Genomic DNA, 144,179 nt, shown 5'->3' with positions numbered 1-144,179 from the left:
TCATGGTTTGGTTTTCCAAAATCACAACACCATTAGGTTTTCCAAAATCACAACACCATTATGATGCCCTGGAACTGCAGGGATTAACTCCTCATTGTGGGTTGAGGAAACCATGCCCACACATCCCTACTGGGCATGTTTGAAGTGTAGTACCAGTATAAGAGGGAGCAGCCCAGCTCAGTCTGGGCTGACTGCTGCGGAGGAAGGAGATGTGTTATAGGCTCCTGTTGAAGGATTGCTAGCACTTCATGATGTGGAGGCCAGCCAGATGTCAGCAACCCACGGCTCTGGATACCACAGAGTGAGAAGGGACTGGGGGAACTATGAGACCACAAGCCCCAGAGAAGTGGGTAGGAAGTAACCCAGAGAGTCTTTGCAGGGAGTTGGTTGGAGAACTGGAAACTAGCTTAGTGTGTTTTGGCTGGATCCCTGCCATGCTGATGGCGGGCAACCCTACCACCAACAGGGCTCTGGGTTGGGACCTAGTGGAGAGGGAGGGCCCAGGTCCCCCTATGCTGGCTGCCGCCGGCCCTGGGGCAGCAGCCTGCCTCACCAGCTCTGCTGATTGGCCCCTTGGCCACACAGCCCTGATTGCGAGGGTGGCCCTATTGGCTCCAGCTGCTAGGCAGCACAGCCCTGATAGAGAGGGTGATGATAGGGACTCTGACTGTTGGATCACTCTGCCCTAACAGAGAGGGCAAGTAGATTGACTTTGGCTGTTAGGCCACATCACTCCAAGACCGAAAGGGGTCATGCAGACTTGACTCATGGCCCACCCCAAAAAGGGATGGGGCATGCATGACCTGTGACAACCACCGGCAATATTTAAAAAAACCAAAATCAACCTGTTTTGTCCAGTTCTAATTCTTTCTTCATTTTCCTCTATAACACATTCCTTTAACCACACCCCTTCATTGTCTAATTTATATTGCGACACAATAAAATAACACTGTGTACATCACTTCTATTAAGTGGTGTGGCTCTGATTTTTTTTTTAATGTTGGACAGTTGTTGGAGTCATGCTCAGTGTTTGATTATTTATTTTTGTACTTATGGCTTTGTTCTTTTCTTTGGTTAACTGTTCTCTACATCACCCATTTACCAGTGTTTGCAGATTAATCCATTCCAAGAAGATACTTGTATTGTTATAGCAGCTGCTCTGCAGATATATATTTGTCCTAGTCAGAATGAAAACTCCAGTAATGAACAAATAACATGTAGCCAGATTATTTTACAGGCAACGTGCATCTCTTTCATATTCAGTGGTCATACAAATGATTGATAGACCTCATTATCCTGAAATACTGTTGTACAGTTATGTTACCAGATGGTATCCAATGAAGTGTCATGGTGTTACTATGGGGAAGTATTCAGAAAATATCCTATGTCACTTGTTAATGTACTGTGCAATCAATGTTCTGATCTTGTGGTTTGGCTTTATTTAGAAAAGAAATCTATCCATTCAAATAGATCTTTACTCTGCATGTTATATTACAGGCCTGCAGGCACCCCACTTCATTGTATTATCCCATCACATCTTGTTAGCTAAACAACATCAAACATGGTCAATACTCAGAGGGAAGAACATCAAGGAAAACACAGGTACTGCAGAAAATGTTCTTGGTGAATCAGTAGGTGGCACTCTTCCCTTTATTAGTGCTCAACCTGTGCTCCAGCATGGTGCTAAACTATATCCCGCTGTCAGAGGTGCTTCCTTTTTTATGAAAAACAGCCATTGCCCTAACTTGTGGTTGTTAAGGATATCAACAACTTGGTGTTTGTTTGTTTTTAAGCCCTAGATACCATGGTAGTAATTGGCATATTGTACACAGACAACTGTGTCCCCAGACAAATTCTACTATGAGTCCAAGCAGACAGACAGATGTTAACTAAAGTTATGTGAAAAATAGTGGTTTAGATCTGGAATGTGTGTGATCTTTGTTTGTTTGCCCCCTTAGTTTTTGCTTTGAGTTTTGGTTTCCAATTAATTTAAATTATACTCAGCAGAAATTTATACTCCGCTTGCTTTGGTTTGGGACCATGCGGAAGCTCTGGATCCCAATGCAAAATCCCAAATCCCAAATTCCCTTAAAAAGCAGTGTTTTGCCAATTCTTGTGATTTTAACACAAGTCTGGTCATATTTTGTGTGGGGGGAAGGGGAGGGGAGGTTTTTTTTTTTAAGCTTCAACTCCTGGACTTCCCTTCCTCCCAAAAGGGGTTTCTAGTTCCTATTTAGAGAAAGAAGTATCAATCTTTGGTTGTGGCAAAAATTGAAAACATGACCTGTGTACCTTACACAGTCAAACCAGAAGACAAAGAAAAATAACCCAAAATGTATTTTGTAAATCTCTTTGAACATTTTGTAAATCTGGTGATAATTTTAGACAATCTCATAATCATGGGGGCTTGACTCATGATTTTCAAATACTTGGGTTGTCTACACTGAAAACAAGACCAGGAAATGTCTAAAATTCAATCTAGGTTTGTAGAGCTCTTGGTGACCCTGGCTTGAGGTTTGTAATAATCCTATGTTCTGAGTTTCTGTGCTGTACATTAAAATACACAATAACATGTTCCAGTAACTGTCATTCTGTGCCATCCATACTGAAATGCCATTGTTCAGAACTGAAAGTAGATTAGTATGTTTCTTATAAGGATGCTTTATCATCTTCATTTACCACTTGGCTTGCATCTGCCTGAGATTCACTGCTTTAGACTTTGGCATCTCTGGATAGGGCACCACTAAACAAAGGCATCCATTCATTTAACAACTGGACACATGACAGAAAGTTATTAACACTACAAGTTTGATCGGATACTCTAATGGATTGGCGTAGACTTGCCATCACCTTTGGATTAGCCCTGAATGGTTTTATGATGGTGCTGTTTTACCACAAAATTATAGTTACTAGAGATGACATCCTGACTCAATTGGGAGTTTTGCCATAGATTTCAAGGGGGCTGTGATTTCATCCCGAGTTGAATAACACGAGGACTATTGAAGCCCAAAGGCCCAAAATTACAGTTTGTAATTTTTCTACTACTGTGGAGGGTTTGTAATTCAAGGAATCTACAAGTAGTAGTTCATAATTATGATTAGTGTGAATTTTTTCATCAATTTGTTTTGTGTCACAATTTCTTATTTAGGCTACAGTGTCGACTGTAACAACTTGTGCCTCACAAGGTCTAAGAAATGTTTGGCTTGTGTATGTTTCTTGGGATTACTAGTATAATTTAACTTTCTATCACAAAAAGTTCCATCGAACTATAAACATTCTTCTTTCACTTGTTGGTCAGTACCATTATGAAATAATTTATTTGCAGCTTTCCATGCCATTGTAAAATTAATTAATTAATTACAGCACATTTCAGCTGTAGTCTGTCTTCTCTTATATTATCAACTCAATTTATCTACTTTTTTTGGGGGGGGGGAATTGCTGCAAGTGTTACTCTAGGTAGTTTTTGTCTGAACTGAGGGTTATAGTACTATTGAAATGAAAGTGTAGTAGAGAAAATATTTGTGAACTGGTGTGGCTGAGAGTAGTGATGATAATGGGGGAATGCTTGGAAATGCATATCGTTTACTTTTGTTTAGTTTGTGCAGTTGTGAGAAAATATACCCGAGAAAGCCTTAATTCTAAATTAAGAGGGGTTTTTTGCGAGGTAATACAATTGAGATTAGAATAATGTGACTCAGATCACAAGTGAAATGTCTTAGGTGATCTTACCTAGAAGATGCATGTATGCATCAAACAAAACCCTGCAACATCTGGAAAACTTGTTTTGCTGGAAGTGGATAACTTTAAGATAATGGAAACTGATTACACAAGCTGAACTCAATAAATAGGATTTTAATTTATAATATTTCAATATTTGTTTTTTGAATATACTTCTGTGGGCACAAACTACTTCAAATTCCACATAAATTTTCTGCTTCATGAGACATTTCCCGTTTCTTATTTCCTTAGAAGTTTCTTAAATTCAGAATTGCCTTTCCTCCTAACCAGTTGGGGATAAATTCTGATCTTATTTACACTGTTGTAATAAGATTGAATTGGCCTTGTTTTCTAATATTATTTTGAACTTAACTGGTACATTACATGTGTAACACAAAATGAATTTTGTGTGGTATTTCAGCATTTCCAGTATGGCTGAGATAACAAATAATAATAATTTTAAAAAACAACAGTTATTCAAACACTTCAGAATCTCAGAAAAGTTTCAGCTCAAGATCAGTTCTAAAAATGAGGGAGAACTTGTGTGGGGTTCTTATTTTATCCGAACTAGTTCACCTCTCACAAATGGATTGTTTTCTCCTGGACTGAGCCTTTAATAGCTTAAGAAGGCTGCTGCTGGGTTGGTTGAATTCCCTCTGACATGGTCTTTACCTTTTCTGTTGCTGTTAGTATCCTCTTTGGTTCTACCACTGGTTTCTGTGTTTGCAGTAGTACTGTAATATTTGTACTTTGGCAAAGGCAATATCTTTTCTTCCAGGCATACTGATCTCTCTGATTCCCTCTGAAGCTAGTATGATCAAGTCTGGGAGCTGCATTGCAGCTGTTGCTCTTTAAGAAGTACTGAATATAAAGAATATGAGATAAAGAAATATGATCAGATACATTCTGGGTGGTGGCGGTGGTTTGTGATATACAGGACGTCAGACTGGATGATTTAGTGGTCCCTTCAGGCCTTAACCTCTGACTCTTACAGGTACAGAGTTCAAGAAATTAGATATAAAAAATAGTAAGATGTTTAACAAAAAAGACTACGTGTAATAAACTAGAACTTCAGGAAGAATACACTCTCCTTTCTCTTGGCCACTGACTATTTACAATTTATCATTTCACTGAGAGAAATAAATACAACAGTATCAATGGAATTTATAGAATCAGTGTAAATAGAGATCAGAATCAGGCACAAAGTTATTGTGATACATATTTTCCAGAGAAGAGAGGCAAATAAATGTGAAAATACATTTTAAAAGACTGATGTTATTTGCCAGTTAAGGGCATTTAATTTCCATGAAATGTAAGATTAGTTTATCCAGAATCATCTGTGTGTGGAAATATTTCCCCTTATTTTAAATTTCTTTTTAAGATCAGCAGAAATAATTGTTTGTTTCTAAATTCAACCATCCTTATCTCACATTTCTATTATTTGCCTGGGCTATGTTCTGTAGATGATCTTTTGTAATATTTTCCAAAAGAACAAAGGGGATGACCTTTCCTAACATTGGGAGATACTCTTATTCAGGGATTAAAGAATACATATTCTGGGTGAAATCCTCTCCATCTGCAAAACGCCTGAGTAATCAGGGTCTATGCAGGTGAAATGCAGAGGAGTAATGGGGATGCTGTGGGCTAGAATAGCAGCTGAAGATCATCTGGGCCTGTTGTTGAGTCCCAAACATGTAAAAATGTGGATCCTGTGGCCCTTCTGCTGGCCCACCCCCAGCTCACCCCATCAAGACTTTCTCCAATTGCTAATGTAGAGACTCTTTCTGCAGCACATAGTGGGAATTCAGGTGCCTCTAATAGACTTTAAGACTATTAAGAAAGAACCATTGTGATGATTTAGTCTGAACCCCTGCACATTGCAGGCCACAGAACCTCACCCACCCACTCCCAGACCCATATCCTCATGCTGAGCTACTGAAGTCCTCAAATCTTTAAATAAAGACTTCACGTTACAAAGAATCCACCATTTACACTAGTTCAAACCAGCAAGTGACCCATGCCCCATGCTGCAGAGGAAGGCAACCCCTTCCTCCCCACTCCCTATGTCTCTGCCAATCTGACTGTGGGGAAAATTCCTTCTCAACCCCAAATATGACAGTTAGACCCCAAACATGTAGATGAGACCCAGCAGTCAGATACCTAGGGAAGACTTCTCTGTAGTAACTCAGAGCCCTACCCCTCTAATATCTCATCTCCGGCAGTTGGAGATATTTGCTAGGAACAGTTGTGGAGAGTCCATATGCCATTGTAGGTAACCTCATCATACCTTCCCCTCCATAAACTTATCTAGCTCAGTCCTAAAACAAACTAGGATTTTTGCCCCCATCATTCCCCTTGGAAGTCAGTTCCAGAACTTCACTCCTCTGATGGTTAGAAACCTTTATCTAATTTCAAGCCTAAACTTATTGATGACCAGTTTACATCATGTGTCCTTGTACCAACATTGGCATTTAACTTAAATAACTCTTCTCCCTCCCTAGTGTTTATCCCTCTGATGTATTTATAGGTAAGAGTGATATCTCCCCTCATCCTTCATTTTGTTAGGCTTAGCCAAGCTCCTTAAGTCTCCTCTTGTAAGGTAGGTTCTCCAGTCCTCTGATCATCCTAGTTGATCTTCTCTGCACCTGTTCAAGTCTGAATTCATCTTTCTTAAACATGGAAGACCAGAATTGCACATAGTATTCCAGATCTCACCAGTGCCTTCTGTATATATGGTATAACTCTTCCATATCTCTACTGGAAATACCTTGCCTGATGCCTCCTATGATTGCACTGCCTTTTTCACAGCTACATCACATTGGCGGCTCATAGTCCTCCTGTGGTCAATCAATACACTCAGGTCTGTCTCCTCTTCTCTGGCGCTTCCAACTGATAAGTTCCCAGCTTATAGAAGAAATTCTTGTAGTCAGTTCCTAATTACATGACCTTGCACTTTGTGCTATTGCATTTCATCCCATTTCTATTACTCCAGTTTTCAAAGTCATCCAAATCTTGAATGGTATTCTGATCCTCCTCTGTACTGGCAATACCTCCCCACTTTGTGTCATCCACAGACTTTATCAGCACACTCCCACTTTTTGTGCCATTCGACTCTTGTCTTCTTCCACAATGTATTCTGGAGAGTTTGTTTTATTTTGGTGTCCTTCTTCTGAAACATCAGAGATGGCCACAACTGGAAATGGGACATAGGACATGGAGGCCTATGCCTGTGAGATGGCACTAAGCATTTGCTCTCAAAGTGCTTGGCTGGCTGATTCTTGCTCATGCACTCAAGATCTAATTGATAGCCAAAAGTGGGGTCGGGAAAGACTGTTTCCTTAGGTCAGATTGGCAGTGACCTTAGGAAGTTTTTGCCTTCCTCTTCAGCTTGGGGTCCAGGTTGCTTGCCAGGTTGATCTGGGTATATTCACAAAATCAATTTCCTGACATTGGAGGGGTGTTGAGCATCGGTGCACCTCAGTCTCTCCTATTCTCTGCCTGTGGCACATAAATAGTCTAGTCTTCTGTAGGCTGTAATAACTTTGGTCTAATTTTGGTAGTTGGGTTTAATGTGGGGGAGCTGGGTGGTGATTGTGGCCTGTGATATACAGGAGATCAGACTAGATGATTTGGTGGTCCCTTCTAGCCTTAAACTTTGACTCTATGATACAACCCCTATGTGGGCCATAAGTGGTTTGAAGCACCTCTGAACCACAGCTAATTTTTCAATTTATTTGGCTCTTATTTAGCAACGTACCATACTTTAAGCATGTGTGTAACTTTAAGCACATGAACAGTCCCACTGAAGTCAATAGGATCAACTCACGCAAGTATTTAAGTACTCAGCTGAACTGGAGCCTTTGAAAGAGTACCTTATTGATGCAACCTTTTAATTACAATGTAAAGCATGTTTGTAGGATTTACAGATATTTTTTCTTGCATGAGCAGAATTATCTGATTTCTAGACACTTCCCTGAAGAATTATAATTGCATGTATCTTGTTTAAAATGTTTAAATAGAAAAACAAAAAAGCCCCCAAAACAATTCAGTAAAAGCCATTTAATTCCTATACAATAAAAATATTTTGTGAAACAAATAATTGAGACCATTTTAGAATTGCTTGTGTAGCCCCTCCCCAGAGGTGTGGTTCAAACGTCTTCCCTGGTTCTTGCTTTTGGGAGTGAGTTTCTCCCCTCTCCTCACATAGGTTGTGTCCTAGGTTTTTGCAGCACCTGATGCCTCCACCCAAAGTGACTACTCTCTCTGCCTGGGATACAAGGGATGCTGTCACTTGAGAAAATAACTAATACTACTGCTTTTAACAAGGAGTATGATCCAGTACACAAGAAATAAAATTATTATACTATGACTGTAACAAATTAAATGCCACACCTAAAATAACACTGTAACAAAGGGGGACTTTACTGGGGCAGAAAACAGAGGCTCTAGAGAAGGAAAAGGTTAAGGTCAGCTAATAAATATTATAACATTAATATCAACAAATTCCCCTCCTCCACTATTCATAATTGTACCATAACCCCCGGTTCCCTCCTTGGCACTTTTTCAGGCAGATAGAATGCTCTGATGAGTCTGGAGATGGGTGTGGCAGTTCTGCAATTATTGGCTGACTTCAGAAAAAAGAAAGGGTCTCCAGATGGGGCAGAATCCTCTCCTGACTCCTTGGTTATGAGTCCTGTGGAAGTCTTATCTGGCTCTTGGTAGCCAATGCCAGGTTGGATCTCTACCTCTCTGGCTGCTAGTCTCTGCAGTGCTGGAAGTGTCCAACCACATGCTAGATTCCACAGCAGTTCAAAGACCCTCTTTGTGGGGATTGGGAGTTAATCAGACTTCCTGAGCTGTTTTGCTTCAGGTTTTATTTTCCTAATCCCCTCTCATGTATTTTTGAGAACAATCACTGCTCGAGAGAACCCCAAAGATATAAACAAAGGGTGATATTTATGCTGTGAAGAGGGCTAGAATGAATCTATGCATCATTTCAACTTCACTTAAGCACTGTATTGGGGGATTAAGTGCTGCAATATGCGGCATGCCTTAGATTGATTCTCTGTCCTTAGATGAATTTCACCCAGACTGAACAGGAACCTAATGCATTTACACATAACTAGCATAAGCTAACAACATATCGTAGAGGTAGGGGAAGTAAGCAGAGGATATTCGACTTAGTAATATGTAAGTTCGCTTTATTACAAAGTGAATTTATCTTGTTTCTTTTGAGGAATTTAAGCAACTTCTCTTTTGTTTCTCATTTAGTTGCAAAGAATTTTAATTTCTTTCAATGTGCAATGGAAGAATGAAGACCCTAGACTTCAGATGTTGCCTTCTTTATTTCATTAATGTTAATACAGGAAGCCAAAAAAAGATCACACAAATACCCAGTCTCATTATCAGGATGTTCCTTTTGATCCTGAATATACCAGGAAAAGAATGCTTGATCCAGCAACATCAAAAGCAAAAGTCAGTTGGGCTTAGTTGGTTTGCCTTCCAATTTTTTTGTGCAAAACAGAAGGATTTAGCTATTTTTTTCCTGAGTTGTACAGTTGCAGTCTCATGCCTTATTGTATCTGCACTTTATGAAAAAATATTATTTGGTGTTCAGCAGATGGACTCATGTTCATTAAGACCGTGTGGACAACTTGTTTCTTAAATAGTGCTAGATTACACTACCTATACATTTATTAATTAGAGGCTCTTGATACTAATTTTCCTGTATAGAAAAAGATGGTTATCATCTGGGCTGGATTAATGCCTTCTCTGGATAAATGATTTTGCATTCAAATCGTTCTCAGAGCTCTTTTCCCCAAGCTGCTGCTGCTCTTCTTATTTTCAAACATTTTGAAAACTCCCCATTGACTTTAAAGGGAGCAGAGTTAGGCTGTGTGCTATTGATAAACTATGTCCAGGCTCTCTCAGAGATCCAGAGAGGCCCGGGCCACTTCCAGCTTTTGAGGCCCCTAGCCATAATAAATATTAAAAAATGACAACACATGAAAACAAAATAAGGCACCAAAAAAGTGATAATTTGAATATTTTTTATTTAACAAATGCTTTTCTAGCCTTTTTCTGTGCAAATACACTAATTATTGAGGAAAAATCTAGCTTTTGTGCAATGTCACAGTTGATATTAAGCATGGCGAGCCTATTCAAATGCTTTTGTCCCATAGTTGAATGGTGATAGTTCTTTACCTGCTTCAACATGTTGAAGGTGCGTTTACCTGTAGCCACTGATGCAGGCAAACTGACAAAAATACACAATGCAGTTGTGATATTAGGAAACGCCCCAGAGAGTCCAAGTTCAAGTATTTCTTGAAGCAATTTCTTTGGTTTGCAATCCAATTTAAAGTTTGAGGAATACATTCATTTGAGGAAGATGACCTCATCACTGAGATCTTTTGAGACGACTTTGTTGTACTGTTGCTGAAATTGTTTAGCTGCATGAAGTAGATCTTCATTACTCAGTCTTTTGAACTGCCAAAGAAACCCAAAAAGGGTACAAATTAGTTGCAGTGAGTCAAATCGATGTGTAAGGCCTCATTGAATAGAGTCAATGATGACAAGGAAGACATTGACTGTATAATGCGCTTGGCATCAGATTCAGTAGGTAAGTTGTGATTGGTGGAGAACTCAGATAAAATGCCAATATTCTGTGCTACTAATTTGGGCTCAGTCAGGATTGCATCCCATTGTTCACAAATCTGTTGAATGTCATTGATAAGACTTTCAATGTTATCCCTCTCAACATCAAGTGTAGCATTGCGTGCTTCAATTACCAGATTAGTTTGGTGGATCACTGTAAGTAGCTTCATCCACAAAGGTGACATCAGAATGCATTCAAATTTGGACATGTGCTTCTGAATAGACTGAAGTTCAGTTTGAGCCTGTGCAGTGAGATTGAGGGATTCAAGATCATTTAAAGCCTTTCTCACTGAATTCAAATGCTGTGCAACTGGTTGAACTCCATTAATCCGTGCAGACCATCTAGTTTTGGATATCCCATGCAGTGAAACAGGAAGATATTGCTTCAGAATTTCCCACCTTTGTGGACTGCTACTGAAGAGATTGTATAATTGCTGAACACTTCCAAAGTAATTGCCTCCTTGCATGATTCAGCACAGTCAACACCTACAAGGTTTAATGTGTGGTTTTTACAGCTGGAGAAAATACAGTTTGAATTATGCTCAATCAAAGCTGCTTGTATGCCGTTGTACTTCCCAGCCATATTAGATCCATTGTCATAGGCTTGACCAATGCAGACTTGAAAATTTAACTTAATATCTTCTAGAATGCTAGTACTCAAGCAGCAATTTCTTTTTCAGTTTTTCTTGTGAAATTATCAAACAAAATAAACCTTTCTTCAATTGAAAATTTTGAGCTGTCTACAGTCTTAACATATCGAATAACCATAGTAGTCTGTTCCTTGTGAGAATAAACTGGAGTGGCATCAACAATAATTGAAAAATACTTGGCATTTTGAATCTCGTCAAAAATTGTTGTTTGTACAAATGACGCACATAGCCCAAACTCGTTTTATGCTTGTATGCATTTGGAGAGATAGTGGACTTGCATGTGCTTTTGACTCTCTCGCGATTCTGGAACACGTTTAACATGCTCTGATAAAAGTGGGTCACATTTGCTGAGGAGCTTAACTGTGCCTAGAAAGTTTCCATTTGCATGATCACCAATACATTGACTGGAACCAAGGAAAGCCAATCCCTGCTCAGAAAGAAAAAGGATGACATCCAGGATGCGTTCAAGTTTTTTTCCAGTTATGAGTTTCTGTTGAGGGGTCATTCAAGAGTAAATTCTCAATTGAACTTTCAGCTGATGCTGCCCTATTAGCTGATTTCCATGCAACATAGTTTTCTTTGTGTGACACTGAACTTTCATGTGATGGTATTCGGTCTTTCAACTTCCTCCAACCTCTGATGCTCCATCTTGATTGATCGGAGAGAACTGATGCATTTGCAGCACTTTTGTTCAAAATGAAGCAGGGTGCACAGTACAGAGATTATTTTTCCGTACTCCAGCATAACCAGTCTCTTGTGCAGGTCTCACCATTTGGAAGAGTTTTTTGTCAGCAGACGAGTAGAGAAAGAATGATTATCAGCATCTTGTTGAATGTTACTTGGAATTTCAAAACAACTAATTTGAAGAAAAGATTGCATTTGGGCAGCATTGCTCTTGTCAATAATTCCAATGTCAGTCACAGTCAAACCTTTAATACTCATGAATTGCTCTTGCAGTGTAAGATCTACATCTTCCTGTTGCTGTTGAGTTTCTTGATCGTACACAAGATCTTCTGCTGCATCTGTTACTGTTGACACATCTCCTTCTTGACTACTGTCCTCATGTTCAGGTATTGGCATTGAAATATCACCTGTTGCAGTTGTGGAGTTTTCATTATCTGTAGCATTGTTTGTTAGGTGCTTTCCAGTGGTTTGAGAAATGACGTTATTGGCTTTGAGTTCTTAGCTACTGCTTCACCCAGTTGTTTTCGCAGTCTCTTGCTTGCACCACTTTCACATCTCCTCTTCATAGTGATCTATCATGCTTGAAATATTCTGCTGTAAATAAGTAGCTTATCTACACATGAAATCTTTTACTGTAAACATGTACACAAATGCTGAATGGTACACAAATGCTGAAAAGACTTAAAATGAAGGAATACTAATTATGAATGCAAAATGAAACAATCAGACAGGTTATTATCTTGATCACTGAATCAAAACTCAAGCACGCAATGTATAATAAAACAGGCTGAGCTGAAGACAAAGGGATGACATATATATATATATATATATATATATATAGTAAACATGGATACAGACCAAGGGATAATATCCAAAATTTTCAAACGTGTGTCCTCATGAAACTCTCTGTACAAGATGGTCCTTACAAATTTTCACCTTGAATCTGGGCTTTAGGCTACGAAAGCCTATGATGATGGCAAAACTACCAAGCTAGAGTTCAACCAACCAATCAGTCACCTCTTTTAGCTACCATATGAAGATGATGATGAGGAATTCTCACACATAAAAGGTTTCAGAGTAGCAGCCGTGTTAGTCTGTAGTTGCAAAAAAAAAAAGGAGTACTTGTGGCACCTTAGAGACTAACAAATTTATTTGAGCATAAGCTTTTGTGAGCTACAGCTTACTTCATCGGATGCATTCCGATGAAGTGAGCTGTAGCTCATGAAAGCTTATGCTCAAATAAATTTGTTAGTCTCTAAGGTGCCACAAGTACTCCTTTTCTTTTTTTCACACATAAAAAATTCCTTAGTCAACTAGACGTAAAACTATAAAGACACTAAAATGTAACAATTCTCTACCTTTTAATATGCACTTGATCCAGTACCAGCCACTAGTAGTGGTTTGTTTTCTTTATATAATCAGCTGATCTGAAAGGACACGTTCATCACAGTCTAATCTTGTGCCATCAGAACTGATATATTTTTATTAATATTTATGAACATTTTCAACTCTTTAATATGACAAAATCTATCTCAGTTAACAAAAAAATTATGTCTTTTTTACCAAATCACATCTCTTATTTGCTTCAATTTGTAGCTCTAAACTGAGAGAGTGTGTCATATTTTGGTCCGATAGGGATGCACATAAAAACAAGTTGCGAAATATATCAAATGCCAAAAAATTAACAAGTGTCTAAATTTGAGGCCCCCTTTGAGCTTGAGGCCCAGGCCAAATAGCCTTTCTGCCCCCCTACCCCACACCCCCTGCACGTGCAACTGGCCCTGGCTATGCCTGAAGGCTTTTAATATACTGCATCCTTTGATTAGAAAATTAAGACATATAAGGACTGAGGAATCACATATTTTTCTTCATTTTTCTCTTTTGACAACAATAATAACTATATTAGGCATAGATGCTGAATCCACTATGGGATTGAGTGGGGCCGAGGGGTGGTTATAGCTACTGTATTTCAAAGTTTGTCCAGTTGACCTTACTTACAAAATTTGTTTCAGTGATTCTAGTAGCTCAGTAGCTGTCAAATGCCATATCAGGTTTCTGCCAATCCATGCTCATTTTATTAAAACACAGAAGAAAGTACTCAAACTAGCACACTTAAATATAAATTTCAGCAAAACCTGTGATGTACTTTAAAGCGGAAGCCAATGGTGGTGTTTCAATTTTCAGTCACACAGCAATATTGGTATTACTGTAGCTGAAATATATTAGGCTTTTGCATACAAGGCATAAAATGTTTGAGATTCCAGTGTACAGATCTGATTGACAGTTTGCAACAAGTTCATATCTTAGAAATGGGCTGATGCAGTTCAATAGCTCTACTACCTGGCAACTGTCCACTCTAATGTGACTTATAAGATTTACTGTGGGCTAGGTATAAGACTCTATTGGCTGCATATATTTCCTTCTACTAAAACATATTTTTATCACACTGTAAAGATATCAAAATTGTTTGGACTTTTTCATTTGTGGTGATTTTGACCCTGAATAAAGCTTTACATTCGTTTGACAGGATTACTGCAGCTAACGCTAAATCAGTGACCGGTGGCAGTGAAATGGAATTGAGAGACACCTGAGATCAAGTTAAGCGTGATGAAGTGTTTTGTATATTTTACCACTTTGAAAGTTTATATTTTACCTCATACAATTTTTTCCATAATATTCAATATTTCATGACAAATCCAAGGTGACAGTTGGAAGGCACCCTCTGTTGTTGCATGCTTTTCAATAGGGTAAGAATGGATTAAACTTGTAATGAGTTCCAGAAAACCAAAGAGAATTTTCATTGTGCACAGTATCAAAAGATCAGGCTCAACAAGAAATACAAAAATAATATAGCCTGTGGGATTGGATAGCACAGGGGATTCATAATAGGATATAGAGCGTATAGTTCACCTTTTAAAATCTAGTCCAGGTGAGTAGTAACCAAAAGTTGACTGTTTAAATGCTATTGGGTGGCTTATATGAAAAGAAATTAATCTCAGTCCTGTTTCCAGTGAACGAAAGTCCACATTAGAAAAAACACTAATTGAAACCAATTCTTTGAAGTTGGGAGTTGATGAATCGGGCTCTTTGATTGCAATCTCAGCAAGAAGCTAAGGATTAAATCAGTCTACATACAAAACTATCTTGTGTCTCCAAGAGTTAGTCTCTTCAGTTCAAGGTATGTAGGAGGGGCATGTACTGTACTGAACTTCTTTGGATAAAGATGTGGCTGCTCTGAAATCATTGTTTAAACCATCCATTGTTCATGGGCATATTCATTATGTTCCTATCAGCTAGGTGTTTGAAGTATATCATTATGTTTTATCATGTGTACTTTCAGTTTTGAAGGTCTCTTAAATCCTGGACTGAAGCCCATGGGAATCAGTGGCAGTCATGCCATTATTTGTTTGACATACACATTTATTTTGATCTACCAGAACAGTGGTGAACCTAACAAAATTTAAGTGGGAGTATCTTGGTGTTTTTTGAGAAGTACAGTATCCCTAAACATCTTACCATACTTGATATCTTTTAAGATATCTGCCCTCCTCAGGGAGATTTTCCTGACATTGGCTGATCACTTATTTTATATCTGAATAAAAAAATTGCTTGAAAATATAAGGATATTTTAGCAACTGCTCTTCTGGGGTATGAAATTGTTGTTCCTTTTTCAGGGAATTGCTTTCAAAGAAGCACATAGGAGAGATAGTAAGTGCCCTACTATAGCCTTACATGGACTCAATTGTTTACATCTACTAATTTAGGTGCCTTGGTTTTTGGGTGCACAATTTGAGATCTATAGGTGTGTACCCAAAATTAATAGAATACTTTTGAAAATTTAAGCCATAATTTTTAAAAAGCAATGCACCTTCTGTCTGTTTTCTTGGATATTTTGAGGATATCACCTGAAGTACTTTACTTATGGGATATGTCTTTTTAAGCACAAGTTCATTGTAGCTAAAGAACTGACAAAGGAGCTAGTTTAAATAACAATATACCAAAATGCGGTGGGGGAAGGGGGGAAGGATAGAATTACTTCTTCTATGTAAGTTTAGTTACAAGAGTTGAATGAATTATTCATAATGAAGTCTGAAACCAGGCTAGAGTCACCGTGAATTTGTTTTTAATTACAAACTCAAACCTTAAACTAACTTTCTTAAAGTTCACTAAAGTTCCTGGGCAAACTTTATGGTTTTACATAAAATCAGGCTAAATACTTTCCTGTGGTTGTGGCATCAGACCAAGTGAAATTCAGTATTTTGGATTAGTCAGAATTAAATACATAAGTGAAGCATTTATCCCTATAGAGTCAGAACTAAAGAAAAACTAGGTTTGCCTGAACCCTTGTGATGAGTTTTGCACAGTTCTGTTTGCTACAAAAAGGATGGGTGGCTTCGTTAGCCATAACTATTACAAATACAAATAGACTGCGTATATTTCTCAGTATATTTCTGTGAATATATTCAATCAGAAACAGTAAATATAAGTTAGGGTTACAAACATCTCACCGTCCTATGATGGCTTTCCACGTAAAAGCAAATTTTAAAGAACTTCAGTGTGACAGGCTATCTTTTTTCCCCCCTCCCAGTACAAATCTTTATGCCAACTTATCTTGTACCCCTCTGTTCCCTGGGGAACTTGGGTTCACTTAAATATTGCTGGACAAGAGATAAAAAGGATCTGTTGAACACGTGTAGAGCAGATGCTTAGGGAGAAAAACAATCTTCTTGTTCAATGGCTGTATTACTCATTTCCGCTGTCTCACTGTCCATGCAAGCACTATGCAAGCACTATGACCTATATGGAGCTAGTCTTTGGGATTTTCCCATGTCAGCAGCAAAAAGCCCACCCAGGAGATCATTGTTGTAAACATTCATGTATCAAAGAAGTTGACACCTGCTTCCATATAGAAAGAGGGCTATGCAGAGAAACAAAATGTGAATAGAATCAAACAGTGAAAGGGGTCAATCCTGCAGAGTAGGGCGTGCAGCAGCACAGTTGCTCAGCACCAACATTGGCTCAGAAGGGCACTCAGTGTGGTATGCGTCTAGGTGCACCATGCTGAGCAAGACTTGCTGTTGCTTACTACTACACATGAGAGTACAGGGTTGCTCAACAGCCAAAGTGGACATTCCAGTGGGTGGAGTTGGGAAAGGGTTAGGAGTCACTTATGTGATTATCTTAGGCATGTATGTAAGGTGCTTAGCATTGGCCTAAAAATAACTTATTTTTTCAATGCACAGTGACTTCTTAGGCAACTGTTCTCAGCTACAGGACTTAGTGATTCTGAAAAGCACAGGCAATACTTCCTCACAGAAAAAAGTAATTAAGATGTGAAATACCTGAAAGTTAGTGAGGGATTGTCAAGTGGGTGGGGGTCTTCTTGCTTGGTATTATGAGGGAGGAAGTATACTGCTAGATACAGTTTTTGTAGTTTGCCTCAAGGTCCTTATTTGAGAGGACAACTACAACATCAGTGGCTCTTTAATAGCTATCTCAGTAGGGCTTAGATGGTGGAACAAAACTGCCATGCATTGGTATATGGAAACATGGATTACAATTGGTTATGAGGACTGCGATCTCTGGGGTAATAAAGATGAGGCGAGAAGGCAGGAAGAAATTTTCTGAGGCATAAGTGAAGACTGAGATGTTGCATTTTGATTACATTGGTTTTATCTGTACACTCCTGCAATAATGACTGAAAAGCAGAGTTTGGCCAATTTCTGCTGCTAATTAACATATAGAAAACAATATTTAATTTCTTTTGCCACCTCAGCCAAAGCAGCAAATACTCTCTCCACTGCAAAGCACTATAGGATCAAAAACTAAATCCAAATGAAAACACAACCCACTGTTACATATCATTGGTTCCTAGGCTCAACTCACACATCTAATCAGTGGAGCAAATAGTCAAACTAAAAAGATGGCGAAGAAGCCGAACCACTACCTAAAATAGCAATATATGAATCACTTGGAAGAACTAATCAAAAACATCAACGAGTGGACTGCTATAGATCCCACTGCAAAACTATCGTATTAGCAGACTACTGACCAGAGTGGAATATGCAAAACTAAGGTTCTAACCAAATACAGAACCTGGGAGGCACAAAGCAAAGACTAAATCCAGGAAAAGTAACTATCTACTCAATGAGACAAAGGAGACTATACAAATGAGGTCTCAAAGTTTCAAGTATGAAGTCACCTGATTTCTCTCAGGAGGGTGAGATGTTAGTGGACAAGATATCTGGTCTTTGGTCCATGTTGGTAAATGTAAGGTCACTAGTTAATTTTATTTAACCATGATTTTATTTAAAGGCAAGACCCTTAATTCTGCAGATATAACCAAGATCTAGTTGGATGGCACTATGGTATAAGGTTTGGCACCATTGCCCCAGCCAGGTATTTGTGCAGCATGATACATAGAGGCCACGTGGCTCCTGTCCCAAAGATAGATCTAATAAAGTGTCTGTCTTGTGTTTATCTTGTATGTGAGTAGTCCTGTTAAGTATGTGAGTAATCCATAAAGGTTTAGTAGGACTACTTTGTCCTCAGCAATTGACACAGTGGACGGCTTTTTTCCCCTGACGTAGCCTTCACAGTTCATCCTGATTCATGGATGACCTATGGCAGCTGAAGCAAGCAGAAAGATGGCTGGATAGCTGGTAGCTAAAGTTTTGTATTGAAGCTGATTGATGGTAGCACAATTATTTCTTGAGGAGTTATGCTGTGTAAAGAGGTAAGGAAAAGTTTTGGATCCTTTTCTGGTGGTGGTTGCCAATGCCTGTTTGAAGGAGAGTAGTGTCCAGGTTAGGTTTAAGGAAGTACTTGTTTGGTCTCTACTTTGCAGTTAATAACTTGTCCAGTCTTTGCCCTGTCTCTAATACTGTATTATATTTTTGGTTACAATGATAGAGACGGATGAGTCAAGACAGCTTCCTCAATATTTGGATACCTTGGAATTCCATGACCCGTGTCAATCTGGGTTCAGGTTTGCGTAACTCACACAGACTGCACTTCTTGTGGAGCTTGAGAGACGCTTCCTGCCAATGGATAATCAGATGCCCGTGCTGTAAATGTTAGCTCTATCTGCTGACTTTGTTACTGTAGGTCACAATGTGGTGTTGACTTATAGTGATCTAGATGGGAATAAGTGAGAATACTTTCAGGCAGTTGCATTCCTCTCTTTCTGAGATATCCTAAAAAGTAATGTTGGATTGCAGCTCTCCTATCCCAGTCACATTCTCATGTGCCACTAGATTCCATCTTGTTGCCAAAAGGGCCATGGTAGGTGCTGAAGATTTCTAGGGAGTGAGAAAGTCCTGGCCATATTTCCTTTCCCCAGTCACAAAAGCAGCAGGTAGAGGCATTAGCATGTAAGATGCTTTGCTGGCACAAAATCCTTAGAAGATCCCTTTATGCTCATGTGGCCAGTTACCCAAGTTTTCTAGCTACCTTGCAGTAGCCGCACCTTGCAAAGTGATCTCAATGCAGGGGAAGTTTTGGGTCATATATTTTGCATACAAACAGCATTTTAAAAAATGCACCAGCAGATCAGGTAGCTGTCTTAGTCAATTAGCTTGTCAGAATAGTAGTTGACATGTGCAATTTTTGCTTTTTGTGGGCACAAATATGCACAAAATTGCAGGCATAAGTGACAGTCCTCCAAAATGTGACCATAGTAATCTGGTGTTTTCAGTAGCAGTGAAATGGTTTAAAAGAAGCTGTATGTCTTCAGATGAGTGATGTAGTCCAACAAATATGCCATACTGCATGGCTGAACATCATATTTTATTGCTTCCTGTTAAGTGACTTATGTTTGCTTGTTTCAAGAAAATGAAATGTATAGTAGCTATAATGTTGTGATGAAGATCTTAAATATAATATGAATAGTCCCCAGATCAAGTGACCAAATGGCAAAATAGTCCAGGTTCAGACATGAACACATTACTGATGACTTTGGTATCTTTTTCTCTCCTTCCCTCACTGGCACTGACATTCCTTACTGCTTATCACTGAAAATGTTAGTTACTAAGTTTAGTTTATTTCCTAAAACCATTTCAAAAAATAAACTTGTTTGTTTTTACAGACGGAGAACCCCTACATCAGTGGCTATCAACCTTTTCAGACTAATGTACACCTTTCAGGAGTCTGATTTTGTCTTGCGTAGCCCCAAGTTACATCTCACTTAAAAACTATGTGCTTACAAAATCAGACATAAAAATACAAAAGTGTCCCAGCACACTATTACTGAAAAATTGCTTACTTTCTCCTTTTTGCCATATAATTATAAAATAAATCATGTGGAATATAAATATTGTGCTTACATTTCAGTGTATAGTATACAGAGCAGTATAAAGAAGTCGTATGAAATTTTAGTTTGTATTGAATTCACTAGTGCTTTTTATGTAGCTTGTTGTAAAACTAGGCAAATATCTAGATGAGTTGATGTACCTCCAGGGGTCTGCATACCCCTGGGGTCTGTGTATGCCTGGTTGAGAACCACTGCTCTACATTAGTTGGTAAAACAAAATAATAGTAAGGAGATAATGACAACCACAGCAGACATGGCTAACGAAAATGGAAAGAAAAGATGTAATATGTCAAGAAACACAGGTTGCAACACCCACATTTTGTTGAACACAAAGGAACCACATAAACTCATGGCATAGATGTATATACATGTGCATTTTTCTGAAGATATTTGCATGGAATAAATAACATGGTAAGTGGTTTTACTTTTTTTTATAGTTTCCAAAACGATTGCTATTTTAGAGAGATTAGTTCCACTGAAGTCCCAAGTTTCCTGTTTTTATTATCCACACTTCACATGGTGGTTTAAAGTAAATTACCCATTACAGACTTTGGAAAGCATTCTCTTCAGCTCAGTGTAGTGTATTGCTACTTTTCATAGAAATCTCTCTGGGTTTACATTTTGAGAGCAGCTATTTAGAAACATAGGTTTTAGATCAGTCTGTTCTTCTATGCATATACACTTGGATGCTGCCTTTTGCTACATCCTGGAATCATAGAGCTATTCATTTTATAATGTCTAATTCATCTTTGTTTTCAAAAACAAAGTAACCTCAAGCACAATCATTTGAATACAGAACTTGGTCCAAATTGAACAAGGTACTTAAAAGAATACGCCTAACTTTAAGCATATGACTATTCTCCTTGACTTCAGTGGGGGTACTCACATGCTTAAAGTTAGACATATTCTTAAGACCAGAATTGGGGACCTCTATTGTGTTCCTAGACATTTCACAAACTTCATATGCTACAAAATTTTCGGATATTTAAATATCAGTTATTCTTTTCTATGGTTGTGAGTACTCATATATCACCTACCTTTTTATAGTAGTATTAGTTAATTTAATGCAATGAAAATATATATCTCAAAGAACCCTGTTCATACACAGGGATTCTAGACAGTCAATATTTTTGGTACATTGGGGGGGGTTGGAGGAGGTTGTTAGCATAATTTCCTTTGTTCTTTCCTGCACTCCTGCTATATTGTAGGTGGATAGTAATGCATGTTAAAAATGTAGGAATTGTTAGAGATTTGAATATATTTTCTTTAGTGTGGCTGTGAAAATCCCTCCCTCACCACCCTCTTGCCTCAAGGATTAAAAAAGGTTAATCTGAACCTAAAAATCCAAATCAGATTAAAAGAAAGAGATGGATTATCCTATCATGTACAAAAGCACAACAATATATGAGCTGTTATGCAGTTTAACGGGAATGCTGTGGAAATGATAATGTGTGCCATCAAACACTGAACACAGATGGTCATCAATATTTTTTTTCCCACAATGAGATGGTGAACTATCAATGACTTTTACACATTTGATGTTCGTGTTTAGGTAGGGCTGAGACTGAATTTGCTTTATGCATTTTGTCTTCCCATTTCTTATTGTTTTTGTTCAGTAACAAGTGAGGCATCCTTGTTTTAATAGGTAACAAAAAGAGAAATGGCACAGAATAAGATAAAACCCATTTTTAGACTGGTTTTATTTCTAAGTCTCTTAACATAACAATTTATCTCAAATTTATACCCCTCTTGTATGGCCATCCCAAATTTGGTTTATTTAGTGAATGTTCTTCAGCTATCATGTCCTTTCTCTTCAAGAACCTCTGCTCATTTTCTCTTGAGACCTAGTTCTCTGTTTTCTGGGTGATGTCTCTCTCCTCCTCCTCTCCTTTCAGGATATTGTCTCTTTATTTCCTTCTCTCTCTGACTCAGTCCCAGATGGTGGTTCCAAGCTTGCCTTTCTTTTCCCCAATGAAGATTCTCCATTCAGCCATGAGAGAATGTATCTTGCTAACCTTAGTTTGCTGCTAGGTTTTAGTGAAAGTAGCATGGCTTTAATGGTATGATAGAACCTCTCAAATGATGTGATCATATAATCTATAGACTGAACATTTCAAAGTCCTAGCGCCAAATTGTGCTCTCAGTTGCCCCCATAGTTTGTCAAGTCAATGGGGTTAGATGAATGCAGCAGGGGGAAGGATGTGGCCCAAAACATTTTATGTGGGTGCACAATGTACTACTATTCTGACATTCTTGTGTTTTATACAACAGTCTGTATCATTCCGTAGTGCAATAACAGTGTATAATTACCTACTTTAATATAATTCTTGGAGGTCTAGATCAAGTAATGATTTATCTTTCTCTTGATGGTTAAAATCCTTATCATACATTTCAGCATATGGTAATATTCTTCCCAGATTCTCTTACACATTTTCTTTTCATGCATTTATCATAGTATTATACATATATTCTTACAGCAGGTATTACTCTTAAAAATAATTTCAGCTCCAGCCAAGGGTGTCCCTTTCCTCCTACATATATTTCCATCTACTTCTTACACACATAGAAGTGCTCATTGGTTCTTCACCAAATTTTGATTTCACATCAGATTACATAAGCAATGTGAAACCTCATCCATTTTGGGGGTCAGGGTATATTTAACAACAAAAATCACAAACTGAATAAATGTAGCAGTTTACATTAAGTTACTATCTGAATTTAATCATTTAATTTAATATCTGGGGTTGTCTCCTGATTGGCAAAAATATTAATCTTCATCTGTATACATTCACACCAATTTAAATCTAGAGTTGATAGAAATTTTGTGAATTTCAAAATTTCAGTGAAAAATTTTATCCATGTTTTAATGAAAAAATGACAAGAGTTTAATACAATTTTCTCAGTCCTCTCTATATGTTCGACCAGTTCTACGTAAATCTCCTCCACCACCTTTCAAAACTGTCACTGGGTGTCTGCTATCTGAACAAGACTGAAGGAGGGAATTTAAGACCACTTTTCATTCACACTTGTATATGGTATTCCATTGTACAAATATGCATGTATTGGCACAATGCAAATTTATGTCACAGAGAAGGTTATGTAATATGTGGAAATGTAACTTAGTTTATATATTCGTAAATGATCTCCGTATATGCTGCAATTTTGGTACCCCTGCTAAATATCCTGCAGTCATATTCTTGATATAATAGAGACGGATGAAGTGCATTAAAAGGGAGGTGGACATTTTCATTAATAACATTTGTCTGTATAACATAACTTTCGGGTTTGAAAGAAAAGCACTGAATCTTTTCATCTTATTAGTTTTTGTAGTAAGCTTTGTTGTCAAAATTGTTCAATTTTGAATTTTATTTTTTAAATGAGTTGTTTGCCTTCAGTCCAGATATTAGATATAGCTTGATCAAACTCTTGCTAAGTATGTGTCTCAAAAATAGTTCTCTCTTGATTTATATTAGGATATAGAGACATGTCTCCCCAAGTAAGCCCAGACACAGTCATAGAAAGCTCTATGTTATACCAGGATTTGACTTACTAGGAGAACGACATTATTAATAGAAATAGAAGAAAAATGAGGGGGACAACCTATGTTTCTAATGGACAGAAGAAAGAAAGAAAAAACTTTGATTTAATCTATTGATTTGCTGTTAAGTAACAGAACAGATGTTTTCTGTTAAGTCCCTGGCTAACATTCAGTAGGTGCCAGTAATACTTTTGGACCGGTGGCTTCTGATAAGACTGAAAATTGACATCTGTTCTATTGTTACTAAATGGATATGGCAGGTTACTCTGCTGTAGGTGGCTCATTTCATGGTATTTTTAATAAAGAAACAATATCTCTTTTCCTAGACCAAGATAAAACCAAAAAATATTTAGCCAGGAGTTTTTTCACTCCAAAGACAAGTCAGACAGGATTTGAAGTCTTCCAATGAAAAGTTTAACATTTACAGTATGTAGTTTCACACACAAATATGTTTTGCTCTAAGGCTGCATCATTCCTGGTGCCTAGAGAAAGAATAGCTTATCTTTGTTTGCCTTATTTCTACCTGTCAGCTACTTCTTTGAATGTCAAATTCAATAATTATCTATAGTGGTTCTCAAGGTTACATGATTGAAATGCTGAGGTGTTAGAATGAGGTTGTATTAACATTGTCTTAGTTTAACCAACTTCCTCTCCTTCCTTCATACCCAAACATTAACCAGATCACCATTTAATGGAAGTTCAAAGGCTTCCCCAAAAGGTTCAGAAGGCTCTGTGATCTCTAAAAATACATGATTTTTGTTTACCTTGGAAACCACTTGAAGCAGCATAATTCCAGAACTCAGACTGTTTCCTGGTGCTTATGTTTGGGCCTGATGTAATGGGCTTTAGACCGAGCCCTATGGGGAAAAATATTAAGCTGAATCATCCATGTACACATGAATGAGACACAGATTATAAATGCTTATATATATTTACACACATAATTGATACAAAGAGGATGAATTTGTGTGTTAAGTGCAAAATACAACTCAGTCACAGCTCCATCATTCCAGTCTATCAATATGTACCTAGTGTAGGTAACCTTGCTGAGGTGTCACGAGTGACTCTATTATAATAATTATAATTAATATAATACAAAAGCAACCTTAAAGCAGGATTATAATTCCTGTTTCGTGTATTGATGACAAAAATTATCTCCCACATTTGGTAAAGTTTCATAGGTAAACTGAATTTTTGCTGTCACTCTAGTAAAGAATTTTCTAACTTTTTTCAGAGGAAACATTTGAACGTATTCCCAGTGTTAAGTTTGGCCCCATTTTCATCACTTTTTCTTTGAGTTCCTGTTGCTAAACAGTCCCAGTCCCCAGAAATCGCAAATTTTAAAACACACATTCTTGTATCACCTAGGAAATTGGCCACTTTTGAAATTTTGAACTTAAATGCATAAAGAATTATGCTCCTCATTCATGATAACCTAAATGAGCTATGTAAAGAATATCCTTGAGAATAGCTGATAAAACTAGAACTCCAAGAGGACTGAAGTAGTGAGGTGGTTTGCTCCCGTAGCACAAAGGGGCATAAAGCTGCCCTCAGTGGGCTGCCTCTGTTTCCCCTGCTGGCATTCCCTGACTTAGACAAAGCTAGGATATCCAGCTCTGCATGACTGGGGAATTGTATAGTTGAGGATAAACTGAGTTTAACCACGTCTGATTTGGGGAATATGGAGTTTAGTTTAGGTTAGTTTACCCAATTTTTTTAAAACCACTATGTGACTGGATTGCTACTGTGCTCCAGCACTCCCAAATTTACATAATGGCCCTTTGAGGGCCTTTATTAACGGTCAAACTTTAGAACAGCCCTGGACTTGCTCTAAGCTACATTGAGGGCAGAACCAGTCTATGGATATCACGGGGATCAGAGAAGCTCTTTCCATCCAATAGGCCCTCAAAACCCATTCCCCATCATCACTTCTACTTGTTTCTTTCTTTCAGGGAAGGACTAGAGGCCCACTTCTCCTTCGTTGATGTTAGGTGGGTGTCCCACTTCCCATACCTGTCGAAGCAAGAGAGAAGGAGGGGAAAATTTGTGCCTTAGATGGGAGTCTCTAAGTCACAATGCCTCCCAAGGCTATTCCAGAGTCAATGCAGCGTATACACCAGCAATTGCTCAGGGCTATGCACAATCAAGGCACAAATCTTATGTGTCTAGGTAAAAGGCAACACATAAAATCACATTGTGAGGCAAACCTTGATACATGGTAAGAATAGCAATGGAAGGAGTTAATTTTGAACTAAACGATGAGGAACCACTTGGGCAACCTTGTCTGTGCAAAGCTGGAATTTGGATAAATTCAAATGCAAATTCAAGCAATTTTAATTTCACAGAGATTAAAAAGTTACAGTCTATGAAAGAGCCCCAAAGTACTACAATTAGATTTCTATAAATATCCAAAATTTTCATTTTTTTAAGGAAACTAAATTTATCCCTGATTTTAGCTGAAACAACCCAGTTAAATCTTGGAGTGCTGACATCTGGGATTTTTCCACACTGTACTATCACCATCTATAATGTTACAAAAATTTAAGAGGCAAAACTATGCATAAAACAGTGGTATTTCACCTATTTTTTTAACATACTGTGGGTTGTCTGATTCTCAATATGGAAAATAAGTATGTTGTGTAATGTCTTTTGTGGTATTGGAAAGAACAGATTTTTCCCAGATGTGGTGATGTGTAGCAAGCAATTAATAGGCTCCCTATTTTACATGTTATCATAAGGTCATTTTGTCCTATGTTGAAAGCACTGCTAATTCCATATATTGTACTATATTCAGAAAAAAAACTCAGGATGATGAAGAACTTAGCAATAAGAACTGGGCTAAAATACAAATACTATACTTGGAATGCAGCCTTGACACTGTAGTTAGTCCCTATGGGTGAAGTTCATGGCAGTGCAGATAGCTTGTGAAAGGTCCTCCACACTACCTTAACCCCTTGATGGAGGATTTAAGTGGCAAGACAAGAATTACTTTCCATTCTTGGAAAGAAAAAAGAGAGAGACTGCAAGCAGAACAGTACTTTTGAAACTGTAGCTTGTTCATGATCTTGTTTGTGTAACCATCACTGATGATGCATTAGGGCAAACATTATTTGGCCTCATATGCCATATTATTGGGCCCACCTGAGTTGCCCCATTTAAATCACTGAGATTAGTGAATGGAGATCTATATTCCTAGATTTCAAGGCCAGAAGGAAACTATTGTGGTGATCTTGTCTAATTTTATCCCTAATACAGACCATACAATTTCACCCAGTAATTCATGCATTTAACTCAGCTCTTGTTGAGCGAGACCGTATCTTTAAAGAAGATATCCAATCTTGATTTAAAGACTTCAAATTATGGAGAATCCATCACATCCTTAGAACAGTTGTTGTATCGGTTAACCCTCACTGTTAAAAATTTGGCATCTTATATCTAGTCTGAATTTGTCTATCTTCAATTTCCAGTCATCTAATTTTGTTATGCTGTCATCTGCTAGATTAAACAGATCTATTCTATCAGAACTCATTTCCCCATGTAGGTATTTATAAACCAGGATTAAAACATCTCTAATCTTCTTAGTAAATAGACTAAGCATTTTAAATCTCTAATGGTAAGGCTGGACTTCCAGACCTTGAACATTTCTTGTAGCTCTATTCTTAACCCTTTCCAGTTTTTCAACACTTACATATACTTAAGTGCTTTTCTGAATTGGAGCCATTCTGCCTAATCTGAAGTAGCAACCTTTCTAAAATGGTAGCAACCTATCAAGCCTCAGAATGTTCAAAAATTTGATTTGGATAAGAACCCAAAAGTCTGGTTTCTTAATCAACCTTATCCAAACTTTCCATGTATTTTAAGTCTGGAAAGCTGGGCTAGAAATGCTCAAGTGAACAGATTTTTTTTTAACATAAGATTTGTGATGCTTCAGCGGAGACCTTGGAAAATGTCAATGGAAAATGTTATGGGAGAAAAATAAATATATCAGAATGTCTAAAGTCACACACATACATCCTCTTTTTGTAAAAGAATAAATTAAGGTTCCTGCCCTAGATGTGATTAAATCCCATCAACTTTCATTGACATCAGGAGAGATTGAGGGCATACAGCAGCTTGCAAACTTTGCCCTAGGACAGCAACAGATCTGAAAGACAAGAAGTGATTGCTTTAAGGACTGGGATAGGAATCCATTAAAAATGTGCGTGCTAATCTGTAAGCATTTGTTTACTACCTATATCTGTGTAAACAAAATAGTGCTATATTGCTGAAATGAACTAAGTCACATAACTTCATTTTGCTATGCAAGGTTAATGTGGGACAAATTGAACTATCATCATCCAGATTCCAGAATGGAGATTTCAACATGCAGACATCCAGGCAATCCCTACTATCTTTAGAGTTTTTTCCGTGAAGGTCACTTAAACTATTTATATCAGATTTTCACTGGGCACTGCATGGTAGAAATATAAATAGATTATCATCAAGGCTATTAATGCTCCAACCAATGGTCACAATTATAGATTTGCTCATCTGACCACCTGAGGTTCACCTTTAAATCAGTATCAACCTGGTATATTCCTTGGGACAGCTACAAAAATATACAGTGGTGATTCACCTAACCTACCACTGGATGTCAGTGTTTACTGTACACAAATACAAGTGTATTAAAGCCTATAGTCTGGCAGTAAAAAAATGAACTCTTAAAGAAATCACCGGAAATGTTAAAGTTTAATTAATTCATTTAATCGGTGGTAAGAATTTGATACTTTCATGATGATCAAGATCAGACCTTATGGCAGTGCTTTGTGTCAGAGTAGCATCATCTGTGATGCATGCAAGGTGAACATAAACCCAGTGGTGAGCTGGAGCCGATTCGCACTGGTTCGCATGAACCGGTTGTTAAATTTTGAAGCAGTTTTAGAACCGGTTGCTAACCCGCTTCCCTGCAGGGGGCGCTGAGGCTTTCATGGGCTCCAGCCGGAAAGTGATGTAATTCCTCCTCCGGCTGCTGGGGGCGCTGCGCTGCGGGAACCATGAGGGCTGCTGCCTGGCCCTGGGCACGAGCCCTGTTGCAACTGCTGCTGTTGCTCCCCTGGCCCTGGGGCTCCCGATGCTGCCTGGTGGGTCCCCGGCTGCTCCGCTGGACCTGGGCTGCGTCCTGCTGCTCTCCCCGTGAGCACGCACCACCCTGCCCGCAGCCAGCCCCTGCCTCCAGCCACCCCGCACCCCCTCCCTGCAGCCAGCCCCCATCTTCAGCCACCCCCTGCACCTCCTGCCTGCAGCCAGCCCCTGCCGCACCCCTGCCCTGCCTCCAGCCACCCCGCACCCCCTCCCTGCAGCCAGCCCCCATCTTCAGCCACCCCCTGCACCTCCTGCCTGCAGCCAGCCCCTGCCGCACCCCTGCCCTGCCTCCAGCCACCCCGCACCCCCTCCCTGCAGCCAGCCCCCATCTTCAGCCACCCCCTGCACCTCCTGCCTGCAGCCAGCCCCTGCCGCACCCCTGCCCTGCCTCCAGCCACCCCGCACCCCCTCCCTGCAGCCAGCCCCCATCTTCAGCCACCCCCTGCACCTCCTGCCTGCAGCCAGCCCCTGCCGCACCCCTGCCCTGCCTCCAGCCACCCCTGCACTCCCTGCCCACAGCCAGCCCCTGCCTCCAGCCACGCCCGCAGCCAGCCCCTGCCGCACCCCTGCCCTGCCCGCAGCCAACCCCTGTCTCCAGCCAAACCTGCACCCCCTGCCCGCAGCCAGCCTCTGCCCCCCGCCCTGCCTGCAGCCACCCCCGCACCCCCGCCTGCAGCCAGCCCTCGTCTCCAGCCATCCCTGCCCGCAGCCAGCCCCTGCCGCCCCCCCGCCCTGCCCGCAGCCAGTCCCTGTCTCCAGCCACCCCGCCTGCAGCCAACCCCTGCTGCCCCCCGCCCTGCCCACACCCAGCCCGTCTCCAGCCACCCCTGCCTGCAGCCAGCCCCTGCCGCAGCCCCTGCCCGCAGCCAGCCCCTGCTGCACCCCCTGCCCTGCCCGCAACCAGCCCCTGTCTCCAGCCACCCCGCCTGCAGCCAACCCCTGCTGCCCCCCGCCCTGCCCACACCCAGCCCATCTCCAGCCACCCCTGCCTGCAGCCAGCCCCTGCCGCAGCCCCTGCCCGCAGCCAGCCCCTGCTGCACCCCCTGCCCTGCCCGCAACCAGCCCCTGTCTCCAGCCACCCCGCCTGCAGCCAACCCCTGCTGCCCCCCGCCCTGCCCACACCCAGCCCATCTCCAGCCACCCCTGCCTGCAGCCAGCCCCTGCCGCAGCCCCTGCCCGCAGCCAGCCCCTGCTGCACCCCCTGCCCTGCCCGCAGCCAGCCCCTGTCTCCAGCCACCCCTGCCTGCAGCCAACCCCTGCTGCCCCCCGCCCTGCCCACACCCAGCCCGTCTCCAGCCACCCCTGCCTGCAGCCAGCCCCTGCCGCAGCCCCTGCCCGCAGCCAGCCCCTGCTGCACCCCCTGCCCTGCCCGCAACCAGCCCCTGTCTCCAGCCACCCCGCCTGCAGCCAACCCCTGCTGCCCCCCGCCCTGCCCACACCCAGCCCATCTCCAGCCACCCCTGCCTGCAGGCAGCCCCTGCCGCAGCCCCTGCCCGCAGCCAGCCCCTGCTGCACCCCCTGCCCTGCCCGCAGCCAGCCCCTGTCTCCAGCCACCCCGCCTGCAGCCAACCCCTGCTGCCCCCCGCCCTGCCCACACCCAGCCCGTCTCCAGCCACCCCTGCCTGCAGCCAGCCCCTGCCGCAGCCCCTGCCCGCAGCCAGCCCCTGCTGCACCCCCTGCCCTGCCCGCAGCCAGCCCCTGTCTCCAGCCACCCCTGCCTGCAGCCAGGCCCTGCTGCCCCCCTGCCCCCCCTGCCCGCAGCCAGCCCCTGCCGCAGCCCCTGCCTGCAGCCAGCCCCTGCTGCACCCCCTGCCCTGCCCGCAGCTAGCCCCTGTCTCCAGCCACCCCTGCCTGCAGCCAGCCCCTGCCGCAGCCCCTGCCCGCAGCCAGCCCCTGTCTCCAGCCACCCCTGCCTGCAGCCAGCCTCTGCTGCCCCCTGCCCCCCCTGCCCGCAGCCAGCCCCTGCCGCAGCCCCTGCCTGCAGCCAGCCCCTGCTGCACCCCCTGCCCAGCCCGCAGCTAGCCCCTGTCTCCAGCCACCCCTGCCTGCAGCCAGCCCCTGCTGCCCCCCCTGCCCCCCCTGCCCGCAGCCAGCCCCTGCCGCAGCCCCGCCTGCAGCCAGCCCCTGCCGCACACACCCGTGCCGTGCCCTCAGCCAGCCCCTGTGTCCAGCAACCCCCGCACCCCCTGCCCTGCCCGCACCAGGCCCTGCCGCACCCCCTGCGCTGCTTGCAGCCAGCCCATCTCCAGCCAGCCCTGCATCCCCCTGCCCTGCCTGCAGTCAGCCCCTGCCCGTCTCCAGCCAGCCCCACACCGCCTTGCCTCCAGCCAACCCTGCACCCTCCTGTCTCCAGCCAGCTCCGTACCCCCTGCCCTGCCTGCAGTCAGCCCTGCCCCCCCTGCCTCCAGCTAGCCCTGCCCCACGCCCCTGTCTGCAGCTGGCCCCACGTCCACTGGTGCCTTGCAGTTCCCAGGACAGTAACCCTGCACACCTGCTTCAATGACAGGGGCAGGGAGCAGCTGGGACCCACACATGTGCACACCCTAGGGTGACCAGATAGCAAGTGTGAAAAATCAGGACGGGGTGGGGGGTAATAGGAGCCTATATAAGAAAAAGACCCCAAAATCGGGACTGTCCCTATAAAATTGGGACATCTGGTCACCCTAGCACATCCCCAGGGAGTGGCGGGGACCCACACATGTGAAACGGAGCTCATTTCTAGTTCAGGCCCATCTTTTTAAAAAAGAACTTTAGGCAGGGTTAACATACATCCGTATTTTCCCGGACAGGTCAGGCTTTTTGGTTCTTAAATCGCTGTCCGGGAGGAATTTTTAAATTTTAAAAACACCTCCCGGAAAAATATGGACGTATGGTAACCCTGTTGGTACAAAAAATACATACTGGGGCACATCCCTTAAATCAGAACTTTTTATAGGGAACCGGTTTTTAAGATTTTGGCAGCTCATCACTGCATAAATCTCCCTATCCCGTTATTCCTCGCTTGAAACGCTGCAGATCCATGTCATCAAATCAAAGCGAGTCACATTATAATGATGTCATCATGGCATAATGGTGGTTGGTAGTGTGATGTTGCATCAGCAACAACTCAATATTGTCTCATGCTGATTGAACCTTAAGCATCAGAATGCAGATACCAAAGGAACAAAGCCTTTGAAATATCTAAAGATGATTAGGTAGATAATGTTAGGAAGTTGTGCCAGGACTGTTTTGTAGCTCTAGGTCCAGGACAATATCTCCCACCCTCTCTCCCCATCTTTCCTACTCCTCCTAGCTTCTGGGAGGGAATTAGGGGAGGTGTTTCTTTTCTGTCTTCCTTCTGCTTTTCCCATCTCCTTAATTAGCTGCTGGGACAGATAAGAAGGGTTTCTGGCTGTTCTAGTCTTTTTTTACTTAGCACGTCTTTCACAGCCAGGCAAATCAAGAGTAGCTCTTTTTAGATCCACAGATTCATGAAAATGGCATGTGAGACCTCAGCAAGCTGCATGCCCAGCTCTATAGTCAACAGGTTGAGTATTGAAGCTCTAGCAAATGTAATGTCCTATAACTTATTCTTGTTTAATTCATTCTATAAATGTCTGGAGACAAAATCTGCAATGATTCTAGAAAGATTACAGAGTGACAATATTCTGCTGGGAAATTAAGAGACTCAATTCCATGAATGCTCTCTCTGATTGAAGAAAAATCTTAAATTGGGGGTGGAATGAATCACTTAGGAAAAACAAGTCCAGTGGCAGTCATCTCAGTTGAGATTGACTAATCCCTGAAGAAGACTCAAAGAGTGACTGTGTATAGGCTAGACTGGGAACATACTACCCTAATGGAATATTTACAGACTCTCTAACATTTAGTGGTGATTTTAAAATACAATCTTTAATTTCTTGATTTTTATATATTTTGGTTTTAATTAAAATGTTGTTTTACCAGAAATCTATGCAAAAACTTCTTAACTATCTTAAAGTTCTTACTCTGGGAATTTCTGTATTGTTTCCAAAAAGGAAAGTAAAACATAAAATGTTTTATTTGTATGTCTGATCATGGAACGCTGGATACGGTAACCTTCACCACAGTCTGTACTATAGCTCGTGTTATTTTATTACCGTTAGTTTCATGGTATAAACCATTAAGAGTTTATTAATGCCCATTTTGCACTTGGTGATATAGTTTGTAATTTTTAATAGGCAGAAGCCCCCTTTGGTTTATGTGAACAATAAGTTATATGTGTGCATTTTTCAATAAAATTATCATTTCAACTCCCCTTTAAGATTTGGCTGTTCCTTACATTTTTGGGGCATGTACACACTGTCTCAGTAACTGAGCATGCTGATTTTAGCTGTAAAATTGCACAAGTATTTTTGCATGTGCACCTTGGGCCTTTCTGCTTTATTCAGAATTTAGCTGGGATGATATACAAGGCAGAATAGAATTCAGTTATCTTTTTCATACCTGTATTTACACTTCAGGGCTAAAGTTAGTAAAAATACTTAGCTCCTAACAGGTAGGGCCCTAAGCACAAGAACAAATCTGCACAGGCACACCTCTGTAACCCAGACCTGGGGTATTCTATCTGCTACCCAAGATCCATAAACTTAGAAATCCTGGACGCCCCATCATCTCAGGCATTGGCACCCTGACAGCAGGATTGTCTGGCTATGTAGACTCCCTCCTCAGGCCCTACACTACCAGCACTCCCAGCTATCTTCGAGACACCACTGACTTCCTGAGGAAACTACAATCCATCAGTGATCTTCCTAAAAACACCATCCTAGCCACTATGGATGTAGAAGCCCTCTACACCAACTTTCCACACAAAGATGGACTACAAGCCATCAGGAACAGTATCCCCAATAATGTCATGGCAAACCTGGTGGCTGAACGTTGGACTTTGTCCTCACCCATAACTATTTCACATTTGGGGACAATGTATACCTTCAAATCAGCGGCACTGCGATGGGTACCCACATGGCCCCACAGTATGCCAACTTTTTTATGGCTGACTTAGAACAACGCTTCCTCAGCTCTCGTCCCCTACTCTACTTGCGCTACATTGATGACATCTTCATCACCTGGACCCATGGAAAAGAAACTCTTGAAGAATTCCACCATGATTTCAACAATTTCCATCCCACCATCAACCGCAACCTGGACCAGTGCACACAAGAAATCCACTTCCTGGACACTACGGTGCTAATAAGCAATGTTCACATAAACACCACCCTATATCGGAAACCTACTGACCGCTATTCCTACCTACTTGCCTCTAGCTTTCATCCAGATCACACCACTCGATCCATTGTCTACAGCCAAGCTCTATGATATAAGTGCATTTGTTCCAACACCTACAAGATCTCTATCATGCATTCTTACAACTACAATACCCACCTGCTGAAGTGAAAAAACAGATTGACAGAGCCAGAAGAGTACCCAGAAGTCACCTACTACAGGACAGGCCCAACAAAAAAAATAACAGAACGCCACTAGCCATCACCTTCAGCCCCCAACTAAAACCTCTCCAACGCATCATCAAGGATCTACAACCTATCCTGAAGGATGACCCATCACTCTCACAGATCTTGGGAGACAGGCCAGTCCTTGCTTACAGACAGCCCCCCAACCTGAAGCAAATACTCACCAGCAATCACACACCACACAACTGAACCACTAACCCAGGAACCTATCCTTGCAACAAAGCCCGTTGCCAACTCTGTCCACATATCTATTCAGGGGACACCATCATAAGGCCTAATCGCATCAGCCACACTATCAGAGGCTCGTTCACCTGCACATCTACCATGTGGTATATGCCATCATGTGCCAGCAATGCCCCTCTGTCATGTACATTGGTCAAACTGGACAGTCTCTACGTAAAAGAATAAATGGACACAAATCAGACGTCAAGAATTATAACATTCAAAAACCAGTCGGAGAACACTTCAATCTCGATTAAAGTAAACACACGATTACAGACCTGAGAGTAGCTATCCTTCAACAAAAAAACTTCAAAAACAGACTCCAACGAGAGACTGCTGAATTGGAATTGATTTGCAAACTGGATACAATTAACTTAGGCTTGAATAGAGACTGGGAGTGGATGAGTCATTACATAAAGTAAAACTATTTCCCCATGTTATTTCTCCCCCCACCCCACCCCCTACTGTTCCTCAGACGTTCTTGTTAACTGCTGGAAATGGCCCACCTTGATTATCACCACTAAAGGTTTTCCTCCTCCCCCCCCCCCCGCTGCTGGTGATGGCTCATCTTAAGTGATCACTCTCCTTACAGATTTGTTAGTCTCTAAGGTGCCACAAGTACTCCTTTTCTCCTTACAGTGTGTATGATAAAACCCATTGTTTCATGTTCTCTGTGTGTGTATATAAATCTCCCCTCTGTATTTTCCACCGAATGCATCCGATGAAGTGAGCTGTAGCTCACAAAAGCTTGTGCTCTAATAAATTTGTTAGTCTTTAAGGTGCCACAAGTACTCCTTTTCTTTTTTGCGAATACAGACTAATACGGCTGCTACTCTGAAACCAATTTCACAGATGTTGAAATAAGCCCTTCCCTGTGAAATCTGATGTCCCCTTGTTCCTAGTAGCGCCCAAGCAAAGGAGGCTCCTAGCTCCAGCTGGGCAGGGGAGGGAAAGGACTTGTCCATCTCCTGCACTGATACTCTGGGGGGACGGAGGAAGGAGATCAAACCCACTTCCACCTCCAAGAACCTCCTGCGGCTGCAGGAAACTCCGTGGTTGCTGCTTTCAGAGTCTAGCTCTGAAGGCAGCACAGAAGTGAGGGTGGCAATTCCATGACCCCCCTACAAAGGTTTGCAAAACCCCACCCACCCACCATCCCCTTTTATATGGGACCCCCATGGTTACAACAATGAGAAATTTCAGATTTAAACATCTGAAAATGTGAAATTTACCAATTTTCAAATCCTATGGACATGAAATTGATCATAATGGACCATGAATTTAGTAGGGCTGTGTGTCTCTGAACTGACTTCTTGTCAGCAACATAAGAAGATATGAGTAGAAGACATACGAAAAGCAGATGTGCTAAATATTAAAGTGCCAATTTTACACAGACATTTTCCTGACCATAACACACTAGAAAAATATTTAATGCATTGAGTTTGTGGGGAAAACTTTTAAAAAACAATGCAGAACATATACTGGCAAATTTAGAAGGCTGGCTAAAGCTGCTTTGAAAATTTGGCCCACAATCTTTTTTGAAATCAAAGTGGTATATTTCTATTTGCTTTAATTTCAGAATCCCCAAGGTACTTAAAATATAAAAATAAATCTTTTCCTTCTTCCATTTTTAAATACCATATTGAATCAATTTTATTTAGTTGCAAAATCTTATAAGAAGGATGTCCTTAGATCTCCCTTGAATTAGTTAACATGTGAATCATGCCAACATTTGGTTTCAGTTGTGTAAGCCATTTGATGAAAGCTAATGAGTAAAAGGAGAAAACTGAAAATTCAGATGCATTTCGTAACACTATTGTGAGTAATTGAAACTGGGAATAAAGTAATAATTATCATGAGAATCAAATGCTCAGAAACAGTTTATTCTCTTTGAACTTTTGAGCACTCAGTAAATTAAATGATACATTCCATTTTAATATGCATTTAATTTAGTTGCAGTTCACACTTATAATAAAAATATTTGAAATTGAACTAAATGTTATTTTTGTTGTCTCATCACCTCTATAGATTTGTTATGTCTGAGTAGAAGATTGTCATGTTGCACGGTTTGCCTTAGCCTGTTCTAACCAACATATGTGTGATTCATTTAGGGTCCAATCCAAGTAGGGTAGTAAGTAGGAATAAATAAACTGTTTGGATAAAATAAGGAAGCTAAAATACAGTTCCCCTTAAGCAATCCAGCCTTTGGCTACCATCCAGACAGCAAGTCTAATATAGTAAGGATTACTTAAAATCTTATTCATCATATATAAAGTTCTACCAGTCTCAGGAGATCGGACACATTACTCACCAGATCAATGAATATTTTGGATCTTACCCGAATACACACTTACAGCCAATTCTTATTAACTAATTTAAGTTTTATTTTAAAAAGGAAAGAGTTACTATGGTTAAAAGATCATTATACATACAGGTATGAATAAAGTTCTTGGATCAGTTCCTAACAGAGATGGTGAACTACTGATTTTATAAAAGTCCTTCCAGAATCAGTTTCACAGGTTATATAGTCCATATGAAGAGTTTGTTCAAATTCTTCCATGAGAAATAGCAGGGATACTCCACATGGATGTGCAGACCTCAGTCTTGCGGCTTGAACTTCCCCTGACAAAATTTAAGCAGATCTGAGATAAAAAAGGATCAGGCCCTTTATAGTTCTCTAGCAAGCTATGCTAGCCTCTTGACAACAGACATCACAGCAGGCATTCCTATGATGAAGACTAGGTCACTTACATTGTTGCTTTGAAGTAAATCTCTATTTCCTAGGCACACACCAGTAACTAGCTGCATTCATTAGCATATGGTAATTAACCATTCAAGCGGTTCATAGAGAGTTTACTACAAACTTCAAAGAGAAAAACAGACAATGATATTATTACATCCCAAGTTTCATTAAGATGTTAATATTCCCTTTTGATCTCTGAATCAATAGAATATAATAACATGAACAGAAGTTTATCAATGCAATCTAACAGATATAGGTAAACACAGACAAATACAATTAGTATCTACTTGTTATTCTCTGACAATACAGATTTAGATTTCAAAGAATGTACTGTACTTAATATGGCTTCAATAACTTTCTACTAGAAATAGCCCTGTTTACCATTTCAATACTTCTCTAATATGTCTTTAAAGGTTGATGTTGGGTCACTTAGCCTGCTGGCTCAATGTCACACCCATAATGGATTTTTTCCACCAAATGCATCCGATGAAGTGAGCTGTAGCTCACGAAAGCTTATGCTCAAATAAATTTGTTAGTCTCTAAGGTGCCACGGGTACTCCTTTTCTTTTTACCCATAATGGAGCATACTGTTAGAACCAGTAAAATCACAGAGCTCTACAGAAGGTAGATTCTTTAAAGGAACCCACCGTTGACGTTTCAATACCATTGTGATGGGCACTGCAGAAGAAGCAAGATAGACAGGCATGGCACTGCTAAAGATGTACATTCTTAATTGGCCATGTCAGGATCTGAAACTGCTGACACACATTACTAGTTTCGTTCTTTATTATTTCTACTGAAAACAATAGCTTCTAATTACCACAGCATGAAATATCATGTAACATCTTGTGCCAGCTCAGATTAGTTATGGAAAAGGGATCAAATAAAGAGAGAGTACATAGTTCAGTCAAGAACATTTGATGTTATTAGTCTCTTTTAATTCTTCACTCATCTTTGTTTCTCTTCTCTTTCATTGCCATTTGGAAGTGGTACTGAATGCTGATAAGACCATTTATTTTGCTTTGTCAAATCCCAGCCAATCATTTTTAGGCAATTAATTTAGTTACCAAGTATTTTCTGAGGTACCAGATGTTAGCTGCCAATAGGACAATAACAGATTACAAGGCTGGGTGCTATTTCCTTCCTGCTGTGTGAGGTTGGGCAAGTCACTGTGTGCCTCTTTCTCATGTCTAAACTGCAAGTTCTTCAAGGCACGATTTATGTCTTATTGTATAGTTTGTTCAGGGCCTAATGCAATGAGGTCCTGACCTTGACTGGAGTCTCTAGGTGCTACAATAATACAAATAATAATAATTACTTACATGTATTCTATTTTTGACTCTAGCCCATATTGAATTATTGATCCTTTAGTGATCATCAGTTTGACTGACATATATCAGTTTTGCTTTGATAGGAATTTCAATGCAGGCTTATTATTTTAAGTATCTTCATTGAGTTTCAGTTTCCAAAACATCATTACAAGTGCATTTAGTCACCACCTCTTGCTGTACTTACATATTTCTTAGCCTTCTGTATGGCTGAATATATTTTTCAGGACCACATAAAAATGCTACTGTAAACTCATTTGCCCTTCAGCTCACAGTTTATGCAGACTAAGCAAGACTTAAGGCATCCAGAGTGTTGAGGTGGGTTTTTCTAAAGCATTTTTTAAACATTCAAGTACTGTTCCATCTTTAGCTCTGTTAGAGACAGCATGTTGTTTAAATAAAACAGAAAACTTAGAAAGTGGGATTTTTGCTCTGCAAAAAACTAATTTGATCAGACAGCTTCGCATATTGTAATCGGTATTCAGTTTTTCCAACTGTCAGACATGTTATCCCTTTGAATTAAATCTAAATTTAAAGATATTTTTTCCAAAATTAAGAATACCAAAATAGCTAAATTATGTCTTATAGAACCTTAAGCATAAAAGGAGAGTGATAGGATGTCATGCATGAAGTTATTTCCTAATGAAAGACACATTGCTTGTATGATGGAGTGATGGTTAACGTTTAAGACAATTTAATATTTCTGTTACTAACAAGTACCACCTATACAAATTACATTAGTTTGATCTCCTAGCTTACTATTAATTGTACTGTTTAGCCACAGTATCAATGTACAAATTACTAATACTCTGAATTTCAGTCTCGTCTTAAATGTTTGGATCTGAAATTTTGATTCTGCCTCATAAAAAGCCCATAGGAAAACTTTCGATCTGTTGCAGGTTCAGATGTAGAACACTTGATGTAGGATTTAAATTTGGGCCTGTCTCTATTTATTTGGGCCAAATCTAATTAACTGTAGCACATACTATCTCTTTGAAGTGAATAGAAAAAAATGCTATAAAACTGCTTAAATCAACCTACCAGTGATTTTTTTAGCTGTGTGTATACGCTGACTGAGTCTGGAGAATGATTCCAATATAGACAAATTCACATTGCTCCCCCTCCCATTAATTTATGAGAATTTAAGATTTTATTTAGCTTTTCTCTACACATCAAAACTAATTTCTTATTGTGAAGTGGCCCCCTGGATTAACTCTGCCAATGATATCCACCTTGATCATCCATTTTCCCCACAAGCATCTGAGTGCTTTTTCCTATGCCAGCCCCTCTGGGAGAAAGTAAAAAGGTGCTTTTGGTACAAGTCCTTTTTGATTTTGCTTATTGAAATTACATACTTTTGTCTGGAAATAACTGTCCACTCAAACACTTTCAGTAAGCTAACAAAAGATGTGGATGAAATCTGATTTAGATATTTCAGTGCGAATTTGCGTGTGGACCAGCCTTGAGTATGTTGAGACTTGATTACCTCAGAAGTCACCTCATTCCTTGAGTGAAGTAGCTGCTATTGTGATGTAAGGATGAAGGTGTGGCTGAAAAGACCAAAGACCAACCTCCATTTTGGAAGGTGGGCTCTAGACTACAGGGAGCTGTACAGTCAACACGAGGCTCTGGTTGCTGTTATGTTATAATAATATTTAAATAAAAGTAATTTAGGTGCTAAATACAAGGTCTCCCTGCCTTAATATGAATAGCAATACATCTTTGTATGATAATGAGGAAGCTTGAGATCATCTCCAGTGCTGAGCTAATCAGGAGGGGGCTGGAAGCAGGGCATACTCAGTGAGGAGGCCTTTAGTTGTGGAAATTGCATCATTCATCATTTTGTCCAAACCCATGTTGTCCTTTGGGTCACTGCAAGGCCAATTTGTTATCCAAAGCTTTTCCTGGAAGGGAAAACATAGTTACATTTTGAATGTGGAGATGTGGTAGATTTCAGAGGGTTTCCATTGGTTACTTATTGGATGTAGCTATTTATAATTTATATTTATAGTGAATACACTCAGAATCCTAACTGGACACACATTTATAAACTGAAATATATACGCTTCTGCTTCCTTAATATAGGAAATCTCTGTTTTAGCCCTAAGAACTTCTTCATCAGAAGGTTTGCAACAGCATGCATGCTCCCTCCCTCCCCAAACCTAAGGACTTGTCTCCACAGCGATTTAGTGGAGCAAGCTGGTGTGCTATTTGAAACTGGAGTACATCAAAGTGCACTACAGAATTTTTAATGCACTGTAGCAGTGTCCACATGTTGAGCATATGGCAAGCTAGTGCATTATACAATTATACTCTGGCTTGTCATGCACTAACAGTAACCTGATTGTGTAAACAAGCCCTGAGAAGGCTTTTCTCGTGTATATCATGAGACACCTATGGAATGAGTGGCAGCTTTGCTTATAGATGTGTTATTTCCTCCATTAGCCCTATATGCCTTTTTCTGGCTTCACCATTGCCTCCTGGATATTGAGCTGAAACACATGAAATGTAACTAGATATGGCATTCTATTTCTAAATATATATAACTGTATTGGTCACACTTTATCTTAAGGTTCCATGTATAAACAGTTTATAAAGGATTTATAAATGGTTAATCAATTATTATAGATTTTAGCAAGTCAATAGGTTGTTTATAACCATAGTTTATAATCATCTATAGCAGTAGTTCTCAACCTTTCCTGACTACTGTACCCCTTTCAGGAGGCTGATTTGTCTTGCATACCCTAAGTTTCACCTCACTTAAAAAAGACTTGCTTACAAAATCAGCTATAAAAATACAAAAGTGTCACGGCACACTATTACTGAAAAATTGCTTACTTTCTCATTTTTATCATATAATTATAAAATAAATCATGACACCCCCCCCAGGTTGACAAACACTGATAGAGCAGTATAAATGTGTCATTGTATGAAATTTTAGTTTGCACTGATTTCACTAGTGCTTTTCATGTAGCCTGTTGTAAAATATCTAGGCAAATATCTAGATGAGTTGACATAGCCCATGGAAGACCTCTGTGTACCCACAGGTGTACGCATATCCTGGTTGAGAACCACTGATCTATAGCACCTTTAACTGATCTACTTCTAACCATCTGTAATACATACTACTCATGTCCATAACATGCTTAAACAGCTGTTGATAATTTATTAATTAATTTATAAACTATTTATTAATGGAACTTAATATCAAGTTTGGCTGATATATAATTATAGCTGCATCATTTATATTAAATCACAGTTGAACTTTATGATCTATTCTCTATATTGTGTCTTGTAAAAATGCAGTAAAAATACAATTAAAAATAAGGCTATTGCAGTATGGATAAGTTTTGTTGCAGAAATGTATAGGGGATGCTTGACTGGCATCTCAGTCACATCATGTGCTTTGAAATCTACCTTTGAATGGACAATCAGTGGGTCCAATAGTTTCTGATCAATAAACCACAGTGATGGAGAATGGGGAGTATTTGGCCTGCCAAATATTTTCTCAATGAATGTCAAGCAAAGGTATTCTTAATCCCATTCTTCAGATATCACCACTTAACAGGTGTTGCAGAGAATTAGAATGACTGTATATAGCAGCAATTTTGTTCATTTATGCTATATTCACACACTGTATGCAATGGCAAAACTCCAATTGGCTTCAGCGGAAAGGGATCAGGGCCGTATTACCATTAATTCTACAGACAAACACTTTACCTTAGGCCAGATTTTACCCATATATCTGGATGTGATTTGAGGCCTGTAATTGGAGCTACGAAAGTTTATATATTAAAAGCAAATAATATTTATTATGTGAGTAGCTGAATCAATTAATTTTTGTTATGCAACATAATCTGTACTGGGTATGTTCTTTTGCTGGCTCCATTTTGACAGAGGTATAACGAGTCAGGGAACTCTACTAGATAGAGTGCAGCACTGTTTAGTGATATTGAAGATTTAGGATTTGATCTTGCATTGAGAACTGTGCTGACATATCCCTGTGCCCACTTAGTTCTCAATGCTGGATAGAGGCCTATAGACAGTACTTGATTACATAATTATCCATTAAGTCACATGAAAGGCATTTTATAATACTGGAAAATGAAAAGACTGAAATCATTTATTCTAAGTTAATGTTTTGTACAGCTCGGTCCTACAAAGTACGGAGAACTCTGGTCCCAACTGAGCAAAGCACTTAAGTATGAGTTTAGCTCTAAGTACGCTGACTCTGCCTAGGCATACCCTTGCCTGTTCAGATGCCCACTGAAGTCCATAGAACACCACACGGGTGCAGCGGTCCACCAGCATGAAGATCATTGCAAGAGCCAGATGTAAATCTAAAGAAACCAAGCTAAGTTCATGTTCCATGCTTCAGAAATGTTGTCCTTACACCCCCCAAGCAAGTGTGTTACCCTTGTCTTCAAGCAGGAATTTTCATTTTGAGAGAGCTGAAAGAGATGATTGTATTTCTCCAGCATATTTTCCCCAAATGCCATGCTAGGAATGTATTAATATTTCTTTGATACCAAAGAGGAATGTGGAATGTGAATTCTGATAATATTTCCTGTGCTCATTGGAGGAGAGGGCAAATGGGGAGAGAAGCTGGAGTGATGGAATCTCTGCTCCCTGTGGGAAGTAGGAATGAAGTTTACTTCATGCCACACTTTCATGCTGGGACTCCTCACAGTTCTTCCAGTGGCATCACGGCATGATATTAAATCATCTGTTTCTAAGCCAATGCTCATATCTTTCAAACGACCTTGGGACAGTTATGAGTAAAAGACAACCAGGATTTGAAGATATGATGTTTTTAATAAATAATAAAAATAGAGTAAATATCACATCAGTTTGGGGCTAGTTTTAGGTATGTTCATTTTAACTGTGAGCACAGCTTTCATCTAATCTTGCTTAAAACCTCATTGTATGATCACATTTTCTTACTGGTAATTTTGAGCTTCTTAAATATTATGGTCTAGCTAATCATATCAATTATATGCCACTGCAAAGCCCGAAGGTTTCCATTTTTGCCAAAGGAAAATTCAAGTTGTGCTTTGTAAACATGACCCTTTATGACTGGCAAAATAGGAGAAACAGAGATTTTATGACTGCCTGAGTTGCAGAGGTATTGACCATTGACCTCAGTGGGAGCTGAGGTACCAGTGCCTTTGAAAATCAGGTTATTATATAATTTGTATCTCTTATTTTGCTGACTGTGGCAGTACTTGAATTTCAGTCGAGTGAATGCTATGGGATGAAAGGTCCTATAAAAGTTTGATTAGTATTATTTTGTTTATTATGACTGTCACACAACTGGACAATTTAGCAATTACCTTAGGACCCTTTTGTGCTCCCAGGACCCTCTTGTGCTGCCATTCCTTCTTTGTATGTGTGTATTTGTGCATATGCATGTGAGTTTACCCTGGGAGTAGAGAAGGATACACAAACACATATGCATGCTCTCTCTTTCTATCTAGCTTTATTAACATTTACCATGTACTGACATTTTTATTTATAAGAATCAATCTCTGTGTTATGCCCCGTAGTTTATAGTCTCCATTAATTCTAGCTCTTGGTGCTTGTCCTTTGCTCCTTTCTTTAGTGTACAAACACTAGTAAATTAATACTCTTCCTATTCTTTGTCTTTTGTTTCAGATGAGGCTGTGTGCTGTACCTTATTTTGTATGTTGGAAGCATGCATTAGTTTTGAATGAAGTGAAACTCTTCTTTCCTACTTAAACAAGCCATTCCAGTTTTAGATAATGACAGGTTTCAGAGTAGCGGCCGTGTTAGTCTGTATCCGCAAAAAGCTGTAGCTTACGAAAGCTTATGCTCAAATAAATGTGTTAGTCTCTAAGGAGCCACAAGCACTCCTTTTCCTTTTCCAGTTTTAGAATAATTCTAGATCCTTCTGCTTCAGTGGAGTCTGTCTCTGAGATGAAGATGTATCTGTACATACAATAAGAAATAACTAGGGTGCCTTAGTAGTTATGTGATGCTCACTGTCAGTAAATATTGACTTTTTAATGTAGATAAATAATACAGCAGGGGAGATGGCTTTTCAATATATGTAAACATGTAACAGTGTAGATGGCATCACTCATGACTATATGCAGGCACATTTGTCTTTGTCAGAGGGCTTCAACTAGAACCCATCTTAAATACTGTGGAACCCTCTTAAAATGAATTTTAGTGGAGTTCCCATTAGCAATATCATTGTGGCCCCACTTCAGCCAGGCACTTAAATGCATGCTTAATTTTAAATAATGGAGTTGTACCAAATGATTGGAGAATTGCTAATATAGTTCCTATTTTTAAGAAAGGAAAAAAAAAAGTGATCCGGGTAACTGCAGGCCAGTTAGTTTGGCATCTGTAGTATGCAAGGTCCTGGAAAAAATTTTGAAGGAGAAATTAGTTAAGGACATTGAAGTCAATGGTAAATGGGATAAAATACAACATGGTTTTACAAAAGGTAGATCATGCCAAACCAACCTGATCTCCTTCTTTGAGAAAGTAACAGATATTTTTTAGACAAAGGAAACGCAGTGGATCTAATTTACCTAGATTTCAGTAAGGCGTTTGATACTGTGCCACATGGGGAATTATTAGTTAAATTGGAGAAGATGGGGATCAATATGAACATCAAAAGGTGCATAAGGAATTGGTTAAAGGGGAGACTACAACGGGTCCTACTGAAAGGCGAACTGTCAGACTGGAGGAAGGTTACCAGTGGAGTTCCTCAGGGATTAGTTTTGGGACCAATCTTATTTAATATTTTTATTACTGACCTTGGCACAAAAAGTGGGAGTGTGCTAATAAAGTTTGCAGATGATACAAAGCTGGGAGGTATTGCCAATTCAGAGAAGGATCGCGATATTATACAGGAGGATCTGGTTGACCTTGTAAACTGGAGTAATAGTAATAGGATGAAATTTAATAGTGAGAAGTGTAAGGTTATGCATTTAGGGATTAATAACAAGAATTTTAGTTATTAGCTGGGGACGCATCAATTAAAAGTAACGGAAGAGGAGAAAGACCTTGGAATATTGGTTGATCATAGGATGACTATGAGCTGCCAATGTGATATGGCTGTGAGAAAAGCTAATGCGGTTTTGGGATGCATCAGAAGAGGTATTTCCAGTAGGAATAAGGAGGTTTTAGTACCGTTATACAAGGCACTAGTGAGACCTCACCTGGAATACTGTGTGCAGTTCTGGTCTCCCATGTTTAAATAGGATGAATTCAAACTGGAGCAGGTACAGAGAAGGGCTACTAGGATGATCCGAGGAATGGAAAACTTGTCTTATGAAAGGAGACTTAAGGAGCTTGGCTTGTTTAGCCTAACTAAAAGAAGGTTGAGGGGAGATATGATTGCTCTCTATAAATATATCAGAGGGATAAATACAGAGGGAGAGGAATTATTTCAGCTCAGCACCAATGTGGACACAAGAACAAATGGGTATAAACTGGCCACCAGGAAGTTTAGACTTGAAATTAGATGAAGGTTTCTAACCATCAGAGGAGTGAAGTTTTGGAATAGCCTTCCAAGGGAAGCAGTGGGGGCAAAAGATCTATCTGGCTTTAAGATTCTACTCGATAAGTTTATGGAGGAGATGGTATGATGGGATAATGTGATTTTGGTAATTAATTGATCTTTAAATATTCAGGGTAAATAGGCCTAATGGCCTGTGATGGGATATTAGATGGATGGGATCTGAGTTACCCAGGAAAGAATTTTCTGTAGTATCTGGCTGGTGAATCTTGCCCATATGCTCAGGGTTTAGTTGATCGCCATATTTGGGGTCAGGAAGGAATTTTCCTCCAGGGCAGATTGGAAGAGGCCGTGGAAGTTTTTCACCTTTCTCTGTAGCATGGGGCACGGGTCACTTGAGGGAGGATCCTCTGCTCCTTGAAGTCTTTAAACCATGATTTGAGGACTTCAATAGCTGAGACATAGGTGAGGTTTTTCGTAGGAGTTGATGGGTGAGATTCTGTGGCCTGCGTTGTGCAGGAGGTCGGACTAGATAATCAGAATGGTCCCTTCTGACCTTAGTATCTATGAATCTATGAATCTATGTGCTTACTGATGTCAATGGGACTGCTTGTGTGCTTAAAGATAAGTATATGCTTAAATACTTTGCTGAACTTGGGCCTAAATCTGGGGATTTGTTGCAGTATACCTCTGAAGAGGAATGGTTTTTACACTTCATTTTAAAACCTGAGAAAAATGTAACAGATTCATGAGACCATATGCAGTATTTGGTTTGCTGGAGTCTGTCCCCAGACTTTCCTGAGTGGCAGTGACATTTTTTCCAGTAATAATCCATCAGCTGAAGCCGTTACTAAAACCTTTCCTCAGGTAAAATCCCATTGACATCAATGGGATTTTTCATTAAAAAGGAATTTTCAGGATGTGGCCTTATGACAGTATTTGTGAACCAGTGGTCCCTTTATTCCAAACTTGAATGCTGCTTAATTTAATAATTTTCATCTCCCTCCAAGAATAAAGGGTAACTAGAAACTTTATACACTATTATAATATAATTTATCCAAAATTTTGGACGGTCACAAACCTTGTGAAGCCAATTCAGTATCCCATCTTTCCGCAACATGACTTTGATGCTATTACTCTCATGTTATTACCTTTCAGCATAACTCAAGCTCCTTAATGCGCCCACCCCTCTCTTCTTTTTGGAACACACCTCAACTCCTCAGACCTGTGGGTCCCTCCATCCCACCTACCTTTGAAGAGCTGCTTTGAAATACATTTTCTGCATTCTGGCCTGTTCTGGGGCTTCCAGGCTGAGATGTCTCCCCTGACTACACTACTACATACAAAGTTTAAGATTTGAAAATTTTAGTTCCCAAGAACCCAGGAGAAGGCAGCCAGATTGTGAAATGGATCCTCAAGTACAGAAGCTACAAGCTTTAGGTAGGCCTGGTCAAAATTTTTCCATCTAAAACTGTTTGACAGAAAATTGGGTTTTCGGCTGAATGATAGATGGCATGTTAGAGGGATTGTCTGACGGAGAAGCAACCCACAGTGTAGCTGAGAAGAACTTTTTGTTCTCTGGGGAAGGAGGCTTGGGGCTGGGTTGTTGTGGCAAGAAACTCTCAGCATGTTGAGAAGTCAGATGATAGAAAGCTGGCACATAGACAAGTTCTCTTTGACCAAACTGGCCCTTAGGAAGGTTTGATTTGGAGAAAGAAATGAGGTTTGAGCTGGCTACTGTATGATAATATGTTGGCTATTCTTAGAATTCTTTCCCCTTCTCCTGCCATGGGAGAGAGGTTGGGGGGGGGGGGGTGGAGACAAAGGCAGCATTTTCCTTTTAAGTTTGAAATTATAAAAGAATCTTATGAATGAGGAATTTTAAGCTGTTGGCTTCCCCCATGTTAGTGGTACAGGAGACATAACTATAAGTGACTGCTGGCCAGCTGAATGCTGTTTGTTTGTTTTTACAGCACTGGAAGCTCTTTGAAAGCTCTAGGAGTAGGGATGTTTCTGAAGTTTTATTTCATTGTTTAGCTATCTGTCATCCAGAAGTGCAGTGTTTACTTAAACATTACAAGTTCAGTGTTGTAAATTAACAAGTCCTGTTGTAAATTAGAAGTCTTGGCTTTAAACTGTTGGACTATTAATATTATAATTGAAAACAGCTCAACAAATGTGTAGCTTTTGAGAACTAACTTTACAGAAATACCTATGTTTTCTAAAAAGAAATATGTTCCAAAGGAAGTTTTCAAAGTGTGTAAAACCATATATATATGGTCCCTCTAGCCAAGTATGCTGTCTTCCAAGAGTGGCCAGTGCAAGATGCTTCAGAGAGAATGAACAGAACAGAGCAATTTATTTAGGGATCCATCCCTGCTGTCCAGTGCCAACTTCTTTAGTGATCAGAGAAATTTGCCACATAAAGGTTTAGGATATCCAGAAAATCAAGGCTTTGATGTCAATCATCCTCTTGAGCTTCTGTCTATGCTGCTCAAACATAGGGTTTTGTTAATACTATTAAATGTTTCCATGTTTCCAAGAATTAGACTGCAATTTACAGAGTATAGTTAAAACATATCCTCTGCTCCAAGGAGCTTATGAGAAAGGCAGATCAATTGTGTGCAAGTCCTCAAGAGCTGGGCAGGGATTTAATGGTCACTCTGACAGTCACAGTTCATGTCACATTTCTCCCTTGCTCCATGAGAGAAGAGCCCAATCTAAATAAGACAAGGCAAACTCATGGAATGACAATTCAGGAACAACAGGTCTTGGGTTAACCAGTGCAGAGAAGAAGGGAGGAGGGACTTTCTGAAAAGGTTTTTTAAAAGCAGGGACTTGAAGGAGGAGAGGGCGCTTGGCAGATCAGAACAGTGAGACTGTTCCAGACATTATGATAGAAGGCACTTGAAGAGAGGAGACAAAAAAAAAAGACTAAGGTAAGAAGATTGGGAAATGCTTAGGAAGTGGGAGAGGAATAATGGGAAATGAGTAGGAATTTAGACGTAAACGAGCTTGTGCATTGGTGGTGCGGATGAGCCGTTTTATGCATAACCAATAGAGAGATTTATGGAGGGTGGTAATGAAATATGGAGCAATGAGAATATGGAGCAATGAGAGTGAAAATGATATTAGCAGTAGCAGAACACACACGTGACACGTCTGCTGCAGTACAGACGGAGTAGCAGCTGTTAAGAACTGAGACTTCAGGCAGGCAGTTATCGGGGGATGCAATGAGTCCATCATACATGAAGAATAATCCCTCAAAACAGGTACCTCCTCCATCCTGTTGCGCAGGTCACTTAAACAAGCAGCATCACTGCTAGGTAGGTCTTGTTGGGGAGAAGGGACTCCTCTAGGTATATGTATGATGGGGTTGACAGACACCATACTAAGATAAATTGGGTGGTGGAATAGTGTTGGGCCAAGAAGACCCTGCCCCTCAGCAGCTGCCAGGCACGCTCTCTATGGAGAGCCTGCTTAAAAGGAGCTCTGGCAGTCTTGCAGGAGGAGCATGGAGGAGAGAGTGGCTGCGAGAGGGCAGGCAGCACAGTCTACAGAGGAAGTACTGGGACTGTAAGTGAGGCTTGGCTGGTATCCCCCCTTGCCCCTGACTAAGGGAGTTTGGGGAAATGGACACTGAGGGTGAGTAGGCAAGCATTCTCCACCCCAACTGAAGCCCTGAACTACTGAGACTATGTAAGCAGAAGGCTCAGGCCACTCCCTAAACTGAAGGGAAACAGGGAAGATAAGAAATGGCTCAGGAGGAGCTGATCTGGAATGGCAGCCATGAGGGACTGAGCTACCCCGTTGCCTCTTGCTTCTTGGGCTGTGAGCTGAGAGTCAGAGGACAGGGAGGGCCTGGATCACCATATCCTTCCCTTTTCCCCCAACCTACTGAGAGATTCTAGAGGGCTCCACAGGGGCAATGAACTACGGACTGGCTGCCTGGGCTCCGAACTGCCCAGAAGAGCTGTGTCCAAGCTCGGAGACACTATTTAGCTGTGGCCTGACCATGAGGCATGCTGGTCCCAGAGCAAAGCCTGCAACAGGTGGGTTTTATATTTTATCCTTTCCTCCTGAAGAAATGAGTTCCATATCCATGGCCCCATGTGCTCTGTGGCAAGCTGGATGTAAGTTCTGGGGCAAGAGTCCTCGCTTCCAGTATTGTCAACTGGAACATCTGCAACATCAAAAATCGTGAGATAGACAAAAAAAAATTTGTTTTAAAATCCCATTACTTTTTGGTTAGTTTTTTGATATTTGAACTCTCAGGGGGAATTGACTCTTTTTTGGGGGTGGGGGGAGGATGTATTTCAAGAAACTCAACCAGAAATGTATAAAACATACACATAGGGCGTGAGGGGGATCACCTCTTTTTTTACTTTTCACTGATGTGAAGGACACTTTCCCAGCACCTCCCAGTGTCTAACAGCTCTCTTCTGGCTGGATCTCAGTCACTGTCCCCACCTTCCATGCCTGAGACCTGGGTAGTTGCTGTCAATCTCAGAGCAGGAAGTGGCTTTTGATATAGGTCAGGCCAAATCCACTGATGGTTTTGAAGCTCAGGATCAGGACTTTGACACAACTGGCACAGATATTGCCTAACTATAGCAGAAAAAAATGATTCTCACTAAACACTGTTGGCAAATGCTGAGTTTTTTTAATGATGAATATTTGCACATTGGAAATGCTGATTCATGACTATAAATAAATAACAATAACTACAAATAACCAATTTTTCAATTTGGTTTGGTGCAAAGCAATATTTTTGAACTTTTTGGTGAAATGCAAAAGTAAAAAAAAACCATTTTAGATCAAATGTAACATTTAGTTCAATCCAAAACGAAACATTTCATTTTGATTTTGAGATTTTAAAAATTTATCTATGTATTTTAAAAAAATCAAGGGAAATTCCCAAGCGAAACATGTTTCAACTTTTCATTTTTCAAAAGATTTGAGCATTTCTGGGGTTTTTTTTCCCCAACTGAAACAATTTGTCAAAATTGACCCAAATTCACGACATGTTTACTCAGGACCTCAAAGTGGTACAGAATTTTTATACTGTTCCCAAGCAAGCTACTCTTACATCATTTCTGACTTTCTTGTTTTTCTTTGTGTCTTGGGCCTTAGGAGACTGAAAAATTCAGTTTTGAAAAGCTGTTCATTGTACTGTGGTTTGATATATTATGCAGCATTTATGTGACCTCTTACATTAATAGATCTCCTGGTGACTTTATTCCACTGCCAAGGATGCTTTTAACTTCTTGGCTGCTAGTGTTTACACCACAGTTGACCTTTTTAGATCACCATAAACATTTCCATTACCTTAATTCTGGTTAGCAAAAGGGAGATAGCATGTTATGGAATAGATTAAAGGGCAAGAGTATGAATTTTGCTCAACCTGAGTCTAAACTTTAATTGGGTAGAAAGGTTATGACCATTATAAAGCTGTTACACTGTTCTTGGTATTTTAAGGGTTTATTTTAATTGCTTTTGACTTTTCTGAGCCAGTGTTGTAAGTAGCCCTCTTGCTAAAAAGTGATATCATTCAAGTAAGGGACACTAGTAATCGAGTGAATCTGCATTTAATGTTTTAACAGTGAGAAAAAAACATTTAAATATTATACATGTTGATTGTTAAATCCTTACTAAAGCAGGTTGGAAAACTGTTTGTAATGCTGGCTCCACAAACTTAGATTTCCTTATTCTCATACTAGGCTAACAAACACTACAGAATGAATTTTAAAAAACCTAGTTTATAGTGACAGTTGACAAGTGTTTCTTACTGTGTGGGCTGCTTTGCTGATCAAAATGGGTTTTATTTTCCTATACTCAGTTACTGAAATATATGCACTGCTGATATACATGCCCAGATTGATTGTACTTGGGGCCTGATCTAGAAAAACACTGTATGTGCTTGTCTGTGGTCAATGGGATTGCTCATGTGCTTTAATTTGAGCCTGTGCTTAAATGCTTTCCTGGACCAGGGTTTTAGAGCCTGAATTTCAGAAATACTGAGCACTCACCACACTAATTGAAGTCAATGGGAGTGGTGATTGCTGATCACCTAGAGTTTCATCCTGCAAGGTGTGCCTTTTGGGAGGCGCTGAGCGTCAAAACATCACAATACTTCCAGACCTGCTTTCGGGCCCTGATCCTGGAAAGCACATGGGTTTTGATTCGGCATGTGCCTTGCTGAATCAGCGCCATAAATCAAGTAATAGTATTCTGTGCATTAACACTTAATTTTTCTTAACCACTGACAAGCTCAAAGCTGTAACACATTGAATGCCCTGGCAGCGACTGTCACCGTCATCTCTCAATGACTCCAAGGATCTGCTCCTGGAATAGGTAGTACCTGTCTCACTAGCAATCACAAGGATACCGTTTTCCAGTGTTATTGGTGGCTGAGCTTGTGACAGTGCTTACACCTTACAGTGTGTGAGTGTAGCACTTTAAATTGATCTGCAGGCCCCCCACCCACCCTCACCTTGGGTGCATCTTTCTGATTTGACTTTTCTGTCTTATATCAGGCTCATGTAGATCTTGAAATTTAAGTGAGACACATTACAGACACCCTCTGTTATTGTACGTTGCAATAATATAGGTGGGCTTGTGATTTATAGTTCTGGTACTACTCTACTCTACTGTTTTGAGCTGTTGGTTTACTAGTATATGTACTTTTATCTAAGGGTTAGAAGGTTCATGAATATTTTGTTCATAAAAAACAATCTAGTTTCTAACCTAATACTAGGTATTGACATTGACCATTTCAGCTCTTCGACATTGCCCAGCTTTGTTTATAGCTGAGGAACAGCCTATGTATGGGTGGAGGATCTTACATTTCTAAATGCTTATATTAACCATTGGCTCCAAATCAGGAAACATGTGAACAACATTTTCTAAATCTGATCCACTGCAGACACCTAAGTTCATGTCACTTACACGAACATTCTTCCATTTAAACTCTTAGTTCTCCCTCTTGTGAATCAGGAACTATGATATATCATAACCCTCTAGCATTTGAATATTTCTGATATTACAGAGATTTGGGACTGCTTAGGGAACAGATGGTCTCAGACCCAGTCAGGAGATCCCAACCTGTCCAAGCCATGAACAATGAGGGCATTCAAATCATGAGATAAATTTTGTGGTTGGGATCATTTTATAGTAGGCTGAACTAGATCATCCCCGCTATTTTGAATAACTCAGGCCCATCTCTAGTTTAAAGAACTATGGAAAACTTTATAAATTCTTCTTTGTAGAGTCAATTCTCCTTAGATATCTTACTTCCTGTACTTTCTGGATCTCTCTGCATTTATTACTAGAAATGTCTTCATGGAAACAGGATCTTTGTGTCTTCAAAGTTCTTTTCCTTCTGTTTATTCCTCACCTGAAGTCATAAGCCCTGTTTATGATACCAAAATCCGCTCTACAGCAGCTAGTAGTGATTTCACAAAAACTTATACGGCTTCATGTGAGGGAAAAGCCAGTGAAAGCAACAAACTTTTAAACCAAACAAAAAAATATAGAGCCCAGATAGTGCTTGGTGTTATGTGGGTGGATGTGCCAGGGGAGCAAGGACACAAGTCCCTCTGCCACCCATCCATCCCATGAAGAGCAGCTGGGCACAGCTGCAGTCACTTTTTGTGCTCTCAGAGTATAAGACATCCCAAAGGAGACTGAGAGAGGCAGAGTCAAGGCAGAACTAGCCAGAGGTACAGATGTGAATGCTTCATTCTCCCAAAGGGATGATGTAGTGGGTGCGCTTCCCTGTAAGCCAAGACAAAGCCCCCTTGGGTAGCATGGCTCTGCACTGCCCTCCATGTGGGCTAGTCGCTAACATTCACAACAGAAACTATAACATACAGTCAAATGCTTTTTTAATTTTTCAAATAGTTCAGAAGGTGTTGGCTGCTCTCTTAGCTCAAACAACGTTGACAGGTCAGTAATGAGAGACAAAGGACAAATTCCTTTTAAAAAAAATTCAGATAATTTAATACAAATAAAGAAGCAGAAATATCAAAGCTAGCTGTATACATTGCACAAAGCATCAGGAGTTTCGGGTCTCTTTTCAGAACTTTGACACGTGTTATATAGTGCGGTTACAGCTATTAAGAAAATACAGTGCAGAGATATTTCCAAGCAGTCCTCTTGCCATTTAAGACAATCATTTATGTCTGTTTTGAAGCTGCCCAGACACATGCAGCATGAGTGCTGGGTCTTAGTGCAGGTAGGAAGGATGCTTCTGCCTTGTACTAGATTACACTAAGCAATAGTGAGGCTACCTCTGAGGACTAGGCACGGACTAGACATAGGTGCAGTGAGAACTTTGTGTATGTAGTAAACTTTCTATTTCTAATTCAGTATGCCTAAAACTGAGTGAAAAACACATTGGCTGATAATAACAATGGAAAAGAACTAGAACTTATTTCAAAAACAAAATGATGGAAACAAACACAGGATCATAGGTAGGGCTGGGAATAGTTCTAAGAAGTCACAGGTGTATAATCAGGCTGTTCTGTGATTATGTATGTTAAGGTAAGAGCTTAATTCAGGTATGTTCTTGGTGGCTTGTTGGCTAGAAAGTATGGAAAGGCCTGTAGTTATGTGGTATATTGCTTTAAAGCTGGTGGTATAAAATAATATACATTCTATGACAATCACTTGGACTCCATATCTTGGATGCAATTTTTCCTCATTTGTCACAAACATTTTAATTAACATTTCAAGAAGGCATTTTATGTTTTTTCATATGAGACAGAGTCACATTTTAATTTTTAGCTTGGCTGTCAGAAGCTAATTTGAGTCTGATGTATTATATAGTTTTCTGAGCCAATCAAGATAAACCAGGATAAGATTTAGACTTTCTGTATTTTTGTTGGTTTCAATAGACTAATAATGCATTTATTGATTCTTTATATACAGAAATGTAGTGTTTTGAATGAGTTTATCACAAAATACTGAACATGTGCCATTGATGTTTACTCTGAGTAACAGAGTAACTTTCATAGTCCCAGTGTTTCTCTTCACTCCAGATACTGTTCATCACACCGAACGCTCATTCCACTGAATGTATAGGCCAGAACATATGATCATTTAACTTAAACCTGCAAAATAAAGCTTTCCTGGGATTTAAGTGATGCACAGGACTTCTGCTTAACATGCGTGAAAGAAAACTGTCTGTGAGAGTAAAGAAAGAAAATGTTTCTTTGTAAATATGCATCTCTTCAATTTTTAGAAATGTGTTTAAAATTCTTCATATGACAAGGTGAAGTTGCTAGTTAGTCACTAGAGGGCATTTGACTGTCTTATAACTAAAGCTGCGGAAGGTCTAGCTAAAGTGAATGCAGCAGAGAAGGCTGACATAGCTGCATTGTAATCAAGAAATGTTAGAATTACACTGTTTATGATCCTAACTCACTCACTTGGCATACCATACAGTGGAAGGGAGCTTCAGCTCAAACTCATTGGTGAGGCAGAGAGGTATTCTTTGTAATTCATTCTGAATTCATTTTCTCCAGTTCTTCATTGCACATCAATTTTTTCTTAATGTTTTTGAGATCTTTCAAAGCAAAACAGATGCCATACTGATCCCCGTCCCTTGCCAAAACAAGCAGCCCAGCTATTATGAAATATCAGGCATTTCTATTTGTAACCACTTAATCTTGTACACATGTTAAATTAAGTTAGGTTCTTGAACAGTTATTTTAGATTTCCATTTTCCATAGGCAACAGAGCCTAGAGAACTTGTTTATTTTTAATATAATAACTATTCCACTTCTATAGTGCTTTAAAATATACAGGTATGCTTGTCTAATGCTACTGTCTTCACCTGCTCTGGAAACAAGCAAGAAATTCTCTGCATTTAAAGTATTTTCTCTGCTTTCATTTGCCAAAAGCTTTTGGGATTAAAAAATTTAAATATCAGCATGGATTTCTTTTTCCAGTTTTCTGTTGCATTTTCTCTTACTATGCCTGAGTGCATCAGTCATTTATACATATCTAACATCCTAATATAACCTCCAACACGAGCACTTCGATACTACCATGATTGTTAGAGTATAAAAAAGAGAGAATGGAATAGAATCAAAGATTCCAGATTTCCTTGAATTGAAAGTTCTGGGTCAAATGAAGAGGTGATTAATCCAAACTCTTATTGATGTTAATAGGATTTACTCAAGCTTTGGTATTTTATCTTTTTAAATTACCGTCATAATATATGTTGAGGTCAGTCTTAACTACATTCTAGTTCCACCAGTTTCATCTAAAATACTGTGCTGGAAAACACTTGGATGACCTTGCAAGCCCATGGCAGCTCCAGCTACAACGGAAATTCTGTATTGCTAGTGTACTTTTGAACTAGGCAGTGTAGAACCCATGCAGAGGGACTCAATGCCTTGAATGATGTCACATCTCTTGTTAGTTTGTAAAGAGGCATGGAGTGAAATGACTGTATGTAAAGTTGTCCATGATGGATGAGTGGCCAGTTAGTCATGGCATTTTTATATTATCCAAGAACCACCCAAAAAAAAAAGTTTGACAACTACCTAAATAAGTAGGAGCACAATTTTTTCAAATTCTGATATATCAAAGGATAATTTTTTTTGAGTACTGGATAACATCTTAGGCATAGTTTTTATAAAAGAGCTTATAATGCAAGTGCCTGCTCAACTCGTCCATAATAATTATTAAAGCTAAAAAGAGTATTGGAAAGGAGATAAAGCCTTATGTTTTAAGGCTTAAGACAAACTCCATTAGGATTTAGGATGAGAGGTTCATGGGGACAGAACACTCCATATCTGCCTAAAAAAGGGGTTTCTTGCATCTTTCTCTGAAGCATCTGGTGCTGGCCGCTGTAGGAGGCAGGATACTAGACTAGATGGACCTTGGGTCTGATCCAGTCTGGAAATTACCGTGTTCCTATACTGCATTGCTAGATGAGAACTAACTGTGTTAAATTTACAAAGGCAAATGTATAGATTGTAAACCTTTACTACCTACTACCTTTAGATTACAGTTGCTCATCTTGGAGATACAAAGCCTGATCTTGCAATCCTTGCCCACTTTAAACTTCCACTAACATCTCAATGGGAGTTTTGAGTACCCAAGGAATATCTGTTCAAACACACAAATCTTTTTATCTGTTTAAAGATTAATATAATAAAGGTTCATAGGTTTTTTAAACAGTGTTATCATAGTGGGCCTTTATGATAAATGGCCAAATACAAGGGTCTACTCCATTCTACTCCTTCTTGACTTCTCGGTTTCTTCTGATGATCTCAATCACACACTCCTTAAAATATTGTCTTTTCTTGGCTTTTGTGACTCCATCCTCTCCTGTCTCTTTTCCTACTCCTTTGAATGCTACCTTTGCATCTGTATCAATCATTTCTTTTTCTCCTCTCTCCTATTTAGTTATTGACTCTCTCCTTGAGTCCTTACTTGCCTCCTTCCATTTCTTCCTTTACAACCTCATCTAACATTTCTACTCCCATGACCCACAAATTTACTTCTCCATTCTTGACCTCCATCCTCCAACCATTCTCTCCATCCAATCCTCCATCTCAGCTAAACTCTCTGGCATCTCTTCCTGGATGCCTTACTAGAGATTCAAACCTTAGATGCAATGATTGTTGACAACATTATGAAACGCATTGGTGCAGCCAGCAATGGCTTTGGAGAACTTCAGCATTGACACAGTGTTCATTCCAGAAACAGACTGAAAACAAAAATTGATGTTTACCATGCCATTGTTATTACCACACTCCTCTAAGATGGTGATATGTGGACTACTGACCAATGCCACATAAAATGCTTGGACCAATTCCAGCTATGATGTCTATGGTGGATAATGGGAATTAAATGGCAAGATTTTGTTCCAAACACAGTGGTCCTTGAGTGATGCACCATAACAGGCACTGACACCTTTATAGTGAGAGTGCAGCTGAGATGGTGCAATCATGTGATCTGTATGTCTGAGAGTAGCATACCAAAGGTCATCTCTTTTTATGGAGAATTGAAGACTGGAGTTGCTTTGGGGCAGACTAAGAAAACATCATAAACTCAACATCTGGGAGTTCTTAGCCTATGACAAGATCCAATGGCAGCAGCTCTGCCATCTTGGAGTGAAAGATTTTGAGAACTTGTACATTCTAGTAATCAAGAAGATATGTGAGGTATAAAGCTAAACCCAGTGCAGATTCATCTACAATTGTCTTTACTCATGGCACTTGCAGATGGGGCTGCAAGTCCAAAATTTGTCTTTGGTCTCATCTCAAGACTCACAATAAGTGATTGACTGTAGCTTATCTGTTGAACTCAATGGGTTATTCCATCATCAAACCTTACAAAACTAAAATCCTGTTCTTTCCTCTAACACACTTTTTACTCCCTCATTCTCTGCCACTTATGAAAACACCATCTTATCTCAGGCATGTTAACTAGAATTGACTTTTGATCCCTTCCTCTCTTTTGTTCCACACATCCAGGCTGTGTGTAAATCTTTCCACTTCCCTTTCTCTGTAACATTTCTATGAGCTATCCTTTTTACTTTCTCTATGGGGAGTCAAAACTCTTGTCCAAACACTCATTGCTTCCCATTTTGATTAACATAACCTCTTCCTCTCTGGCATCCTTCACAAGCACATTCCCCTTCTACTCCAGTTGAAACACAGCTGCTAAGGGCATCATCCTTGCTTGCCTCTCTGATCACATCACTGCCCTCATTGAATCTTTCCACTTCCCCCTCCCCTCCCAAGTTACATCACATCAAGTTCAAGCTCCCTGTCTGGACCTCCAAGGCCTTTGCTTTGCTCCCCCGTACTTTTCTGCTCATATGTCTTCTGTGTCTCCCACACCCCACCTCATCTGTTCCACCAATGGTGCGAGCCTTATCCATCCATTTGATGGCTTCTCACACAACCTTCTCTGTGCTTTCTTCTGTGTGGCCTCATATACATGAATTTCCTTCCCTGACCCGATATCTGTAGGGCCATTACCCTCTTCTCCTTTAAATCTCTCCTCAAGACTCACCTCTGCCACAATGCCTATAAAAATCAGATAATTAGTGAGGGTGAGCCTTAGAGGCAGATGGGGATAGATGATACTTTGTCTATTTACTATCATTTAAAAAACTGAAAATGAATACCTAAGAAAAATGACTATATATGATTGTATCCCCCTCCCCCATCTTTCTTGTGTCATTTGTCTTTTTAAGCTTTGTAAGCTCCTTGGGGAAGAGACTGTGTTTCTGTATGTGCCTACCACAAGCGGGGCCCAGTCCTGATTGACACTTGTGGACACCATGGCAATATGAATATTAAATAATCTGATACAGAAGACAAAGATTTTTGTTAGGTCACATCTCAGAAGTGTTTGTAAAATTCATTCACTAAATTAAATCCTTTGAAAAAATTCCTTTGACAAATCTTGCTTGTATTAAAAAGGAAAACAGCTGTTTTTAAAGCTGAAATTCTTCAAAACCATATTCTATGGCAAAAATTACATTGAGGGACATGACACCAACCTTCTCCCTAAGTCACTTGATAAACCCAACAAACTGAAATCTGTTCAATCAGGATTAAGCAGACAGACTTCCTTCTACAGAGAAAAAAACAAACTTGGGGTATTGAACTAACAAGATTTTTTTTAGATTGTTTTCTTTATTTAAAAATACATTTGATATTCAAGTTTGGTGGCTTAAGACCACAATAAAAGTCAGGGTGGGCTTCATTAGAAAGTCACATTTCACAGAACATTTGTTATTGATATGTTGGAAAAGTGTCAGACTTGTGAGGGGATGGGAGAGGACTTGCATGATCTAGTAATAAGAAACAGTTTAGTGTACTAGATTACTAAAGCATGGCTAATTTTGAAGCCCAAACCCACACATTCTTAACTTTGTTTCTCTGCTTTAGAGGAGGTATCTGCATACACTGTACAGGATTATTCTTTGAAAGCAAACCCAGTGTTTAGCAAATCTGAAATTGAATGAACAGCACAATATATTGTTTTAAATGATAATATAGCAGAATCATAGAATCATAGAAGATTAGGGTTGGAAGAGACCTCAGAAGATAATCTAGTCCAAAACAGGTTATATGTATTCTTGCTTTAAAGTTCTGAGTTGCTTGGATATTTAATTTGTCTTGGGAAGTTCTAGGTCTCTCAAACTGACAGGAGTTATATTAAAGATCCTTTGGAGCTCTGACAATGACGAATGTACTGTGTTTTCTCCCAGTTTACATTCTTCCCAGAGATCTGCTGTTGAGAGTGAAGTTTTGATAATCTCAAGAGCACCCTGAAAGGACAAGTTAATTTCTATGAACTCCATACAGTTGAACTCAAACTGCTGTACAACATTCCAAGTTATCATTCTTGTCTTCCAGAAACATTCATCTTCTTCCTATATATTAAAAAGAACAGTAGTACTATACGTAAAATTGGGTGGGACAGAGAGGGTGCTATCCAGAGGTAATTGTAATTGGGGTTGAGTAGTTATTCCTATATATTCCCAGTTATTCCCAGTACAGAATACAGTAATATACTTCTGTACTGCTCTATCTAAATGGGCTGTTGCATTCTGTACCAGATGAAGCTTTGGATGGCTTTCAAAGTTAGCTATGAATGGATCAGGTTGCAGAAATTGAGCCTTGAGATGTCAAAGATATGGGTTTCAGAGTAGCAGCCGTGTTAGTCTGTATTCGCAAAAAGAAAAGGAGTACCGGTGGCACCTTAGAGACTAACAAATTTATTAGAGCATAAGCTTTCGTGAGCTACAGCTCACTTCATCGGATGCATTTGGTGGAAAAAACAGAGGAGAGATTTATATACACACACACAGAGAACATGAAACAATGGGTTTATCATACACACTGTAAGGAGAGTGATCACTTAAGATAAGCCATCACCAGCAGCGGGGGGGGGGAAAGGAGGAAAACCTTTCATGGTGACAAGCAGGGTAGGCTAATTCCAGCAGTTAACAAGAATATCAGAGGAACAGTGGGGGGTGGGGTGGGAGGGAGAAATACCATGGGGAAATAGTTTTACTTTGTGTAATGACTCATCCATTCCCAGTCTCTATTCAAGCCTAAGTTAATTGTATCCAGTTTGCAAATTAATTCCAATTCAGCAGTCTCTCGTTGGAGTCTGTTTTTGAAGCTTTTTTGTTGAAGTATAGCCACTCTAAGATCTGTGATCGAGTGACCAGAGAGATTGAAGTGTTCTCCAACTGGTTTTTGAATGTTATAATTCTTGACGTCTGATTTATGTCCATTCATTCTTTTACGTAGAGACTGTCCAGTTTGGCCAATGTACATGGCAGAGGGGCATTGCTGGCACATGATGGCATATATCACATTGGTAGATGCGCAGGTGAACGAGCCTCTGATAGTGTGGCTGATGTGATTAGGCCCTATGATGGTATCTCCTGAATAGATATGTGGACAGAGTTGGCAATGGGCTTTGTTGCAAGGATAGGTTCCTGGGTTAGTGGTTCTGTTGTGTGGTTTGTGGTTGCTGGTGAGTATTTGCTTCAGATTGGGGGGCTGTCTGTAAGCAAGGACTGGTCTGTCTCCCAAGATCTGTGAGAGTGATGGGTCGTCCTTCAGGATGGGTTGTAGATCCTTGATGATGCGTTGGAGAGGTTTTAGTTGGGGGCTGAAGGTGATGGCTAGTGGCGTTCTGTTGTTTTCTTTGTTGGGCCTGTCCTGTAGTAGGTGACTTCTGGGTACTCTTCTGGCTCTGTCAATCTGTTTCTTCACTTCAGCAGGTGGGTATTGTAGTTGTAGGAATGCATGATAGAGATCTTGTAGGTGAATTTATGAAAAAAGACAGTTATTACTTTTTTTTCCCTCCTGAGGGTCTTGACTCTTGGCCTTCCCTCAGTGAGACATTTTTTATCTCCCTTAATAATGAATGCAGACAATATCGAATGGCTTTAACTACAAGAAGCTGAGTTCTACCTCTTCGATACCTGCATAGAAATCTCCCTGTGCATATAGAAGCTTTTGATGACTGTGAAACTGGGCAAAAGGAGGAAGGTGCATTTGTTCTTTTCTGTGGTAGTGTTGCCTCTATTGGTCCAGTGAGATTTTTTTCTAAATCTCACCAATCTCCTCTTTTTTTTTTCTTTTTTCATTTTTACACTCAGCTCTGGAACCTTGTGGTAGATGGTCCACCACTCTCAAGAGTTTACTGGTTAGATGCAATAGCAGAAGAAAATAAACCTCTCTTAGTCTTCACTACAGCCACAAATAGCTTCACAAAAAACTCCATGCAGTGAAGTCAATTCAAATCTTTAGAAGTCCACCACCATGAACACTCTCCTTTCCTTTCCTCTCAATAGTTGATAGTCATCTGTAAATTGGTGGGGATGGTGAGAAGGAAAGGGTTCTGGAACAGCCTTCCAAGGGAAGCGGTGGGGTCAAAAGACCTATCTGGCTTCAAGATTAAACTCGATAAGTTTATGGAGGAGATGGTATGATGGAATAACATGATTTTGTCAATTAATTGATCTTTAACTATTAATGGTAAATAGGCCCAATGGCCTGTGATGGAATGTTAGATGGGGTAGGATATGAGTTACTAGAGAGAATTGTTTCCTGGGTATCTGGCTGGTGAATCTTGCCCACATGCTCAGGGTTCAGTTGATCGCCATATTTGGAGTCAGGAAGAAATTTTCCTCCAGGACAGATTGGAAGAGGTCCTGGGGGTTTTTCGCCTTCCTCTGCAGCATGGGGCATGGGTCACTTGCTGGAGGATTCTCTGCACCTTAAAGTCTTTAAACCATGATTTGAGGACTTCAATAGCTCAGACATAGGTGAGAGTGGATGGATGAGATTCTGTCGCCTGCATTGTGCAGGAAGTCAGACTAGATGTTCATAATGGTCACTTCTGACCTTAATATCTATGAGCCTATGAATCTAGGGGAAAGGGCATATACGATTTGATGAATAGGTTCTGTATAAAGAAGACAAATACTGGTAAGCAAATATTAGAGCAGTAAACATCCTTTTTATTTCCTTTAGGGCCAATGTAGAAAAATAAGTCTTTTTCAGGTAAAGCAATACAGTTAAAATGGAATGATACATATTTGTGATACTTAAGGATGATATATGTGTATAGGACTCTGACAGGCTGGATTGGGCTCTGAGGCCCCCTGCTAAAGGCCTTGTGGCCCTGCCACACCCTGCTTCAGAAAAGGGCAGTAGAGAGGTCCTCCAAGCTGCCTAAAGTGGCTGTGTGGGAAGCAACCAATCAGGGTCCAGCAGGCTAGTATAAGAACTGTAGGGCCAGACTGAAATCAGTTCCCTGCTAGAGCTGGAGGAGAGTGGATGGTGCTATGGGGTGGCTGCTAGGACTCTACTGGACAAGGCCCTGAGGTAAGGGTGAAGAATGTGTTGGAGCCATGGGAAATGGCCCAGGGAATTGTAGCAGCAACACAGTTTATTTAAAGGGATATGGCAGACAGCTATATCCATAGGATCCCTGGGCTGGGACCAAGAGTAAAGGATGGGCCTGGGTGCCCCCTCTCTGCCACTAGGAAAGGGACTGAGACTTGGATGCATCCCAGAAAGGGGACTGAACTCTTCTAGTGGCCCAGCTGAAGAGCTGTGACCAGAAAGGCTCAGAGGGAAATAGTCTCCAGAGAGGGAGCACTGGGGAATATGCCCCATACCAGGATTACTTGAAGAGCAGGGACAATTTGAGAAAGTTCAAATCAGGGTACTGTGATAGGCCCTTCTGGATTGATTGAGGCGTGAGCCCAAAGATAAGGCTATAGATCAAGAGACATTATAGAGATAGGCCCAGTTGGACTTGTACCCTGGAAGGGGTTTGCTTTGTTTGTATTTCACATACAGCTGTGTGTGACTCGGCCGGAGGGCTGAGTCAGCAAAGACCCTCCACAAACAGGTAGAGTCTGCAGGCCACACTCTTGGCCAGGGGGCACTCACAAGATGTTAGTGTAACCCCATTACAAAGATTTTTGATGTAATTTACAAGGAATTGCAAAATTAACATCAAACCTCATTGATCTACAACAGGAAACAGATCACACTCAATCTCTTTTTTTTTTTTTTTTTTTTTTTTGCAATATTTCAGTATCGGTGACCATTTATCCTCCATCTGCAAGAAATTCTTTGAATTAATGACAGAAGAAATGTTAAAGACCATTCTAATGGTATATCACCAACAACTTATTTACATATAGTTGGGGTGAAAGTAATATAATATTCTTACCGGTACAGGGGCCCAGAATAGGCCCCCAGAAGGGGTGGGGCCTCGAGTAGAAGTGGCCGGGCTGGGGGTGAGCATCCCCCAGCCAGCCTATTCGTGCTGTCTGGTCCGCACTGCCTGGGGCTTCAATTTTAAAAGGGCTTGGGGTTGCTGCCACAGTAGCAGTGGCCTGGAGCCCTTTTAAATCTCTGGCCCTGGGGCAGCTGCCCCTTTTGTGCCCCCTCCACCCCCACAAGTCGGCAGCCCTGCCTGTAGGAACCCTACCAGCAGGGCCACCGACTTGTGGGGGCAAAAGGGGCAGCGAGGTTATCGGCTGCATATGGGCCAGTACTGGTTTCTTACTGGTACACTGTACTGGCCCACTTTCACCCCTGCATATAGTCCATAAAACATTGGGTGGATTCTATGGTTCAGGTGTGTGTTTGTCTATGTTAAAAAATGAAGGTACTAAATGCTCTTCATATATTGGCAGCCAAGGCTCAGTTCGAATAGTGAGCAATCAACATTTTGGGGGAAAAAAAATGACCACCAAGGGTAATACTTGGCATCTAAAAGGAATCAGATCTGGCTTGTGAAAATGTTCCGGGTTTTGTTTGGGGTTTTTTAATTGTAAAGCCTAATAGATAATTAAATACCCCCCCATTCTTATTATAATTTTTCTTTTTTTCCTGTACTATTTTTATCTTGTATATCTTGATGCATATTCATCAAAATCCTTAATTTCTTGCTTCCCAGATTTCCTTTCTCCATTCTTGGAGCTTTCTAATTGTGTAGGTAGGTAACAAAGCTCTAATGCCTTGCTAGTGCCAGATAATTCTGTGATTCAAAATCAACCAGGGTTGAAATGAATTGGGCAATCTGAGTGATTTGAGTGCCTACACTTTTGGGATAATTTAATTAATAAGTTAATTTTTTGGACTTTGAACTAAAGTTCCAAAACTTCCGGGAAGCCAAAGAAGATCTAGCAGGAGCTGAAAGAATCAAACATAAACGTGAAATAGTCTTTAAAACAAACAATTTCAATGTTTTCATTAATACATTGTTTTGCTTTAAAAAAAATTAGAAAATCAAAGTCAAAGATCGAAGTCTCCATAGCCATCTAAACAAAAGTTAACATTTCTTCTAGATTAAACATGTAAATATAGTTGCAGTTTCTCCTAGGACTAAAAAGTATGGGTCAAATGATGGAAATAAAGGGGAAAACATGTAAATCTGTTTGTTCTGCATTTCTTGGCAGCTGTAATTTTTCAGTATTCTGGTACTTGTTATGCAGAAGCATTGAGCTGCCCATGGTGATATTAGTGAAAAAGGCAAGGGATCAAATGCACCCTGTTGTAATTCCACTGACTTCAGTGGAGTTCTCCAGGGATGAATTTGGAAGAGCTCTTCCATCAAGTGACCCTAGGACTGAAAGAAACTAGGCAGGGGAAGGGGGGTGGAGGGCAGTGGAGAGGAGAGAAGGGACTGGATAAACAAATCAGATGCAATATAGCAATTGTACCCTCCCCCACCTCTTAGACTAGCCAGGCATTAGCTGACCCTATTTGAAAGACAAGTTTTTTCCTTACTGCCCTCCCATCCACAACCACAGGGTAATACAGATGGAAGAAAGTAGCTGTGGAAATGGTGGGGAATGTAGCAGCAATAGCTCATTGTATTGGTATCTTGTATTTGCACCCTCTGCCTAGAAGATAAAAACAAAAACAGACAATCTAAAGTAAGACCAAAGTTGGAATTTTTGGATCCCTTGTACTTGCTTCATCTGGACCCTGCAGATAAATCCCTTAAAAATATATATAGTTTGACATTACTGTCTGGTGCCCTCTTGTAACTGCCCATCTAGCTGACTTTCAAGCAAGGATGAAGGAAGTTTTTGGGTTGAATGAGAACTAGCTTGAACCTTCTCCACAATCTTGAACCAAACCCAAACTGAACCATTGTTCGTACTTTTATTTTTCTTGGTTTCATTATGAACAATTATGTTTCTTTTCCCTCATTCACATCCAACAAGTTCCTCCACAGTGACCCAATCTACATCTATATGGGTCTCACAAGGTAGTCTAACAAGAAATTATAAATAACAAATAGTTTTAGCAAATGTAGTATAGAGATTAAATATCTGCATGGGATGGATGGATTAAACCGATTTCATCTATTTAGTGAGCTCATGACTGTAGTATCTACTCACCAAGGAATTTTCACACTTTGCTTTTGATTTCATTAAAATATATTTAAGGTGAAAACGTGTTTAGCACATTCTAGATAGTTATGCTCACTACAATATCAATTTAGTTCTATCTTTAAAGAAAAATAGGAAACAGAATTGAGCATGATCATGCAGAAAGACTGGAGAACATGTGGCAAAAAAGACACTGCTAGATCTCTACCTGAGATGTTTCCAGATTACACACTCTGTAGATATAATGTACTACATCCAAAAATTGCTGCAATTTATTTCAAAGCCTTGTCAGTTTTGAATGTTGGGCTTTTAACCCAGTGTTTTTCATTCATTCTATATTTCCTAATTTCAGCTTGGAGGGGATGGGGAAGAGCCAAAAATCCTAACAATGACATTATCTCTCTACCTCCCCTGAAGTCCCTCCTTAAGTCCTAAGAACCAAAAATAGGACTTAAATGGTACATAGATAAAGCTTGTGCTGGCTTTCTGCACAACAGCAAGTTTATCCTTATGAGAATGGCTGTCCTTACAGTATTGTTAGCCTTACGAGTGCAAGAAATAGTGGAAACCTCATAGGAGAACCTATTTTCATAACCTTATTTTGCAGAACTCAGGACAGTCTGGTTAGGTGTAAATAAGCATTTACACATTTTTCAGAACCTTTTTGAGATGGCAGCACAACTTTTAAGTCAATTATTTTGATGTGCCTTGGGCAGTCCTACTTTCCTATTTGCTCTGAAATGTTAATCCTGCCTATACTCCCCACCCCTGAGTTCTGGCTTCTGGACTTGTTCTTGAAACTGAGTTGATATCTTACTGCATTCAGTAGTTCTGTGAAAAAATATTGGACTATTTTTTCCACTGTTAATTTTTTCCCCTATTTTCACACTTTGCACCTGACTCCCAAAATTAGATAAAGAAAAATCTTTTGCCCCATCTAGTTTTAGGCAGAAAACATAATGACTGTATGAGTTTACTTGATATAAAAATGTTCAGATCTGATTCCACATATATCAGAAAAAGTGTGAAAATAACAGTTTTCTTAGTTTGTATTATAGCTAGTTTCCTTCTAACCCCTGTTTTCCACCCCTCATAACTTTCTGAAGTTTTCATCCTTGAGGTTTGAGTTTTATTTAAGATTGTTTTTCTTTGGGAATTCTGAGCAAAAATGGTTTAGCTGCTTGACTATGAGGGAAGTTGGGGACTTTCCCCAGCTAGACTTTCCCAACTATAAATATTCAAACTTTTTTAGCAACTTTGCAGCTGGGGATAGACGGTTCAATTTTGGTAAGGAAACGGTCATTGTTGAGAAGTGGCTTTGAGTGTTACAGCAAAATTAAGTTTTGGTTTGACTGTATTATGATCTTTGAAAATTGCATGTGCCACATATACACCATATTTTGCTGTTAGAGAATGCCTGAGCAGCACTTTGAGCTCAGAAGAGCTTCAGTTCAGCCATAGTCCTGCAGAGGGGCTTCTGCAAGGTCAGGGGGAGAAGCAGAACATGCCACAGAACCACTACTTCCCTTTTGTTCCTGGTCCTAGTCTGTTGCCTCTTTCTTCTCTCTCCAATAGAGATAGATGAGAGAATCCATTCTATGGTGATTCCAAGAGACCAAGGATGAATTTCTGACCCCACTGAAGTCAATGGGAGTTTTGTCATTTACTCAGAGCCAGGATTTCATCCCAAGTATTTGGGCTGGGATCCATCAACATGCTTCAGCTGCCACCAGGTCAGCAATGTCAAATAGCTGTAAACATGGCTGACTGGTCAATTAAGCCAAATTTATAGATTTATTATTATTATTATTATTTATTATTATTTTCAGGCCAGAAAGTACTACTGTGATGACTAGCCTGACCTCTGTATGGTTACTTTCCATCACTGGTGCAGCATAAAGCAAAAAAGCTGGTCCTTTAATAGTGAGAAATACACATTCTGCATCAAATTCATCCCTGATGTAACTCCATGGACTTCAGCAGAGTTGTGATTATTTGACTTGTAACAATATTGCCTGATGATCTTTACATTTAATTACCATAGCAAAGTTTTCTTTGCCACATAGTACAATAACTTTTAGGGAATAGAAGCCTTTTTCTCTGACTGGTTATGTCACTAAATAAAAGTGACTGAATCTTCCTACACCCTTTTATCTGCTGCTTTCCTCTCTGGTACCTAATGATTACCGTTAGAGTGAATAAGACCTTCCAGTTTTGAATCCCCAACAATGGAATGGAACTAGCTTGTTCTGTACCAAAATCTTTCCTTTTGGTTCCTCTTTCTCTGTGATGGGATCTGAGATAAACCGAGTAGTGGAAAGGGCAATCAATGCAACTTGGATTCCACTTTTAATTCAATGAATGGGTGAAAGTATATTTAAGAATATTTTGGGATAATTTTATTTAAATTAATTGGGAACCCAATTTTAGTTTCTGAAAGCAATATTTGTCCATACTGATCATTTCTTTTGAGTGTGGGATGGGGTATAGTTAGAAGCATTTCCTTGTGATTAGTCATAGATTCATGGTTAGTGACCAGGAATGATAATACTCCATGACTGGCTTAATTGTCCTGACCTTCCTTTCATGTAAATTATAAACTTCTACTGACCAAGTTCACCTTTGGCTGATCAAAATGCCAAATCTTAAATAGTTTCCATGTATGAGTAATGCTTGTGCTGGAAAAGATCAGTGATAGCCTCAGGGTGGACATTAACACACCCTGTTTCTGGCATATTCCTGGCCAACAATTTTTGCCCCAGGGAGATTGTGATTCCCGACCCTGAAAGGTTAACAACTATTAACAAATGAGCTGTGTAAATCCTGAATTGTGATTGGCCAAGCCCGTCAGGCTACCATGCAATTAGTTAATACTGCTACACAGTTCTGTACTGTTTTTAATCAAGGAGGTGAACTCGTGTAACGACCAACAAGAATAAAACTGAATACACACCTGTCTGAATAATTCAACATGGATTTTTAAGCCATTTTATAAATTACTGCATCCTCTGCTTCCATTCCGATGTGGAATGAGGTGCTAGAAATTAGGCTAAACTATCAGAGAACATGACATCTCCTGTTCCCTTTTCAGGAGCTATATTCTGTAGCTAGGGCACTCTTGTGGCAGAAAGGGGAATGGAACTAGGATCTCCCACAACCCAGGTGCATGCTCTGACTACAGGGCTAAAAGTTAAGGCAGGAGCTGCCACCACCTCCTGCTTTTGAATAGGCCCTGACCTAGTAGGCATATGCTGAGCACACCTATTGGATTAGGCCCCAGAGGCAAGATAGGTGTTACCACACCTACCTTCACCTATTTTGAGGATTCCTGACCTGGGGTTGGTCTGGAGTCTCCAGAAGTTAATCTTTAATTCCAAGACTGTCATGTGATTAACTCTCCAGGAATATGTCCAACCAAAATTGGCAACCCTACTCTGAAGGGCAGACCTGTAATAGGTCTCCAGACACCTATTATGTACAAGCAGAAACATAGGCACTTTCACAGCAACACTTTAGCTGCAGAGTAATGTTAGGTGTCTATAGGATCAGGTGACAGCCAAGTGGGGCTTTTGTGAATTGCAGTGGTACATAATGGTGCCTAAATCTGGGATTTAGATGCCTGTGTCCTGTCTCTGGATCTGAACCCCAGTTCTGTAAGCACTGAGGGCCCAATTCAAAGCTTACTGAAGATGGTGGGGGTTTTTCCATTGACTTCAGTGGACTTTGGATCAGACCCTTCATGCTAGTCTGCCATGAGTACTTCCATTGGCGTTAAAATAGAAAGTGAAAGTGCACAGCTATATTCGGCAGCTAAGGTACTAAGGCAACAGGGGCATTGGGAAGTCAGTTTATTTTCCTTCCTTTTAGGTATCCAAGTGTTGCCTATCCCTTAACACGCTTCAGTGATCCCAAACAAAACTGGGAACTGCTTAATGACCATGATTGTCTTTTTCAGTAAGAAATTAAACTGCTGATTTGGCCCTAGTGGGAGTGCTAAGGGAGGCACTGGCTATATCTGGGCTGCGAGAGCTGTTGCACAGAGTGGTGGAAATTCAGTGCAGCTGGAGAACCTAAAAGAAGCACAAACAATACACCTTTATGTTATATAATGTCTTTCATATAATCTGTATCCCACAATACTTTACACAGAATTAAAAGCAGATTAGAACAGGTAATTTCGTTTATTTAAGGGGAATAAAAACCTAGGACCGGAAACTGAACTCAAGCTGGTATAAATCAGGAATAGCTCAATTGAAGTCAATTGCGTTATGGTGCAACTAGTGTAAAATGTGTGAGATTAGAATCTGGCCTGTAATATTTTTCACATATAGGTTGTTACTTTAGTCAGTTAAATGCTCTTTGAGATCCTTTCACTCAAAGTTTGCAACACCCTTGAAAAAGTTCAAAAGTGGAAAATAGCTCTAATATATATATCAGAAAAGACTACATCAGCTGTCAAAATATGGACCAAATTTTAATACCCATAATTAAGCAAAAAGTGTGTTTAAAAACTTCCTTTTTGTCATTGAGTAAAATGATTTCCAGGATTTTTTTAAATTTTCCTTTCTTTCCAATTTTCCTTCTTCCAGTCTAAGAGATGAGGATGTTCTGAAAAAGTTAAAGTTTTAGAGTGACAAAAGGAAAAATGAAAAGGAAAGTCATGGAAAAAGTGGACAAATTGGCCATAATTAATGCATTCTGTGGCATAAAGAGGGAGAAGGAGGGGGGAATTCAAAATTATGAAAAACTAACATTTTAAAATACATAATGTTGAAAATTCATTTCTTTGAAGTTTTGGGGAAAAAACTGGGAAAAATCATAAAACTGAAACCTTTTTTCAAAAGTTTCTAGGTTTTAAAAGAAGCCCATTTGTTGGTTGGGGAAAAACATGTTGAATGAAAAATACACAACCAGCTGTAATTAAAGAAAACACCCTGATATAGTTCTAGAACAAGTCTAAAGTATTTTTTTATGTGAAACAGTATGTTTAAAAACATTCATACACTAAAATGGTTTCCTAGTACCCAGAGAATGAGAGGCTCAGTAAAAGTTGCAAACGTTAATGTCCAGAGACAAACTTGAGGGATAAATTCATCAAGGAGATAACTTCATACTTCTTTAAAAATAAGAGAGCTTTAGTTAATCACATTTCAACTTCTGAAGCTGTCCTCTTCCCAAAGGGGAAAATGGAAGCTTACTTTCCCCTCACTACTGTTTTTTTGTTTTTTGTTTTTGTTTTAAGGTTTGCTGACTGAATTGAAAAGCAAAACATGTGTTTGGGATCAGTCCAAAGCAAAGTGTTTTTGCTTTCTTGGTGAAACAAGAACATTCACGGGGCAAGAGGAAAAAGTGAGTGACTCCATAGCTTGATCATTAGGGAACTCCAAATTTTCTGTGGAAAATTGAAATGGTGAAGATTATTTAATTGAAAATCCAATTTACTGTCAAAAATAGCTTTGGAAAAATTTTGACCAGCCCTATTGTTACCCCTCAGCCTAATTTGCATCTTGCTGGGATTCACTATTTGAGTTTTCAGCTGTTTCTGTGTAGAGCAATATTCTTAGTATTATAGGCTGGTAGTGCCACCTATACTTAATATTCTCCCAACACTTTCCATTATGAAACCCTATTTCAGTTGCTTATAACTTTGCCAGACTTTTCCCATTTGGGCAAAAGTTTTTCATGACCTGTGTTCGCTGCATGCTGATTTAGTTTTTTGTGTGGGAGGAGTGTAAGATAAATCAGTTGAACTGTTTAAAAAATACATTGTTTTCTCCATGTTTTTAAAACACAAAGTACAACTGTTTCATTGAGAAGCTTTAGCACCTCCATACTTTGAGCAGGGACTTGACAGGAGTATGTGGGAAGTGGCATGTCAGAAGGGTTGCTTTTGCTGTCCCTGTGAAAATTTCTTCAAGGTATGAGCTTTTGAAAAATGTTTGCACGTGCTCTGTAGAGATGATCTTAGTCCGGCTTCTAAATTATCTGAAGATTCCATTCATATTGAGCGTGCCCCCATCCTCTGACTAGACTGTATGTGCCATCCCCAGAGAGTGAGTGAGCATGCTCTAGCCTCTGCATGCAGGGGCTGAACAGAACTTTCCCTGCAGTTGTTCCTTCTGTCTGCTGTGGCAAGATTCTGGATCTGAGCAGGGAGATTGCAGCCTCCCCACCCACCTGCTGCACTGCTGAATGCAGTGGAGGAAGGAATGAAGTGGCAAGGTCAATGCAGGAACCAGAGGATGAGGGAGACAGCAGGTGAGGGGGCAGCAGTGGTGAGGGGGCAGGAGACTGTATGTGGGGTGGATGGAAGCAGAAGAGGCTGGAGATGGTAAATAAGTGCAGATGGTGAGTGAAGCAGGAATTGGTGGGCTTGGATAGGAGCAGAGGGGAGGGAGAAAGGACCAAGGACAGAGGTGGATAGGAGCAGAGACGGACAGGAGCTCTAGGAAGGGATGTGTGTGAGATAGGAGCAAAAGATGCACCCTGAGCAAGTGGAGAAACCCTTAGCCCTCCTGCACTTAGAGTGAAACCCAAAATTTGCATCTTCAGTCCTCATGGAAAAAATCAAATCTCAAGGAGAGACAATGCAGACCTTTTTTCCAAATCCTGCAAGGCAATCCTCACTCCAAAGAATCTCATGTAAGAAACATATCATAAAATAGGTTCTATAGCCCCTTGGACTGCTGGATTCTCAGTTGGTTTCCCCCATCCTCTGAACAATGCTTATTCTAGGTCACATTTATTTCTGATTCATCCCTCCACTGAACTCGGCCAAATACATCCTATTGCCATTCTACTATCTATTATACCACCTTTGAACCCCCACATTTTTCTGTCTCCTTTGAACCTATACCCAGGGGAATACTGAGAATCTTGTCCTGTGGTTTGTGTTCAGGCTATATACATAATGTATGCCTTTTTTTAAAAAAAATTAAGGACGAATCATCAGATTTAGAGTGCAATCCAGCAAGGTGCTCAGTTCTTCCTCTGAGATGTTCAGCACCCTCAATGGCCACTGATTTCAGTGAGAGCTGTTACTTGGAACAGGTCATTAGATTGTAGCTTTTATTTTCATGGACTCTCTCTGCATTTCTCGCCACTGTTTTATAATCCCATAAGAGGCAATATCCCAAACAAACTTGCTTGTCATTGATTTGTCTATTTCTGTTGATCTTTACTTAAAATAAATGGAAAATGTATTTTTAAAAACATAAATATTAGTGAGTGCTAATATGGGGGTTGATCCTGCCACCCTAGCTCAGGCAAAAAATCAGGTTGAACTCAGTGGGAATGTTTCTTAATTGAGGACAACAGAACCAGATCCACAATCCAATAAATTAATTCACGTAGGCCCTCATTTTCTTTTCTCTGAAGTTAGTAGGCAAACTCACATGTACTTCTATGGGAGAAGGTTCTGACTCTTATTGAGTGCTTACAGTGTGTTCCTAGTTATACAAAGCATAGAGGAGACAGTCTGTCCCTAAAGGTACTTATGAAATAATTAAACTGTCAATCAAGGATCATTTTCCATCCCACATGGCTGTCTAGTATAATCACCCATAGCTTTCTGATCATAAGCCAAAAATCTGGTAGAGGTTGTGCCATCAATTTAAGTAAGGGCAGGGGGAAGGTTTGTGTACCTAAGCAGAGTTCTAAACTGATCTTGTATACCATGGGGGAGTGATAACTGAGATGGGGAGCGGAGCCTGCAAAACCTCACCACTTTATCCTTCTGCTCCTTTATCACAAGCAAGTGAGCGCTGCTCACTGAGGCTAAGGGAAGGCTGCTTTGTGAAATCCACTGTGAAGACTGGAAAGAGATGTGCCTTCCATGGTGGTAGTTCTCTGTAATACCTCAGCTCCTGGCATGCTCGTTTGAGAACTCTTCTGACTGCAGGAAAGAAATGCAGGACATCTCTCACTGCAGTGATTAAACCAGTGAGCTGCATGTCTGTCCATCTCAGTACGATTTATGTTTGAACGTGGGGGCTAGTGTGCCTGTGTGTATGCGCCTCCAGGGATATCAGAGCTGATCAGGTGTTTCTACCTGGCAGTGTTGTAGGGATCTTTCTGTGTGCAGTCTGTTCAGATCTCACTTCACTAGTTTTCTGTGAAGTTTAAGTGATTTAGAATTATTACAGAGAAGGATCTTTTCAACACATTAAATAATTGCCACCCAGTTCCCAATCAGACTGGTGGTGTTAAGTGGAAAAGCTCATCCATATGTAAACTGAATGAGTCCCCTGATGAGAAGTAGCCTTTTGCTTTTGCCCTGATTGTCCTTGCTTTCTCTCACAGGTTTCTGATGAACCAGATCACATGAGGGAAAGGTGTGTGAACAAAAGCAGGGGGTGGGGGGATTATTTTCTCCTTCCTAAGGAAATTTCAAAGTATTTTCCTGTAGAAATGCCTTCCATGATTATACACAGATGCAAATGCAAAAACCATCCTTCATTTCCTAACCTGATCCATGGCTCCACAAGGGGCAAAAGACAAATGCTGTTAGCAAGAAAAACTGTCAGATTGTTAATGAAGTTTCATTTCACATTCATTCCCTCCCTGCTCAAAGGCTAGGATAGGAAAAATGTGAAATTTATAAACCTTTGTACTGACCATAATAAAGTCAATTTCATCTTTAAAACAAGGACTTATCTGACCCTGGAATCAGACTCTAAACTCAACACAATTTTAGGACCCTATGGATTTAAGATCCAAGCTCTATAGTTGATCTGCCACTTCTGAGAAATGAAACTAATTTTAAATCCATTCATACTAAAAATGAGTACTGAAGCTGATAAACTCTTTGGATAATAAAAATTTTAAAGAATTCCTCCATGTAAAATTGGATTTAAAAAAATAATCAAAGGCTTGAGTTGAAGTTTTTATAGATTCACTTCCCCATTACCAGGAGCTCCTTCTAGATTACCACAAAGCCTAAAATTGGGACACGTTGACAGAAACAGCCCTCTGTGTTCTTTTAAAAGACTGTAAAAGGCAATGTTTCATATGAGGTCATTGCTGGAGACACAGCTCCTTATCTCCTTAAAAAGGATCTAGCCACAGCTTCGCAACCAGGCAAGAGAGCTGACAGAATCACAAGAATAAAGGATGCTGGTTCCAGGGGCTTTTGTCTCTCTGCCCTCCCTCCTCCGTGCATGCCTTCCCTCCTCTCACACAACTGCTGATTTAACAGGGAGAAGGGAAATGAAGCTTAATTTATTCCTCCCCCTTACCCATGTAAAGGGGCTATAATAAGTGGAAATGATTGATTCTATTTCAGATGAGTAGCCCTGTGGAAGGAAAAGAACCTGTGAAGACCAAGTTATTGAACTCCTCACCTCCCAAAATGTTATTGCTTACACTTAAGTGTGTAAATAAGCAACTTACAAGAAAAATAGTTCTCTCCTCTCCTGTCACTCACTATACATACACACACTCACTAAGGAATCAAGGGTTTGTAACTAGTCTGCAGCAATACAGACACTGACCCAGGGTGAGCCTTTTGCAGTAAGTCCCTTGCAGTTAATAGGTAAAAGCCAGATCTTGCTGATTTTTGCACCCAAGTCCCCAATTCCATTGCCTGTCTCCGGTTGTTTGCAGTGCTGAGATGTGCCATACACTTTTTTTAGCACACTGGGTTCTTAGGTGGTGGGATTTGGGGAAGCGGCATGCCAAAATTACCAGAATCCACATCCCAGATCCAGAAGTTTGTGGCACTGCAGTACCAAGATGTGCTGTATTCAGGACTTTTTTTGGTATACTGATGATACTTGGATGTGTTCTTTATTTGGATAATGGAATTTAGAGGCTTGGGCACAAAAATTGGCAGGATACAAAAGGATTCATATCCTGGATCTGTGTTTTTGTGGAGCTACAGTGCCAAGATGTCTCATTGTGGAATTTTTCTGCACACTACTAATGATTGGACATTTTTTATTTAGACAGTGGAATTTTGGGGGCCTGGGTATAAACATTGGCAGGATCTAGCAGAATGCACCATTTTCTGGCAGGATCCAACTTTTACTCTCATCCCAGAAAATTAAAGCTATAATTTATGTTTGTTTGCTTTTTTTAGTAAATTTCACAGCAGAGGTGGGGGGAGGAAGTTACAGAATGGTCACCCATTGACCCTCCCAGAGCCCTTGAGGGAGCCTCTTCCACCAGCCTGACCCTGCTGGAGCCCTAGCCCATCTTTCCTACAGCTCTGTACCAGCAAGAACAAGACTTCAAGTGTCTGGTCCATCCTGTATCCCAGACCTGGCTGTCCCTGATGCCAAGAGGAGCTACTTCTGCAGTTCCAGCTGCTGGCAGTAGAGTTCTGCTGCATAGTGCAAAGCAGGACATGGCCAGCATGTTACATACAGCAGGACCTGGGTGCAGGCTGGCTGGTTGGACCACGATGGAGCACATATACATGTATATATTTTTTTTCCTGTCCAGGTTTTTAAAAATGGGGCATATGGCCCCTTGCCCCCTCACCTGTCTCCAGTGCCTATGGAGCTGGGCCCAAACCTGCAGGAGGGAGCCACCATTGCAGCACAAACTCATCATGGACCTCACTGAAATTCCTGATTTATTCTGAACACCATGCCTTGGTGCCAACATCTGAGCCTTACAGATAGCCCAGTGAAAAGTGATGTCCTTGAGTATGCTGACCCCTGAAACACTGTGTATGTACATGTGTTCAGGAGGTGTGCTGGTCACTCAGGGGGACACAGACACAGCCCCTATGTTCCTAAAGACAGGGGATACTTCTCCTGTCTCCCAGCCAAAATGGGAAGAAAGATCTGCTGTTGGGAAGGTAGGTGCAAGGGGTGGATGAGAAGGGAATCAGTTTCACTCTTTGTCACTCTGAACTGGGGGCGGAGGAAAGAGAAATCCATTGTGGGAAGCTATAAAAAGTAAAGAGGGCAGTGGGAGACGAGAGCAAAGTGAGAGACTGTCAGAGAACAGTGAGTGTGTGTAGAGAGCTGTGCTAAGGAGTTTGTCAGTGAGTTTGTCTAGATGTCTGTCTGTTTCTGCCTGTGTGATCCTTACTCTAGGTCTTCAGTTCCCAGAACTCGCCCTGTCTGCTTGTCTGCCGGATGCCTGGAGCCCCTCACCCCAGCACCAGCTAGTCTGTAGGAAGAGAACGGGTCATTTTCACAAACACTGGCTACAGAGACTGAGGCAAAAGAAAGAAAGAAGGGAGGGGAATAAAAAGGAGGGAGAGAGAAACAAAACTAATCCCAGCCCTTGACAGTGCTGCTTGGATTGGATCTGGTTTGAGTTTTCTCCCTGCTGACTTGTGTAGCAAGAGAGGAGGAGTGGGGGGGAAATAAGTAACTGACTCTTCGTCTGAAGTTTGAGCAAACCTGCGGGGTGACTCCACTGGTGGGAAGCTTTCCTGGGTGCAATTGCTCCAGTCACTAAAAAAATTTCCTGAACTTCTCAAGAATCTGGAGAAAAAAGCCGTCACTTCACTTGAACTGAATGTTGCTCATTTCTTTTAGACTGTACTTTTTTTAGGGGATTCTTTTTCCTGTCTCTCCCAGGACAGCGGTTTCCTGAGCTTGTGGCATTGAAATCTATTGAGTTGTTTTGTTAAACTTTGGGAGAATTTTTTTCTTTTTATCCCTCTGCTGTTTTTTTAAATCCTTTTTTGGTGGGGAGGGGGAGATGATGCTGCTGATATGGAATAAGTGCTCCTGCTGTCTCCTCTTACTAGCCGTGATCATGATGGTGGAGAGCTCCCAGCTAGACAGCTCCAGCTCCAAGGTGAACTCAATCAAGTCCACCCTGATGGGGGAGGCTCCAACACAGGCAACCAACAGATCTGCAGGCATCCACCAGGGACTGGCACTTGGGAGCAGTAAGAAGGGCAAAATCCAAGGGCAGATGGGAAAACCTCCAAAGCACCATCATCGGCAAGGAGAGGTAGGACACAATTCATATACACATCTCTTTTTCTCTCCCTAATGTGTAAATGATTTTTGTGATCTTTCCCTCCCTACTTCACATAGGTCTAAAATTCAACTTTATTATATTTAAAAAAGTCAGATTTGTAGTCCCTCTCTTCTTGACAGAGCTTTCCTTCCAAAATGAAATTAATTAACTTCTTCAAGACTGTCAAAGACAACACTGTTTTTAGAGGAGTAGATGTAAGGGGGATTGATAAGGTTTTAAACATTAAAAAAAAATAAAGTATCAAAAATTGATTAAGGGAGTCAGTAATCTTAAATGATTGCCTGGTGCATTTCTCTGCTGGAATTGCTCATAAAGACAGCTGGAATAAAACCATTATTAATAAAATAATAATGATTTCATGAATAAAGGATGTAGTTGCTTGCTATTTTAGTTAGTCAAGTTTGAACAGATGATGTCAAATTAGAGCTCAAAGTGAAAACTGTTAGTGATAAAATGAAACCCTTCATAAAAATCACAAGTAGGAGATTGAGCAGGAGAAATCCTCTTGTGTGAAAGTGTACTAATGAGGGTCAGAAGGCTTGTTAGTCTAATATTTTAGCAAAATTCTTGTGCATAGTTTTGTGCCAAGAGTGAAGTAGGAAAAGATTTGCATATTTCATTCTGGGACACCCAACAATGTTTGCTGATGTTTTCTTTGGTCATGGCCATGCTAGGCTGGGGTCAGAATGACAGCCCTCAGGATGGGGAGAGCAAAGTTGAGCTGAAATAAAAGAGTTACCGTTATAGAAGTAGGAAGGTAACCCGATTTGGCTGTGAACAACAACTCCTTCCTCCCCCTGCTTTGGATATGGATATATATGTATATATCTCACACACATCTGACTGAAACATTTCTGCATTCATGTTTCCTGGACGGCAAATGATAAAGTAGCATTTTAAGTCATCAGTCCTCTATTGTCTCTTAGGTCTCCACTTGAATGGCACATCATAGTGATTGTATAAATGACTAGATATAGCATGCATTATTCTGCTTTGGAAAATATTGGTTTTCATACAATCAGACACTAGTAGCACCTCCAGATACAGCTGCTTTTCATAAGCAACAGACAGTGTTGCGGCAAGGGAGCTGCCAACATTCAGGCACTCAGTATGTTTCCTTTCCAGTGCTGAAGGGTCCCTATCCTGTTCACATCTTTCTTTAAAGCAAGGAAGAAGCTGCAAATTCAAGTGATTCATTGAACTCACTGAATTATTTCACTGCAGCTTCTTAATTGGATGTAGCTATTTTGTTCTGAGTGTATGCAAAATTAGCAATATGTGATTAGGGTTTTATTTTAAGCTAATGATTTTTTTGAATCTCTGTAGCTTCCCTTCTCAGACCCCACAATTGTTTTATAATTCACACAGAATTCCTTACCTCTGAGCAAAAGTTTAATAGCAGGTGCTGTAGGAAAGTCTCGTATTACTAAGATTATTGCATTCTTTTACTACTTTTACATTTACTAGGAAACAATGGAGTATGACTTATAACCCTCCATTGACAAAATAAAGGAGCAATGTACATTTTTATTCATTCACCTTGCATTCTTCACTGTTTTTAATCACAAAGTCAAATTTTGCCACCCATTCTCACACCCCATAATATCTTGCTCTCTGAGCAGTCCCTTAATTTCCGTACTGCTGCTCTCACAGTAATGTACTATACAACAAGAGTATGGACGACAGAATCTGGCTATTTGGTATTAACCTGGCCATCCTTATTCAGGATAAGATATCTTTAGCGCTAAAGACATGATGTTGATACAATTCACTTAATCCCAGTGAAGTCAGTGGAACTACTCAGGAGTAAGATTTGCAGGAGTGGGCCCTTATTTGCTATTTTGAGCTATTCATTAATGGCTCTCACTCACTATCACGAATTAGTGATGCTCTACTGCAAAGCACACTGAGACATCTATATATAATTATAAATGTCCTTAGTGGCAAAGAAGATGCCACTTAGTTTACAGATCCTGTTTTCATATAACTCGTGCTACAAATATCACTTCAGCCAAAATCCTGCTCAGTTGATTCATGTGAATAGTGTCACTATTTAATGGATTACATGGCTGAGAAAAACAAGATTTAGCTCAAGGAGCCCCATTCCTGCACTCTTTACTCAGGAAAAACTCCCATTAGAATCAATGGCTGTTTATCCTGAGCAAGGAATACAGGATTGGCTCCTGTTGAGAGGGTAATGTATTCATTATATTTTCTCATTAATGAAGCTTCATCTTCATTTGTGGCCACATCGTTAGGTGTGGGGTTGGATAGCCATGAAAATAGCTGAAAATAGATTTACAACCAATAATTCTTGCACATTATTTTTGTCTCGTTCTTTAAGATAGTTAACACAACACTTCAGTAAAAAAAAATTGAATCTTGTCATAGTTCATTTTTTGTTGTTGACATGTATGGTTTCAGAGTTGGTAAACTGCTGAATTTCTAAACAGTGGTATCGTATATCACAAACCAATTAAGACATGACATATTAATAATTTTCATAAAATAGAGCTTTATTAAATTAGTACTCTTCCTTGATTTGTTTAGACAATCGGACATTGTAGTGGGAACTTGATATGTATGTTAAAAGTATCGCTTCCTACATTTTTCTCGCTGATGTTTTTTTTTCCAATGGCAGAATTGATAGTGTGAAAAAATACCAAGAAAATAAAATGTTGAGACTTCTATTTTACATAGAAATAGAAAATGGCTTCTCTAATAGGGCACAAAGTACGGGGGAAAAAAACTAATAAAATTTACCTTTTGCTATTATGACAGCTACGGAGTATGGGCTCAGTTATTTGCTCATGTAAACTGGCAGAGCTAAACTGAAGTCAACAGAACTCTTCCAGCAAAGAATTTGGCTCATGCTGAACAAGAGAACGATAGCCAACAATTAGTTGTGTTGTGGGTGGGTGGGTGGTTTTGTGCTAGACCAGTATGCCTTGGTGCATTTATTACATTTACATCCTATGATGATCTGTGACATCAAGATTACGGTTGACTCTAATTTAATCAATTAAAGAAATAGATGTATTAATAGTCCATGATTTCTCTGGAATATTGATATGTTTCCTCTAGCAATTTGACACTTCATAATGCTTTCATTTCGAAAGGGATGATCTTGCACATCTTTCTCAGGCAAAGCTCCTATTGAAGTCAATGGGAATATTCATATGAGTAAGGCAAGCAGAATCTGGTCTCAGATTACATTTACACAGCAACTAAATACCTGCAGCTGGCCTGGGTCCGCTGACTTGGGCTCGCAGGGCTTCGGCTGCGGCGCTGTAAAATTGCAGTGTAGATGTTCGGGCTCAGCTAGATCTCTTGCTCTGGACCCCAGGAACGAGGAGGATCCCAGAGCCTGGGTTCCGGCCTGAGACACCTCAGCAATTTTTATCCTGCACGGCCCAGCCCTGAGAGCCCATGTCAGCTGACCCAGGCCAGTCCTGGGCATGCCTCAGGTCTCTTACTCCAGTGTAGACGTACACATACAGGGGCAATCAGGAGGAATACAGTTTTGAATACTACTTGAACACAATTATGCCTATACAATAAGCATTATTTCTTTAAAAATAGCCATAACATAATTTAGCAGTTTTTCAATAGCAGAGAGCAAGAAGTTATAGAATTGCTAAATTATTTTGATTTTGGTTGTCCCTTCATCCCTGTCACTCCTTCTCATTTTATAGTTGTTTATCCACTTTCCCAAAAGCGTAAAATGTACTAGCAGTCACTCTAGGGGAAAATATACAGACCTATGGGGCCATACGCGCCTCCATTTACTCAATAAGGGCCTGATTCTGTGTTACTGACTCACATAAATAATCCCACAAGGAAAGGTGGCAGAATCGGGCCCCAGGTTAGTTGCTGCTCCATGAGGCTCAGTGAAATCAATGGACTCCTTTCCTGAGCAGGAATAGTGTAAGAATGTGCTATTCTAAGAGGGCCTTGTGACATGCCATCACCACCTCTCACTTTTCTTTTTAATTTTGATTTAATGTGTGAATTCTAGGAACAGTTACTATTTTGGCTTCTTGAGAGAATGATTATGGATTTAGAATCTTTAAAAACAAAAACCATTTAAGATTAATGAAAAATGCCAGATTAGCAGCACTGCCAAGTGAATTTTTCTAGTCGCATATCATGCATAGTTTACAGTGGCCAGGCAAGCTTTCCTTTGTTCCCCACTGTTCTGAAATTATCATTTTTATGGGCAAAATTCTTACTCCTGGTTGAAAGTAATGAAGATTCCCTTGAATTCAGTGAGACTATATTTGTATGCTGTCTCCATAGCTCACTTCACCACAATTTGCATTTACCCCTCTGTTTCCTGGAGACTCTCCACTTTCTGTGCTTCAGCCTTGCCAAATACTATCCACTACTGTAGGTATAGTATAGGTATCCTTCCTATCTTCTGACTCTATCCGCTCTGCTGTGCTCTATCCACCAATCCTTTACTAATGCATTGGTTTTAGTAGGCCCCCCAAAATTTTACCTAACCCCAGCTACAGGTCCCTTCTTCTTTCCTACTTCTACCAAGTCCAGTCACTTCCCCCACTGCAGCTGGCCAAAAGAGCAGATGCTGAGAACCTGAACTGGATCGCCTTCTTCAATGGATCTAACCTTTCGTGGTGGTGGTGGGAGCTGTTGAGGGAGTGGGCAATAGCTCTGAGCTGGGCAAGAGAAAAGAAGGGGTTAAGAGGTTAGAGGAAAGAGCAAGTGAGAAACTGAGAGGGTAAAAAAGGCTAGTTAAGGGAGAAACAGATGTGAAAAGATGGGAGGAGTGAGGAAAGTGGAGAAGAGGTTGAAACCAAGCAAATCTTTGAGTTCAGATGGTGGGTTTTGAGTGACTAAAGCAATGACTAAAGCATTATGTGAGCTGAATCAAAATGGCAGAACTTTGCACACCTCTAATATTCACCAGCTCATTTACATACTAGTGTTTCCCAACTGGACATAATCACCAGCATTAACACTGTGACATCCTAGAAAATGCAAAGATGAGTTTTTTGTTTTTTTTATTAGCAGGCAAGTAAAACAGCATGAGACTCAGTAATTGACCACAGTATCCTGAGAACACAGCAATAAAAGGTACCAAACACACCAAAAATGTAACCACAGTCTCTTGAATTGCTAACAAGCAAGACAGCACCAATTATTTAACCACAGGATCAAGAATAATTTAACTACAGTACTCAGAACTATATCCCACCACAATAATTTTATGTAAGTAACCAGAATTGCTAGCATCTATAAAGGCCACCAAAGAAATTATTCTTTGCCCTCCTCGTTAGTTGTCTGGAATCTGGACACTTGGATTGTTAGCAATCTTGTTAAGTGGCTGAGGAAACTTTCTTTCTTTTCTTGTTGGAGAACTGGGCAATGTCTCACCTTTCAATGTCTCACTTTGAGTCCCCTTTAATTTTTTTTGTTAACATCTTACTATTTTATGGGAGTTCTTCCTCTAAATTATTATTTATATTTATTACATTTTATGACTGTTCATATAACAGTAGCATCTAGAGGCCTTCTGCCGAAATTGGAGTGCCACTGTGCTAGAAGCTGCATAAACACATATCAAAAGGCTACCCCTATCCTGAAGATCTGACAGTCTCAATAGACTACACAGACAAATGGTGGAGAGAGTTTGATAACATTTTTTCCCTCTGAAAATGGTTTTTTAGCACCTACCTGAGCTCAGTTAAGCTGAAGCTTTGTGTGTGCAAATGATATACAGTTTTAATTTTAGATAAAACTAAGCATTTGTGTCTGTTGGCAGTATGCTACATCTCTTTCGTATTCTGTTAGTCGATTAAGCATTCTGGGTCTTATTACTGACTGCCTTACAATTACTCATCCCAGGACATATAGTACAGTAGGTATTTAATTCTGCCCAAAAGAGGTGCCTTGAAACCAGTTCCTGAGTTAGTTTTTTCTTGTGTCCCTTTATTATTTTAAGCTTTGCCACATCAAGAATTAAGATTTTATCTAAAACATTTTTTAAAGGCAGAGGCCTGGCCTCCTCTGTGTGGACATTAAAGATCTGTGGCCAGATCTCAGGGCACTCTATATAAGTAGGCTTTGCCCTGGTGACCTTCACTAAACTTTCCTCATCCCACAGTAAGTGTGCCATTTGGTTGATGCTTTAAATGCTTAATACTGTGCTTCATGTCCATGACAGAAGTATCAGATGTGTAGAGATTGTAAAGTGTCTAAGGCTCCTTAAGCATGAAAGGAACATCGAAGAAAGTAAAGTCCTGTATACATTTAAACTGTTAATCTTAAAGCCTCAGGGGGTCCTTTGAAAATTCTTTAATTCTAGATTGTGCCTTTGGCACCCTTCAATTGAAACTAGCTTCCGTGAGCTGTGACTCCAGTGACATGGAGAGCCCCACACAGCAGCCAAAGTCCTTAGAAGGAAAACTTTCATAATTTTGTTCCAGGTGATGTTTTGTCTGCAAAATTTGCCTTTAACTTTTACAGTGAAAACATGAAGTTTCATGTCTTCATTTCAGATCCATCCTTCATCAAAAATTGGCTTAATTTTCCTCAATGACACCTGCTTTGAATGAAATTTTATTAGGTCTGGTGATTAATTGAGTTAATTGCGTAAGTAAACTGCAAATATTAATTGTGATTTAAAAAAATTAATTGTGATTAATTGCACTGTTAAACAATAGAATACCAGGTGAAATGTATTAAATAAATTTTATACATGTATATAAAAATATATTAAATGTATTTGGATATTCTACATTTTCAAATATGTTGTCTATTACAACACAGAATGTACAGTGCTTACTTTATATTTTTTATTACAAATATTTGCACTGTAAAATGATAAACAAAAGAAATAGTATTTTGCAATTCTCCTCATACAAGTACTGTAGTGCAATCTCTTCATCGTGAAAGTATAACTTACAAATGTAGTTTTTTTTGTTGTTGCATAACTGCACTCAAAAATAACACAATGTAAAACTTTAGTGCCTATAAGTCCACTCAGTCCTCCTACTTGTTCAGCTAATTGCTAAAACAAACAAGTTTGTTTACATTTACAGGAGATACTGCTGACTGCTTCTTATTTACAGTCTCACCTGAAAGTGAGAACAGGCTCACACAGCACTTTTGTAGCCAGCATTGCAAGGTATTTACATGTCAGATATGCTAAACATTCATATGTCTCTTCATGCTTTGGCCATTATTCCAGAGGACATTCTTCCACGCTGATGCTTGTTTAAAAAAAATAGTGTTAATTACATTTGTGACTGAATTCTGTGGGGGGAGAATTGTTGTCTCCTGTTCTGTTCTTTTTACCCACATTCTGCCATATACTTCATGTTATAGCCGTCTTGGATGATGACCCAGCACATGTTCGTTTTAAGAACACTTTCACAGCAGATTTAACAAAATGCAAAGAAGGTACCAATGTGAGATTTCTAAGGATAGCTACAGCACTTGACCCAAGGTTTAATCTAAAGTGCCTTCCAAAATCTGAGAGGGATGAGGTGTGGAGAATGCTTTCAGATGTCTTAAAAGAGCAACACTCCGATATGGAAACTACAGAACCCAAACTACCAGAAAAGAAAATCGAACTTCTGCTGGTGGCATCTGATTCAGATGATGAAAATGAATATGCAACGATCCAAAGCAGAGCAGACTGACCTCAAGCAGAACCCATCATCAGCATGGATGCATGTCCCCTGGAATGGTGATTGAAGCATGAAGGGACACATGAATCTTTAGTGATCAGGCATGAAAATATCTTGCGATGCCAGCTACAACAGTGCCATGCGAACACCTATTCTCACTTTCAGGTGACATTGTAAACAAGACCTGGGCACCATTATTTCCTGCGAATTGTAACCAAACTTGTTTGAGTGATTTGGCTGAAGTAGGAGTGAGTGGACTTAGTTTTATTTTTAATACAGGTTTTTTGTACATAATTCTACATTTCTAAGTTCAACTTTCATTTTGTTTTTTATAGTGCAAATATTTGTAATAAATATAAAGTGAGCACCTTACATTTTATATTCTGTGTTGTAATTGAAATGACTACATTTGAAAATGTAGAAAGCATCCAAAAATATTTAAATGGTATTGTTTAGCAGTGCAATTAATCAGAATTAATTTTTTTAATCGCTTGACAGTCCTAAATGTTCTCTCTCTGCTGCAAATGAAGATCCACTTTCCCTTTAAATTTCATGAAAACAAAGCAGTTTTCCATTTCAAAACAAAACTTGAAAACAATGGAATTTCAGGTTTTCAACTTCATAGTGAAAATTCCACACAGCTCTAGAACTAGCTACCAAAATTCATGTTACAAATACATGTGTCCTTACATTCTACATTCGGGAAGGAGACCTAAATGGACACATACAATTGTACCAAATGGCCAAAGTACAAATAAATAGTGATTTCCTGTTTTTCCCCATCATAGTTATGGTTGCCACAAAAACAATGATTATTGTGAGAAGTCCCATACCCATCTATGATTTATTAGTTCATTTGGGCAAATAGACACAGAAGTAAATGATTCTGAAATGAGCATATCTAAAATCACGAATGAAAATAAAAAGCTTCCTCATTTAACTGCTTTGGACTTTCTATGAGTAAAGATGGGAGGAAAGGAAGATAACATTGTTTAAGCCCTTTGTCAAGAAATCACTTAAGCATTTGCTTCAGTCCCATGGGATTTGCCTTCAGTCTTTCATATGACAGTTATTAATCTTTGAAAACTGCACTTTGCACATATGTAGTGCAAACAGTACAACTTTTAAAACATTTTAGCAATGACAAAGGTGGACTGTTCTGCAAATGCTCAGGGTATGAGGTGTTACTCAACTCCACAGGAATTCTGCTTCATTCTCTCCACATAATGTAAGTGTTAACCAGGCTATGTATGTTTTTACAAGTAGACGCATCAGTCCAGTGAATGAAAGTATAGGCTTCAGTTCCATGCACTTTATAATATTTGCATTGAATGAGCCAGTAATCTGCAGGGCTTGTGATTGCTGAACTGACATTTTGACTTTTTTTTTTAAAGTAGGGATATTTTTAAATGGAATGATAAAGAATACCAGCAATGGTGTGTGTGTGTGTGTACACACACACACACACACACACTCTGAACTGCAGTAGCCAGCTTACATCCCTAAAACCTCATATTCATCCATGATTCCTGTATATCATTAGGACCACAATCCTGGAAGTAACAAACCTTATGGGAAAAGATTCCTTAGATCTTTTTGACAAAGAATTCTGAGCAGGGTAGTCTCCAGACACCCTTCTTTTATTACATCATGTTAGACTTTGACGGTTCCCCCGATTCTGTTCAGTTTAATGAAATTCCCAAAGAGCCTAAAACTATATGGGTTGCAGTAAAACAAGATTAATTAGGAAGAGCATGAGAAATCATATTCAAACCAAATAAACATGCATAACACAACTAGTCTGAAACCATATGTCAAAGCTAATCTAGATGGGTACAGTTTGGATAGCTGCAATGGAAACATTTTCAAAAGTGCCTAAGTGACTTAGAAGCCAAAGTCCCATTTTCAAATGATTGCCAGTGAGGCTTTAGCTCCTAAATGCTAAGTCACTTCTGATAATGAGACTTAGGCTCCTAAATAATTCAGATGCTTTTGAAAATTGTATCCACCTTATCCTTCTAGAGCAACAGGTATGCTCTGGCTACTTTTTCTCATAGTTTTCTTATCTCCTATGTATTCATGCAGAATATGTTGGGGTTCTTTTATTTGTTCTGTTTTGTTATCTGAGCTCAGTCCAAAAATATTTACAGATTGGTGTTTAAAAAAGTGTCTCTATTACAACAGAGAAGCGAAGATGAGTTTAGGAGATCTTTTCCCTCAATTTCTCCTTCAGATCAGGCTAAATGAAGCTGTCTTACAAGCCTCTGTCCCAGTAGGGATAGAACGGACTGCACAAATCTCATCTGCCACTTGTCTTCTCTTCTGGGTTGAAGATTGGGGAGAACATGCCAGTTTCTATCCAGCTTCTCTTCATTATGGGGTAGGGAAATGAAGAGGCTCTCACATTTTCTCTTGACAGAGTGGTGAAAGGCATGTTGGAAAAGCTAGTTTCCTTCCCACTTCTCCATGTGTGGGGAAGACTCCATGGAGTAAATGTTGAGCCAAGATCATCATGTTTCCTCTCTTCATAATGGGTAGAATCAGGCTTGGTAAATCTGCTGTTCCCTCCTCACCAAACTTTCTACAGACTGTTTCTCTTCATGAGAGAGTAGGATCAGGCGGAGAGAATCTGGTGTCAGTCCAGTCTTCTTCGGGGGAGTGGCTCTGAGGACAGGACTGTGAGTTTACTCTCCTCCTGGTTCTTCTTGTGGAAGTGTAAATGATCAGATAGAGGATTCTGCCTTCTTTCCAATGGGGCAAAGTGGCTAGGTTTTGGGAGGTCATTCACATTCATTTCCTTCAGATGCAGTCAGTGCCTCATCCATCTCTCAGAGGGGAGATGATAGCTCATGGAGTGAGGAGAGAGTTGTCCCTTGGATAGGGGGATCTTGCAAGGAAGGATGCTTGTCTCATGTACGGAAGGGAGCACACTGAAGTGACTTAGAGGGAAGAGAAAATTGTACATTGCAAAGGAGGTAACCCACATGGGAGCTGTGTCCTTCACCAGTGGAAGAGGTCTCCCTCTTAGGTCAGAATACATTCACCTCAATTATGTATTTGGGACATGGTTATACAGTGACATAAATGGGAGTCAGGCCTCTTGCAGGAGAAAGAAGGTAGTATTGGTAGTTAAATAATATTAAACAAGGTCATTCAGAAGTACACAGATCAACTTCACTGTATTACAGTAGGTGAGGTCATTAGTTATTTGTGAATATGTGGTTGCTCACTAAGTAGAGGTAGCAATTACTCTGGAATCCTAGACGTTTCCACATTTTAGCACAGACAGTCTGAAAAGCCATATTGGAGTGGTATGCAGTGTTTGGTGAAGCTGTGTGGGTCCCAGGATATTAGAGAGATGGTGAGAACTAATATTTTTTTTATTGGACCAACTTCTGTTGGTGATTGAGACAAGCTTTCAAACTTGCACAGAGCTGTTCTTCAGGTCTGTGTAAACTTGAAAGCTTGTCTCTCTCACCAACAGAAGTTGGTCCAATAAAATATATTACCTCACCTACCTGGTCTCTCTCTCTCGTATTGGAGTTTTGTCATTCTTTCTCTTCAGTTTATCACCCAGTCAGGGCGCAGGAATGATACTATGTGCTTTATGTAACCAAACACATGGCGCAGAATGAAGTAAACAGTTTGTGATCAGCTAATGGACCTGAAATTGTTCATCCAGACTACTGAATGAATACTTATGAATAACTAACAAATTAGGAGCAATCAGGCAGCCAGCTCCTGTGAGGGAGCCAGGACTGGGCAACACATGGGAGTTGTATCTGTGTGGAAACAGTGCATTCTGATGTCTCTGGAAGGGGCCAGGGAAAAAGGTGGGCTGCTATTCTGTCTCCCAACAAACTCCAGAGCAGAGCCAGGTGGCGTACACAACATCATGTGCATCTTGTTAAGGATAATGTGTTCACTGAGGCCAAAGTTCTGTCAAAACTTATGTTTAAAAATCCACTTTATATTAAAAGTTTTAGTGGAAGGGTTAAACTGTTTAACTTGGTAAAAATATATCTGCAATTGTTTAAATTAATACAGTGCTTTCAAAATGCTCTTCAGGAATGCTTGTAAATTTCTGTGCTTGCTTCCCCCCTCCCCCATTGCTATCTTCCAGAACCCCCTTCACAAGGAAATGGCTTTTTAACAAGAAGAATCCTCTTGAAATTACATTTCGAAGGGGGTCCTTGCCACAGCAGCTGCAACAAGTTGCAACTGAACTTTAGTCTGGTTCTCGTTGTTAAAATGATAGGTGACCAAACAAATATTTGTATTATAACTTATTTATTAAGCAGTGTTTTGTGCTATGCTGAATTAATTGTGTAACCAGAAAAATCAAGCTTTCTGCACAAAAATAAATATTTCCAAGCTCTTACATCAGTGCTTGAATTGAAGGGGCCTGAGAAAATATTCCTGACACTAATTTTATTTGGTTCTGTTTGATTTAGGTTCTTATATCATGGCTATCAATTACTGTGGCATCTGAGTGCCTTTCTGGGGTCAGATTCCAATACCCATACTCATGCTGGTGCAGCATCTTATTCCTTGAGTATTTCCATCCATTTCAGAGGGGCGGGGGCTGTCTGAGAGGTAAGATACAACTCTGCATGAATAAGGGTGGCACAAACAGTCCCAGACTGAGGAAACTAAACAAAAGACTAATGTCTGTCATTCAGCTCCCCACTGCTGAGCCATCCTGGCCAGGGAAAATTATAAGAGCAAGATACTTCTGAAAAGCAACCCTTTTGCCTTTGGGATACCAGATTACATTAAATGGGAAGCATTTTCAGAACACTTTTTTTTTTCTCCAGGATCCCCTTCAAAAGTTTTATGCCTTGTCTTCGTGTTGCTCTGTTAGAATACTTGCATTGAAATTTTCTTCCTTTTGAACCTCCCAGAACACACTGCAGACACAAGCTAATTAAGCCTCACAAATGCCTGTGAGAGGGGTAACCCCCATTGTTCCCATTATGCAGATGGGGGAGAGCCTTAATCTTATTGACCCTCAGTTTCCCCATATGTACTTTCTTCCCAGGGATGTTGTAAGAGTAAATTTGAGGACTAGATATTGGCATTTAGATTCTGCCCTATTCATGTCTGTTTCAGAGTAGCAGCCATGTTAGTCTGTATTCACAAAAAGAAAAGGAGTACTTGTGGCACCTTAGAGACTAACAAATTTATTAGAGCATAAGCTTTCGTGAGCTACAGCTCACTTCATCGGATGCATTTGAAGTGAGCTGTAGCTCACGAAAGCTTATGCTCTAATAAATTTGTTAGTCTCTAAGGTGCCACAAGTACTCCTTTTCTTTTTATTCATGTCTGTCACCTTGCCCCAGGGGACCTCAAGAAAATATTGTGGAAAACCTTGTATTAATACAGGCTGATTCAGGCTGGCTGGTGCTCCAAGCCAGTTCTGTTACCTGGTGTGTGGATAGAGCCATGGCAGAGCCTGCTTCTCCTCCCTGCTACCACCCCCACCCCACCTGCCCCAATTTTGGGGCAATTTACATGTATGAGTCACAAGGCAGGAACAATCCATGCTTCCTAAGGCATGTGATTGACTTGGTCCTTGCATGGAGTGCACAAAGGGGTGGGGGAGAAGAGCGCTTGCTAGAACTAGGGACCATGTGAACTATAAACATTTGACTTGCTCAAAGGCATAAAAGGTGCCATGTAGGACACAGCATTATTATTGTTTCAGGTGGAGCTGTGGATATGTAAAACTCTCAAAACTACTTATTTAGTTGCCTAAATCCACATAAGTGTCTAATATTAGGCACCCAAGTTTGAAACTGTTGGTCTAGATACCATCCTCCACATGTCAGTAGCAAAGTCAGAAATAACCCCAAATTGCTGCACAGGTGTTGCCGGTCAGAATTTAATTGGCAGAACTGTATATGAAGGAAGCCTACATTTTATATACCTAAATCTGTTTCACACTTTAAAATAAAATATACAATTCTAAATTAAAAGACAACATAATAAATATAGAACAGTATAAAGTTTTCTTTGTCACTGGATTACAGCTCAAAAATAGGAGAAACAAACTATGCTGAGTGGCAGACAGTTTCTCGTGGTTAAAGACGGAATGTGTAAGTAAGGCTCCTGGGTTCTTTTTCTCACTCAGCTCTTTTTTGCTGTGAAACGTTAGATATATCAGGAAATCTTGCTTTGTCTCAGTTTACTCCTCTGTAAAAATGGATATAATTTTTACTCTGCAGAGATGTTGTAAGGCTTAATTAATATTTGTAATGGGCTTGTAGAGACTCATGGAAAAGGCACCTTGTAAATAGAAAGTCTTATTTTGAAATGTACATTAATTGCTTTACTGAATACAGCTAAATAGGAGTTTACACACCATAATTCAAAACTAGAGATTCCCATTAACAGTGGGGAAGTTTTTATTTGTATCCAAACTTTGCAGCTCAGGCCCATCTCTACTTGCAACATGTTTGCTTTAAAAATAATGCTTTTATGATATTACAGTGAAAGGGACAAGTGCCTTTGTATAAACACTGTTCTCATTAGTTATCAGTGAGGGCTTGATAGGAGAGTCTTTAACTGAGGCAGACATGTGCATTGCAGGTGTGAAGGGAATGCTCAAACTGTTTATGAGCACACAAGTCCTATGAACAAAAAGGGCTGAAAAGGATGTTGTAATTTTAAGGGGAAATATGTTTTAAGGGCCTATTAAAAATAAAGTGAAAAGGGAATAGCAAATGAGCTGCAGATTGTCTCTGTAACAGGGATTGTCATTAAGAAAATCCTTTATTATTCTAAACAGGCATGTGCTAGAGAGAGGTCAAAATAGTTTAGATACCATTGGACACTGGGGTATCCACTAAGTCATTCAGCCTGTTGTCTGAACTGAAGCAGTTACTCATAACATTCCCATTGAAATAAACAGGGAGACAGTGAAAGATAATACTGTCCTAACACTTCTAAAGTTAGGGTGTGTGTGTGTGTGTGTGTGTATTTATATATACACAATGTGTGTGTATATATACTAAAAAATGGGATTTGACATATAAACAGGTACCCAGTGGTACATAGTCTCCCCATATAGGTTGAAACCCTGGCACATTGAAGTCGATGGGAATTTTGCCACTGACTTCAGTGGGCCTAGGATTTCACCGCTGACATTTGGCCTTGTTTAAGGCTTAAGAAGCCATAATTGCACAATAGGGAGTGGGGAAAACAAGGAGAAGTAGGTGCCCTCTCTTGCATGATGGCTGTAGTTACAAGGCAGAAGCAGGCATGTTGAGGCAGACCTGTAGAAGCAATGTAGAACACCTGTAGAAGCACTCTCCCAGCACTTCTTCACATCTGATGCACAGGGGAAGTTGACCATGGACACAGTCTCATGCTACGCAGATACCCCTTCTTGGTTCCCAGGGCTGGAAAGAGTTCTGTGTGTTCCTTTGTGTGGCCCAGGAGTGAAATTCACCCCTGTGTACAGAGCCAGCACAAAAACTATGCACCATTCTAATCCTGCTTAAGCTCTTGGTCCCCTCTGCACAGGGGGTGAATTTCAGGCAGGGAGAACAAGTAGCTAAATTGAATCTGCCTCCTGGGTCAAGCAAGGGAGAATTAGAAGTTGCTTGGAGTCCCCCCTTCTTCCTTAGCTGCCCTGTAAGGAAGTCAGAATTTGGGCCTTTGGGTTATATATATAATTTTGGAGCCACTAGGACAACATTCAAGCGATGCCAAGAAAGAGAACTACTGAATGAGACACCATTCATCTGGCACTCTTGCACCAAGCAGTTTTCAAGAGCCCTCAGAATTAACCCTTAATCTGCTTTCCCTAAAATGATCTAACGTTTTCAGTGGAAAAACTGGATTCGAATGTAGGGGATTTGCAAGCAGAGTGGCAAGGAGATCCCTTCCTGATCCATCCCATCTAAAACAATTAACATCTAATGAGTTCCTCAGAAACACTGGTACATATACAAGTATCTGAAACATGAGTGTTTTAATTTTGGCCTTGCTGAAGCAGCATGGTACCATGCTCTTCTTCAGAGAAGTGTCTCCCAATGACCAAGGCTATAGCAGTAGCAACAGTAGTGGCTGAAGAAGGGCTCTCTAAATCAGATTTAGTTGAGTCTGTGAGAATAGTATGAACAACAGCGGCTGAGTCCACATTTCTGGTTTTGATTTCCTCTCTTGCACTGCGTACTATCTCCAATGCCTTTTCTGGTCACCTTTCGGTATTTGGTATATTGTATGTGTGTGCTTGAGGGTGGATGTGGGGGTGGTCAGGGGGTGTTAACAGGGAAAGCATTGAAATGTGGAGTTGTGAGCAAAATAATTAGAATGAAGCCTGTTAATTTGAAGTTCACACCTGTACACAGTGATGGCATGAGGCCTATTTTGAGAACTTAAGTGGGGTTTTGGGCCTGGAGAAGGCCCATCTACCACCTTTGCACAGGTGAATTTTGGTCAAGCTGATCCACTCTGTTTCTAATAAGGTGATCCGTTCTGATGGTGGATGCTGAAATACTTAGAATACACAGCAGGAGCAGAAGAGATAAAACATGAATTTGCAGTTGCTTATGAGACTCTCGTTGCATAACACACTTCTGTGCTGTCACGATGACAGTATGTCCTACTACTCTTGATTACTATGTGTCATCATGTAGAACACATAGGGCACCCAATACCACTTACTTTATTCACACAAGTATTCCCATTGCCTTCACTGGAATCTTTGTGTTTGTAAGGTGAAAAAGCTCCACTCTTGTTCAGTAAAATATCACACTGCTTTTACTTGATTTCCCCCCAAAAAATAAACGTAAATGTCAAGAAATTAAGGTAAATTTCTGATATTTGAAGAATTTCAGATATGTTCACCCTGATTACAGTTTACTTTCACAATATGTTTCACCACAAATATTTGGCAGAGCAAAATAACCCATACATTTCCTTCTTCCTTCCTGTCTGTCTCAAGTGCCCTACGTAACAGTGTTTTAAGGTTTACCCTTAATCATAACCCTAAAGGGATCATTAAGTCTGGCAAGAAAGATGACCCTGCAAATGGCAGATTATAACCACAGTGAACCAAAACATTTTTATATCTGGCAAACTGCCACAACTCTACAAAATACTAATGTCAATGGAACCAGAATTCAAATGCTAAAACTAATAATAAGGGCCTTAATTTAGCAAGGGTAATGTTAAGCATTTGCCTAACTTTAAGCATGACCATAGTCCCACTTATTTCATATGCTTGAAGTTAGGCATGTTCTCAAGTACTTTGCTGAACTGAAGCCTAGGATATTGGTATCCTGTTATATGAATATTTTGATATCAAGTCCTTTTGGGGCCTGCTCTCACTTTCAATGACAATGAAATCAATGACAAAACTCTCATGGACTTCAGGAGTGGCTTGTTATCCAAAGAGGCTTCTTAGCTCCTAAATGAGATTGTTCACTTTTCCAAAGATAAGATTACTCCAGGGGATGGGAAAAATGAGTGTGGCTCAAAAAAAAAAAATCAGTGGAAAGAGAGAGAAACAGACTAATAGGTTTAGGGCCAAATTTGCAGAAATGTACAGCACACACAGCTGGGACTGGGTCTTCAGAAGAGTTCTGCTCCTCTGTAGGCAGTTAAAGAAAATGATAAGATTTTTCAAAAGCACTCAGGTTTTCAAGTCATTCAACCATGGGAGCTGAAGTCTTTTAAAAATCTCTCCCTGCAACTTCCTGTGATGTTCGCTGTAAGTAGTGAAGCTCTTCCTCCCAAAAAATTCCTGTAATAATTTCTGATTACAGGTAAGGATGAATAAACTTTCACCAAATAAAAAGATCATAAACAGGTCCTGTAACTTTCATTCTGAGCATGCTTTGAGATGCAGCTATTAGGCCTTTTTTTGCCCCCAGAAAAGATTTCACATTCTTTGGGCGGCTCTTATATGTACATAACTCCCTTTGAAGTCATTCAGAGTTCTCCATGGACAATAGCTGCAAAATCAGGCCTTACGGCAGAATAAGCATAGTTTACTTATATGTAAATAGTAAAGGTGGTCAGCACTTTCCCCTGTTTTTGATGACCCAACCAGTAGCTATAAAACATGAAACATTTTTGAGGAAATGTTTGTAAAATAGTACACATTTCATTCACACATTCACTGACTACCATATTAGTGCAAATTATGTTTCTTTACCACTTCTCTTTTGCAACCAGTTTGTGCCCAATATATAGGTTACACCATTGTTTAATTCACTGCTTAATTTTACCCAGATACTCCCTGGGTGTTGCACCCACTTAACCCAGGGATGAATTTGGGTCATTATCCCATTTTTCAGATGGAAAACAGAGGCCAAATAGCAATTCAGTATCAGAGCTAGGAATAGAACTCAAGGGGGCTTTCTTCCAGACTCGTATTAAATTTACTAGATGAGGGACTGAGGGAACCTAATAAAAGTTACTTTGTATTTTAAATGAGGTCTTTGCCCGTTTTGATGTTGACTCAGGTAAGTCCCCTTCCAACACTGTGTGCAGGCAAGAGATTGCATGTGATCTGAAAAATATTGTGTTGCCTTTGCACCCTCCCCCAGCTGCAGTTTCCTGTTGCACGTTATTTAATAAATATATTTAATAATAAAAATATTTTCCCCCTTTGTCCTCCCCTTCCAGCTGTAAACTCCCACCCTGGTTGGAGCCATGATGAATACATATGTTTAAAATATTAAAAGCAAAACAAAAAATAATCTTCTCCCCCGTCTTCTACCTCCCAGCTGCATTTTTTCAGCCTCATGGCAGTTTCTCAGCTCTTAGATTGCAGAAATACTTCACTGAGAAATCCAAACTGTACCAGTGCTTCTCCCAAGTTGACTGCCGTGCTTCCTCACACTGCTGCTAACTGCTTCCAAAATAAACCAGCCGTGAAAAATGATGAAGACAATGAGTCAAATGGAGCCTGATGAAGCATTTTAAACTGGGTGCAAGTGTAATGGGAAAACTGATTTGAAAGTAATCCTCTAATGAGCCTGGCTGTATTTTTGTCACAGGCTCTGACAAATGTGACAAAACCCATGACTTCTAGGTTGTTTGATCAAAATCCATGTCTGTCTGTCACCCCCATCTGGCTTGCTTTGAAGACATTAAGCTCTGGATTCCCTGCCCCCAAAACACAGTGAAGAGCATGCCAGCTGGCTTAGCAGACCAACCAGCCTTTTGTTGGGGCTCTGCTCCAGAGCACGTTGAACACACTGTGACTTGGTGATTTACCTGGTGATTATTAGAAGGCTCTCAGAATAATCCATGATGCTTGATAAAAAGTGACAGAAACATATATACAGCCTTCTCTATGGCTTAGATTTAAAGAAGCTTGTCTCCAGAGCTGGACTGTCTAGTGAATGGCTCCTAGCAGTCCTACTTTACCATGTGCTGAAACACTGACAAATGATGTGTGCGTATGTACGCGTTTTCTGCTGCTTTTTCATTAAATGTCTTGATGACCATAGCTTAACTCCCTCCTCCCCTCTCCCCCGAGCCTTCCTTTTCACTGGCATGCCATACCATATAGACACAGACTAAGATTTAACAAAATGGGTGCCTAAATTTTGGTCCTAAGTCCATATTGGGGCAACTAAATAAGTGGCCTGATTTTCAAAATGAGCTCCCTGCAGCTTCCAGTGACTTCAGTGTTTTTTAGGTGCCTAGATAAGGACTTAGGAGTCTAAGGCTATGTCTACACTACAGTATAGATCTTGCAGTGGCACAGCTGTACCACTGCAGCTGCGCTGCTGTAAGGTCTCCCATGTAGCCGCTTAATGGTGATGCAAGAGACCTCTCCCATTGCTGGCATAATTAAACCACCACCGACAACAAGTGGCGGTAGCTATGTTGGTGGGAGAGCATCTTCCGCCAACATACCACTGTCCACACTGGTGTTTTTGTTGGTGAAACTTTTATGTCTGTTAGGGGTGGTTTCTTCAGCTCCCCGACCGACAAAAGTACTAGTGTAGACAAAGCCGAACTTCAGGTACCTGTGTTCAAAATCTCAACCATACATCAACACTCACCATGAGAGCTTCAGAAGCAACATTTACTAAGTTCTTTTCTTGTGATGAGTTGTACTAAACTGAGCTACAGAATGGCTTGGAGGCATGAGAGTTCTAACTGTAAAATACTAAGGACATCACATTATCTCCACAGTAAGGTGGGACACTGTTAGCTGCAGGGGCGTATCAAAGCTGGATCTTATCTGACTGTGCAGCCCAGCCCGAAATGGTCCAGATGGAACTGTGAGTGAGAGTCAGTAGCAGGCAGTAGCTCAGCCCACAGCTGATTGTTGCTGGCCGACTGCCGGCAGGGCTGCCTGGGAGATAGATCAAGGCCTCAGAAGTGGGAGGAAGACAAAAAATCCATCTCAGAGATATGGGGGTAGCTTAGAAGAGACGTCTGTCTGGGGTGGGAACCAGAATTCTTATGGATTCAGGCTCCATTTAGCTTTCATCCAGTCCAATTAGCTGTGTAGGTCATTTCTCATTTTTGAAGGGATTTCTTGCTTGTGCTCTCAATGGATTTTTAAGTCTATAGATCTATAAAAATACAGTTCCAAATAAGAACAGTGGCCTAAACCTATACCCGTGTAACTCCACTGTCTTCAGTGGTGTTACATGAGGGATGAATATGGCCCAGTATTTTTTAAAAAAGTCACAATTGTTGCCAAATAAATTACAAAATTAGTCTGCTGGCTATTTTCACTGACCAAGGCCACGGAATGGCAGTCAGGAGGTAAGGCATTCAAGAAAAATAGCACCAGTGACAGTCCCGTTTAATCCATTGTCCTACCTCAAACCCTTTTCCCTCTTTGCACTAGTTAGCAAATTAAAATGATGATGGAGTTGGTTTGAATTTTCAGGATTTTGTGTGGATCAGAGATTGGCTTGAACAGCTCAATATGGCAATTTGCATGAGGTGCACATGAAGAAAATAAACACAATTCCAACTGCAGCGAGCAAAGGAAATAGCCACATTTGAAAAACAAATAAATTTCTAAAAAGGGTCTCCTTTAGTTATATCTAATACAGTGAAACTTGCACCAAGGGTCTGTTTTAAAGTGATCACTTTAAAAGTAGCACTTTAACTAAAGACCACTTACTAGGCATTTAATGTTTGCTGGTCTCTTAGGTGAGCTGTTAAGATAGCCAATTACTGGAATTAATATGGTAAAATTTATGTTATCCTTACCTGATGTTCTTCAGCAATGCAAACAATTATCACACAGTAAGATTGCATGTACTGTAACACTATACATATACTATACCTTGCTATTCCCATGTGTATTATATATTTTATAATATTGTAAGCAATCTTCTTGTTCTCATGGTAGTGCCTAGAGGCCTCCACTTAGGTTGGGGCCCTATTGTGCCATGAAGAGTTTACATTCCAAAGCCCATTGAAGAATTTGAGACTCCTTCCATTGATTTCAGTGAGCTCTGGATAAGGCCCAAATAAACTAGACAGACAAAGAGTGAGAGAAAGGAAGTATTGTCATCATTTTACCCATGGGGAACTGAGGCACAGAAATATTAAGTGACTTACCTGAGGTTACATAGGAAATTGGTTACAGAGTCAGCAGATAAACCACATTTCTTGAGTTGTAGTCCACTGTTTTAACCACAAGACCATCTTTCCTCTCACTTCTAGACATACAGAGAAATGCTACTATACAATAGTGATATTTATATCTCCAGACAGCTAGTGTATTATGGCTCCAATTTTTTTCTGCATGACAATTATGGGATTTTTTTCTTTTTTTTGGATATGAAATAAATATTAGGAGGATAATAAAAGAGAAGATCAAACTGGAGAGATATAGGAAAAGACTGGAGTAGAATCAGAGGATTCAAGTGGAAAAATATACAGAAAATGAGCTGTATGAAAATTATTTGTATGGATTTTTTTTAAAAGTGTGACTTTTCCTAAATAATCTATTTATATTTTTGGATTTTTCTATGGGAAAACAAAACCAAATATAATTTCAATTTTTGAACCCATTTTTGTCAAACCTCCCCCCCAAACACCACCACCACCATTTTTAAACAGAGTTTTAGTTTTCAAATACCAAAACCCCAGTAGTTTAGCCAAAAACCAAACAGAAAAACAAAAAGTTGTAACTGAAAAATTTTACTGCAAATTTCAGTTTTCAGACCAGAAAAATTCAATCAAACTGAAAATTTTCCACACAAATTTATTGTGATTCAAAGTCATTTTCATCAACAAAATGTTTTGATGAAAAACTTTTGCCCTCATCTGCTTCCTATAGCCTTGTAAATCACCCTATAGAATTCTGTAGGAGGAATATCATTCTTCTCTGTTAACTATGTGGTATATTATGGATTAAAAATACTGTAGAAAGAGTATCACTTTGTATTTACTTTCTAATCAATTCCCTAGTCCTGCTGTACATGCACAATTAACATTCTCCATCTTGTCAATTTGGCTCAAGTCATAATAGAGAATCCAACATTTATCCTGAATAATTTTTGAAATGTCCATGCAATAGCTGTGATCAATCCAAAGCAGATGAGCATCAATTTGAGGAGGATCAGAGCCATAGTTTGAGCCCTAAGTGTGTGCAAAACACACTATAAGAACCATAAAATTTTCATATCACATGATATTTTTAGATGGGGGCTATGTCTCAGGAACGCTGTGCTCAGACCTCAAATTTGGACCCTAACCCTACCTTGGGCCCCAGAAAGTACAACAGTTTTCAAGACAATCTGAATAAGTATGTGGATTTAAACAGTAAGCTCGTCTCAACTTTTATATTATTATAGTGCTATGCTACCACACTGTTATAATTTTATTGTACGGAGGGCAGTTCTGTCCCTTATACAAAAACACCATTTTTTTTAAAAAAAGTGCAATTATAAGGCAGCTGTTGGTGCTGATTTCAATTAACTTATATTTTAGGTATTAGGGGATAGTTTAATTCAATGCTACTGCTATTGTTCCTTTTAAAAAAGCATGACACGTGATTTAATAGGCAAACAAGGAGTTTGTTAATTTTTTCCTTGTCTACAGAGATGTGCATGTTCTATAACCCTTGAGGATTTTTCCACTTTAACCCCGTTTCCTCACATTAACACTCTCCCCAGTGTGTTACCACTGCCTCACTAAGCAAGATATCCTTTGCATCCCATTGACAATACAGCACCAGGACAGACTGCTGTTCCGTGACACAAAGCACTTCTTTTCTGCTAGGGCCTGAGTGGATATTTTGACTCCACAGATTTCAAACCTCTGTCACCCCAGGACTGGGAATCAAATTCAGGACTCCTCTGTCACAGGATGCATTGGAATGAACTGGAGAGAGTTGAGAAACTATGTGGGACTTGTATTGCTTTCTGAGAAGTAAATCTAGTTACAACCTCTACCTAGCCCTTCACTAGAGTACCACACCTGAGCAAGGAACTCCAGCTAACGTTTACAAAAGCACCCAAGTCCCATTTTCAAAAGTGAGGTGGGCACGTAGGAGTCTAAATCACACTGACTTTCATTTAGAAGTGCCTAACTCCCTTTTCAGAATGGAAGTTAGGCTCACAAGTCATTTTAGAAAATTTTACCCCCATTCTTGCCTTAACATCCATAAAGACACACATATTTGCTGACCAGTTGCTTTTTTGGCAGTTTAAGTCACTTAACCTTTAAATCAGAAGCATGTGATTACCCTGCTAGCAGACAAAGATTTTCCATCAACTTTTTGAAGAGAATAAAAGCCTAAATAAATAACCTCCAAGGTTGAAAAGAGTCTATACACCAAACATTGGTAAAGTCATTCCACAGTAAAATACATGTTCAGCAAAGGGATCTTTCATTTGAAAATTGGATCCAGATTTTGCATACTGGGAAGGGAGAGCAACTGTGTCAAACACAGGGGCAGCCCTCCAGGTCTGCAAGCAGCACTGTCACAAAGTGATACTTAGTGTTCTGAACATGCAGCAACCCAGTCCTGAAAAAATTAAGCAATTTGTTTGTATATCAGAATTGTGGTATTATGAACAAAAAAAATATAGTGTCTTCCAGCTAGTTCAGAATGATATAATTCAGGACAGATTTATTTGGCAACACATGGTTTTGAAATTGAAGATTTCTTTGCTTTGAAGAAAGATGGAAAAGTCATTATGGACCAAGTGCATAAAATTAAGCACGCAACGAGATTTTCATGAAATCAGACATTCTGTTCCCTGTGTATCTTTTATTCTAACATCACTTTTGCTTCACTGAATTAACTGTTTTATTTCTTGTAAATTGAATTTTCATGTTGAAAAGCATTTGCTTCTAAAATGAATCCAAACTCCTTTATACTAATTACTATTCCTGACATAGTATCCAGTATAGAGGAAAGGAAGGAAATGTAGAATGTTCTTTTATAACTGTAAAACCAAATGTAGTGGATAATAAACAATTAAAAACCAATGGTAAACCAGGTGCAGGAAGAACATTCAAGCACACATATCTATTTTAAAGCTATGTATCCATATATCTAAATCGCAAAAAAAAAAGTTCCTTGGATTTTCAATAATGTATGTGATTCCTTCTGATTTATGCCCGTTTCACTCCAGTGTGAATCTACTGATTTTAAAAGCGTAATTCTCAGTTTATACCACATAAGTGAAAAATGGTTGAATATGAGCAAACGAATATACATTTAGAATTAGTGAAATTCCTAAGAACTGAATCCAAGCCTTGATGCTTCAGATTGAGGTGATTTACATGTTGAAATAGAGTTAGCAAATGTTCATTTAAACTGCAGAATGATAGGTAGAAGAGGAGACAAATAAATTCCTGATTAGAAAATTATTCAAATGTTTATGAAGAGGGAGCAAATAACTTAAGAGTAGGCGTGAGGGGAGAATTTTCCCACTACAGTGACTCACCTTTTTTTCCAATCTAAATTCTCTTGCATTAATAATGACACACGCACCATAATTTCAGCCAAAGAATTTACATTTTATCTGGCTTACCAAACTGTAATCATAGTATGTAAGTAGATCTACATTGTTTGATTTTAATTGGCTTACAAGGTGATTAAGAAATTTGTCTGAGCTCCCTGTTCAGACATATTTCACTTACCAATATGTTGCACTTTTAATATTTTATTTCAAAATATCTTTGGAAGGGAATTTAGAATGTTAGCATTATAATACGACTATATTCTGAATAGGACTTTGTAAAAATGGCATCATGGGTTTTCATGTTTATTGTCTTTCAGTCACTCCATATAAAATGTGCTCAGTTTACAAATAAAGAGATGCTAAATCTAACTGCTGGAGCTTCACATTCACCCTGGGAACAGAAAGTAAAGCTGCATTCATTTTGGCTCACACATCATCACCAGTAATAAAGATTCTACAGTTGGAATTTGGTCAACAATTCTGTTGAGGATGCACAAGTCGGAAGAGAATCCAGTTCACTCTATCTGTATCCAGCTGTATTGGCTCTGCTGAGCTAACAGGAGTAAAAAGTAGTAAAACATTTATTTTAGTCAGAAAAGTCCAGAATCCCTATGATTCCAGACACAGGGAGCAGATCTATTGAGTATGCATCTGACACATCTATACAATCACTTGGCTCAGCAATCCACAGTTTCAGATAGGCAGACTGAATAGTACTGAAGTCTATGTAGCACAAAACAGTTGCTCCTCAGGTTTAAAAATTTTTAGCAATTACTTTTTCAACTCATGAGGCAATAGTTTTTCCTTTAAATTGAAAACTCCTGTTCTTATCATCCCTCTTTCAAATCCAAGAATGAAGCAAAACACCTCCCTTAAGCAAATATTTTTCTCTTTTGCTGGCTCTTCCATTTGATTTGTGCTGAACTGTTTGTACAAAGTGGAGTTTCTGCTGAGCCCCAAGTAGCATCTTCAAGGCTATGAGGCATCCCAGGATTTTCTTGGACAGCAGCAAAAAGGTTTCCCTATGAAGTGCCACTTATACCAGTATCTTCAGGGGTCAGAGGTCATACTGCCATTTAGTCTCCTTTGAAGAACAACAGAAGCGGGAAAAGAAGATCTTGGGGCAATGCTGAGACAGAATATGCTTGTTATGGTACCTGTAGCTCAGCAGGCTATCTACTTCAGAGGAGCAAGACTAGCACATATTAGACAGAAATAACTACCAAGGCACAGAGAGAGTCTGAGTCAAAGCCATTGAGGTCAGTGGGAGTCTTTCCATTGACTTCAATGGGCTTTGCATTAGGCTCCAAAAGAGAAGTAATAATAAAATAATAAGAATAATAATTCGTAATATAATACATAGAGTTTTGTACTTGTATAACTATAAACAAATACTACTTAACTCTTAGGGCAAGATACTCAGCTGGTGTAATCTGGCATAGTTCTACTGAAGTCAGTAACACTTTGCCAATTTCCACCAGCAGAGAATCTGGCCCTAAATATATAACTTTAACTTCCCTTCTTGCTCCCCGGCTTAAATTAAAAAATGAACTAGTCTGTCACAACCCCAACCCATCTAAGTTGTTTTAAAATTTAAAAACTCAATAAAATATCCATTATTCTAGAGCAACATAGGTTCTCAGATAGTATGAGTTTAGGCTGTACATGGAAAGATGCCCACTGACTTCAATGGGCTTTGAATCAGACCCTTTCTGTATAAGGCTGTACAAGTAGATAGATATAGACACACAATTGTAATCAATGGTACCTACCAAGCTTCAGTGGCTAGTTTAATAAAATTGGAGGAGGAAGTCTGTTGAAATTTGCATTAAGTATATTCTCCCACAAACAAACTTTGGAGCCAAATTTTGAAATCAGGATATAATGGATGTGCCTATAAAAATGCAAGTGCACATCTCAGCCTAACCTGTAACTAAATTTGTGAGTGCAAATGCCCCATGTTTGAAAATGTGGCCCTCAATTACAATACCTCTTCCCTATCATCTTCCTATTCAATAAGACAAGTATGGCAACAGTCTAACAGTTACAGAAAAGTGTCTAGGCCTGCATTTATTTTTTTTTTTCATGGTCATTCATAGTACGTTTTTGGTGTAAACCCAAACATGTGGTTTGCCATTCCAGGCCAATGGGGGCTGCCGGAAGCAGTGACCAGCACATTCCTTGGCCCGTGCCACTTTCCGCAACTCCCATTGACCTGGAACAGTGAACTGCGGCCAGTGGGAGCTGCAATCGGCCGAACCTGCGGACACTGCAGGTAAACAAACTATCCCAGCCTGCCAGTGGATTTCCCTGATGGGCCACATGCCAAAGGTTGCCGATCCCTGTTGTAACCAAATGACCAAATCTATGCAGAATATCACATGCAGTTTTTAAAAATAATTTAAGGAGCTAGTCATCTGTACAGCGTCTTTTGTGACACTAGAATAATTTGATAAACAACTGTGGGGAAATATTCTTCCAGGAGAAATCAAAGACCCTATTTTCCAGTGGTGTGAATGCTACTATATTTGGAGAGTAAAGCAGTATAGATTATAGTGCATATGGTAGAGATCTGAAGAAAAAAATGGCTAATTTCTTCTGTGGAAATGGAGGACAGCTTGAGTTATTGTGGGGCACAGAAGGAAATCATGACCTTTTACAGGGACACTTTAAAATCCCTACACCATTTGCTAGTTTTCTCCTGTCGCACCTACTTAAATTTTCAAAAAGGCTTTTTAATGTATTGAGTGTGCTCTGGATCATACTTTTTCTTGAGCACTTTTGACAGCTTTCAGAGATTGCTGGTGGCTCCCAGCAGATTGTAATTCTAGAAACAGGAGCCTGATGCTAAGCATCCCCACCTGTTCTCCATTATTTTTCTTCAGAAGAAAACAATGCTTGGATAAGATTACATACTAATGGAACCCATTTTCACTAAATAGGTACATTTGGTCATATGTAATTTGGTGGACCATAAAGAAATATGTGTGTGTATATATTATATTAATCTGTTTTCAAAAGAGAGAAGCAAATACAAAGAAAAGTTTCCTAACTAAACATGTTAGATCAAACCAAGTCTTATGTGTAGTGTATACAGATGTGCAGTACATACAGATCCCCTGCTGGAATAAATGAATTTTCAGTCTGATGCATTGACATATCCTGGAAAGACCTTGGTTGGACCCAGTTCATCACTGTGTAAATCCACTGCAATCAATGGACTTCTTTATCAGAGATGGATGTGACCTCTTCAGGCACTTAATGGAAAATATTGAAATACATGTTTGTACAATGCCTAGACAAGGCAGCCCTCTTCCATCCTGGGGCTCTTAGGCTAAAAGAGAAATACTAACAGAATCATAATACTAGTTAGAAACAAATATACCCTTATGATATATGTATTGTTCTTCAGGATTATTTGTTATTTATAATATGCCAATACAGCGTAGCATGATTATATGAAACTTTAGTATAAAACAATGGTAAGTAACAAGGTGTCAAAATTTTTTAATATCAATGGTAAGAGTCTGTATTGTTTTCAGTGTCCCCCCACATACACACAATCTGTAGATCAATTTTCAGTTATCGGCACAAAGAGCATGCCCAGAAAAATAAATCACTATATTACTCTGTGACATTTTGAGCTTCACGCAGGCCAGTAAGGGTTTCGGTCAACATCTGCAACTCTGCGTGTCTGGTGGCTATGAAGCTTTGCCTCATCCCAACTTGGATAGTCTTTGCAGTCTGACCTTAGTACCCTTCCAGTCCCTATCATTGGACCCTCCCAGAAAAAGTATTAGGTTCACTGCCTATGTAGAAACAGTTTAACATTGTAACTTATTAGCTTACGAGATGCCCACACTTTACTGAACTTATCCAGCACTGATAATTTATCATGAAAGCAAAACAAGTTTATTAACAAAAGAGTGAGGATTAAGTGATACCAAGTAAAAGAAATAAAGGTAGCGATGGTTAACAAGCAAATAAAAAGTGAAAACATGCATCTAAAAGTCTAAAACTTAATCTAGCAAGGTACAGTCTTTGTTCAAGATGTTTTTTCTATCACCAACAGTCTTCCTTCCACCTTTTTACTGGCCAGCCTGGCTCGCAGAAATCAAATTGCTTGGTTACTTTGTCTTCTTAAGGTAAAGGGTAACTTAGAGGTTTCACTTCGCCTATCTTTACAGTTCAGTGAACCTTCGAATATATTCTTCTGCAGGTTTCAGAGTCTCTAAGGTGCCACCGGTACTCCTTTTCTTTATTCTTCTGCAGGGTACCTTTTATCAATTCCCCCTGACATGCCCAGTTTATACACCTTTTAGTCACAGGGCTAGTCTACACTAGAAGCTACAGCTGCACCACTGTAATGTGTCTGGTGAAGACATTCTAAGTCGATGGAAGTCAACTTAATTACTCCATCTCTGCGAGAGGTGGTGGCTACGTCAGTAGGAGAAGCTCTCCTGTCGACATAGTACTGTCCATACTGGTGCTTGGGTCAGTGTAATTCACGGCACTCAAGGGTGTGGATTATTTGCACCCCGAGTGATGTGTATTATACCAAAAAGAAAAGGAGTACTTGTGGCACCTTAGAGACTAACAAATTTATTTGAGCATAAGCTTTCGTGAGCTACAGCTCACTTCATCGGATGCATTTTCCACTGAATGCATCTGATGAAGTGAGCTGTAGCTCACGAAAGCTTATGCTCAAATAAATTTGTTAGTCTCTAAGGTGCCACAAGTACTCCTTTTCTTTTTGCGAATACAGACTAACATGGCTACTACTCTGAAACCTGTCATATTATACCAAAGTAAGTAGTAGGATAGACAAGCCCATGGACTTTAAAACATAATATTAGTGAGTGTCCATAATTTCCACAGTGTTTTTACACATTTTACAATGATATTATGGATCAGTGTGGTGTTAGTTTTCAGATGATACCTCACAAGGCATATTTTGTACAAAAATTACTGCAGTGCTGTGTAGGGGTATCTAGAGTCATATACTCAGGGCCCGCTTATGAGAGCCTCACTCACAATGAATAGCACTTTACTCAGCGAGTAATCCCATTGTGGTCAATGGGACTACTGATGGATTAAGACTTTAGTAAACATGATACAAGAGGTATCAGAATCTGGGCTTAATTGTATTTCCTGTTTTTCCTTCCCTCAATATGTTATCACTAGGTCTGGTTGCATAAAAGTAGGATCTTTGTCTGAAACAATTTGCTCCTGACGCTTATTGGTTCTACTGTAAGATACCACAACACACTTGTCAGACTCTCAGTCTGTGAGCAATGTTGTTTATTAGTTGTCTCTGGAACAAGCACTGAAGCTTCTCTTACTTTTTGTCAAAAAACACAGTACAAAAAAGAAAAGGAGTCCTTGTGGCACCTTAGAGACTAACATTTATTTGAGCATAAGCTTTCGTGAGCTACAGCTCACTTCATCGGATGCAAAAAAGTAGTTGTTCCAAAAAAACGCTAATAAAATAAAAAGTATTGATATTTCCTAAAACGTATTGAAATCCTGAGCATTGAAAATGAAAAGAAAATAATAGTTTTCCTAATAAATTCTTTAAAATGAAATGACCATTTCCCCATCACTCCCAATACTCAACTACACAAAGACAAACAAAGTCTGCTGAATTGTAATAATGGCCATGTGTTTGATGAGACTGAGGTTATTTATGTTTATCAGCCACTGTCTGGTTTGTAAAGCATTGGGGATGGTATGTTAGTGATGTGCCTCATTAAGGTGACCATATGAAGGCCACAGAGAACCCCAGCATGGCGAACATGTAGTTTTGTACGTGAGTTGTTGAGTTATGGAGCTTGCTACGAGAGTGCTGTTATTAACATCCAGGTTTTTTCTGGCTCACATTTATGGCCTGATTTTCAAAAGTGCCGAGTTCCCAATATCTCCTATTTAGGGTCCAGATCCATTAAAGCACATAAGTGCATGAATAGTCCCATTGAAGTCAGTGGGTTCATTCATATACTTAAAGCTAAGTATGTGCCTAAGTTCTTTAATGGAATAGGTCATAGTGCAGGGGTGGGCAAACTTTTTGGCCTGAGGGCCATATCTGGGAATAGAAATTGTATGGCTGGCCATGAATGCTCACAAAATTGGGGTTGAGGTGCAGGCTCTGGTTGGGGGTAGGGGCTCCAGGGGCCAGAAATGAGGAGTTCAAGGTGTGGGAGCGGGCTCCAGGCTAGGGCAGGGAAGTAGGATGCAGGGGAGGTGGGCTTGGGGGTGGGGGATTGGAATGAGGAGTTTGGGGTGTAGGAGGGTGCTCCAGGTTGGAACTGAGGGATTCGGAGGGCAGGAGGGGGATCAGGGCTGGGGCAGGGGGTTGGGGCACAGGGAGAGGCTCGGGATGCAAGCTCCAGGTGGCGCTTACTTCAAGTGGCTCCCGGAAGCAGCAGCCATGTCCTCACTCCGGCTCCTATGCAGAGCCACGGCCAGGCAGCTCTGCGCGCTGCCCCATCTGTAGGTGCCACACCTGCAGCTGCCATTGCCTGCAGTTCCCAGCCAATGGAAGTTGCGGGGGTGGGGGCATGCAGAGCAGAGCCCCCTGGCTGCCCCTACACATAGGAGCTGGAGCGGCCCCTGACCCTGCTCCCTGCCTGGAGTGCCAGAGCGGGGCAAGCCCCAGACCCCCCTCCCCAGTGGGAACTCGAGGGCTGGCTTAAAACTGCTGGTGGGCCGGATTCGGCCCACCCCTGTCAGAATGCCTAAATATGGATTTGGAGGCTAACCTTAAGCACCCTTTTTTGAAAATATTGGCCACAAGTGCCCCACAATAAAAAGATTCAGGGGTCAGAATATAGTTAACGATTCAGTGGATGATGCATGATCCAAAATTGCTCCATCTCACTCTCATTTGTGATTAATCCACAGTACTAAATAGGAGAAAAGTAGGAACACTTAAGTCTGAAATAAAGGTAGATCTATGCTGAATATACGTGTGGAGCAGTTCCAGTGAGTCTGAAGGTGCCATTCGGTGACTTTCCTGAATGCAATCACACTTTAAAAAACATTTGTAGAGTTAAAAATATCAGTTCTTAAATGTTTATAAACCCAGTGGAGTTACAGATGTGACTGCTTTTTTAGCTCTGGAAGGTTTGTTTTGGATGGAAGAGATGGGCTTGTTCTGGTAGTGTCAGATTATGAATGACAGCTCTGTAGCTTCCCCTGCTGTATGCAGTAGGACCCAACCCTTTTGCAGAGATTAGTGGATGTGTTATTTCAGAGAAATTAATTGTTAGGAGCAAGTTTTCCTGTACACAGAACTGCTTCTAGAGAATGTTGTTCAGTGTTTTCCATGAGTCATCTACTGTTCTGAAATAACTCCTTAGAACTGAACCGTTCCAACCAGTAAATAAGGTTACATTTCCGGGCATTCTTACGTTGCAGCATAATCTATGCTACAGGCCTTTGCTCGTGTGAAAGATCTTTACAGGGTAAATCCATTGAGACTCCCATTGAAGCCAGTGGGATTCTTTACTTCAGTTAGAGCAACTCACATGAGTAAGGGATTGCAATATCTTGCCTTTAGCCTTTTTATTTTCAAAATAAATTCATATTTTTGTTCTGATTCTGGCTGGGGAAAATGTTTTGTTGGCCTGATAGTGTAGGCTAATCCTAAGGATGACTCACTGCTCTGTGGAAGGGTGCGAGGGAGTATGGAAGGAAGGGCAAAGAAGCCCAGGAGCTCAAAGAGGTGAGATTTCTCCCTACCTCTCATCCTGTGCCTAGCGAGTAGGTTAAAACTTGGGAGAAGCTTTATGCTGTGGGGACACGAACTTGTCGAAGACATTGTAAATAAAGCACACTGTATTGAACCTACGCAGGAGTGTGTGAGGACTGCTTGCAAAGTGAAACACACAGGGAGGGGGAACCCACCCTGCGACAGCTGGGCAGCCACAAAATTTCCATTCATTTGTATCAATTTTCTCCAAACAGGACGGATAACAGTAGTGCTGGATATAACATCTAAAATAAACCATTTTCTCAAAGTTTCGGCATTTATTCACAAAAAGAAAAAGGAGTCCTTGTGGCACCTTAGAGACCAACAAATTTATTTGAGCATAAGCCTTCATGAGCTACACGAAGGCTTATGCTCAAATAAATTTGCTAGTCTCTAAGGTGCCACAAGGACTCCTTTTCTTTTTGTGGATACAGACTAACACAGCTGCTACTCTGAAACCTGGCATTTATCCAGTCATTAAGTAGTGAATAACTTTACTATTATTCATGAAGCACAATAAAAAAAAACAATGATTTGGAAGACTTATGAACAAAGTTTAAGTCTAATGGATTATCATTAAAACAATTGTTTGTTGCTCTTCTTTAGAACTTTTCAAAAGCCTTCCTTGAGTTACATCTGATAATACTGCACATTCTCAGTAAATCTGTAACATACAGCTGTGTTTGTGTGTATGGGGAGAGAGCATTTGAAATAAATGGATAGGTCCTTAAATATTGTGGTTCAGGCGCATCTTTGTTAGAAAATCATAGTAACAGGAGAAAAAAAGAGAAAAAACACATGGGGTTTGTGCATGTACATATAGACAAGATATTACGAGAGAACATGAAAACCAGGAGCGAAATCCTGGAACCACTGAAGTCAATGGCATAACTCCCATTGACTTTCATTTGAGCCAGGATTTCACCATAGGTCTATATAAATGACAGAAAGAAGACAGAACTGCATCCAGTCATTTCTGTTTGTTACCAGACCACCATATCCTCAGTCCCATTATTCTACATAGTAGGTCAGTATTCTTGGTGTGATATAGTGCTGCCATTCATACTGCCAGATGTCAGCAATACTATATTTAATACTATTTACAAGGTTTCATAACTAGGTCCTAAAAATACATCCAGCAGGGGAAATAATATTCAGGTTAATGCTTTTGAGGCCTTTGTTTTTTTTTGTTTTTGTTTTTTTGGTCTTTCCTATGCCAGTATTTACTAGTCTATAATGTCAATTAATACTTTTAGGATTTCTGGAGAAACATAAAATTAAGGGCCAGATTCTGTTACCCTTATTCACACTGTAGTATCCCATGCCATGAAAAGTCCCACTGATTTCCATGTGAATTCTCATGGAGTAAAGTATTACTCTGTATGCCTTTAGAAAATTTGGACCGGACTCTCCACTACCTTGCAACTTGTGTAATCATTAGGTCTATTCCCATGCTACCATCCTGATCTGGTAGTGTTTTGCATCCCCTTTGCACAATCGCAAACGACTATACAAGGTGAATGGCAGCGGAGAATCAGGTCCTTGCTTTTCTGCTCATACTATCAAATTTCACACAGATTAGTACGCAAGATTCATGTGTGCATCCAGCAAAATAATTAACATAACAAAGAGCTGTTAAATTCTATTGGGTCAATTGTCTGTGAACTAAGACAAATAGCTGTTTGCAGCTTCTTTTAAAAATCAATATTTTTCCATCCTTGGGATTTCAGATTTGATTGATTTAATGATCTTCAAATTCCTCTATGTCTGAAAAACAATATCAAATATAGTATCACAGTTTAATATTAATATGTCATCTTCTGGGGACTTTGTCCGGTATTTTCAAACTAGGCAGCCTGGGCATCCTCAATGCTACTCTGACGTGAGTAAGGATTTGCAGGATGAAGATCAGTGTTTGTAATGCACAGTGTAAACGTATGATACAATATAAGTGTTTTGCAATAATAAAAATTAGTAATGGAATATGATATCAGAAATGCCACGCAGAGAAAAAGGATTTGTGACACTATTCTCAGCAGTAGCTTCCTGCATTAGGAAGTCCGATTTTGTAGGGACTCTTCACTTTCATGGAGGCATCACAAAGAGGGAATATTCCTGCTTCCTTTGGACTTTATGTGCATATTTAAGCATGCAGAATTAGCACAAAGTAGGTTACAGTCTGAATTTGTGCTGTCACGACTGAGGGTGAAATATTAACGTGTCCTCAGAGTTATCATGAAACAACTCAAGTCATATTCAGTTGTATCAGAAAAGCCTCCCCTGTAACAAAAGTAAGAAACATGGGAAGGCTGGTAGGAGATTGGCCCATAAAGCCATGGGCCTGCACTGGATTTTCAAAAATGCCTAAGAAAGTTTGGCACCTAACATCCTTTGATTTACTTGACCCTCCCATATGGGGAGGGGGGAGAAAGGGGGAGGGGAGAAAGCCATAAGCAGAGGACCCCCTCCACACACAGATTTGGAGGTATGATGCTAGGACTGTGTTGCTATATATGGTAGTTTAGGATTGCAGGAGCACACACTGTACCCGCTGTGTGACATTTACTATGCTAGATTCACTCAAAGGTTTTACTGTATCCATTTTGTAATACTCCATTTGTTTGAGTGCAAATTATCCTGTGGTTTTTGTATTCACCTGGGCTATTTCATGGGCACATATAAGAAAGAGAACTGGTTGAGATGGAGAAATCTCATTCTTATAGTTGAGGAAAGCATCTATCATTGCTTCACTGTTCCTCGCTGAAATGTCATTTCAGTCCCCATCCGTCCCCTTTCTTTGCCTCCTTACAATGTAATTACAGGGAAATAGTCCATCTCTCCAAAAGGTAGAGTATAGCGTACAATGTAAACTATAATAAAAGATTATGAACAGATTTATGCTATGATCCAGTACATAAGTACATGTGTAACTTTAAGCATGCAAATAGTTCCATTGAACTCAAATGTTTACATGCTTTGGTGGATTGGACGCTTATTGTAAAATGCATATTTCCTTTTTGCATGTATGGAAAAATATTTTATTTTTAAGAGCAATTAAATTTACTTGTATAAAGTCTTATCAACATTAGGATTTCTAGCTATTCAAGTTTTAACAATTACTACATGGTGTGGGGACAGCTAACACATTATTAGAACATACTATATAGACCATAGCACAGTTTTGTCCAGCAGGATTGTGAAATGCAAGAAATGACACCCCCACTCTATGGTATGCTACAACCATGATTGCAACAAGTATCTAAGCTTTGCTTGCCATGCATAGTGCTCCCAGAGCCATGGTTGACAGCTGTTTTTGACCAGGCTTATCTAATACAATGTAAGCAATTTAATAATACTTGCTTTCTCCTTCCGCGTCTATTCTATTTTAAACTGTTTGGGGCAGAGATCATCTCTTACTTTGTGCATGTGCAGCCCCTAGCACCAGGCACTGCTATACTACAAATAATCATTATTATTTATTGTTATTAATAGGAGTTTAAATATGGATTTGTTGCAGGTGCCAACATTAAGGCACCCAACACTAAAAAAATTGCACTAAATGTTTACTAACGAATATGGTGTGCTAGAGATTTGACACTTGCAGAATAGAAGTTGTCAAGGAGGGGGTGCACTATTACCATAGTTTCTGATTCTTGTAGGATCTAACTAGTATTAGAGATGATTAAAAGTTTCATTACAGAAGATTTACATGGGCTAAAAAAGTCAGTATCAGGTTGCTGCATTTGGCTTAGTTTCAGAGGTAGAAAAATATATACTAATGGGAATAACGACTAGGCCACCCACTATAAAATGTGGGTGACCTGTATTACGTAAAAAAAAAAACAAACAACAAATCTTCAATGATATTTATTCCAAAAGAGGCCACAGAGAAACTGCTCACAGGCTGATATTTTGCCAAGCATAGGGGATTAAACACTGTAATTAACTTATGTTGATTAGCATCCAAGACATCCAGAAACAAAGAAGAGATTTTTTAACTAAAGAGATCAAGAATATTGTTTTCAGATGGGTTGTAAAAATGGATCAAATTAATATTGTAAAATATGTCAGGGAAAAGGATAGAGAGAAGTATCAGCAGAACTTGAGTTTAAGGGTGAGTCATCATATAGTATAGGTACAGTAATGTCACTGTTCTGTAAAAGGGCAGCTTTCTATGTATTTGCACACCAACTGTCATTGGGTTAGAACAGAGCGCTTGCTTGGCTTCCCAAATGCATATGGTTTCTCTCTCCCCTTGACATATATTTTGCAAGGTTCTTTCTGGAGTTACAGACTCTGGGTCTGGTTTGTATTCTGGTCCCTTTTGACCATTCCTGTGGCATTAAACAAGCCAGAGAGCATCCAGATCTCCCTGTCTGGCAGTGTAGGACTGTCCATCCCTTCTCCTTTAGACTCTAGTGTAGGAGGATGCTAGGACAAGCCTGAAAGTGGGAGGGGACCTGTCAGAGGGAGAAGAGGGCATACCATACCATGGCCAGAGCTCATCCTGAGAGGTGAGGCTCAGAATCAGGTCCAAGCTTTGCCTGAGTCTATAATAAGTCTGCAAAATGCCATATAAATATGTTAGTGTTCATCTGTTTTTATTCACATTTTTGCCTTGCTGTATTATTTTTGTTTTCTTGTTTATACAAAACTAAATCAGAACAATTTAAAAGAAAAAAATGAAAAGGCTATACATTGTTGAAAAAATTAAGAGCTATATTATTTACCAGAGGCTGGAATAGTTTGGGCAGTTCCAGGTTAGTCATACAACACCATCATCATGGTTTTTCTGTTGCTGTGAAGGGTCCAGGCTTTTTGGTATAGTGCCCCGTTATTCTTAATTGGCCTTAGGTAGAGATTGATTATTGTTCTTATTGTTGTAGTACTGTGACATGGACTTCACTGTTAGTGCTGAATCAACCAGAGACCCAGGTGATATCATGTGACATTTCAAGGGCCTCTACCTTCAATTCTTACCTACATATAGTCCTTCATGCAGGTAGTCCTGTTTGAAGTCAATGGGACTATCCATGCCTAAGAATGGCTGCATTGGGCCCCAATATTATATTTCACACTGTAGTAATAAAAATGAAAGCCCAGAGTTGCATTCAGTGACTTAATTTTGAGTTCCATTCTGCAACCCTTACTCGAGATGACCAACACTGACTCACTTGTAAGGATTGCAGAAGTGGGATCTATTTTAACATATATTGAAGTCCCCATCTATGTCTAAATCCTGAATTCTGCAGTGATTGTGCAACAAACTGCTAATTATTTGATATCTTGCTTTAAATATAAAAATGGGCATTTTAGTAATCAAACATGAAAATGATTAATGCAATCTGTGCAAGTGCCCTAGCAGAGATAATCTGAGATAGATTCCTGCTGTCCAGTGTTTTCAGTTTTTGATACACATCTGTGCTTTGGAGATTGATATTGGAGATTCAGTCCCTGACAACTCTCTAGCCAGGAGAATAGTACAGATTTCACATAATAGATTTTGCACTGTAAAGTAGAATGTAACAGAGAAGGTGAAGTTTTTGAAACCTTGGGTGATGACAGTTGTGGCCTTTGACACCTGGGAAAGCAGTTTGGGATTGTGATGTAAGCATGTTAGTCAGCTGTTCCTGCTAAAATGTTCAGCAGGGAAGTAGATAACAATGCTTCCATATATTGACATCTTTATCTCAATTGGCTGAGAACTCTGAAACATAAATAGAACAGGTCATGTTTCTCAGTGCTATTGTTTCTGGCTGTCTCAGTTTTACATTGAGTTCACATTTTCAAGAAACATGTATGAAACATGTAAACATGAGGGCTAGAAACATGTATTAAAAAAAGTTATAGATGCGGTAGCATAATTCTGCAGCAATTTGTAGGGAAGGGATGGCATCCATGGTCAAGTCCACAGACATGGAATTGCAGAATATGTAGAGCCTTGCATATCTTTTTATAAACGTGCAGCATTCTCTATAGGTTAAATCCTGGCTTCATTTAAATCAATGGGAGGTTTACCAATAACTTCAGTGGAGCCAGGATTTCACCCTATTAATTGCTTTCTCTATGTTTTTGTGGACTTCTTAGTACAAAGTAGGTGCATTTCTTGAGCAGCAGTTTGTACCCAGAGGGAAAGGCTATAACCTCCTCTTGTTTCCATGTTCTTGGTGCATTTATAATTTCTCCTGGTCATGGACTGCTGATGACTATTATATAGAGATGGGATCAAACCAAAACCCCAGATCAAAATACCCTCTTGCTTCAGGAAAGTTCAGATCTTGATCCAACCTTTGTGACTTCGGCCCATTTCTCCACTATGAGATATTCTGTTTGGACAGGGTAAATTAAATATTGCAATCTGTTTAGATTTAGATCTGTTTAGGGCTGGCACCAGTACCACTCTCTCATTAATCATTTGCAAGGGGGATGCCCCCAGACTGAAGATGCTGTCACAAATTACACAGGAGATGGTGTCATGGTATTGAACTAAGCTTCCAGAAATCCATCTAAAAGAAAGTGGCAGTGATTTCACTCTGTTGTATATTCACCTCAAATAGACACTGACACAGGAGTAACAGCTGGTCAAAAATGTGCCAAATCTAAAATTTTTCATAGAAATTTCCAATTTTGACTATGATAAAGAGAGGGGGGATATTTTTTCAACATTTCTCCCCTGATTTTTGACCTTCTCTACATTGTGAGTAAAGATTTAGAATACTTAGTCCTGTCATGAGTGCAGGGGACTGAACTAGATGACCTCTTGAGGTCCCTTCCAGTCATATGATTCTATGATTTTCCAAAAACTTTCATCCTTAATTCTAGAGAGATCAGAATATTGAGTGATAGGGGATGGGATGGAGAAGCAATATGAAAGTGTTGAAACATTAACTTCTTCCCAGTTTCCTGTCTACATTAATAAACTCCTTACTCTAATGCGTGAGTACCTATCTGAGGTTTAATTCCTGATGCTTTGTGTGCAATAGACTCTGCTGCCTATTTCCATCTGGATAGTATTATTAAATGAAAAAAATGCATACTTCCAGCGTTAATAGATCCTGTATGAAAATTATTTTTGGGAACCCACTGTTGAGCCATACCAGTTAATGTGCTGATCAAAAAGCCATAAAGATCTTATTCTGGAACAGATGATAAATAGCCAATTAGAGACCAAATTGAAAAGTAAAACCAGCAGAAATGGGTGAGAAGAAAGAAGAGATAAAAGGACAAAACAGACTGTTGAAAGGGTTGGATATGGAATGAAGCCCATAGTAACAAACCTTCATCTTTCAAGAAGTCTTTGGTGAGGCCTTCCAAAGATGGCTTAAAAAAAAAAATCAAGAGATAGAAGCTTTTTGTCATAACTGATTTAGTTCTGTATGGCTGCTTTCAAAAATTATCTAACGTTACTTTGGTGCCCTCCATTATAATGCTGCTGCTGGTAGTTCATCAACCAATATGAGCCACTCAGGGGAAGCTAAAGCCAGTAAAGGTTGGGTCATTCTGACTGCTCCCCAATCTTGGAACATTTTTAACCTGTCTCATCAAACATATTAATTTTAAAGTGCAATAAGGGACCCGCATTCAAAATCAATGGACATAAATTAAGCCTGGATCCAGGGATTCACAGATCCAGGCCCTGAGCTTGGAGGGCACCATGGACCCACAAAATTTACATCCAAATTTTGAAAGGGAGGCATTGCCATATAGTGCTGGGGTCCACCAGGCAAGATGGAGCCAGGAATTCCACAAAGTGCTTTGTTGTGTGAGTCCTTTGGTTGGATTCAATCTGGAGCCCACTGGATGTATTTAGCTACTAATATACCAATGCAGCACTGAAGCTTTTGAGAAAGCATCCTTTTTTCCCCTGGAGGTGTCATATTTAGTCTGTGTAAACTCAGGAGATTATTGTTCAATCTGCAGAATAGCTAAAAGAAATTAGTTATTTATTTATAGTCTAATGACTAGACTTTGTCACAAGGATACACGGGATACAAAGTGCTGGCCAGTAGCTGCATTCCACTGAGAGCCACAGTTCCTTCTCTGTTCCCTAGCGGTAGTATTTTAGAACTGGTCTACAGTACCAGCATAAAATTGTTTCTTTCTGCCCTGCATGCCGGCTCAGATGCACTGGCCTCTCAGTAGTGTAGGGGTGAAAACAAGGTTCCATCCATTCCCTGCCCCTCCTATCCACTCCTCATCCACTTACTCCAGGGAAAGAAGTAAGTGTGTGTGTGTGTGTGTGTGTGTGTGTGTGTGTGTGTGTGTGTGTGTGTGTGTGTGTGTGTGTGTGTGTGTGTGTGTGTGTGTGTGGTCTGCTTATCCTTATCCACCCAGCTCTAAGGTCCAGAGAGTAATGTAGGGAGGGTCCTTATATTCTCTTACACCTCTGGATGGGTGTGTAATCGAAACCCTAACAAGCCAGTTGAAACATGACACCTAACCTAGGGCCAGAAAATGAGTGGGGGTGCAAAGAGAGAAAGCACTAGGAGCCCATTCTTCCAAAATGAAGCAGGGACTGGTCACAATCGCTATCCCTATGCACGGCGGATGCACACTGCACCCAATTCTTGGTAATGTGAATGATACCACCCCTTCTTGTTCCTGAGGCCTCACTGAGACACAGTGTCTCCAATAGCCCACCTGAACAGCATTGGCTACACACTGATCCTACCACAACTCACATGTAGTGTTGCCCATAGCATTTTAGTAAGAACTGCGAAAACCTAGTTTGTCAAATTCAGAATCCACTGAATACTTATATACTCTAGATTCAGAAGAGAGCTCAAAACTTTTACAGTCCGAGTTTTATTTGGCTCTGGCAAAGCATGAGGTCTGGACTGCTGCATATTTTTAAAATTTTATTCCCCTGGTAGTCCTAGAAACAAGCTGAGAATTACTCTCAAACATGAATATTTATTTTCTGCTTAACACAGGTTTTCATTTAGTAAGAAATACATAATTTTTAAAACTAAGTTTCCCTGTGCTAAAAAATGCTTTAAATTAAGGGGAAGAAGGTTTTATGTAACTCAATAAGTTTCATGAAACCCAAAACTTTTTTTTGAAAAGTTCTAGAGGTTTCATGTAACTCCTTTCCCCAATTTGGAGCAATTTTTTTTCTAATTTATAATCATGAACATTATCAGGAAGCTAGTCACCCACAGAAGTAGATACATTCATATAAGTCCCATTTAATGCTAATGATAATTAAACAACTACAGTGCTTCCCACTCACTGCACAGCAGGAATGTGATTTTCCCCTGTACATAGAACAGGAAATGACTGTAGTTTATCAGATACTCTGGTGTCTTGCGATATGGACAAATGTCCACTAGGGATTAAGCTGAGATCACCAAACTCATTTTCACTTGTGACCTAATCAAGATTTTAACCCTGGTCTCCAGAGCCAAAGTCCTAGTGCAACACCTGCATACAGCTCTGTGTATGCATAGTATGCAATTTGTTAGTTTGTTAAGATTATCTTTAGGGATGGGCAAATTTGTGCTCTTGAAAGTTCAACTCAAAGCCAAATATTATTGTGCTCATGTTCTGCTTAGAAGAGGCAGTGAAAAATGGAGCAGAAAAGGGGGAAAAGAATAACTATAAAGATGCTACCTTGGATACACTGGGTAGCACAGGCTTCCCTTTAGCCAAAAAAAGCATAGGTGTTTTTGTGTTTAAATTAAACCATGAAAAATGAAGACTAGAATGCGACTGGACTGCACATCCACATGGGGGACTGTGAGGAGGTATGAACAATCACACCTGTGTGAAAGCTACCTGAACATTGGAGTCTGGGGCATAGAATTAAGAAAGTGCATAGCTCTCCCCTGAAGCAGGTGAGTGAGGAGGGATGAGGAATTAGTGGACACTTGGCTGACATCATGGGGGGGGGGGAAGTTGGAGCCAATACACAAGGTGCCATTATTTGCTATCAGAATAAGACAGAAGTAAATTACTATTCCCTGGGGCAAGGAGAAAGCCAGGGGGGAATTGTGCCTCAGAGGGCTGTCGCTGAATGCCTGCTGAGACTATTCTTGAGTCACTGCAATTTATTCACAGTCCCTTGCTAAAGTCCAAATCTAACCCTAATAGTTTACATTACAGGTGAAATATGGGTTGAGGACGTGGAACTAATTTTGTGAACCCAGAGAATAATTTGAGAAGTTTGAAAAACCTCAAACTCCAGTACATTATCTGTAATGAAAATATCTTCAAGGACAATAAAACTGCAAATTTTACTGTGCAGTATTGCTGTACTTTAACAGAAACATTCACACAGGTAACAGAGAGGAGAGAGAGAGAGAGAGGTAACCTGCAGTCCATGTAATCGGTGAGTTACTGGTATGTGCCAGTCTTGGATTCAGTTACCATAACTCACCCCTCCTACCTTGTAACTCGCTATTTATTTCTTATTAGGATTGAATCTAGGAAAGAGCCAGTTGCTGCTTCTACTACTACTGAATACTCTGGTATGGAATTGCTGTGGTGTGTCACTTGAAATCAGTATGACAGAAGAGTAGGCAGGCAGGCACACCAACACATACAATCTGGCGCTCTGTGTGTGGGCTGTACTGCCATTTTCACAGCATTATAAACAGCTGCAGAGAGGACAAGCTGAAAAGTTAAGGGGGTTATTGGTGCAGGAAAAGAATGAGAGCAAGTGCCCCACTTGGTGGCGTAGCACACTCAGCCCCCTTGGCTGAAGGGGGCTTGCTTCTGCTGGCCCATCTTTTAATCCTGACAACATTGCAGAGAGGTGGGTAAGTGTTATTACACAATTTTACAAACTGGGAAAGAGAAAGGCTACGTGGCTAAGCTCGTGGCTACTCACCAAAGGCCCAATCTGGCTTCCACTGAAGTCAGTGTGTGTTCTGCTTCAGTGAGAGCAGGAATGGTCAATTCCGCAGCCAAGATTAGCACTCAAGAAATTCCTGGCTACACCCAGCCTCTCACTGAACCCGTGGCTTCTCTCTTTCTCTCACTTTCAAATTAAGGAAGAAAATGAGAGCTGAACAAATGATTCGCAGCCAATAATTTTCTCAGAGGAATAAGCCTCATTTTCTTCTTGCAAACATCTGAGAGCAAATCATGATTTCCACAGTGGAGGAGCTGATTGCTTGTCTGCTTGCACACACCGCTCAGCTTTAGCAGAAGTGTCAACTATAGCATTGTTCACCAGCAACTGTGCTTATGTGAAGTTGAGAACTGGCAGTACAGTGAAGAAGCTGCATTGTCAATGAAGGGTTGTGACAAGCTCCTCTCTCATCCACAGATTTTGTGGCCTCAGACAACACTAAGGAAAGCAGTACATAATGGCCATTTCCCACCCGTATCCCGTTTCTCATGTGGCCCCAGCCTGTTAGCCAATGCCTAATTTGAAATGAAAGGGGTACTGGGGCTCAAGCAATTTTTTTTTTTACTTTCATAACTGATGCAAGCCTAAAGGTGCCAGGGCAATGAACTACCAAGCCTAGAGGTGCCAAGGCTCAGTCCGGGCACAAATTAAGCACTGCTGTTAGCAATAGTTATTCCACAGCAATGAGAATGCCCTCAACCCACTCTAGCCACTTCGGCTAGCTTCAAACAGTTTTCTTAAGGAACTTCAAGTGGAGGATCTGCTTACTGCCCTCAGAGGAAGCAGCAAATAGTGACATAATGGAATTCCACATATGATATGCTGGACTAACTCTATGAGCAGCATGTAGCCACACAGTAGTCCTACCTGCAATGCTCCATTCATTCCTAGAAAGACAGCAGCTTGAACTTGACAGGGGCAGAGTGGCTGCTTATTTGCCTCTTTTTGAGCTTCCTTCACACACAGGAACTCAAATTCATTTAGCGGTAAGAAAGGGCAGAGGGGGGCAGTTCAGGGCAAAACTGTTCAGAAAAATATATGTCCTCTAAGGTATTTCTTATTGCTTGTGTGATGGGGCGTTCACCCCATACCAGTCCTGAAGAGGTTAAGGTGGCAGGGTAGGCAAATTAACCATATAGGCGCACCATCTGGAAGGACAGTCTTTGCTCACCCAACTGGCAGAGCAATGCAAGAGCCTGCAAGGCTTTAATAAAGGAGCAATTGCAGGAGCAGCTGCTCCCAAGTATGGTGAGTTCTGTGACAGGGAACCAGTCACCAGCCACAGGAAACACACAAGAGCCTTTCATAGGCAGCTTTTGAGCCTGTGGGTGCGGGCTGGGACAAGGAGACCTGGGCCAAATGTCTAGTCCCCTATTTGACTGGGAAGGCACAGGTGGCCTATATGGCTTTAACAAATGTGCAAGTGAGAGACTGAGTTGGTAAAGGTGGCCATCCTGGATAGGGTGGGCCAACCCACTGAAGAATAGATAAGAAATTTTGAACTACGAGATGGATGTGGGAGTCCAACCCTGGGCTTTTGCCCAGAGACTCAGGGACTGGACCACCCATTGGCTGAGGGGGATTATGGACACTCTGATCCTTGAACAGTTTCTACAGAGCCTCCCCAAGAACACGCGAGTATGGGTCAGGTGACATCAGCCTGCCACACTGGACATGGCTATTAAACTGACAGAAGAGGTGGAGAGATGGCTCCCCAGGAAAGATGGCTCACGCTCTATAGGGGGTCAAACCAGGGTTGGAGCAATCTCTCTACTACTTGTGACATTGGGCACAGATTGGGGCCCATTGTGATTTGAGATGCAGTCTGGTGCCAGGGGGCCCAAGCAGTGGAAAATGTAACCCAAGCTGGAGGAAATAAAACCTGAGTTGGGGGGGGGGGAAATACTGAAACTGGAAGAATATGGATCGGTAAACACTGGACCTAGGATAAGAAGCCATCAGGAAGGGAAAGAACGTGGAGTCTCCTGAGAAACGGGGGAAGGATAAGAAAAATGTGGAAATAGAGGCAGAAGATACAAATACCTCAAGCCTGGTAGCCAGGGTCGAGAGGTCATCAGGTCCTCCCCCCGTCTCACACACACACACCAGAAGGAAAGAGCCCAGACATAAATTGGAGGGTTGGGAGAAACAGGGATCCTGAGCAACCAGGTCGAGGAAGGTAGGCTCTATGCCCCACCACAAAGTAAAGAGGTTGAGAATAGGGAAGCTGACCCCATAGTTTATCCATGATCCAAAGACCTATGGACAGAAGCAAAATTGTGGAGGTGACCTCGGCCCATCAAATGAAATTTCTGTTTGTGAAGTACAGGTGGACGCCACAAAGGGACCCCAGATGACCATCCTGGGAGTGAGTAGACACTCCGGCAGAGTAACACCTCAGGCAAGGGAGGAAGACTTGAGGAAAGAAAAAAACAGGACCAGCAGGCAAGAAGGGAAGAGCGGTGACAGAGAGTTGGGAACCAATAACTAAGTCAGCATTCTTGTCACTTGAACACCAATTAATTCCCCTCAGGCTGGACCTGACCAGGCCTAATTAGTGGATTAGAATGGACTGGGAGAGCACTAGTGAGCAAATTGCTCCATTAACGAAGGAGGTACAAGAAGGCTCAGTAAGGAAGTGCAAAGAAGAGAGGCAAGCTAGTAGAACCAGAGCTAGGAAGGATCTCTGGGTAGAGAGAGATCTTTTCCCTCTCCTCGGCAGAGAGCTGAGGAAAAATTGAAACTGTAAATGCCTGTGGTGTATGGATCAGTAAGGTGGTGGCATATTTAACAATCGAAGGTCTCCGAGTCTGTGTACACAGAGCAGAAGATAGGGGAGGGACATTGCCCTGTCACAGCTTGTACAAAAAGTGGAAAAATAAGGATTAGTTTTGCCACAAACTATGTCCTGATGCTTTCAGCCAATACTGTGGATGTTTTCAAAACTAAAAATAATCCACTTTTGAGGTTTTTTCCATGGCCGCTTTGTGATTTCCCCTGAATATTCCCATGACTCATTCACAGCCTTTGGCATTAGGAGTGCACAACATCACTGTTTCAGGGGGTCTCTTTTTAGAGTTTACATCCATACCTCTCCATGACTTGGCTGAAACAGGATAGTCTTTGAGGACTGATCCACCTGAATGCTATGACACAAACAGAGAGATGTACTTTCCAGAGACACCCCTTGGAAAGCAAAATTCAAACTATCTGGTTGCAGAGTCCTCTACCCCAGTGGTAATTTAACAAGTCTTTGAAATGTGTTTTATTGCCACCAGAATCAGCAATATCTATTATGAATAGGCTCACAGCAGACAAACTGTGGGCAGGGGTGGAGCAGCAAACCGTGTAAAAACAAAGGATCTATTATTAGATTTAATAATGTAACTTGAGCTTCCAACTCCGTGTCGTAAATCCGATCTGCATTATTCTGTGGTTTTATTGAAATGACCAAGTCTAATTTTGGGCTGAAGACATTAAATGAGTATCTAAATGAAGCTGCAGCGAGTGCTAAATATTATCTTTCAGTTTCATTGAGGTTCCTTTATAATCAGAGTTGTGCTTAGTGGATGAACAGTTAGAGCCATTGAAAGCGACATGTATCCCCATGGCTGAGGAGTCTCAAGAGCTATGATGAGCATGCTGCTCTTTGTGCAGCGGGCCTATCTCTGCTGGCCTTGTTGGGGAAGGAAGACTTGAAGGGTGAATTATGGCCCTGCCTCTTCCGGGTTAATTTGCACCCCCAAGGATGCATGGAGGAAGCAGTCCTTGCAGTTCCCCAAATGCAAGAGTAGTGCTTGTCCCCTGTCCTTGTGTGGGGTGGAAGGATCCTGGCTGTCTGCCCCCAGCATGCCCATGCAAGGACAGATACAGGCAATCTACCCCTGAACTGTTACTTGGTTACCTAATCCCAGCAGTCAGTGTAGCGAACCATACTCAAGCTCTGTCAAGATCACAACTTGAATAAGTTTCAGCCTTTACATTTTCCACAACAAATGAACTCAGCATGGGATAGTAGAGCAGCTATGCTAATTTTTACTGCGTGAAAAAATACATTTGCCATGATTTGTATAAATTTGATGGTTTAAAGCTTTATTTATAAACTGGCTCAGCCACTGTTGATAATGGTACATTTTGTAACACAGTGAAAAATTCCATCTCAGGCTTTAAATTATTCCCACTCGTTTGATACATCACTGGTGAACAGCTGGCTCTCTCAAAACCATTATCTGCAGGAAGATTGTTACAATGAAGACAAAACTCTTCCCATAAAAAAGGATAAGGCTGTGAAGTGAAGCAAACCAACAGAACCCTGGATGTGGAAAAATTGGAAAGCGTCCAACAGGAGGGCAACAAAAATGATTAGGGGACTGGAACACATGACTTATGAGGAGCGGCTGAGGGAACTGGGATTGTTTAGTCTGCAGAAGAGAAGAATGAGGGGGGATTTGATAGCTGCTTTCAACTACCTGAAAGGGAGTTCCAAAGAGGATGGATCTAGACTGTTCTCAGTGGTAGCAGATGACAGAATGAGGAGTAAAGGTCTCAAGTTGCAGTAGGGGAGGTTTAGGTTGGATATTAGGAAAAACTTTTTCACTAGGAGGGTGGTGAAGCACTGGAATGTGTTACCTAGGGAGGTAGCGGAATCTCCTTCTTTTGAGGTTTTTAAGGTCAGGCTTGACAAAGCCTGGGTGGGATGATTTAGTTGGGGATTGGTCCTGCTTTGAGCAGGGGTATGGACTAGATGACCTCCTGAGGTCCCTTCCAACTCTGAGATTCTATGAGCCCAGGAAACTGAAAGCCGAGGCTGATGCTCTGTTCATTTCCCTCACTGTTATATTTTTTTTAAAAGTTAGACACACAAAGTTTTGGTTAGCTTTTTAATTAAAAAGATACTCTTTGGATTACCTTTGCACTCCATAGTGGCGTTTTCTGCTTAACTGAAATCAGGAAGTACCCTACTGGAAATCTCACAAGAAAACCAGTTAGTTATTTTGGGCTGTCAAGGTTCCTTCCCCCCTCTGAACTCTAGGGTACAGATGTGGGGACCTGCATGAAAAAAACCCTAATCTTATTTTTACCATCTTAGGTTAAACTATTTAAACAAACTATTTTACCTTTTGCCCTTGGACTTTATTGCTACCACCACCAAGCGTCTAACAAATATAGAACAGGGAAAGAGCCCGCTTGGAAACGTCTTTCCCCCAAAATCCTCCCAAACCCTACACCCGCTTTCCTAGGGAAGGCTTGATAAAAATCCTCACCAATTTGCATAGGTGAACACAGGCCCAAACCCTTGGAGCTTAAGAACAATGAAAAAGCAATCAGGTTCTTAAAAGAAGAATTTTAACTGAAGAAAAGTAAAAGAATCACCTCTGTAAAATCAGGATAGTAAATACCTTTCAGGGTATTCAGATTCAAAACATAGCGAATCCCTCTAGGCAAAACCTAAGTTACCAAAAGACACAAAACAGGAATATACATTCCATTCAGCACAACTTATTTGATCAGCCATTTAAACAAAACAGAAACGAATGCATATCTAGCTAGATTACTTACTAAGTTCTAAGACTCCATTCCTTTTCTGTTCCTGGCAAAAGCATCACACAGACAGAGAGAGCCTTTGTTTCTCCCCTCACCCCAGCTTTGAAAGTATCTTGTCTCCTCATTGGTCATTTTGGTCAGGTGCCAGTGAGATTATCCTAGCTTCTTAACCCTTTACAGGTGAAAGGGTTTTTCCTCTGGCCAGGAGAGATTTAAAGGCGGTTACCCTTCCCTTTATATTTATAACAAGGGCTTTCTAGCCAAATTCCTAGATCAAAGGGGCTGGGATAACTTCAGAAAAGTACTTAGACTTCATTAAGTTTTGCCAAACCAAATCATGACATTGCCTGGTGGAGGGGCTGATTTATGGGGGAATTATAGCATGATTAAGCAATGACTAAAGGAAGCATAACTGTTTACAAATACTGAAGAGGGTAAACACCAAAGGACAGATTTTCCCTAGTTCTTGAGTAGGAAAGTGGACACAAATGAACCCTCTACTTTCCTCTGCAATTCCCATGGAAAGGCAATGGACAGTTGCAGTTCCAGTGCTCAATAAGCATGATCCAGAGTCCACTGAGGTCAAGTTGGAGTTTTTCATGACTTAATAGGCATTGGATTATATCCAGTAAACCCAGAGATTGCTCTCCTCATATATCCTTAAAACCATGTGTGTGGAGATAAGAAGGGGGCCATGGCTCCATCCCCCTCATTGCACCAGCTTGTAGAGCTAGATATGCTTATAGCAGCATAGGCTGCATGCTGGGAGCTCCGAGAGGGATTGTGCTCCCTGAGATTCCTAGGTATGCACTAGAAAGCCAAGCTAGGTTGGTTTAGGTAAATCAGATGCAGATACCGCATATGATAAGGTGTAGGATGAGGACACTCCTAGTTAAATGCATCCCCCTCATTTAAATTACCAAATTCCAGTCAGCCAAACCACCTTCTCTCCCTCCACTATCCATGAGGCAGCAGTGTCAGCTTCTGAGGCAGCTACAAAGGAGAAGGAGTAAATGCCACTGAGTGAAGACTGGTAAATTTAAATTTTCAAAAATAGCCAAGTGTTTATTTGTATTACTGCATGTTCATATGTGAGAAAATGGCCTTTTAAAAAACTGCATGTTGTGCAGGGAGCGAATTCTTTGGTTGGGAAACAGGCTTTGGGAATGTTTACACTGAAATCAAAGGTGTGATTTGCAGCTCAGGTAGGCATAATTGAGCTAGCTGTAATCTAGCTAGTATGGCTAAAAATAGCAATGAAAACAGCTGCACAGGCTTTAGTGCTTCGGCTGCACAAGCCCAACAAGGCCCTCTGTGGTGAACAAATAATTCCATTAATCATTTTGACTGTTTTCAGTAACAATTCTGGGGGGGAAATTATGTAAAAAATTCCTCAACATTTTTTGACAGTTGTTGGGAAATTAATTTTTCTCTCAGCACTAGTTCTGAGAGACATGTTAGCATCCCAAATCCAAAAAGTTAAATAGAAGACTAAATAAAACATTGAATATAATTTTAAAGCACATGTGTGGAAAGTCTTGAATTAATTAATATGAGATAACATAACAATATATATTTGCTTGTGTAAGTGAAAGGATAATTTAATATGCACTAGTCAGATACAGCAGTGATGCACAATTACAGCTGCTTGGGAGCCAGAGGTAGGATTTCTGGAATGGTCTGGGGTCCTTATGTGGATCTCATGGAAGCATTATGTATGATCTGGAAGGACAAAGCCTCTTTTTCTCTCTCCTTAGGACCATATTCTGCAATTCACACATGAAAAAGTGACAAATGGAAGTCATAGTGGAAGAGAATTGTGGTTTTGATGAATACAGGAGTGTTCCATGTGTTCCTTCCTTAGTGGCATTCAGGCTAGGAGGATGTTGATACTGTTTGCTTTCAAAGGATCCCACTGATAGGTGTCAGTTGGAGCAGTGTGCATGCAAAAGAAGAATTTGTACCAATGTGGGAATATTCAGTGTAAATATCATGAGCTAATGGGAAAGGTCTCTTCATCCATGCTCTTGACCATGAATTTGGAACCTTTCAAAGTAAAGATGCCACCTAAGTATTTAGCCCAGATTTTAGACAAGATCCAGTGCAGAAGACACTTTGGGAGTTTTACTCACTTCTAGGTAGCTCTCCACCAAAGATAAAACTGCTCATTCCTTACTTTGGATTACTGAGGTTTTATGTATTAATTACTGGCCTCAATAACTTGGAATGCATTAAAAAGCACAGGCCAGATTCTCTCTTGCACCAAGATATGCTTGATATAAGAAGGAATAAGGCTATTAAGGATCTAGATATGGCTTCCTGATTCTTAAGTTGCCACAGCTCCAACATCAGCTAGAGCAGCCTATGGGCTGCTCTAACTTATGAAAGCTGGTCATAGTCCCTGAATGACCTCTCTGGCAACTGTAAATTGCCATAGAAAAGCACACCTTAATTTCACCCCCTTATGGCCCCTTCTTGGATCGGATAAATTCTTCCCCCTTTCCCCCGCTCCCTCTGAACACACCTCTCAGATTTCGTTTTTCTTGTTTTGGTTTCGCTAATATGATGTGAACTATATGAATTAAGATTTATTGTGCATTACTACTTTATTTTAAATCCTTCTTTTTTCTTGACCAGGCATACCCTTGCACTAATGATAAAGAATGTGAAGTTGGGAGATACTGCCATAGTCCTCATCAAGCTACTTCTGCCTGCATGATCTGCAGAAGGAAAAAGAAGCGTTGCCACAGAGACGGCATGTGCTGCCCTGGGAACCGCTGTAACAATGGTACTTAAGCAACTCTTCTTGTTTTCCTTTTATATATGACAATGACTGGTTTAATGGCATATATTGAGAATATATGTAAGCAGAGGACATGTGTAGTAGTATTTCTATTTGGGTTACCACAATTCCTTCTTCAGACGAATAGGAAACATCTCAAAAAACTTATAACACAGGGGTTGTATAAGTATGTCATATTCTTTCTTTCTTATGATTAGAAGAGATTCTGTGATTTTGCTCTGCTAGTAAGAAACATGATTTTTAAAACTGTGTAGGCAACTGTATGCCTTATTTGTGGGTGCAGTTATTTTGATTGCATGCTCAAACTGTATTTGCATGTGGCAACAGGAAGTTCGATGCATAACTAACCATTTAGAGTGTAGACATGCAGTGACTGGTCAGATTCATGACTCTTGTGTTAATGCAGTGCAGTTGTGTTTCACACTAATACAATGTCAAACACACCAGGGGAATGTTTACTATTTTTTTAAATCCCCCTTTTCATTGAATTTTCTGTAACATCATAGTACATTTCTATTCATTTAAGGTATTGTGAACCACCTCTCTGACCCACCATTCTTTTAGGTGTTTAGGGTTTTTTAACAAAACCTATATTTCATGACTAAACTATGGGTGGCTGACAGATTACTTAAAATGTGGATTAATTCACTGATTCAACAGCAAATTGGACAACCATTCTTTTTCAGTAAATGTAAAGAACCAAATTAATCCGTGGTCTTACTCCACTAAAATGATGCCTTGGAAGTTATAACTTATTCTTATTACTGTTTATATTGCTGATGCCCCACCTGAGATTGAAGATCCTGTCATAAGAGGATTTGGAGTCCCTGCTCCAAAGTGCCTTGAATCCAAATAAACAAGACAGACATATGGTGGGAGGGGAAATACACAGACACAGAGAGATGCAGTGATTTGCTCAAGATCACTAGCAGAGCCGTGAATAGAACCCAGGCCTCCTGAATTTCAGTTCAGTGCCCTATTGACGGGACAACACTGCCTCTCAGCCTCTACCACAACCTTCAAATAGGCCTTCCCATTTCTAACATCTCATTCCCATAGGTATTTGCATACCAGTAACTGAAAGCATCCTTACTCCACACATCCCCGCTCTGGAAGGACCACGCAACAAAAAAAACGGTCTTTATTCTAGCAAGGACTTGGGATGGCAGAATCTAGGGAGACCACAGTCCAAGCTGTCACACATAAAAGGTAGGATTGCTTTTGCAATATGGTCCAGTTCATTCACCTCGCTGTAGAAAGACAAGATACAGCAACGCAGACCAGGCTGATTTACAGTAATCTGCTATGAAATGTTGGGAGGTCTGGAATTGTCATCATCTGTATACCTCAGGAATTCACAGACCACAAATCAGTTATACTAATTTGCTTGTATATGTCACTCATAGCCTCTGTGCTTGGAATAGCATTTGTTCCTTTACTGTAAGCCATGTGTCAGATGTGGTGTGAAAGTGTATTTTCCCGTTGTGCAATCTGTGCAAGCCACACCTTACTTATCTTGTAATGATCATGCAATATGTAACACATGCCTTTGTGACCATGAGGCTTCATTAGTTGAATTTCTCCTTATCAGGCCTTACAGTAGATTGTATTGATATCCTCCTTGCACCTAACTCCCGCCACGCATTGGTGTTTATGTACTTCAAATACCTGCCAATGAGTATCATATCCTCTGTTTCTTAGTCAACGTTGAGCCAGACTATTCTGAATCTATACTTTCACTCTGTCTCAGGCACTGAAATATTTTGGTTGCTTTTCTTAGGGCATGAAGGAGACCCCTGCTTACGATCATCAGACTGCATTGAGGAGTACTGCTGTGCTCGCCATTTCTGGACCAAAATTTGCAAACCTGTGTTGCATCAGGGGGAGGTGTGTACAAAACAGCGCAAGAAAGGCTCTCACGGCTTGGAGATTTTCCAGCGATGTGACTGTGCTAAAGGGCTGTCTTGCAAAGTATGGAAAGATGCCACTTATTCTTCTAAATCAAGACTTCATGTATGTCAGAAAATCTGAATGAGGATTGGAAAAATGTTACTAACAGACTGTGAATTTGTGTATTTGCATTGCAGCATGGTCGGAAATGAGGACTGTAAATAAACACAGAATGGTTAAAGTAATGACTGTGGTAGGAATAGAAATCACCCCAAACTGCATTTGTTTTGAACTGGAGGTGAATGCGATGGCGGCGGTAATTTTTCCATTATGCAACTTCTTTGTGTAAATAATTTTGACAGTTTGTGAAAAATGCTATTATAAAAAAGCACAATGGAAATTATTGACATTTATCAAGCTGCATGGTCTCATGACTTTTCAAGAGTTCAGTGTTAGGGGTGGGATAGGTTTCCACCATCGTAACAGACTGTTAAATAAATTGCATACAGCATATTCCAACACAAAGCAGTGCTTTACAGGAAGACTTTTTCTGTCAACACATTATTGGCTACTAAAATATTAGTGATAAATCGCAGCTGTTAGAGATGGGAATAAAAGTTACTGTGAATGTCCACACACCTTGTTAATCAGGGCTGTCACTTGAAAAAGGAAAGCACTCCTGCAGGGCAAGAGTGCTGGATTTTGCAGGCCCCATTGGGAGTGGCAAAATCTCACCACACAGTGATTTCAAAACACCAGTGGCAGTTCTTCTGATCAGAGGCATTTAAACAGGGTTTTTTTTGTTTAAAATATATATATAATTCTATAAATATTTAAACTGAAATGCCTTAATCGGTTCATCTTCAGTTACTATAATTAATAGCTTGTATTTGTCTCAGTATACTGCTAGCATACATGGGCTGAGCAGAAAAAGCAAAATATGTGCATGATGCATCCAGAATGATAGCCATTCAGTTGCTCATAGAGCTACTAACTATAGTTTTCTTCTCAGAACATGCCTGCATTATAGATAGTTCCATAAAGATGATGTTTTGAAAAGTTATGAACATCTGAATATGGAAGGTTATAACAGAAATTGTTTTGCAACCTTAACTATAAGAGATGCTGCATGCATCTGCTACAATTAGATTGTATGCTAATAAATTAAAAGTTTTATACTATAACAGTAACAATAGGCTGTTAGTGTAAATCTGGTTCTTCTGTGGTTTGGAGAAGCTAAAATGGATTGGATTCACCTTACACAGTCAGCAAAAATATTAAAAAGTTGATTTTTGCAAGCATTTCATCACCTCTCCTATAGAACAGACAGTGACATGTGATGCTATCATCTATGACATGCTGTGAGTCATCATGAGATGTGACACAACAGCTCAGACTGAAAAGAACAGGTTCTGGCTGAATGCATGCCAACAGTTTGGATATTGTTGTGAACAGTGGAGTCACATTGACTACAATCGCCAAAGAAATCTGTTAACATAACTACCCTGTTTGTGAACTGGCTAAAACAGAGGATGTCCACCATCTGACTTTTCTCTTAATGCCTTTGCACCTCCTCTTACTTTGCTCACTTATTTTAAAGAATGTTATCTGTGTAAATGTAAGTAAAGAGACTGGAATTTCTTTAAAAAACATCTGATTATATAATTAACTTACTGAAATATCTGTTTCCACATTTTATAAGACAATGGCTCTCCCCTTTGGTTAATCAGTTCCAAACAGCTTGGGTACAGCAGAGTAGTTGACTTTAATTGTGAAGACCAACTTTTGACTCCCCCCTGCCCTTTATGGCACCTTTCCCCACCCTTGCATTTCTGCACCAGTGCCTTCTGTACAAATAATGGTTCAGATACATCCTCTGACTCAAACTTTCTTACTGGAAATCAGATCTGAACTATACTTCCTGTATCTCTGATAAGAATCTAAATTCCAACGTATATACTGGATTAAAGAGAATGATTTATAGGATAATATTTTTCATATGCAAGCCAGTTTTTATTGTTATAAAGGGAATAGTCTATAGAAATAGGTTCTCGTATTCCTTAAAAAGTGATGATCTGATTCCAATCTCACTGTCACAAGTGCTATATTACTGCAACTCCAGTGACTTCAGTGGAGTTACTTCAGTGCAACTGAGAACAGAAATAAGGTCTGTAAAGTGAATCATTTCAGGAGAACAACTGAAATATAGAGATCAATTCTGAAACCCTTACACCATAACAGCACATACATATAAGAGCAGTCTCACTGACTTCAGTGTGTCTACTCAATGTGAGTAGGAGGTGGCAGAATTGGCCTCCCCAGTGATTTGCATCTTACGTTCCGACTTCTGCATAACCTCCCCTTCTCGCCACAAAACTTAGTATTTGGAGTAATTTATTTACAGGAAATGTTTAATGTATTTTCTTATAGAGATATTTCTTACAAAAAGCTTTGTAGCAGAATATATGTGCTGCCTGATGACTTTGTAATTTAGAAAAATAATGTATAATAAGATGAAATATATTAAATGTCCTTTTCCCCAAAAATATTTACCCACATTCCTTGCCTGCTGATTAAGTGTAGGTCTTTATTGAATGGGGTGGATTGAAAGATTTACTCATTATTGCCAAAACATCATGAATCAGGCCCCAAAATAAGTAGATTGGCTTAAAAATCATTAGATATTTTTAAAAATTGGGATTCTTTTGAGTTGCCATCTGGTTTCTGGATTTTTAGGGTGCTTTTGGTTCATATTTTCATATTTTTTTTACAGCACTAAGAGGGCTAGAAACTTTTTTTAAAAGCTGAGGTTTTCAGGCAGTTTCTTGACTGTAGGGGTTTTAAAAAAACCACAAGAAAAAAAGCCTACCAAACATTATGAGACTTTCTATAAAAATCACAAGAGTTGGCAACACTGTATACTGTACAGACTGGATGTTGAAGTCATTAGGAGTTTTGCCATTTACTTTAATACATGTGCCTAAAGAGCAAAAAAAATTTATTTTAGCTGCTCATTCAAGAAGCAGAGATTTTTACTTTTCAATTAATGGTATCTGTTCACTATGATATGGTGGAACCTGTAGTAGATTTCCTCTCAGATATCTGTAGTGTCATTTATGTAACACTGGCTTAAATGGGAAATGTGTATATGCAACTGAGAGGAGAATTTTCCCCATAGGTTTTCAAGAATAACTATTTTTAAAATAAAAATACCTCCATCTGCATGCATATAATATTCAGAGTCTAGGAAATCAAATAGATATACAATCATCACTGTAGTAAGAGAACACAGATATAAAATAGCCAGAGATTGTACTCAAACAATATGGCATATTTATATTAATCACAGCATGTAAGTGCTGGTTAACTGAAATGTAGTCACGAAGATAGGCAACATCTTAGACCAGTCAAATGCTACCATAATGAAACAATAGATATGACAAAATCAAAGACTTTTACTGACAAATTGCTAATAAGGGGTCAAAGTCTGCTCTCAGGCAGAGCTGGTCAAATACTGCAAATGCAGCGTCTGTGAACGTTTGTTCCAGTTTTGAACAGCTGATCAGTTCCACTATGTCTGTTTCCCTTTTATTTGTTATTTGCAACCATTTGTGTGAATGGGTTTTCATTCACATGAATTCTTGGAGAATGGAATATTCTCTTGTGAACAATGGTGTATGTACAAAACCAAAAGGATTTGCTATATATTATTTGCTATTAATTGTCTGGTATATGCCCTTTGTTAAACTCTTATTGAAAAAAGATTCATGGCCTGCTTTTCAAGACTATGAACATCTGCTGCTCCTCATTACTTAAGTGGGAGTTGGCTTGCTCAATACAAGCCATCAATCATCCAATCAAGGAGCAGAAACACTGGCCACAGAAAACCATCACATACCACAAATAATAAATAGCATATAGCTGAAGTGAACAGTATGCAAATAGCTCATAGGCTAAACTTTGTTTGTATAGAAACTGTTCAGTCAATATTTTGAATCAGAAATAAATGTTCTGAAATTGAAATTGAGCTCTGAACATTTAGAAAAAGAAGAAGAAGAAGAAAAAAGAACTGATTTTATTGAGTTGCTACCGGAATAAACTGAAGGCTGAATTTGGCTACATCATGACATTTCAAAAGTCTAACATCATGAAACAAGTGTTGAAGAACTGTTGCTAAGCAACTGGGGCGTTCTAGTTATTGCCCCCAAATAGCCGCAGAGATGCAATCTCTTTTCAGAAATACTCATTAACTTCTCTAAAATGAATACATTTTACCGCATAATGGCATAACAGCATAGAAACATACATCACATCATATTACATACATAGTATATGAATTATTGCATCACCCAACTTTGTCTTGAGTGCATTGTATTGCATCCTATGGTATTTATGGATTTTAAACATTTTAAATGAAAGCAATTAAAATATTTCTATGCACTTATCCCCATAACTTCTGATATTGCAGGATGAAGCACAGACCCTCCAAATATGGCATCTGACTCCTAAAACATGGGTCAACATTTCACTCTGGTTTCTTATGTCCCTTACCATCCTCTTTCTATCCTGCCTTCCCTGCTCTTCTTCTCACCTGCAAAAACTGCAAAATTTTGATTTTCAGGTTTTCAAAAATTTTTTTCTTGAAAACCGGAAAAAACCTCTGAGGAAAAAAGTACAGAAAACAGACATTTACCAAGGAAAGTTCTGTTTCAGCAAAAAAAAAAAAAAAAATTTCCATCAAATTTTTTTGTTGATTTTTTTTAACCAGATCTAGTCAGCAGATGAGGTTGGAAGAAGGGAAAAAAATTTCCTCAACAGTTTTGCTCTCTTTCTGTTGGCCATTGTCACAGTTGCTGAGCAGCGGAATATTTCCCCTCATTCTCCTTGTGCCCTCTCACTGCTCTGCCAGTCGGCTGCTCACCTGGTCAGTGCAGCATAGTAGGAGTTGAGAGAGAGGCATAGGGAGTGATTGAAGGGAGGAGGGACAGGACAGAGGTGATCAGGTGCTTAGGGTATAGATTCCTCTGCTGACACTCCCTACACAAAGGCCTAAGGACAGGGGAGAAAGGGAGCTGCTCTGGTTGCAAAGCCCCAGTCTCACCGCCACCCTCCGGGAATGGACAGAAGAAGAGAATCTGCTGTGTGAGATCCCTGCAGATTACCCTTAAGGACTTGCAATACAATACGAATGGAGTGGGATGGAAGTAAAGCCCAGAGAGGGGAACAATGATTTCCTGGGTGGGAGGCACAAACTAGGAAAAAATTGTTTTAAAAATGTAAAGTCGAAATTTCCCCCAGCAGCACCAGGCATTGCTTTCTTGCCTATTCAAACCTCAGTGTTTCTACAGGTCTTGGATGTGTCAAAACGTTTAAGAAAAACACTCAGTTTGGGCAGCCTGTTGGTGACCTAGAGTTCCCAGTCCACCTCCTTCTGCTGAAAGGCAGCTGCAAAGGAAGGAAGAGAAGAAAGCAGGAGGTGGCTGCTGCTGCGCTGCAGAACTCCATCTGGTCCCTTCGCTATTACTCTAAGCACCACTGCTGTGACTGAGCCTGTTGCTTATGAACATACAGTGGATCTCATTGGAAACTTGTTTATGCTGGCAGTTCTGTGTTGTTTTTGGAACTGCTATTGTTGTTGCACGAGTGTCAATGACTTATTTACAAATGTCTGGTACAAATAAACTTTTTGTTGTGTACAGTACCAGCTTGCTCTATGACTGTTCAGAAGTTTGGTGCATGATGCATTTCCTAAAGCAGAGGAATGAATCTTTAAGTAGAAATTAACCTTTTGAAATGTACCAAGATGGTTTCTAAAGAAAAAGACAATTTAGAAACTTAGATGCTAGCAAAAAATCCCCTACCCCACAATTAATATAAAAATACTTTTCAAAACGATAGGCAGATTACAAGTGTTAGTCCTGGGCTCCCAGGTACACCTGGTACACAAATTCCCCATTGTTATTGTCAAAGCGGCTCAAATGGTGATTAATAAACCAAAAAACTTATGAATTTAGGCCCCCCTTTTTTTCTGGTGATCAAGTCACAAAGCCTTTCTGAGATTGCATATGTTTTTCATTCATATTTGTTGATTAGTATGGGCTAGTGATTTTTAGACTGTGGATGGTTTGCAAACAGATTGGTAACTGTTCACGACAACTAACCAGAAATCACAAATTGTGAATAGCCTGGTACTGATTCTGCTCCCTAACCGACTGACATTTTCACAGGAGAATAACAAATGTAAACAGTCATGAATAAGACACTATATACACAACACAAATACATTCATGAATGCCAATGATAGGTCTAATGTTTGGAAATAACAACCCCATGAGCGGCAGCAAATTCAGATCAAGCCATCTAGTTGCAAATGTGTTTAAACCTATTTTCGTCATTATTTGAGCAGTTCTAGCTAGTGCAGTAATATAGTTATATTTAAGATAGAATAAAAAATTCAATGTGTGTGCTTTAAAAATGTGTTCAGTCCATTTGTTGGAGGAAAGATGAAAAGTGACTGCATTTTAACTTTTCAAATATGGCATGTAGCTAGCCAATTGTCAGGGAGGAAGAGTTGCTTTGCGTGGTCCAATAAACTAGTGGTTTAAGCCATTTAAAAGTTATTATTGTTTGACAGTCAGTGCTGATTACCATTGCTACTGAATATAATGGCCATGCCTTTAAACTGGGTGGAGATGGGTGTTCATACAAAAAGTGATGTAAAGGACAATAAATCCTATAACTTCACTAAAGACAATGAAATTACACTAATCTGTGTGTGTGTGTGTAATTCAGTGGAGAATGAAATGAGCATATGTGCTCTAACAGAGGTTTTCCTTAGGTAGAAGACTATAGCTCTGGAGCAGGAAAATCTGATTTCTGTCCCCCTGCTGCTATGAAGTTCTGAGTGACCACAGCATGCATCATACTAACAGTCTTGACCTAGGGATTTGACAGGTTGTTTTTAATTTCAGCGCACTTCTGGACTTTCTTGTTCTGGCCAGGGTTGGAAATGGGAGCACCAAAATAGCATGAGCAAGGCTGGTCTCATAGTACTGACAGGAAGTAGAATCTTAGTACAAAAATTCCCATTAGCGAGCCTGTTTTCATCAGATTTCCAGCTCAAAATTTGCACTCAAAAGGTTCAGATACTTTAGAGAAGTATACAGAATTCTGGAAATGTATCCAAATCAAACTCCTACTGTCAAACCTTTTGAGGTTCGCCCATCACAAAGCCTCTACAACATATGCATTGTTATACAATTTTGATTACATATGCAGCATAGTGTACCTCCAAAACCTGAAAGTTAAAAATATATAATGCTGGTAGTAAAAGTTAGAATTGACATGCAACCATTTGGCAATGTGAACTGGTATTGTTTTCACAGTCAGTGCATAATTTATCCATTGAAGGAAAAAATACACCCTTAGTGTAAACAGGCACAACTCTAGCACAACCTAACCAAGTTCTTGAGTGACACCTAGACTACACAAACATTCCAACACCATCTGTATATATGCTGTACTGTACTATACCATTTGTCATCCACAACGAATGCAATTTACCTTTTGTGTGTTTGTGGAGGTGGACTATTTCTTGAAGATAAATGTTTGCAAAGAGGCAATTCGTCTCATGACATCATAAACCTGTGCTTGTGATATCATAATTTCTGTGCCAGGAATGGTTTTGTTACCATCATCAGGGAAATAATTTCTTTGAACAAGCAAACAGAAGGAGGCTCTTAATGAAGAGATTTTTCGGTACACACAAAGTTTTAAATAAATTAGTAATAGATTTTAATTTAGGCTTTAAAATGTTTTTGAAGGATTATTAAAACTCATGCTTCAAGACTTCAGCCGATCTAGCTATAAGATATTAAGATTCATAGAAGACAAATTATCCCACAACTGCCTACTGTAGGGTTTCTTGAACGTTCTTCTGAAGCATTTGGTGCTGGCCACACAGAGAGAGGATAGTGGACTAGATGGAACTTGTGTCTGACCCAGTATGACAATTCGTATGTTCTGATGTACTCTGTGGCAAGCTGGAAGGATCTAAATTATAGAACAGGAGTGGCCAAACAGTGGCTCCTGAGCTGCATGTGGCTTTTTTACAGTTAAAGTGCAGCTCATGGAGCCCTGTATGCCCCTCCCCCCATTCTCCACCTACCAGACTGGCTGCAGAGGGAACTTGGGGCTTCTGCCCTGCGGCAGAGTGGTGGGGCTTCAGCCCCGGGGGAGGTACCTGCCAGGACTCAGGGTGTGCCTACTGGGGCTTGGGACCCAGAGACCCCGCTCCCCTCAGGACAGAATCCCTGAGCCCCAGTACCTTGCCACAGGGCAGAAGTCCCGAGACTCAGCTGGCACGCTCAGCTATTGAACTTCTGAAGATTATTGTATATGGTTTAGAAGGTCAGTAAGTTTAGCAATATCTCCTGGTTTTTGTTTCACCTCAGTGCAGCAAACTGAAAATGTTATGATGGCTTTGGGTTTATTGAATTAAATAGCAAAAGGAATAGTACAAGTAGTACCTATCAGTTGTTATTTATTTTGATATTACATTCCAGTTATATTACAATGCCCCCCAGTTTTCATTGTGCCACCGATTTTTTTCAACTAGAACACATAACCGCTGTATGGGATACCCCACACCCATCCCTGAAGCAGCTAAAGGTGGCTAAGTGGGCCAATTAACCACTTAAGCTGCACCTGGAGGAGGAGCTGGGGAGCAACTAATTAAAGGATTAAGCTCAGCTGGGTAGGAACAGGCAGAGCTTGTGAAAAACAGACAGCTTAGAGCAGGTAGGGTCTGTCAGAAGGAGATCCGCAGTCACTCTCTCTGTGGGAATTGTAGGTACAGGAAGCAGTCTAGGGAAACAGCTGCAAAGGGAGGATAGTGCAGACCTTAGCTGCTGGTTGTGGGGGTCCCTGGGCTGGAACTTGGAGAAGAGAGGGCCTGGGATCCCCTAACAGCTAGTGGAGAAGTAGCACTATTGGATACAGCGAATTGAAAGCCTGTCTGGAATGGCTGGTACAAAAAGACTTGGGTACACAAACCCCCATCCCCAGAAGGAGAAAACTGCAGCGACCTGTCTGGAAGCAAGGCTGAGCTATGAAGGCAGGGGTTGAGCCTTGTGAGGGAAAGAGACAGTGAGCACCTGCAGGAAGGGGTATCAGACTGAATGATCTTCTCCCCAGCTGTGGTAATAAGGGGAGGGTTTCTGGTGGTGAGTATGAATCCTTGTGATTCCATGTTCTAGAAATTGTTAGAAGGGGAGCAGGAGGCCTTGAAAGCACTGCAGGGAACATTCTGGTCATCTCACATGTTTGGGATAAATACATTAAATGCTGAAGTGATCACCAGTGAAATACTCGTGTTAGCACCGTTATTTAAAGTCACGGTAGAGACAGCGTGTTGAATGCTGTAGTTCACAGCTCTCTCAGAGCTAAAGCTGCTCAAAAATCAGTGACTATTTTGCAGTGACTATTCTCCTTAAATTTATTTTCTATTTTATTTTTTAAAAAAATCATTTCGTGGGCTTTGATTTTTATTTAAATTTTAACCAGCTCTCTTTGTTGAAAATACATTTTAAATTAAAAATTCTTTGGGTCCACTTCTGGGTTTTTTATTTTTATTTTTTTGGGGTTAAAGTAGAGTTTTTGGACAAAAACATTGTTTGAAAATTTTGAAATTCTGGAAGCTTCCTCCAGCTGTAGTCAAAACTATTGTTTCAGACAGCAGGTAGTCTTAGGGAGACAACACTGGTTTATGCTTTGTTTAATATTTTCAAGGATACCTTCACAAGCACTAGAAGCCACTTTTAAAAATAAAAATGGTTCTGGAGCAAAACTCTGCTGAAGTGAATGGATTCTAATTATAGAAAAAAACATGGTGTCTGTATATATTACAGTTAGTGCTACTAGGAGTTTAAGTTTGTACTGCAATGTTACAGTAGTTTATTTTTCAAATGTTTCATAAAATGAATATTGTTTGTGAGGGAGCTGAAGGAAAGGTAGATGCACAGAAAGGAGACTGTTCTAAGAAGTATAAGGGGTATCTTGGAAGATGGCATGAGCAGGAGAGTGGGGAAAATATTGGGTAGGAATAACTGCACTGCAATGCAAATAAGTTGTAATAACAAACACAAGGTAGGCACTGCTATGAAAGGAATGGTATCATTCAATTAATCTCTTCACAAAGACACAGTGGCCAGATCCTCAAGGTACCTAGGTGCTGCTCTGCTCAGCACTGCAATATTTTTCACCTAGATGGCCTGCCAGTTAGTGTAATACTCATCCGAGAGCGAGGTAGTCAGGATCCCTAATTCAGGGGGATAGTTAGGAGCCTAAGAAAGGGATCCTCAAAGCCAACGAGCTGAGCAGGGAGCCAGCTAAGCCAGCCAGGAGAGAGGCGGAGAGAAGAGAGAGGCTTAGCCACTAAGTGGCTGACCTAGTGTGCCAGGCAGACAGGGCTGAGAGAGGAATCTCAGCCACAAACCCTCTTCTGGAATTGGGCACTTAAACCAGGTCAGCCATTTAAGTTGTCTGTGCCCTAATAGCTGAAACTCTCTCCTGCTGCTGTTCAATACCTCTCTCTGTCATGCTACATTTCCCTGTACCCCTAGATATCTCTTGTGGGTTTACTGTGATACCCCCGCATCCCTGTCTACTAGTGACTTGCCCTTCTGCTGCAGGGACTAATAGGTCTCAGGTCTGAGACACTTTCAGAGCCATACCTATAGGATTGGGCATAAGCGTCCCCACACCTAGTTTTAGAATCCCACTTCAGGGCTTCTGGGGCTTTGGTTTGAGTTAGGATTCCAAACAGCTTAATAGCTGTGGGGTCAGGGTGAGCCGCAAGTGCCATCTGGCAGAAACTTGGGTCCCTAGCAGGAGGTAGGCATCTACATGGTTAGGCAGCAGCGGAGTGACGGTTTTTTGAAAATGGCAGTTGCACCTAAATACATTTGAGCTGGGCCTTTGTCCCTGTCTCCTAGTAAAGCAAAAAGCAGGAGAACCTCATACTCCTGGTTTAAATGAGGGCCTGATCCACAGCCCACAGAGGTCAATAGAAAGATTTTGTCCGTTAACTTAGGTTTCAGAGTAGCAGCCATGTTAGTCTGTATTCGCAAAAAGAAAAGGAGTACTTGTGGCACCTTAGAGACTAACAAATTTATTAGAGCATAAGCTTTCGTGAGCTACAGCTCACTTCATCGGATGCATCCGATGAAGTGAGCTGTAGCTCACGAAAGCTTATGCTCTAATAAATTTGTTAGTCTCTAAGGTGCCACAAGTACTCCTTTTCTTTCATTAACTTAGATAACCCACTGAAGCCCTAAATATCTTACAAACCACATAACTGGAGAATGAAGTAGAGAGATGGTGATAATCCTTCAATCAAACAGTAAAGGAAAGGAGGCAAACCACCCTGGTGGTAGAACCCACTGACTACTTTCTTTTGGCTATAAGTAGCCTTAACGGTAACATTTTCAGGTGTATCTCACTTGATAGCAGTTAACTGTCGGTTAACAGAAATCCTATTAGATTTGCCATTCCTATCCTGTGAAACCGGATGCCTTTGGTATGGCTAGGATTACAAAATGCTCCTAAAGCAATATGGTAATTTAAATTACATTTTGCAGACAAGTGAGGTGACTATGCTGTAGATGGAGATCTCAGTCAGCATTTATTTTTTTTAAATAAATGATTGTGACAGTCATGTGCTAAGATGTTTTTCAGTTTCAAGTTTTAATCTACTGTGTGGAAAATGCAGCTCAGACCTGTTGAACAGAGAACATGAGGATGTGAATTTAAAAATTGACTGTCACAAGGGGGGGTGAGGAAAGATGCATACTTGGCTGGCTGGCTGGCCAAGTGAGAAGCAGGAGTTAATTAATAGCTCTGCCTAGATTTCTTTCATAATAAAGAAGGGAGAAGGAATATAGCTCTTTGTCAACTTAATTTTCAGTCTCTGACCTTTCACCCGAATCACACTAGTTTGAATCAAACGTCAACCAAAGGGCCTGGAATTTCATCTGATGATGTGACAGTAACATTTTCTTCATGTGCTGAGTTTGACAGTATTGGCTTCAGTCCCAAAGAACTAGAGCTTCTAGCACAAATCAATTTTGGTCCAACTGGCAGTATTTGCTCTCTCAAAAAGAGGCCCAATGTGGAAATAAACCAAAGAGAATTTTTTTTTTCCTATTGACACGTAGGCTCTCCAAGGGCCTGGTCACGCACCAGTGAAGTTAATGAGAGCTTTGCCATCGACCTCAATAGGAGCAGGATCAATTCCAAGTAAAGTGGCAAGGTACATGGTGGAAAGATATGTGGGGAAGCCTGTAGTGTTCTGCACTCCACTTGACCTGTGACAGGAGGAGGATTGACATTTTTAGCCTTATCAAAGCATAAAACAAGCTTTCAGAAACACAACATTTATCATCTAG

At 40.1% G+C, this 144,179-nt stretch overlaps 1 protein-coding gene and 1 long non-coding RNA gene across 3 annotated transcripts; one reads left to right on the top strand and one right to left on the bottom strand.

The window, feature by feature from the left end:
* Positions 1–63,271: 63,271 nt before the first annotated feature.
* On the top strand, positions 63,272–136,064 carry DKK2 (dickkopf WNT signaling pathway inhibitor 2). Of its 2 annotated transcripts, XM_043513309.1 has the most exons (6): positions 63,272–63,333; positions 71,611–71,717; positions 76,812–78,287; positions 129,678–129,828; positions 130,903–131,052; positions 131,624–136,064. In XM_043513309.1, the coding sequence occupies exons 3-6, from the start codon at positions 78,030–78,032 to the stop codon at positions 131,872–131,874; spliced, it is 810 nt and encodes a 269-aa protein (XP_043369244.1). In that variant the 5' UTR covers positions 63,272–63,333; positions 71,611–71,717; positions 76,812–78,029; the 3' UTR covers positions 131,875–136,064. The 2 variants fall into 2 exon arrangements, with proteins under 2 accessions (XP_043369244.1, XP_038255880.2); XM_038399952.2 differs by lacking the exons at positions 63,272–63,333; positions 71,611–71,717 and adding an exon at positions 72,378–72,626 and having other exon boundaries at positions 78,079–78,287.
* Positions 134,644–139,896, bottom strand: LOC122459874. The gene is made up of 3 exons (XR_006280831.1): positions 139,800–139,896; positions 138,927–138,928; positions 134,644–134,654 (listed from the first exon to the last, which is right to left on the bottom strand). It is a non-coding gene; the product is annotated as an uncharacterized LOC122459874 (long non-coding RNA).
* Between the last annotated feature and the right edge of the window lie 4,283 nt (positions 139,897–144,179).

The sequence above is a fragment of the Dermochelys coriacea genome, chromosome 4 (assembly GCF_009764565.3).
Source record: "Dermochelys coriacea isolate rDerCor1 chromosome 4, rDerCor1.pri.v4, whole genome shotgun sequence".
Classification (NCBI taxonomy): Eukaryota; Metazoa; Chordata; order Testudines; family Dermochelyidae; genus Dermochelys; species Dermochelys coriacea.
Note: the sequence above shows the minus strand (reverse complement) of the source record. Positions and strands in the feature narration are given on the sequence as shown.

Excerpts from the sequence above, each read along its gene's own strand:
- DKK2 (XM_043513309.1), top strand. The coding sequence starts at position 78,030 with ATGATGCTGCTGATATGGAATAAGTGCTCCTGCTGTCTCCTCTTACTA. Across the intron at positions 78,288-129,677 it reads ACCATCATCGGCAAGGAGAG|GCATACCCTTGCACTAATGA; the intron begins GTAGGACACAAT and ends TTTCTTGACCAG. Across the intron at positions 131,053-131,623 it reads CAAGCTGTCACACATAAAAG|GGCATGAAGGAGACCCCTGC; the intron begins GTAGGATTGCTT and ends TGCTTTTCTTAG.